The sequence below is a fragment of the Ursus arctos genome, unplaced genomic scaffold (genome assembly GCF_023065955.2).
Source record: "Ursus arctos isolate Adak ecotype North America unplaced genomic scaffold, UrsArc2.0 scaffold_32, whole genome shotgun sequence".
Taxonomy (NCBI): Eukaryota; Metazoa; Chordata; class Mammalia; order Carnivora; family Ursidae; genus Ursus; species Ursus arctos.
In genome coordinates this window covers 17234300-17375670 of record NW_026623008.1, presented here as the reverse complement: position 1 = coordinate 17375670, position 141371 = coordinate 17234300, and the positions used below count along the sequence as shown (strand labels likewise).

At 47.9% G+C, this 141371-nt stretch overlaps 4 protein-coding genes and 2 long non-coding RNA genes across 12 annotated transcripts in view; 3 read left to right on the top strand and 3 right to left on the bottom strand.

Annotated features, from left to right (window-relative positions):
- IL22RA1 (interleukin 22 receptor subunit alpha 1) overlaps positions 1-1908 on the top strand; it is a 21058-nt gene extending 19150 nt beyond the window's left edge. Inside the window, 3 exon segments of the mRNA XM_026517048.4 lie at positions 12-87; positions 90-313; positions 315-1908. Of these exon segments, the coding sequence (XP_026372833.3) occupies positions 12-87; positions 90-313; positions 315-959 (945 nt within the window). The 3' untranslated portion in view covers positions 960-1908.
- Positions 1909-2774: 866 nt separating this feature from the next.
- MYOM3 (myomesin 3) lies at positions 2775-52097 on the top strand. Its single transcript, XM_048221733.2, has 39 exons — positions 2775-2962; positions 5045-5119; positions 5581-6587; positions 9635-9813; positions 10230-10310; positions 10896-11055; positions 11788-11945; positions 16198-16293; positions 18118-18206; positions 20206-20250; positions 20718-20858; positions 22070-22231; positions 22876-23017; positions 23906-24105; positions 24852-24905; positions 25292-25419; positions 28044-28227; positions 29857-30031; positions 31495-31616; positions 32008-32195; positions 32452-32578; positions 33586-33764; positions 36445-36559; positions 37503-37659; positions 38317-38426; positions 39912-39956; positions 40484-40620; positions 42338-42482; positions 42627-42686; positions 43114-43181; positions 44266-44376; positions 46057-46144; positions 46679-46717; positions 46957-47065; positions 48213-48376; positions 48601-48637; positions 48827-48849; positions 49597-49652; positions 50637-52097. Exons 4-39 carry the CDS (start codon positions 9653-9655, stop codon positions 50928-50930), a joined length of 4350 nt encoding a protein of 1449 aa, XP_048077690.1. The 5' UTR covers positions 2775-2962; positions 5045-5119; positions 5581-6587; positions 9635-9652; the 3' UTR covers positions 50931-52097.
- Positions 52098-56914: 4817 nt separating this feature from the next.
- On the bottom strand, positions 56915-72679 carry LOC130542297 (uncharacterized). Its single transcript, XR_008956749.1, has 2 exons — positions 72352-72679; positions 56915-60276 (listed from the first exon to the last, which is right to left on the bottom strand). It is a non-coding gene; the product is annotated as an uncharacterized LOC130542297 (long non-coding RNA).
- A 10343-nt stretch (positions 72680-83022) lies between these two features.
- LOC113268508 (uncharacterized) lies at positions 83023-89923 on the bottom strand. Its single transcript, XR_006411453.3, has 4 exons — positions 89847-89923; positions 88609-89177; positions 88336-88503; positions 83023-83864 (listed from the first exon to the last, which is right to left on the bottom strand). It is a non-coding gene; the product is annotated as an uncharacterized LOC113268508 (long non-coding RNA).
- Positions 89924-107644: 17721 nt separating this feature from the next.
- On the top strand, positions 107645-119523 carry SRSF10 (serine and arginine rich splicing factor 10). 6 transcript variants are annotated; one of them, XM_057305123.1, is made up of 7 exons: positions 107646-107830; positions 109296-109402; positions 112914-113015; positions 114211-114373; positions 114608-114661; positions 114795-114896; positions 118226-119523. In XM_057305123.1, the coding sequence occupies exons 1-7, from the start codon at positions 107766-107768 to the stop codon at positions 118284-118286; spliced, it is 654 nt and encodes a 217-aa protein (XP_057161106.1). In that variant the 5' UTR covers positions 107646-107765; the 3' UTR covers positions 118287-119523. The 6 variants fall into 6 exon arrangements, with proteins under 6 accessions (XP_057161102.1, XP_057161106.1, XP_057161105.1 ...); XM_057305119.1 differs by lacking the exon at positions 118226-119523 and having other exon boundaries at positions 107645-107830; positions 114611-114661; positions 114795-116864; XM_057305122.1 differs by lacking the exon at positions 114795-114896 and having other exon boundaries at positions 114611-114661.
- Positions 119524-121859: 2336 nt separating this feature from the next.
- On the bottom strand, positions 121860-126046 carry PNRC2 (proline rich nuclear receptor coactivator 2). Of its 2 annotated transcripts, none has more exons than XM_026517057.4 (3): positions 125902-126046; positions 124209-124414; positions 121860-123931 (listed from the first exon to the last, which is right to left on the bottom strand). In XM_026517057.4, the coding sequence occupies exon 3, from the start codon at positions 123911-123913 to the stop codon at positions 123494-123496; it is 420 nt and encodes a 139-aa protein (XP_026372842.1). In that variant the 5' UTR covers positions 123914-123931; positions 124209-124414; positions 125902-126046; the 3' UTR covers positions 121860-123493. The 2 variants fall into 2 exon arrangements, with proteins under 2 accessions (XP_026372842.1, XP_026372841.1); XM_026517056.4 differs by lacking the exon at positions 125902-126046 and adding an exon at positions 125302-125526.
- Positions 126047-141371: the final 15325 nt, after the last annotated feature.

Genomic DNA, 141371 nt, shown 5'->3' with positions numbered 1-141371 from the left:
TGTCTGCACAGAACGTCCAGCGAGTACTGACCTTCCAGCCTCTGCGGTTCATCCAGGAGCACGTGCTGATCCCTGTCTTTGACCTGAGCAGCCCAGCAGTCTGGCCCAGCCCGTCCAGTACTCCCAAGTCAAGGTCTCCGGGCCCAGGGAGCCCCCAGGAGCCCCGCCACTGCACAGCCTGTCTGAAATCACCTATCTCGGGCAGACAGACATCTCCATCCTCCGGCCCTCTGGAGTGCCAGCTCACCAGACGCTCTCCCCACAGTCCTACGCACCCCAGGCCGCCCCCGAAGTCAGGCCCCCTTCCTATGCAACCGCAAGTAACCCCCGAAGCCAAAACTCCATTCTACACTGCACAGGTCGTGTCCGAGGTCCAGCCTCCCTCCTACACCCCTCAGACCACTCCAGCCTGCTGGCCTTCCTATGGGACCTGCGGGGAAGGCTCTGGCGAAGACTCCCCACCTGTAACACTCTCCAGTCCCAAACACCTCAGGACTAAAGGGCTCCAGAAAAAGGCACCAGCTGGAACTTATATCCCAGATGGCCTTTCTCTGCAAGGGGTGACCTCCTTGGATATGGAGGACCCCCAAGAAGAAAATTTCTTCCACCAGCCTCCGGGAGTTCACGCGGACAGAGTGCCTGAACCCAGTGTGCTACACAGAGGGGACCCAGGGACACCATTGTACCTAAAGGGCCAGCTTCCCCTCCTCTCCTCTGTCCAGATCGAGGGCCACCCGGTATCCCTCCCTTTGCACACTCCTTCCCTCCCATGTTCCCCCACAGACCAGGAACCAAGTCCCTGGGGCCTGCTGGAGTCCCTCATGTGTCCCAAGGACGAGGGTCCCGTGCCTGAGATGGGGGCCCAGAGCCCAGGCTCTCAGGCCTCAGACCTGGAGCAGCCCACAGAACTGGACTCTCTCTTCAGAGGCCTGGCCCTGACTGTGCAGTGGGAGGCCTGAGCAGAGAACAGGGCAGGCCTGGGGCTCCCTCCCTGTCCCCCCCCCTCAAGCTCACATCCTTGGCCATCGCTCCGCCTCAGGGGAATTCCCTTGAAAGAACCAAAGGAAAGAGGGCCCTGGGGCCCCTGCCCTGCTCCACGTTTTGGAGCAAAACGGCATGCTGAGGACTCCAGCCAGAGGGGTTCCGGGTACGCATCATGTGCCGATGAGCTCCGCGGGGCAGGAGGGGGCAGTCAGAGTGCCGGGCGTTAATGCAGGGAGACTTCACGGAGATCCAGCGCCCCAGCTCCTGAGATGCTGGACGCAAAGTTCTCCACCTCACTCCCGGCCAGTTTCATAACCTAGTTCGACAGAGAGTGAGGTCTCTGCCTCCTCTGTGTTCCCCTGTCCTGAGAAACAGAGCCTGGAAAGGACGCCTCCCAGCCGGCTGGGCAGCACCAGAACAACCGCACTGCTGTCAAGGCCAGAGGCAGCACGACGGCAAGACGCCAGGGACGGGTGCGGCCTGGGGTTCAGTCCCGACCCAGCCGCTGTCGGGAATCACAGCATCTCAACTGCGCTCCTCTGCTAGAGGCGGTACCCCAGGTGAAACGCAGGTCCGCCAGGGGAGAACACACAAGCCCTTTCTGCCGGCAGAAGCTGCAGACCCTCTCCTGAGAGCAGGGTTCGTAAGGAAAGGGGGGCCACGTGGCCCCTGAAGTAGACACAACGAGAAAGAGCACACACTGCACGACTTTGAAAACTCGGCCTTGGGTTCGGCTCACCTGGGTTCAGATTTCACTTACCAGCTGTATGACTTCAAGCCAATGAATCACTGCTCGAAACCTCGGTTTCTTCATCTGTAAAATGGGGATGGTAACACCTACTTCACGGGGTTGCGGTGAGGGTGACATTAATAATGTCTATAAAGTACTTAATAGTGCCTGGCACATGGGCAGTGCCCAATCCATGGTGGCTATGTCCGTTGTGATTTTTTGTAATTGGGCCGCACAGTGAGTGACCCACTCCCCCAATTCAGGGTGGCTTCACATGGGGGCTTTCTCGTGGCCTCGAATGATCCTCATTTTCTCAGAATTGCTCTAGGCCAGGCCACAGGGCCTGGACTGCCTGGGGGAGGTGGAGGGATGGCAGGGCCTTCTGGAAACAGGGTCCAAAGACAAATGGAGCCTTCTCCCTGAGGTTGCAGGGGGAAGTTGTTTGGGACAGGTGGTGGTGTTTCCAGAAGATCTCCTCTCCCACACCTCAGCAGAGGCAGTGCGGTGCTCGGCGCTCGGTGCTCGCTCTCTTGCCCTTCTGCCCCCGTGGCTACTCCTCCGTCAGGAAGTGGCTCCTTGCTCGCGCTCACAGCGTGCTGGCACGTCCTTTTGCCTCTCAGGTGACCCTAGGATCAGATAACCGAGGTCCAGAGAGAAGGGACCCAGCTAGGGGCGCCCCACGGAAGCCGGGAGCTCACACCGGCCTTTCTGTCCTCATCGCGGGAAGGAGCTTCCCACACCGGTGTGGGTTCTCAGAGATGAGCCGGAGGAGGCGTGAGGAAGGGGGCCCCGATGGAGTCCTTAGGGGCCAGGACCTGTCGTCACCCTGTTGTCCCAAAGCCTGTTCTGAACATTTCTGAGAAACAGGAACAAAGTCTGTGGCCTCCGCATGACCTTCCCGAGTATACGATGTCCTCCAGTCTCTGTCCAGATGCGCTTCCCTCCTCTTCCTCACCCCCCCCCCCCCCCGTACAGCACAGCTGGTGGTGTTCTTATCTGTTCGTCATCAATATTTAACATCTCTTCAGGGTCACTGGTCTAGACCCAGTACCTCCATAACAGGGGGGTGGACCACCCTCCTGACCACCTCGGCCCGCTCTCTCACAGCTGCCACGGTGGCCCCCATGATTATTCCCCGCCCCCCACACTGCAAACAAGGCTGCTTCCTGTCACTTGGGGTGAACTTGGCCAAAGGTTGACTATCTTCAGTAATGAAAAACCACGTAACAGCCGGCCTGTTCTCACCAGGTAAGTGGGACAGGGAGTCACAGAGATATTTTTTTTTAAGGGCTGTGAAGCCCACTAAGCCCCTCGGGTGACAGACGGATGTCCCAATTCCTCCACGACTCTGAGAGCGAAGGCTGAGTGCCGGAGGAGAGGGAGGAAGGGCTCTGAGCCCCGTGAGCCTCCGCAGGCTGCCTTGGCCCCACTGAGGGGCAGGCCCCAGGTCTGCATCTCCAGCCTCCCAAGCAGGCAGCCCAGGCCTGCAGAAGAGCTGGAAGCAGCTAGAAGGCAAAGGGTCTGAGGCCCCCTGGAGCTGGGCATTGGCATCCGTGAGCGTCCTAGGCCCTGCGCCCATCGTCAGGAATCTGCATGGCCTGGCCCCACCTAGACCGGCCGGGAGTCTACCCTGCAGAGCCCCGCCCCGCAGTAAACGCAGTAAACGAGCAGGTGTGGCCAGGTAGCAGCACTAGGAGCAACAGGGAGGAGCTCAGCCTTGGCGCTGGGCAGTTGACTTCCTTGAGCGCTCATCCTCCTGGTAAACTGCCTTGATGTTATTTTGTAAGGGAAGAAAATGTGGCTCAGAGAGGTTACTTGCCCAAGCTGGTTTCCTAAACTTGCCTCATCCTGAGAATCCCCTGGGAACGTATTAAAAACGCAGCTGCCCCAGCCCCACCCAGACCTGCTAAATCCACGGGTCCTGGGGAATCTGTCTTTCTAATAAGCACCTTTGGTGGTGCCACTCAGGCAAGTGGAGGGAACAAGGTCCTCACACCAACAGTTTCCCTGTGCATAGCTTCAGATCACCTCCCACGAGTCACCCTTATTCCAGCCCCTGGACGGGGGAGGGGGGGCGGGGCAAGGCCACTCGGGTGGTATTTCCACCTGCAAGGTCCACAGAGCTCTGGCCTCCCAGCCACTGGCCCCAGGCACATACAGGGGTTGCCTGTGTTCCCACCCAGAGGATAGGGCCCAGGGGACTGGAGCTCCTCCGGGGTCCCAGAGGCTGGATCCCCCTGTGCCCCTCCCAGGCCTGAGCATCAGCCTGAACGAGGAGGCTATGACCACGTGTCACCGACAAGCCTGGTCCCCTGTTGCTGTCCCCACCCTCCATTCCAGAAAGTGAGACAGAAATGATCAGCGAAGGTGGGAACGACCTCACCTGCTGTGGCTGGTGAGTCCTGGCCCTGAGACCCTATCCACCACGCTCAGCCCCTGGGCTGCTTGAGCCCATTTCCCTTTCCCACTCTCAGGAGGAAGTGGCATAAGGAAGACACATTTTGACCTGTACGTATGAGGCGAACAGTCGTCGGAATTAACTGAGTGGGGAGAGGGACAGAGGGAGGGAGCCGAGAGAAGCAGGGAGAAAGGAAGGCTGCTGTCTGAAACAGTGGCGGGGAAGTTCAGGGTGTTGGGTACATGAATTTAAACAACGGTCCTAATGTTCATACATCCAGGGAAGGCAATACAAGGGTGAAGAAGGGAAGGAAAGGGGAGAAAGAAGGAAATGTTGAGGGTACTGGCCTCAATGAGCAGGGTAACGTACCAGACCGTTTATGCATTTTAACCTCATTTGAATCTAGCAACCATTCTGCAAGATAGGTATTCATTCGTTCATTCATTCATTCTTCAACAAGTATATATCAAGGAGCTAGTTGTATGCCGGGCACGGTTCTCGGGGCTAGGCATACAGTGAACGAGATAGACAGGCGAGCTTCCTATTCTAGAACTTACCTCCAACTCACCAGTAAAGAAACTAAGTTGGCCCAGAGAGGAGGCCCTCCATTCGTGAGCGCAGAGGCCAGAGGCTGGGATTTTAAACCGAGGTTTGTATAGTCCCAAGTCTCCCCTCTGCTCAGCCTCATGAGCTGCGGGTCGGCTGTGTGCACTTTAAGGCATGTCCGGAGCTCCCCGAGGCAAAGCCCCAGGGAGGAGTGAAGGCATCACTGGGGTGAATGGGAATCCCACACACAGGAGGGTAGGCTCTCAGCATTTCTCGTGCTATGGAGTTGCCAGTGGAGTTCTCAGCTAGCGAGTGTCTGTAGGGGGCCAGGCAATCTGGGGCAGGCTTCACATTCCCTAATCGAATCGTCTCAATCTCACTGCAAGGCCAGCATCATTGAGCCCACTGTACAGATAACAGAGGCAGAATGGTGGAGTGACTTACCCAAGGTCCTACAGCAAGTAAGTGGTGGTCCCTCCACCAGGCTGCCTTGGGGGGAAGGGGGTTACAGGACCAGTTTAAATGTCTGTCTGCTGCTGGGTTGGAAGCCCACAGCACCCTGCTGTATAGACAGATCCACACTCACATCTCATGGAGAATGTACACATGTGTGTCTTGGAAAGCCCTTCCAAGGTTGGCTCAATGCAAGATGAAAGAGGGCCACCAAATGTTCTCCCCAAAAGATGCTTTTAACACTGCCCCCAGGGAGGAAGGGGGAGAAGCAGGAAAGCTTGGAAAGGGGGTTTCAAATAGGGCAGGAGATTAAGATTTTAGCTGAAGAGCTCACTTGCATTCTTTCTCTTTCCCTCTCCCTCCCTCTCTTTCTCCCTCCCTCTCTTTCTCTCTCCCTCTCTCTCTCTTTCTCTCTCCCCCTCCCCCCTCTCTCTCTCTTTCTCTCCCTCTTTCTTGAGAGTTGTCCCAGAGGCACTAGGAAGAGTGACAGGCACGGTGTTGCTGGCCCCCTGAGGCCCCAGGAGGAGGCCAGGGAGGGGAGCTGTGCTCTCTGGACCAGCGCTGGCACCCCCTTCCTCAAACCTGCTCAACCCTGAGACCTGGCTCAGGTGCACCGTCCTGATCGACCCCCCCCCCCCACCCCGCAACTGCCTGTCTCTCCACCTAAACTAAGCCTTCCTCCACACCGTGGGTGCTGTGCCCTTCTGCCTGCAAAGGGTGGGTGTGACTGACCGTGCGGGGAAGAACTGAGGTACGGAGGGGGTGTGGCAAAGGCTGCGGAGACCGGGCGGCCACTCTGGAAGCCCCAGAAGTGCCCCCAGTGAAGGAAGAGGTAGCCTCCCCGCTGTCCTGCCCGGGCCACGGCCCCTACACACGCAGGGCCTGGCATGGCAAGCAAGCTCTTTCCATCTTGGCCGGTGATGTTGTGCAAGCACCAGACACCCGCTTTAGGTCACATTCCTTCCGCTGTCTTCACCACAGTGTTCAGTCTCACAGGTCACTGGTCACGGGGGATCAGATCAGAGACGCTGGGTGTCTTCTCCAAGGCACCCGTCAGAAGCCCAGCAGCGCGGAGAGCCACCCCGTATCCGCTTCCGCTACAACCAGGCCTGAGCTGTTACCTTCTTTCTACTTCAGTGGGGGGTGGGGGTGGGGTCTAGAATTGGGCAGAAGGGATCACGCTGAGGGAAGGAACAGGGTGCGGAGGCTGGGGTAGGGGCGGGGACGGCTCCACCTGTTGCTGCCGCCTGAGTGAGGCTGGCCTGACAGGACAGCCCCTCCTCTCTGCCCCCCCTCCCCATAGTTCCCATCCATTGTCATCAACTGTCTCAGCGCTGCTATATTTAAGGCCCTGCAAGCTCCAGGATCACATTCTTCTCCCAGTCCCTGCCGAGCCCAGGGCAAGAAGAAACCAAGGTCCCGCTCATCCTCTGGAATCTTCTCCCCAGAGACATCTAAGTGGGCACAGCTGTTTCTGTGAGTCACCTCCAGGGATCGGGGTGGGGAGGGACACCTTCAGAAAGTGAGACCCTCGGTTTTCCATTAGGAAATGGTGTGTGTGTGTGTGTGTGTGTGTTGGGAAAGGAGCCTGGGGGATTTGGAAAAAGAAAGTACACACGTGCTTAGGTAGCACCCCTGAGTGACAATGGGAGGGGATTCTGGCGACCCTTGCCCCCTCACTGTTCTGTGGGGCCATCGGTCATCTGCGCTGAGCCCTCTGTGACGTGAAAGCCGCTTGAGAGACGATCGGGGATGCCCGCAAAGTGCAAGGGCCCGGGGTGAGCTGGCAGGCCCGGCGGAGCTGAAGCAATGCTGGCGGAGGCCTGCTTGGCCCACCGGGCAGGCAGGGAAAGGGAGGAAGCCGTCAAGGCCTGAATCTCAGGGCCAGGAGGGCACACGTCCAGCCCGGGCTCACTGGCAGGAAACCGAGGCCCGGAGAGGGAAGGGGTGGCCCCAGCCACTCCATGGCAGGGTCAGAATTCTGGACTCAGAAGCCGGTGGAGCACGGCCGGCCCCTGGGACCCAGCCTTCTGCCATCGGGCTCTGCCAGTCACTCAGCAGCTGTGCCCTCCTCTTTCCCTCCTGAGGAAGGGGAGAGGCCTCCTTGCCCCTGGTCTCTGGGGGTGCCCGTCAGAGGGCCTGGTGGGAAAGCAGACCGGGGCTTGGGAGGAAAGGGGAGGCCATGCCGCAGGACCTGTGGCCCAGGCCTTGTACCCCGGGGAAAGGGCAGGGGGGCAGGTCCCGCTGCGGTCCACACCCCACCGACCCCTCCCCGCCGGGCACACATGGCGCTGCCTTCTCATGGCTGCTTAATCCCAAGCCTCAGTCAGTGCTTTAAAAAGAATTGATGGCTCATCTACTAAAGCTGGGGGGGTCTGGTTGCGGGAGGCCCAGGAGGTCAGGGATGGGTGCCAGTCACCGCCCTCCACCCCCACCCCCCCACCACGGTGCTAATCAGGAACAGAGCATCCGGGGAAGGGAGCCAGCAGCTGACGCCAGGGAACGCTCCTCAGCTGCTGGGGCCAGGGCCACGGTGTCCCAGGAAAGCAGGGGGGAGGGGGCCTCCCCATCTAGGCTGGTACCCGGAGCTCTCCTCTGGGACTGTGAGGAAGGAGACACAGAATGAGCACGCGCCAGTCATTCTCTGGGTGCAACCAGATGCTGTTCCTCAGGAGGGGCCAGATGGGAAGCACAAGGGGTGACTGTCGTCTTACGTTCAGCTCAGGTCATCTGCGAGAGGCCAAGGAGGTTTGGGGGCAGCCTTTGGTGCTTACACTCGGTAGCAATCCCGACGCTGAAAGGGAGCACGCTTGCAGGAACTAGTGGGGGCAAACGCCCTCTATGATTGCCCCGCAGCCCCCTGAGCCCCCGACACCCCACAACGGGCCCACCAGGCCGAGGTGCTCTGATGAGGCCAGCGGGCCCCTCTCCCACGGTATGGACTTAGAACAGCGGTCCTTCAGGTGCCATGTGCACACCCAGGTCACACTACGACATGCACACAGTCGTTCCACACTGCTGCCAGGAGGACCTTCAGAGAGGTTGGGCCGGGGACAACATCGGGTCTAAGCCTCGCGAGGACCCTCCCAGGTCAGAGGCCTGCCCCCCAGAACGCCCACCTGAAGGAGCTGTGGAAGCCCCTCCAGGGATTCTGCCAAGCGTCCTGGAGCCTCAGCATCAGAGGGGCCCTCAGAGCCCAGCGGTGACAGCAAGGCCCAGATCGGGGAAGGAACTTTGTGTGACAACCCACACCAGCTCGCTCCTGGGCCTCCCGCTGTCGCTGCCTGGCTCTCCATACCTGTGGATTCGCTCCCCGGTCCCTGAGGCTCCCCCACACCAATTGAATCCAGCCCTGACTGGGCACCACCTGTGGCCCAGACCTGAGCCTCGGGAATACAAAGGGGGATTGCTCCGTTGTGATCCCCTTATGAGAAGAAAGGCCATGGGGGGGGGCCCACTGTGTGCCCAGCCATAGCCAAGGCCTGGCCTTGAGTAGACATGTGTCATAGATGTCAAGAGAGCTCAGAGTCGGGGGCCACTCATGGTCCCACCCCCAACCAGCTGGGTGACCTTGGGCAAGCACTTTTCCTCCTCATCAGTAAAATAGAATAATAATGGGGAGGGCACAAGGTAAATACTCACTGTTGTTGCTTTTAATTCACTTATCATCTTGTTGGAGAGTGAAGACGTACAAATATGAAATAATTACCTAGGAGGAAGCATTTTCTGAATCAGAGCTAGACTGTGGAGTGCCGACAGAAAAGCATAAAAAGGATTAAAGGAGGAAAAATTCTAGGTGGCCGACAGTTTTTCGACGGGGTTACTTAGAAAAAGCATGCTAATGTCTAACACTTCCAGGGCACTTCCTATGCTCCAAGCACTCTTCTAACCTTGACAACCACCCTGGAAAGCCAGTAGACCCATTTTACAGATGAGGAAACTAAGTCACAGTGTCTCGTCCAAGGGCACACACTTGTAAGCTGGACTAAGAAGGGGGACCACGCCCAGAGTCTTCGCGCCCAACCATTGAGCTAACTGGAGCGTTCTCGGCTTGGCCTGAGTGGGGCTAAGCAGGCCAGAAGGAGGGAAAGTTTCCCCCAGAGCAGCAACCAGAGCAGGCAAAGGCTCAGAGGTAGGGCTCCGTGGGCATGGGCAGGCGTAAGAACGTCCGCCCATCTTGAGTCAGAGCAGCCCTCGGACACCAGCGTTGGGTCGCTCATCGCCTGAGAAGCGGAGGCCCGGAGAAGGGAAGGCTTTGCCCAGGGCACAGGCAAGGTGAGGGCAGAGCTGCTCCGACGTGCGGCAGCGTTCACGCAGCTGTGGAGTGCGTTAGCCAGGCTCCGAGTGCGAAGCCTGCCTCTGTCCCGTTGGCCAGGTCCCTGCCCCGCCCCGGCCTCCATGCTCCTGTCTGCCCCCTGGAGAGAGAACCCCCACCCCACAAACCTCCCAGGGATGCCGGGAGGACCCCATGGGGAAGGGATGGGCAGATGCCTGGTAGAATGACCATGCACCTTGTTTGGCAGGTTGTTGCTCTCGCAGCCATGACTCTGCCCCACAGCCCTGGAAATGTGGGGGAGCCCCGGCCCCCCCAGGCCGTGGAGGTCCACCGGCTGGAACACCGCCAGGAGGAGGAGCACAAGGAGGAGCGGCAGCACAGTCTGCACATGGGTTCCTCAGTGCGGAGGCGGACCTTCCGCAGCAGGTGGGATCATTGGGGACCCCCGCCCCGGCCGCTGCCCTCTCCCCCTCCCCCAGTCTGAGCGGGGAGGCATAGCCTGCTTCCTGGGTAAGCCAGTCTGAGGTAAGAGGCACAACACTGTCCTCTGGAGACTCTTCTTTCTGGAGAACCTGTCTGAGGGGGGAGGCACAGCCCCGCTTTGTAGAGATCCCAGTCTGAGGGGGGAGGCACAGCCCCGCTTTGTAGAGATCCCAGTCTGAGGGGGGAGGCACAGCCCCGCTTTGTAGAGATCCCAGTCTGAGGGGGGAGGCACAGCCCCGCCAGCTAGTGTCCTGAGACGGGTAGGTCGGGTAGGTCGATGCTGCCTTAATCTCAGGGACCCCCGGGCCAGATCCCCAGGCAATCCGGCAGGAGCCATTAACTCCCTTTTCCCGGAGCAGTGAGGAAGAGTATCAGTTCAGCGCGGCAGACTACGCCCTGGCAGCAGCCCTGGCTCTGACCGCCTCCTCAGAGACATCTTGGTAAGTCAGGTGACCTTTTCAGACAGCGCTGGGCTGAGAAAGGGCCATCCTGTCCAGTCCCCTGTCTCTACTAGGCTCCCACACTGGACTGACAGAATCTGCCCCAGGTTACACATCTAGCACAAGGGCCCAGACCTCTCTCTGGATGGGTCCCCAGGCAGTAGTGAGGGACCATCCCCAAGGGAGAGGGTGGGGGTCCACACTCCACCACAGGGCTTCACCAGAGAGCAGCGGGAGGCCGTGTCCTGGGTTAGAAGGCCTGGGTCCTGGTCCTGGCCAGCTTGAGGCAAGTTCCTCCCTGTAAAATAGGGGGACTGTTCCTGTCCACTTGGTCGTCATGAAGACAAGAGGAACAAAGATTTGTGAAAGGGCCTTGGGAGCTCTATCCATAGTACTTATTATGCACCAACTGTAAACAGGGCCCATTCGGGTATTTTGGAGGCAAGAGAGGATTAAAAGCTGCTCTTGTCCTCAAGAACCTTGAAGTACAGCTAGCAGTGCTGGCTTGGGGGAGGCCGGGCGACCCTGGCTGGGGGGCCCCCATGAACCGTGGGCCCCCGGCCTCTGCCGGCCTCTGCCACGCAGGGAGTCCCAGCTGAGGCGCCAGACCTCTGTCGTGGAGCTGGAGGAGCGAGGGCAGAAGCGAGTGGGCTTCGGCAACGACTGGGAGAGGACGGAGATCGCCTTCCTGCGGACCCAGTGGCTGCTGCGCCAGAGACGCGACCGGAAGGCGCTGAGGCGGCGGGTGAGGGGGTCTGGGGACCTGCACCCCATCACAGTCCGCCCACCCCACCTGCCGTCTTCTCAAGAGGCAGCTGGACATCCGGGAAAGAGTCCAGGCCCTGGTCTTGGACAGGGTCTAAATGCAGGTGTCCCCTCCCTCCAGCTGTGTGACCTTGGGCAAGCAGCTTACCCTTCCTGAGCCTCGGTTCTCTCATCTGGAAAACAGATGTGTGTGGCACCAACTCTCGGGGCCGAGGTGGGGATTAAGCCAGATCGCGCTTGTAAAGTGACCTTCCCAGAAGAGCCTCAGGAAACACCATTCCTGACAAACGTCAGGGATCTGAAGCCCCCTCCGTGCCCCCTCCCTGGGGCAGGAGAGCATTGGTCACACTCACACGGGCTTTCTCAGTGCCCGTGATTTTTCACATGCTAACTCATTCAATCCTCACCACAACCCCACAGGAAGGTGGGGGAATATTATTATCATACCCATTTTACAGATCAGGAGACTGAGGACTTGCCTATGGTCTCACACGTAGGAAGCGGCAGAATCTGGCCTTGCCCCCAGGCCAGCTGTTCCAAAGCCCGTGCCTTGTCCTCCATGCCGCCTCACTGCTCAGCTGGGGAGAAGGAGGCCTCCAGCCCATGCGGGTCTGACTCCAGAGCCTGAGTGTCAGGGGGGAACAGTGACAGCAAAGATGGGGAGATGTGATCCCCTGGCTCATGGGAGTCACAGATCCCCTCCCGCCTCTAGATGGAGGAGAAGGTCCGGGAGGCCAAGGAGCTGAGGGAGCTGTGTTCCGGCCGGGGGCCCTGGTTCTGGATCCCACTGCGCTCCCACGCAGTCTGGGAGCACGCCACAGTCCTGCTGACCTGTACTGTCCTGGCCTCGCCTCCACCGCAGGTCACCTGGTAAGCCCCTGGGGCAGGAGAGGAGGGGTCCTCACCCCGTCTCCACGCTCTGAGCCTCCAGGGCTGAAGGAGTGTGAGTTCTTTACAGCCCAGCACCTCCCTTCTAGGAGCCCACGTCCCCCCCACAGAAGTTCTTGCCGCCTTAGAGAAGCTGCTCCCTGACAGACCCTGAGCTCTGCCCACCCCCCAGAGAGCAGCAGCTGCTGCGAGGCTCAGGCGGAGTTATTCTTAGTCCCCTCCCGGCCAGCCTGGGGCAGGAAGACGGGGCCACTGGGGAGCCAGCCCTTGTAAAAATATGATGCTGGTGGCAGAAGGCAGCTGCTCTGAGCTGGGCGTCTCTGGGGTTGGAAGATGAGGGTAGGAGGCAGGGGTAGGGGGCAGAGGAGCAAGACGGGAGGGGGGAAGGGCAGGGGCCCCCCAGGGAGGAACTCAGACCTGGAGTGGGAGCCCTGTGTCCAGACCTAGCTCTCTCCATTAACGCAGTGTGTGGCTCCAGCCACGCCTCAGCCTCTCTGGTCCTGCTTCAGTTTTCCTGTTCTGTAAAATGGGTTGAAGGCCTCCTGCCCAGCCTGCAAGTGGCGAGGATTTGATGCCACAACTACGTGGAAGCCTCAGAGCTTGAAAGGTGCAGAGAAAGTAGAAGACACCATTCCCGGGAGTGTAACCGTAGCAGAAGTCTAGGCCTTGGTGGCCGAGGGGACGGCAGGGGAGGGGAGGGGAGGCGGCAGGTGTCTCCTGTATGGGCATGCTGGAGATGGGGGTGGGCATGGCAGCCTCAGGGCTCTCAGTCCTACCAGAGGGAGGCCGGTCATTCATGCAGCTGAGCCACTGTGTACGGAGCTCCTCCTGGGTCTTAGGCCTGGGGTCAGGCATGCTCGGGGACAGAGGTGTAATCTGCCCCAGGCCCAGACTCATGCACTGAGGCATAGACATGAACCAGACACAATCTTCCCTCAAAGAACTCTCAGCCCAGAAGAGAAATGTCAGCGTAGAGAGAGGGACATTCATGGGTGCAATTTGGAACACAAGAGTAAAGATGAAGACAGTGAAGTGGCTGCCTCCCCCTGAAGGATCCAGGAAGGCTTCTCAGAGGAGGCGACACATAAGCCAGGTCTTGAGGGTGAATAGACCATGGTCTAGTGGGAGAGAGAGGATAAGCACACAAATGACCAAGGTCACAAAGGAAAAAGCAACATCTTGTACTTGAACCCACTTTTACTGACCCACCACTTTCTTCTCATTTGAGCCCTGGGGCCACCCATGGCTCAGAGAGGGAGTGTGACTTGTCTAAGGTCACACAGCCAGTTTGAGTCCGAATTCAAACGGGGGTCTCTTGCCTCCCAGCCATAGGTGTTTCTACTGGCCTAGAGAGTAGGAAAGTGATCACTGGGGTTCTTGTTCTTCCTTGAGGCACACGTAATGCTTCAGAAGTCAGAGACGTAGAAAGCACTTAGGCCAGGAGCAATCAAGAGAGGCATCGAGATTGCTGGCGTCGGGGCTGGTATTGCCAGATGACATTCATTCACGAAAGTGTGCCAGGAGCTGGAATTCGTGCTGGGCGCTGGATCTCTGTGGGGACCGAGGCAGTCCCTGCCTGCAAGTGGCTGGTCAGGTAGGAGGACCTGCTCCTGCCAACCGGCCTGGGCTGGGGGGGGGGGGGTCAGTACGTCAGCTGTCCCTCCTGGCAGCCAAGCCCTGCCGTGCCCTGGCACTGAGGCCCACATCTAAGGCGTTCCGGGGAGCCTCTCAGGAAAGGGACTCCTGTCCCCCCGGCCAGCAATGTTGCCACAACAGGGAGCTGAGCATGGTAAGGGGTGGAAGCAAGGCCAGGCCCACCTCCAGTGGTGGTGGCCCCCGGTGCTCCTGGTTTCGGGGATCTGGTTTTCCATCATCGATCACTTTGGGCAGGGCCACACACTGTCCCGGGATTGGCCTCCAGGGCTCTGTCCAGGTCCTGGCTGACACCCTCCCCCAGGTCAAGAGGAAGATCCCGGCGCACCCAGACTTGTCAGGCGAGTACATTCATTCAGCAATTATTGAGCACTTCCTGAATGCAGGGGCAACAACAGGACAAATTAGGCAAGGCCCGGTCTGGCCACGTTTACGTTGCAGAGGTGGGCCCTGATACTGGGATCAGTCTCCCAGGCCCAGCAGCCTTAAAAAGTAAAATCCAATACAGAAAGATGTGAAGAAAAAACATTTAGATAAATAATAAAAATCTCGCTCTTTTACGAGGGCCTCTCGGAGCCAGGCTCTGGGCTGGGCGCCTCGCCTCTGTTGTCTGACTTAATGCTATTTTATGACCGGAGGCCACGTAGGGTCACCTGCCCAGCCTTGTGTTGGAGAGGCTGTGCTGAAGCCCGAGACGGGGGGCCCAGAGAGCGGGCAAGATGAGCGCTGAGGCCTCTGGCTGTCCGGGCCTTGCCCAGAGCTGGCGCTGCCGCTTTTTTCTTTTGAAAGTTGGAAGCTGGCCAGGCTGAGGTGCCTGGAATGTTCCTGATAGGTGGGGGTGGGGGGACCTGACTTTGGCCCCCAGGCCTAGGAGAGGTGGAAAGATTGGGTGCCGAGATTAGGCACCGCCCTCCCTGAAGGAGACTTCGTTGGGTTTCTTTCAGGAGCGGGTGCAGCCTGGTGGGGGTGGGGGGCAATGGGTTGTGGGTGTGGCACTGTTTGGTTGCCATGGACACAAACAGGGTGTGGGGGGAGCCGAGTCCCAGGAAGACGAGGCACTGAGCCTGGGGCGCCCTCTCTCGGCTGCGGCCTCCTCTTTGACCTCAAGCACCACTGGGGCTGCCTGTCCAAGAACAGCCTCATGGACACAGAGACCCAGAGAAGGGAACTGACTTGCCCAAGGTCACCCATCAAGCTGTGTCAGGAACCCAGGCCTCCCAGGCTTCACAGACTTTCACTCACCAGCCCTGATTCCTTAGGCCTCCAAACCCCCATAAGGGGCCATGGACAGAGCCAAGGCCACCTCACTGTCCAGTGCCCGCAGCAGGGAGAACAAGACCCCAGAGTTCACAGAAAACAAATGGGGATGTCCAGGGTGCTGTGGGCTGGAGTAATCCGCCGGGCCACCCTTGGGAATCACCTGGGGGGGTTAAAAAAAGTCCTGCTCCCCGAGCCCCACCCCCAGAAATTCTGACTCCAGAATGATCTGGGACGCAGCCCAGGCATGGAGATTTTCTTAATGGCTTTAAGAAGACAGAAGTTTATTTGTCTTTAGTCTGCATGCTGACGTAGACAGGGTGGGGCAGCTCCAGGGACTCCACTCGCAGACTTCTCAGGGACTCAGGCCTGCCCCCCTCGCCGCTGAAGGGCGCAGCCCCGGGCTTCCCGGTGCAAGACGGCAGCCATCTGGGCCACGTTCTTGCCGTCCCATGGAGGGAACAATGACATAAACGGGGGCAAATGGTCATCAGTAGCAGCCACATGGCATTCGTACTTACTTTCTGTTGACGAGTCTTAGTCACATGGCCACACCTAGTAGAAAGAGAGGGCGGGAAATCGGTTACCCGTTGGGTGGCTCAAGGATGAATGCTGTTCCTTTAGAATAAGAGGGAGGGGCACAGGCTCCGGAGGTCAAGCACAGGACTCCTGATCTCAGTTCAGCTCTTGATGTCAGCGTCGTGAGTTCAAGCCCTGTGTTGGACTCTATGTTGGGCGTGGAGCCTACTTTAAAAAAAAATAAGAGGGAATGGCTGTTGGAGACCAATGAACAGCTTCCGATACAAATCCCCAAAGGCTTCTGTTCAGAATCCTGGCATGGAGACTTTGAAAGCTTTCTCCGGTGACTCTAATGAGAGCCGAGATAAAGAACTGCCCTCCTGAGAGGTTGACAAGGGAGGAAGAATGGGGTGCCTTCCACGGCAACCCCCTCAGAGAGGAGGGAAAAACTGGGCCCTGGGCCCTAGCTATCTCTCATGACAGGCTCTGTCTTCCCTGCCCCCACCACCCTCCCACCCCCAGAAGGAAAATGAACCCTTGAGCATCGACAGTGTTCAGGCCACCAGGGAAAAGCTTTACGTATCTTATCCCATTTGATTGTCACAGCAACCTTATGAGGTCAGTGCTCTTACTACTCCCATTTCACAGATGAGGACAACTGAGTTTCAGAGCAGTGAAAGTGCTGCCTCGCATCACATAGGCAAGTAAACCACACAAAGCTGAGGTTAGAATCCAGGTCTGAGAGCCTCTGGATCCTTCCCACTCAGAGCCACGCTGCCTGCCACAGACTGCTGTGTCCCCACAGGTACAAAAATGACATGCGAATCGATCCCCGCCTCTTTCCTGCCGGAAAGTACCGAATCACCAACAACTATGGGCTGCTGACGCTGGAGATTAGGAGGTAAGACTGTGACCCCTAGTGAGACCCATGACCCCCAGGCCCCACCGCCACCGAAGCCAGAGCAGGATTTCAAATCTTTATTCACTGAATTGGCTTCATCTTCAGAAGAATCTGGGGTTCTTGTTAAAACACTGATTCATGAGATGGGCCCTCCTCTTGACTCCAGCGTCCGACTAAGTGGGTCTTATTCTGGACTGGGGCCAGGAAATCGGTATTTAACAGACACTCCCATGTTATTCCTATGCCTTGGAATACACAAGAAGAAATTTGGAGTCAGAGGCCAGCTGGATGGGCTAGGAATGCTGGGAGTGCTCCTTGCACACATACACACACACACACACACACACACACACACACACAGAGGCAGGAGTGCAAGGGGAGGTGGTTGGAGGGGAGACAGTTGGACGGCTCCATCAGGAGATGGTGAGTCTTAAGCATGGTTTCAAAGGGAGAAGCAGTGGGGTGCCTGGGTGGCTCAGACAGTTGAGCATCTGACTCTGATATCTGCTCAGGTCTTGATCTCAGGGTTGGGAGTTCAAACCCCGAGTTGGGTGTGGAGCCTATTTAAAAAAAAAAAAAAATGAAGGGAGAAGCAGCATGCATGGAGGGCGGGCACCAGGGGGATGAGCACAATCCCCCCCAGAGCAGCATTACAGCTCAAATGAGCCGCCACGTGCTGAATTCCTGCCGCTGCCACGCCGCGTGTACGGTGCTATACGCACGTGACTGACGATGCCCAACACCATTCCTGCAGGGAAGCGTGGTCCGTGGTACCGGAGGGGAAACCCAAGCTCCGAAAGATGAAGGGTCTTGCATGGCTTGTGCAGGGCAGGGCCTGGGTTCGAGGCCATTCTCTCCCCCTGGGTTCTTTCCAGTACACCAATCTCTCCATCTCAACCAACTTGGGCTTCAGAGACATAAGTATGGACAGGACGTTGATCTGCCCCTCCAGAAGCAGAGTGGGGAGACGTGGACATAAGTATCTGACCACGCAATGCCACAAAGGGTGATGCCCGTGGGCTGGGCAGTCAGGGAAGGCGTGCAGGGTCAAGGATGCCTGGACCGGCAGGGGGGACTGGTCCTTGGAGCAAGAGGGGTTCCTACCCCCAGTAGCCAGGGCAAAAGCGGGGATACCAAGGAGCCTCTCTCCTTGCTGATGGGGCCAGATGTGTCACATCCCCCCACCGACTCTCTTTGTCGCCAGATATGTCACATCCCCCCACCGACTCTCTTTGTCCCCAGCGTGGCCCTGGAATGGAGCCAGCCCAAGCTCTGGGACTGAGACAGGGTTGGCCTGACTAGTGATGAGACCCAGGGCTGAGACCGAGAACACCTGGGCATCTGGCCGAGTTCTGGCACAGACTGGCAGTCGTGCCCAGCTCCTACTCCAAGTCCGTGCCCTGCTCCTGCTCCAGGATTCTGATCTGGAGGTGTTGACAGGACAGGAGGCTACGCCTGTGAGAGAGCTCGTCACCTTAAAGCTGGGTTGAATTCTGGGTGCTGTGTGACTCTGGACAAGTCGCTTAACCTGTCTGATCCTACCCAGTCAGGAATAATAATCTTTTTTTCACAGTATTTTCACCCGAGTTGGGTTAGGCTGGTGTTATGTCCCTAGTTCTTCAGAGAAGGACACTGAAGCACAGGAAAGGGCGGTGGCTAGCCCAAAGGCTCACAGCTTTGCAGAGGTGGGGCCGAACGAAAGCCTAAAGTCTCCCCGCTCCGAAGCCTTCATGTGAATGCCTGCCGTTCCCCGCCACATGTGGGGACTTGAGTTGCCCGTGGAGCCAGCAGTCTTGGGGGGCACTTCTTCTCTCTTCTTTTCAGATGCACCATTGAGGACGCAGCCACCTACACAGTGATGGTGAAGAACGCCTACGGCCAGGCCTCCTCCTTCGCCAAAGTCCTCGTCCGAAGTAAGGACCCCCATTCCCACCCGCCAGGCCAGCCCGCGGCACACCTGGGGGGAGCAGATGAGGACGTGCCTCTGCGCTCAGACTGGAGGAAGGCCTCTCGACACAGGGCCATTTGGCCTGGGATGGGGTGACCGAGACCTTCCCTGGGCCCTGTGGAGCAAGGGAGAGTGTCCTCCCTCAAACCGCACAGCCTATATGACTATCTCCAAGGAGCGTGCCCATCTCGTTGGGTTGGGCTTGGGGTCTGGATCCAGCTCAGGGCCCCCGTGAGGGTGGCCTGGCCCTGCCAGCCCTGCTAAGGGGTTCTCAGGGGGAAAGGCTGAGCCCTGCCAACTGCCCTCTGGACCTCACTGCCCCATTTGGGTTCTGGTGCGTATTTCCCAACGGTGCAATTCCCAACTGGTGTGATTCCCAATCCTGGAGCTTCCCCCAGGGGCATCTGAAATGACAGCAGAAAGCAGGGTTGACATCAGGAGTCAGCCAGAGCCGTGTCCACAGGCTGGCTCTGCCGCTGACTGGCCGTGTGAGCCTGGGTCACCTCACCTCACTTCTCTGAGCCTCCTTGTCTGCCAAGGGGGACTCCTCCACCTCACTCAGGAGCCCAGGTTGATTAAATGAGACGGTATAGGTAAAGCTTGGCATGCAGTAACTTCGGGAAGTCATAACTCTCTCTCTCCCCCGTTCCATGACCAGGGCAGAGCATAGCCAGGAGGCCACACCTCTGGGCCCGGGAGAATGCTGCCTTGTCCTCCGGGCCCCTGAGAGAGAGGTTGCGTGTGCACCCGCACACACACACACACACACACACACACACACACACAGAGGCACTCACACACACTCCTTGGTCAGCAGACAGGCTGGCGTCCAACCTCCTCCCTGCCTCTCACCAGACCTTGTTAAACTGTCCTTCACAGTCCTCTCCACCCCTCTGCCCTGTTCCCCAAATAGCTCTTGGGAGACAGCTGTTCCCTCGGCCAGTCCAGCTCTCTGTGGAATTCGAGCTGTCCTTACAGGCTCTGCCCAGATTCAAGCCCAAGGTCAAGCATCAGGGCCCTGCCTCCTTCTGTCCACGCATCCTTCCCATCCCTTCTTCCAGACCCCCATCCCTCTCTCCAGCAAGGCCAGCAACTCTGGGATCCATTTGGCGTCTTGGCCGCCAGACTCCAGCCAGACTCCTACTAAGGGCACCCACTCATGGTCATTACCATCCCTCCCCTGCCTTCATCTCCATAGCAACTGACAGAAGACCCTGGGTTGGGAGGGAAGAGGTCTGGGTTCTAAACTTGAGTCTTTCACTGACTCTGTGTGACTCTGGGCAGCCTCCTAGCCCTCTCCGGTCCTCATTCAGGAAGGGCCTTCACCAGGGACCAGTCACATCATGGCTCAGGCTGCTGGAATACTAGCTGGGTGCTTATGCCTCAGTTTCTTCATCCGTATGAGTGGGTGATAACGGCACCAACAGACAGGGTACTGTGAGGATTGTATGTGAGTTAATACGTGGCACGTGGTATGTCCCATGTGAACGAGAGCTGTTATTATGTGCCGGTGGTCTGTGTCAACCTCACCCTGGATTTCACCCTTAAGCCCCCAGATGACCCTAATCTTAGTGTTGCCCTTCCCCTGCTGGCTGTCCCTGACCCCACCAGAAATCCCATGCTGACCAGACTTGGCCCCTGTGAAGACTGTGTGATCCTGGCAGTGGGTCTGGGCAAAGGATGGAAACCACCATTTATTGAGCACCAACTGTGTGCCAGGCTCTGGCTGAGGGCTTCGCTCATGTGAACGCACTTATTCAGAACCCCACCATCAGGAGCGAAGAGCCACTGCCCCTATGTTACCGAGAAAGGACAAGAGGCCCAGAGGGGTGAAGGAACTCCCAGCCACCAGAGGAGGGCCCACCAATAGACAGGATTCAGACCCACAGCCAAGCCCACGCCTCTGATCTGGTAGGGATGTGAGGTCTGAACCTTCTCAAACTCCATTTGCTTTGGGCTTTCAGCTTATGTGGGGAAGGATGCTGGCTTCGATTCGGAGATCTTTAAAAGTAAGGAGGCTTGGGGAGGGACGGCCTTCGGGGAGGGACGGCCTTCGGGGAGGAGGGTGTCTAGGCTCCTCGTCATACCTTCCACAGCCCCCTTTAGAATATTAACCATCCATTGCCCACAAAGGCATGTCATTGCCTGTGGGCTGTTCATACTTGCAGGCTGACTTGTGGGGGGTCCCCAAGCACCCCAGAGCTGCCCCCAGCTGCCAAGCGATCCAGGGGCAAACTGAGTGAGAAAGCCAAGGCCAAACAGACAAAGGACATGGCCTTTGGTTAGCTGCTATTCTGGCTTACGTGATCCCACCTAGATAAATCTCGGCCCCACCTCCACCTCCCAGGATTGGGCCCCTCTTTCCTGGTTAAGACCACCCTGGGAACTATGATTCCTGACTGGGAGGACTGGGAATGTCCCAGGCAAGGCCGGTGACCTCCGAAGACTGCTGCCCTAACTTCTGTTCCCACCCCAGGACTGATGTTTGGCCCCAGCGTGGAATTCACATCAGTGCTGAAGCCAGTGTTTGCCCGAGAGAAGGAGCCCTTCTCCCTGTCCTGCTTGTTCTCGGAAGATGTGTTGGATGCTGAGCAGAACATCCAGTGGCGTCGAGATGGTGAGGCCCCCACTCCCCCGTCCTGGTCCCCAGACTTCAGCGGCAGAGATGGAAGCCAGAGAGGGACTAGAGCATCGGCTCCACCCCAGCCCTGGTTCCCTGGGTCAGTGGAGAGTGAAACTCAGCTATGCCTGTCCCCAAGCATAGGCTGAGTAATGAGCGCTGAAAGAAACAGGAGCACAGCCAGGTGCGTTCAGACCAGGTCACCCTATGAAGGTCACCAAGCACTTGGGGGTGCCAGGCCCTGCACTGGGGGCCAGGCAGAGATAAGCAAATGTGCAGGAATGCAAGGGGCTCCCATCTGGGAGGCGGGAGGAGACCAAGGAGCAGTCACAGCCACTGCCCGTTAACAGCCAGGGAGAAGCAGGATGGCCGAACCTCCTTCCGCACCTGTGGCCAGGCCTACAGCCAAAGGACAAGGGGCCCAGCGGCTGCAAGCACCCCTCAGGAGACCGCACCTGCTGGGGGCGGGAGGAGGGGCGGGGGCAGAAGAGCAGGGAAGCCACAAGAAGCCCTGAGAGACAGTTGCGATAAGACTGAGATGTCTTCCCAAAACTGTAGATCTTCCAGAATGGAGGTCCTGACAGGAGGGAGGGACACGGAGCAGGATGGCCCCACAGTGTGGCCTCAGGGCAGGACCCACTCCCGGAGCCCCAGAGCCCCTTCACTGAGTCCCCATCCATTTCACTAAGGTTACACTGCTGAGTCCCCACTCTCCTCACTGACCCCCACCCCCATCAACAAGCCCTCTGCCCTCCTCACAGACACCCCAACGCCCTCAGTGAGCTCCCAACGCCTTTCCTGAGCCTCCTTGCCTTCAGCAAGCCCCCACTCCCTTCCTTGAGCCTACAATCCCCACCCACTGAGCCCCCAACGCCCACCGTGAGCCCCCAGCCCCCACACAGAGACACTGACCCTCACAAAGGGCCCCATCTCTCTTGTTCCCACTTTCTCACAGCTCCTCCAACTCCTCACTGAGTCGCTGACCACTCCCTAAACTCTCATTCCCGTCGTGAGCCACCAGCCCCCTCCCTGGATCCTGCCCCACTCCCCAGGCCTTCTGCAGAAGAGAGTTCAGGGCCACCCCATCGCTAGCTCCCTGGCCGAGCCTCAGGCTATAGCCACACCACCCACACCACCTACACCAGCCATACCAGCTGCACCAGCCATGCCTCTGCCTAGAGCTCACACTGGGCCCCTCCCCTCCTCAGGGAGACTACTGAGACCCTCAGGACGCCGGCAGATCCTCTACGCAGACCGCCAGGCAACCCTGAAGGTGTCCTGCGCCTACAAGGAGGATGAGGGGCTCTACACTGTCCAGGTGCTTTCCCCCTTCGGGCTCCAGGAGCAGAGCGCCTACGTGTTTGTGAGAGGTGAGTGGGGGGTTGGAGGGCAGGAGGTGTAGCTGGAGCCCAGCAACCAGATTGGCTGTGGGACCTTCGGCAAGTTTCCCCGCCCTCTTGGGGCCTCAGTTTCCTGTTATGAACAGGGGTGTTGAGTGAGAGTCTGTAAGAATCCCTGTGGCATCCTATGACCCTCCAATAGGACACGGCTTGAGCCTCAGACTTAGTGGGAGCTGTGGAGGGAGGGCTGAGAGTGGGCCGGGATGATTCTAGCACCTGGTGAGTTCTGCCTCTTGGTCTTTGGACTGATCTGGGTTCAAATCCTGACTTGACCACTTCACTGGCTGGTGACCTTGGGCAAGTCACTTTTCCTCTGAGATTTAGTGTTCCCATCCACAAAATGGAGAGATGTTACAGGGCTCAGAGATTAATTACACCAATTGTTCAGGGGTGTAGAGTAGAATGGGCCCCTAATGACTGGTACTCCCACAGCCCCCCAGATGCTGTTGTTAAAAAGGAGGAGGATATTGTTCAGGGCTTGGTCCTCAAGATCACAGTGGAGCCCTGGAGGGTTCACTTGAAGTGGTTGGTGGGAGGGAGTGGGAGGGGTCAGTGGCCACATAGAAGCCAACTGGAAGAATCTTCCCCCCCCCGACCCCCACCTTGTGTCTCAGATGCAGCAGCCGAGAAGCCAGGGGCCCCAGGCTCCCCTCTGAATGTCCGATGCCTGAATGTGAACAGAGACTGCCTCATCCTGACCTGGACCCCACCCAGCGACACCCGGGGCAGCCCCATCACTGGCTACTCCATTGAGCAGTGAGTCAGCCTCTTGAGTGGCAGGGCCCCCAGGGGAGACCTCTGCCTGGCTGTGAGAACCAGAGTGGGGGGCCACAGGAAAGAGGGGGCCACAGGAAAGAGGGAGCCCCATGCCTAGCCTCAGAACCGGGCAGGAGGTAGACCAGGTTATATCATTTAGGGGCAAGAGAAATGTAGCCATACCTCCAAATCTGTCACCTCTGATACCTGGAATTCCGCCACTGGAGTCAGCCCCTGACCCTGGGAGGGGCAAACATTAAGTGCTTGGAAGTGAGCACGAGAGCATATGTTGGTTGCTTTCCTCCCTGACTGACAGACAGAGACGGGACAGCACTGACCCGGAGGGAGGGGGACAGTCGGAAGGGGAGGGCCCCGAACATCCCCCCTCCTGCACATGCTGCCAGCTCGGAGACCCCAGCATGAGGTGACACCGGATCCTGCCGCTGATGGGGCTCACAGCAGGAACGGAGCTGCATGTCTGACCTCACCGAGCTCTGCAACCCTATCCAGGGCGGCAGGGGACTCTTTAGTGCCTCATTCTACAGATGAGGAAACTGAGGTCCATGGGGCGATGACTTGCCCAAAGTCACGTTGCTCATCAGTGGTGGAGCCAGGAGTTAGACCCCACGTGCCCACTGCCCCATCCAGCCGGCAGCGTGTGTGGGCGTACGGCCTGAGGACAGTGGTACCCGGATGCCCCGGAGAGCCCAGACTCTGAGGGAGCAGACAGCCCTTGGGCTAATTCCCGACTCCACCATTCACGAGCTTGGGCGTGCAGCACAGGACTCTCGATGGCAGCCTGGGGTGGAGGAATGGCCTCGGTAGGGGCTCGGACCCGGGAGGCGGGAGCCAGGAGCAGGGGCTGAAGCTGGGGCCTCTCTCCCACAGGTGCCAGGGCGAGTCTGGGCAGTGGGTGCCCTGCCACGAGGCCCCCGGCGGGACCTGTCGGTGCCCTATCCAAGGCCTCCTCGAGGGCCAGAGCTATCGGTTCCGGGTGCGAGCCGTCAGCAGAGCGGGCAGCAGCCTCCCCTCCAAGGCGTCAGAACTGGTGGTCATGCGCGACCATGATGAAGCCCGGAGAAAGACAGGTGGGGACGGAGGCCCTGAGGGACATCCTAGGGCACCAATCAGGGCATACGCATAACCGCCTCATGCAGGACACAGGTGGCACAGCCCCATTCCAAGCCCTATTCCAAGCATGGGGGGAGACACGGCACAGCCCTCAGGAACCGTGATGGAGGAGACAGTCTCAGGATCCCCTCGGTTGTTGGAGGAAGCACAGCGCTGTCCTTAGGAAGCCCCAGCCTGAGGGGGAAGATACAACTACCTGACGAAAAAAACACAAATCTGTCCACAGGAGAGGCTAATCTGGGGGAGGACCACAGCCCCTTCTTCAGATGCCCTTAATCTGAAGGAGGGAAACAGCCCTGCTCAGGAGCTCCGAGCCTGGGGGGACATGGGGGGTGGGGGCACCACCCCCTCAGCCTTGAGGGGTCAGCCTGACTTGGCTTTGCCTCCCAGCTCCACCTTGCCCCAGGTAACCAACCCCAGGCATATCACTTCTCTGTCCCCATTTGACCCAAGAAGACAGAGCATTTCTCAGGGTCTAGAATAACAGTGTTCCACTTTGGACCCCTAAGAATACGGGGGCTCAGAGAGCACCCGCCTGAGGTCACACAGTGAGGGGCCCAAAGGCCAGGACTGGGAACAGGGTGAGGAATCAGCACCCATAGTGGGCAGGTCCTACCCTGACCCCTCCTGACCCAGCTGCCCCGCCCCCCACACACCCTGCACCCCCTACTCCTTGCCCAACATGTTCCGTTCTCCACCCTAGAGATCTCCTTTGATCTGGGAAACAAGATCACAGTCAGCACCGATGATTTTGAAGGTACGTGTGAACCTCCTGACACCTTGCCTCAAGATTCCAGCCTCCTTTATGTTTCTGGAAACTCGGGCACATGAAGTGGCAGAGAGGCAGAAGGTGTCCGTGTGCGGGGTGTGGGGAGGTGAGGGCAGGTGAGGTCCGTTTGGAGGAGGCTGGGGTTCTCGGGTGACCGCGGCCCATCTTGCCGTGTCGCTCGTGGAGGAGGTAGCGTGTTGGGGCAAGTCCTGGGGGGGACATCGGGAGATCTGGCTCCTGGCCCTAGCTCTGCCTGGCCTTGCTGGGTGACCCGGAGCAAGTTTCTTCCCCTCTCTGGGCCTACTTCCTCTTCTGTGACGTGAGGGGTCTCTCTGAGGGCCCATCCATCTCCTCCTCGATGACTTTGATTCCAGACTTTGTGACCATCCCCTCGCCCCCCACCAACGTCCACGCCAGCGAGATCACCGATGCCTACGTGGTTCTGAGCTGGGAGGAGCCAAGGCCTCGGGGCAAAGCCCCTCTGACATACACCCTGGAGAAGGTACAGAGACCCCAAGGGCCCCAACCCCAGGCTAGGCTGAAGAGCAGACACACAGGAGGTGTGGGGAGCACGGGGGCAGCGCTGAGAGACGGCAGGCAGTGTCCCCTGGGGAGGCCTTCAGAGACCAGAGGAGAGTCCGTGCCTGGAAGGGCTGAGAATAGTCCTTCACAGGGGGCAGACTTTCGAGGTGAGCTCAGCCCTGTGAGATCAGTGCCTGGCAGCAGCTCCTGGGGCTGTTCATGGAAATGCACAGAATTAAGACGCACAGACCACAGTGACAACACTAGTATCTACCATTTCCTGGGTACCTCCTTGCCCCCAGGTCTGGCTGGCATGGGGCCGCGCATCGGGTCCAGCACCTCTTCCTGGCCACAGCCACGTTGGGAGGGTACCCACCAGCCAGGGTCACGGGCGGGCAGCAGCCCTCACTTGGCGTGGGGCCGGGGCGGGGCGGGCAGCCCTGGAGGCAGCTCCCGCCCCGAAGGAAGGGGGGCAGGTGTCTGGGGACGCGGGCAGCTCGTGCGCGGGGTGGATTTCTGAGCGGACGGGAGGCAGCTGGCAGGGTGAAGAACAGCATGGTGCTAAGATCAACTCAAATCCCGCCTTCTGCCGTGTGAGCCAGTTTCCTGAGCTCCTGAGCCTCAGTTTCCTCCCGCATCAAATGCAGGATGAAATAAGACGCCGGGCCAGCAGCTCTGGGCCTGTATGCACATCCCATTGTTGACTCCAGCCTCCCAAAGGAAGAGGCCAGGTTTGCCTTCTCGTTACTCGCTGCGCCCAGCACAGGGCCTGGCACATAGTCGGCGGACACTGCAGGGTTAGCGAAAATTCCAGGGAGGAGTCTCTGCCTCCGGTTGTTCAAACAGGCCTCTCTTTGCACATTCGCAGATGATGCCATGTCTCCCACGTGGGAAAGTCATAGATCGCTGAGGGTTTGTTTTGTGAGGGTGCAGCATGTCCTGGTTCAAATGTTGGCGTCAGACCGCCTGGGTTCAAATCTTGTTTCTGTTACCTACTAGCTGTGCGACCTTGAGCAAGTTATCGAGTTTCTCTGTGCCTCAGTTTCTTCTTCCGTAAAATAGAGATAACCCTACGCAGCTCATAGAGTCAATATGAGAATGAATTCAAGCCCTGAAGGACTTAGACTAGTCCCTGGCACACAGCAGGTGCTCAGCAGTGTTCGCTGGTTTTTACTGCGATTTTTTGGCCTGGCTGGGTTCTGGACTCCTGACAGGCGGGTGGGCCTTGGGAAGGGAAAGCACAGGGAGGGCTGGGTCGGCGAGGTCCCCCAGTCTTCCCCGGCATACCCAGACTCAGCAGAGAGGCCTCTGGCTGCCTCGCTCACCCGCATCACCCTCAGCTCTTCACCCGTTATGTGCCCAAAGATGCAGGATGTATGGCCGCCTTTTGGGTCCCTTATGCCGTGGAGAGCAAGCAGGTCTGGGGGCGCCCACACCTGAGCTTAAATACCAGATACACCAGTTACTAGATGCGTGACTTTCAGCCACGTGACCCAAACTCCCTGAACACAAGTTTTCTCATCGGTCGGGAAATTAATACTCACCTTCGGGGGTTATTGTGGGAATTCATTCATTTTCTCATTTATTGGTCCCCCACACGTGGACCGAGCACCCCCCACGTGCCAGTGCTATTCCCGGCCCTGGGGACGTGGCGGTGGATAACACAGACAAACCCCTGCGTGATGGAGCTGAGCTTCGAGTCAGGGGCACGGGGACCGAAGTAAAGAAGATAAATCAGGAAAATACTTAGCCCATTAACTAGTGGTAGGCACTAAGGAGAAAGACTAAAAGCAGGGAAGGGGTTTGAAGTGTGGGGGAAGGGGTGGCTGACATTTTAGATGGGGGGCTGGGAGTCCTCCCGAGAAGGTGAGTTTTGTATAACAGCCTAAAGGAAATGGGGAGCCCACCAGAGATTTCTGCAGGGAAGAACATCCCAGGCAAAGGAACGAGCAAGTGCAAAGGTCCAGAGGCAGGAGTTGGGCCTGGTGCCATCAGGGAACAGCAGGGAGGCACAGGACGAAGGGGGAAGTGGATGTGGCCAGACAGGTAGCAGGGGTCAGGCCACCGAGAAGCTGTGGCTCTGAGGGAGATGTGGTTGTGGGCACATCTGTGATCTGACTTGTGCTGTGAAGGGATCCTTCCGACCATCATTTGGAGAAAAGAGTGATATTGCTCAGGTAAAAGACGATGGTGGCTTAGATCGAGGCTGTAGCAGGGGCACTGGGGGTAAGCCAGGGTTGGGTTCTGGATAAATTCTGGAGGTGGAGCCAACTGGATTCATTGACAGAGCCTGTGTGGGATGTGAAGGACAGAGGGAAGGGGTCCAGGATGGTTTCAAGGCTTTTGGCCTGAGCCACTGGAAGGATAGGTCCCATCAACCAAAGGTGGGTGGGTTTGGGGGAAGATGCAGAGTGGGGGTCCGGACACGGCGAATGTGAGATGCTCAGAAGGCATCCAGGCAGAGATGTGGAGGCCCAGGTGGGCCTAGAGCTCAGCGTTCCGGGGCAGCCCGGGCCGGGGGTTAGAAGTTAATGAGAGCATGTGTGGAAGTGCCCCGGCCCCAGCAACTGCCGCACCAACGCGTATTTCTCTCCTTTGTCACAGTCCGTCATAGGTAGTGGCACCTGGGAGGCCATCAGCTCAGAAACTCCTGTGAAATCCCCAAGATTCGCCCTTCTGGATTTGGAGAAAGGGAAGTCGTATGTCTTCAAAGTGCGAGCGATAAACCAGTATGGCATGAGTGATCCCTCGGAGCCCAGCGAGCCCATCGCCTTGAGGGGGAAGCCAGGTACCGGTGTGACGCAGGAGAGGGGGGCAGGCCAGGCCAGGCTGTCAGCATCCAGGGCCGGGGCCCCATCGCTGCGGGGACAGAGCCATGCTCATTTCCCCATCCCCAGCCCCTTCTTCCCCCCATGAAGCTGAAAAGCAACATGATCTCAGGCCTGTCAAGTTTCGGAACCACAGGAGTCGCATCTCTCCGGGTAGGGAGCTCGTGAGAGTGCGGGAATTTTTCTCCATATCAACAATTCACAGGTCGCAGAATCTAGCCAGTCCAATGCAGGCGCTGAGTGTGAGCCAGGGGTCCCTCAGTTCGAAAGCTGGCCCACCCCATCTCTGGCTCACCAGGCAGGACACCTGGGCGAGTCATTTCCTACCTGCAAACCTGGGTGTTCTCAGCTGCCAAACGTGTTGTTCTGAAGGCCTGGTTATGGCTCCCCCCTGAGCCTCCCAGGTCCAGCTCCGTCCTGGTCCCCATCTCCCGGGGCCCCTCCCTCTTCTGAGCCCTTCAGGTTCTGGGGTTCTTTGAGTTTTGATAAGATCAGATCAGATTCCCTGCAGGTGTCACCAATGACTGGCCCTTTAAGGAGCCCAGCTACAGGACTACGGATCTCAGAGGAGCCTGGTGTGCTGCAGGGCCCATCTGGGGGGCAGAGCGAAGTCCTAGATCTGCTCCATTCCAATAATTTAGGAAATATATATATATGAACACAGATATATGTGTGCATATATACACATTCAATATGTATTATCTATGTATGCATATGTTATATAATATGTATATATGCACACATATATCTGTATATATTTGTGTGCATACACACACACACATATACACACACAACACAGCGAATATGAATGGGTTGGTGGACAAGCGATGTTTTCCTTTAATTCTGGCCCAGTTAACATTTACATTCGGGGTCTGGCCAGTGAGAGGTTTATGATTGGATGTGGGCAGTCTCTGAACCACAAGGAAGTTTTAGGGCAAAGTTCTAGTACAATTCAGTAAAAAAAAAGAGAGAGAGAGAAAGAAAGAGGAGAGAGGAAGGGGGGAAGAAAATGCATTTACTTGTATGAGAAAAGTAAAATTCTTTTTGTTTTTTTTTAAGATTTTATTTATTTATTTGACAGAGAGAGACAGCGAGAGAGGGAACACAAGCAGGGGGAGTGGGAGTGGGAGAAGCAGGCTTCCTGCCGAGCAGGGAGCCCGATGCAGGGCTCCATCCCAGGACCCTGGGATCATGACCTGAGCTGAAGGCAGACGCCTAACAACTGAGCCACCCAGGCACCCCGAGAAAAGTAAAATTCTTATACAAAAATGGGAAAACACCAAAAAAAAAAAAAAAAAGCCAAAGAGAGTGGCGGGGGAGGGGGAGGGGAAAGGGACGGATTCTAAGGATGACTGGATGGAGGCTTTCATGAGGAAGCAGAGATGTTTGGAGGAGAGAGGGGAGAGGACTTGAGACTAATAGGGCCCGGGAAGGGGACACCCCGAAGCCCCAGGACACGTCTGCCACTCCCCTGCCACCCTGGATTGCCGCGGGGGCTCCTCCCAGCCTCTCCTCCCACCGCTCCCCTCCCCAGTCTGTTAGGCCAGGCTGTTCAGCACCCTCACACGGCCCACACTTCTGTTTTTCAGCTACTCTCCCTCCGCCAGCTCAAGTTCAAGCGTTCCGAGACACCCAGACCTCTGTGTGCCTGACCTGGGAGCCCGTGAAAGACGCTCCGGAACTCCTGGGTTATTACATCTACTCCCGGGAGGCAGGGTCATCCGAGTGGCAAACGGTTAACAACAAACCCATCCAGGGCCACAAGTGAGTTTGTCCCCCCCGCCCCCCGCCCCTGCAAGGACAGGCCCTAAGGATCCTGGAGCCTGCCGTTTGGCAATGTGCCCTGGGCACCATTCCGAGCTCTTCTCCTGTATTAGGTCAGTTAGTTCTAACTGCAATCCTCTCAGTTTAGAACTGTTATCTTTATTATCACCATACAGATGAAAAACAGAGGCATAGAGCACTGAGGTAACTTGCCCAAACTCCCTTAGCTAGTGGTGGAGATATTGGGACTTGACCCGGATGCCCTTGTCCTCAGTGCGCACTGGCTGAGGGCATGCTGTCTGCAGAGGTGCTTGGAGATGGAGAGAGGCAGGAGGTGGCCACGGAGGCCTGGGTTCAGGTGCCCCATGCACCCCTCACTCGCGTGGTGCTCCTGCACTGACACTCGCCCTCCCTGAGCCTGGGGGAGCCCCAGAGCCTCCGCTGTCAGCTCGGCGGGTAGGACCAGACTCTCCTGCCCGCTGAGGCTCCCTCCTCACTCACAAGGCCCTGGTCCTTGCAGGCACAGTGAACCGCGAGCCTCCTGGGCTCGTGACTTCTGTCAGTTTTGAGGCTCTGTGGGGCCAGGGCCTTGGGTGGTGACGTCCCTCCCCTCCTTTCCATCAGACGGCTGGCTGGGCCCTGAGCCCCTTGGCCCTGAGCCCCTTGATCCTCTGACCCAGAAAAAGGGACAGGACCTTTTACCCCACAAGTTGTTGGTGTCTCATGGTCAGCTGTGAGGGGTCACTCATAACTTGTTATTGCGAAAGTTCCCAAGTTGGAGAATCATCAGATTTTTTACAAATTCTGATAGATTTGATGAGGTTGTCCCTAGAATAACGTATCTCCCCCAGCTTGTATTCAATGTGCTTCCCTGGGGGAGGCGGGGTTTGTGGGAGAGTCATCGGAAGGGAGTGGCACGTCTGGGACACGCATCACACGGGGGGGGGGGGCACAATCCCTTGGAATGTCCAGAGAACTTGCCACATGCGTTCCGTCGGTGACATGTGTCATGGCTGGAAAGAAGCTAACCACCCCCGCTTGTACTCTCTCTCTCTCTTGCTCACTCTCAAATTAGTAAATAAAATCTTTAAAAAAAAAAGAAAAAGAAAGAGATGATTTCCCCTTGTGAGGAGGACTTTTAGGGTCTACTCTCTGAACAGCTTTCTTGTGTATCACGCAGTGGCGCTAACTATGGTCGCCGCGCTGTGTATTACCTCCCGAGCACTGATTTATCGTAGAACTGAAAGTTGTGCCTTTTGATCACCTTCCTCCAGCCTTTCAAATAACGTCACCCTTGCAGGCATCCCTTTGGGAGCAGGGGCAATATCTTTAAGTAAGAACTAGCCCCAAACCCTCAAATCCTACAGCAGGTGGCCACTTATCCCACAAGGTTGTTCTAGAAAGTTCAGGGATGTCTGCAAGCTGTTTGGCCCTCCCTGAAAGCTTGCACATTTCTCTTCCAGGTTCACAGTTCCCGGGCTAAGGACAGGGAAGGAGTACGAGTTTTGTGTCAGATCAGTCAGCGAGGCTGGGGTAGGCGAGAGCTCACCCGCCACCGAACCCATCAGGGTCAAGCAGGCTCTGGGTGAGTCCAAAGGGCAGGTGCAGCCTGCACATCTCTTGGGGGCAGCCCTGGGCTGGGCAGAGAGCAGGGACTTATAGACCACATCTTGGGGGGTCCAATCCCAGAAGCCAAGGGAGTGCAAGTCCTCTGAGCTGATCCTGACCTCCCCCCTTTCCTTTGGGGAGGAAATGACAATGGCCTGAGGCCACAGGGCAATGTCTGACCAGCTCTGAGGCCCAAGTGCCCTGAAGGTAGCAAAGTCAGGGTTACCAGCAAATGCTGCTGGCTAAGTGAGTACCTCCAGAGCAGGGTGGGCAGCCACTGGGGTTGGGGGGCTTATTGGTTCCCTTGGGCCCCCCTGCCCAATCTGGCCACCCCTAGGAAGCAGCAGTCCTCACCTTCCCCCCTACAGCCACGCCATCTGCCCCATACGACTTTGTGCTCCTGAACTGTGGAAAGAATGATATGGTCATCGGGTGGAAACCCCCCAAGCGTCGCGGAGGCGGCAAGATCCTGGGCTACTTCCTGGACCAACACGACTCAGAGGAGCTGGACTGGCACCCAGTCAACCAGCAGCCCATCCCCACCCGGGTCTGCAAGGTAAGACTGCAATGGGGCCACTGGCCTGGTGTCCTGGCCTAGGCAGGTGGAGACCAGAGGTCTCTACTGGAGGTCCTAAAGCTGAGAGAAGCCTCAGGTTCCCTGGACTCGATAATTTGCCTAAGTTTCAAGTGCAGAGTCGCTTGACGGATCTCGTTTAAGGCCCCCTGGACTTCCTGCGCTGACCTCTCCCCTCCGTACCTCTTTCCTCTTCGGCCCCAGCCTTGGCTTTCACCATCTGTCTCTGCTCTTCAAGGTCAGTAACCTCCGTGAAGGCCACTTCTATGAGTTCCGTGCCCGGGCAGCAAACTGGGCAGGTGTCGGCGAGCTGTCAGCGCCCAGCAGCCTGTTTGAGTGCAAGGAGTGGACAATGCCCCAACCAGGTGAGAGGTCTGAAGACGCTGAAGTCCAGCACCTGCCCCCGGCCCGCCTCCCTCCCCAAACCCAACCAGTGAGATGAGCACCACCGAACTTTCTGTGCATCCAAGCTTGCTCTGTTGGTCCCAGACCTCAGACCACTGGCCCTTTCCACCAAGAGACCCTGTGATCTCTGACACAGACAGTCTTAACCCTGCCTTAGAGGACCGTGACCTTGGCCATCAACCGGCTCTGTAACCTCAGCATAAATTATCCCCTAGCTCACACCCCATCTGAGCTCTGACTCTGGCCACAAACCAATGTCAAACCCCAAGGGCGCACTGCTAGGGTGACCAGCGCCCTGCACACCACTCCCACAGCTCTGTTAGCTTTCCCCCAAATGAGCCCTCACCTCCTCCCTGGGAAGGAAGGATCACAGCCTTCCATCATTCTGTTCAGCTCAGTGCTGGTGTTTTCAAGCCAATGGCAGATAATTAGTATGTGTGATGCTTGAGACAATAATTACAAACAACTGATACTTATTGGGTACTTACCATGTACAAACAGATTCTGCAAGTTATGCCGTTAATGCTCATAACAGCACTGGATTATAAGAACTGTTATTATCCCTACTTTGCAGATGAAGAGACAGGAACATAGGGGCCGAATAACTTGCCCAGAGTCCCCATAGCCCGAGAAGGTGACGCTGGTCACTCCTTAGCTCCTACACTAATCACTGAAACAGCAAAGACTTAGAAGGGTTGCTGCTGTCTGGGATAGGGAAGGGGAAGATCACGGATGGTTCCGGAAAAAGGGATGCTGAGCACATTTTGAAGCGTTAACCCTATTTCAGGCCCAGGCCAAGACCAAGCTTTGTGATGAAGCCAAGGCCTGCCAGGCCCCCACTGTGCCCAGAGCAGATGCTTCCAGGCCGGGTTGTAACTGACAGACTGACAAGGGTTGATGACTGACCACCCGGCTCGCTGCCCACTTCTCTGGCCGGCCAACTCCTCCTCTCCCCCACCTCCCACAGGCCCCCCGTACGATGTGCAGGCATTTGAGGTGCGGGCCACCTCCCTGATGCTGAAGTGGGAGCCCCCACTATACACTGGAGCTGGGCCGGTCACAGGCTACCGCATCAGTGTCCAAGAGGAAGGCTCTGAACAGTGGAAGCCAGTCACCCCAGACCTCATCTCTGGCACCCACCTGAGGGTGAGTCCCTGACCCTACAACCCTGACCTACCCTGAGCCTTCCCTGCCACTGGATGTGGCCGGACTACTGAACATCAGAGCCGGAATGACCCTCAGAGATCGCTGCCCTCACTTAATGTCAGCAGAGGACCAGAGAGGGGAAGGGGCATACACAGGGTCACACAGTAAGCTGACAGTCGGGCTGGCTGGCTGGTTGTCTTAACCCGCTCCAAGCTGGGCAGACTCCTCCCTAAACCCTCACTTATCATCAGTCAGGTGTGTCAGCATTGGACAGGCATCTCCCTTGAGCACGGAATTCTGCTTCTGGGATTGGATTGTGGGGAAATGGTTAAGCAAGCGTGCAAAGATGCTCACTGCATCATTGTTTATCAAGGCAAAAGTTGGAAACAATTTAAATGTACATCTGTAGGGGGTTTTCTTAAATAAATCAGTGTATCCTTCAAGTGGAATCTTGTGCCAGGTGGTATAAAGACTATGGTAGTTTAAGGACAATGGGCTGGACCTACATATATGTATTGACATGCAAATATATCCCTCATATGAGGCTAAGAAAAAAATCAGAATACAAAGTAGGCTATTTACAGGTTAGATAACATCCTACATATATATACCATACATTAATAAAACATCTATGCAGGTAGATATTTCTTAATTTAAATGAGAAACAAACTCTAAACTCTTAGGATAAATAAGAAATTTAGCAGAATCATTGGTTTTATTCACCTGCGGTGGTCGTTTTAACTTCCACCAACTCACAGAAATCGTCCGTGCTGGAAAACAAAATGTCCATTGCAGCACTCTTAGCAGACACAAATCACTACCTTAGACCATCAGGCAGAATCCCAGACCTCCGGGTCCCCGGGGGCCCCTTCCACACACCCAGCACCCAGCTCTGCGGCCAGTCGTGCTCACGGCCCTCCCGTGTTTGAGGACCAGGGGTGAGGACAGTTCTGTGATGTGGATTAGATTTTGTTTTCTGGAGCTCTAGGGAAAGGGGGAATGTCTTCTCCAGCTCACTTTGCTGAGGTGTCTTTCACCAGCGGGTGGAAGGGTGAGCAGTTTGCAAGACCACACGTGAGCAGCCCATCAGTTAGCACCCAGAGATAAGAAGGCAAGTTCAAGACGCCCAAAACAATGTGGAAGGAGCAAGATGCTGACAAACGTGGTGCACGTCACGTTTCTCGTGGTTTCTATGCATGTCAAAGTCCAAACAGATTGTTACAAAACTGTTATTTCTGGCCATCTCGGGCCCGGGGGGGGGGGGACTGCCAGGGGGGCTGTAACCCTTCCTTTTATATTCTTCTCTATTGCTTTAATATTTTCCCAACAAATGTGTATGTCTTTTATACTTGGGAAAAAAAAAGTTCATTTTGAAAAAATAACAGTAAGACCACCTAAAACAGAAGCAGGGAGGACAAGCCTTGGCCAGGGGAATGCTCTGAGACTCTGAAGTTTCTGCCCCACGGGGCCAGGCTCCCTGCAGCAGAGTCAGCCAGCGAAGGACAGCTTGCCTGAGAGAGCCCCTCGAGGTGGACGGTCCCTCTGCCTCCCCACGTAGGTCGGCCCAGGCCAGGGCTGAGCGGGCCTCGGTGACTTGGCACCATTTCTGCGTTGTGGATAGTTGGCTGGCATTTACTCATTTACTAAACGCCTCTTGACACCAGCTTAGTGCCAGGTCTGGCACCAGGTCCTAGACATAAAGAGCCAAATAAGTCTTGGTCTTTGGGCAGCAGGCAATTACCAGACTGTGTACTGTACCATTGAAGGGGGTCCAAAGGCATTCTGGGAGTTCCCAGGAGGAAGGTAAGAGACCCTTCTTGGAATCCTTGGATCTGCCCGAACTGAGTGGGCAGGAGCACCAAGGACGAGGTGGCGTTGGCTAGACCAAGAAAGAGGGAGGGCATTCCAGGCAGAGGGCTCAGCAAGGACAAAGGCATGGAGCCGTGAAAAGGGAAACAGATGAGGTGAACGTGGGCACGTGGAGGGAGTCATGCGGTGAAGGCGGCCCCCAGAGGGGTAAGAGCGCAGAAGGCTAAGACCAGATTGGGAAGACTTTAGGAACTAAACCTCAAAATCTGAACTTTACCCTGAAAGCCACGGAAAGATTTAAACACAATCAGACCGGATCTTGGAAAAATTGGCAGAAGGAAAGGTAGACTGGGAAGAAGAGCCTAGAGTCAGGGACACCATTTAGGAAACCGTTGGACTAATCCAGGTGAGGAGAAATGAAGCCTTGATCAGGGCCATGGCTGGGACACGGAGAGGAGAAGCCACATTCGAGAAATGTTAGGGAAATAAAATGTGAACTCAGTGATTAGATGTGCAGGGCTCCAGAAAAAGATGTCAGAGATGGTCCCAGGCTTCTCTCTGGGGTGATGGATGGAGAAGAGATGGGGCACAGGAAGGGACAGGGTTTTCTTGCTGAGAGGCAGGTGATGAGTTGAGCGGGCAGAATTCTAGGAGCCACGGGCGTGGGAGGTAATCCCCGTGTAGGGACCCCCCACAAACTGGGACTCGGGAGAGCAGTGCGCTCCTGGCCTGCCCCCCACCCCGGGGCAGCCTGCACCCTGCTGAGTTCCACACGGGAGTGGCTCCCTGCACCCCACGGCCGGGGCTGTAGGGAAGGCCGGGCTTCGCTGTCCTCAGTGCTCACTCCTGCCCACCCCTCCATCTCCCCCAGATCTCTGACTTGCAGCCAGGGAAGAGTTATGTGTTCCAGGTTCAGGCCGTGAATTCGGCAGGTCCGGGACAACCGTCCATGCCCACCGACCCCATACTCCTGGAAGACAAGCCAGGTAGGAGGGGCGGACAGAGCTATGCCACCGAGGACAGGTGGTGGTCAGAGGAGGGTCGGGAGAAGCACGTGGCTCTGTAGCAGGAAGGGACCCCCTTCCGCTGCCCCCCCACACGTCGTCCAGCTCTGCCTTTCCTTCTTGCCTGTTTCTCCACCACACCCCACTCTCCTTTCTTTCTGTGGGACCCCAAGTTATGAACATTTCTTTCAATTGGATGGGGTCTTCCCTTCTCTCATATGCCACATTCATATTCACACAACTCTTCGTGGACGTTTAAAATAACACCCAACGGCATTCCGGATACCCCATGAGGCTGTCTGTCTTGCAGTCCCAACTCTTGAGGTCCCCTCCCACCACACACGCCAGGTGCTGAGCTGGATCCTCCCCACAAGCCCCTGCGGGAGGGATCATTGCCCCCACTTTAGAACTGATTTTGTCATAGCTCCGAAGTTCAGTGATCTGGTCGCACAGCTAGTCCACGACAGAATCACTCGGCTCTGCAAACTGTAAAGCACGTTCTCTTTCCATTCTTTTATTCATTCATTCAACACATCTTTGGTGGCACTCACATTGCACTGGGGACACAGCAGTGACGAGAAAGCAAGGCCCCTGCTCGAGCATGGGGGAGGGGCGGGATGGACAGGAAACGAGGAAATGATGACGTGAAGGTGATGATTTAAGAAGGTAGTAAGTGCTATAAAGGAAATGATGGGGTGGGGCTTGCTTTAGCCAGAGCCGTCAGGGAGGGCCTCCCCGAGGAGGTGTGACATTTGAGTGAGAAGGCGCTGATCACAAGGCCTTGTAGGCCACGGAAAGGAGACAGGGGGTTATTATTTTATTCAAGTGCAATGGGAAGCCATGGGAAGGTTTAGCAGGGAGGTGTATGACCTGGTTTATTACTTCTAAATGTCCCATGTCCCCCGCCCTTGGATCCTGCCCTCAGATGCCCGAGAGATCAAGGTTGGTGTGGACGAAGAGGGCTTTATCTACTTGGCTTTCGAAGCCCCCGAGGCCCCTGACTCGGCAGAGTTTCAGTGGTCCAAGGACTACAAGGGCCCGCCAGACCCCCAGAGGGTCAAGATCGAGGAGACAGCTAACAAGTAAGTGAGGGGAGAGGGGGCAGCGTAATCGGTCCCCAGGTCCCAAATGTTGGCGGTTGAGTCAGCGGAAGCTCATGGGTGAGACCACCTGGCGGGACTCACAGATAACGGGCCTCACCAGGGATGCTGCCTGCCACCTTGGGAGCAATGAGGGAACAGTGCATTTAAGGGCAGAGAGGACAACTTTCATTAGCGTTTCTTCTGCAAGGAATGGCGGCGTGTGCCTTCGCACCTGTGCTTCCAAGGAGACGCGAAGCCCTTGGTCTCTAGCCCAGGCACTTACACACGGTGACTTGCTCTTGAAAGATTTCTGGGCTCAGCATCCTCATCTGTAAAAAGAGGAGTTAGGACTAGATGGCAAATGTCCCACGTCTCACTCCCCCACCCCTAGCAGCTCTGGCTTCAGCCCCATCCAGACAATGACTGGAGCCCTGCAGGGAGAGACTAGGCAGTGCGGCCAGTAGGAAGAGAGCCCGGCTAACGGGGCCACTGAAGGGGCGAGGCCAGAGCTGCCCTGGGTTGGGCTTCCCACGGCGGGGACAACCACCCCTGCTGCCTTGCGTGGCCAGGGCTGCAGCTGGGGTGCAGGGCCTCCAGCTCCCAGGCCTCCAGTGCACAAGGCGCCTCACTGAGTCTCTGCTCTCCTCTGTCTGCCAGGTCCAAGGTCATTCTGAAAGAGCCTGGCCTTGAGGACGTGGGCACCTACTCCGTGGTGGTCGCGGACGCTGATGAAGACATCTCGGCCAGCCACACGCTGACAGAGGAAGGTAATGCCCCCGCCCTACTGCCACCTCCCCAGACAGACAGGCCCAGATCGAGAGTCCCAAACACAAATGTCCCCAGAGGCTGGCAACAAGCAACAAAAATTAATAAAGCAGCAATTTCCAAAGAAGTAAGCCCTCACCCACCCATTCAATCAGCCAGGCAATTAATCAGGATTCATCGAGCACCTACCGTAAGCCAGATGGTGGCCTAGGCACCAGGGATTCCGTCAGTGGGCACAACAGTCAAAAATCCCTGCTTGGTGGAGTTCACATCCTTCTTGTCTCTCTTTCCTTTCTCTACCTTTGATTAAAGCAAAGGTGCCAGAATTCTTTCACCATCTTCTGTAGCCCCAGAAATTCAACAGTGCGTGTGAGGATAAATTGCAAAAGGCAGCTGGTCTGAGGAATAAGGGTGGCAATAGGGAGCAGTGGGGACTGTGGCAAACCAGAGAGTAGATGCTGCGACTCAAGGGGCATCCACATTCGACGATTTAAGCAGAACTGGAGCCAGTGCTGATGACTGGCAAGACTCTCGCTCTGCTGTCTCCAGAGTAATGGAGGGACAGCCCATTGCCTTCCCTGCTGATTGCACGGGAGACCCTCTGATTTTGTGAAGAAGCAGAAGCCAGACAGACTCAGGTCCCAAGTCCAGTTCCATAGTCTTCTGGCTGTTTGATGTTGAGCAAGTCATGTCACCTCTCTGGACGTCAGTTTGCTCATCTGTAAGGGGAGATTATCATCCCTGGCTGCCCCAACGGAACCAGTGTTACACACATACAATTCTAGACACACTAAAGCCATCCACAAACAGGATATGTTTGGGTTTTGTTTTATTTTGTTTTTACTTGCCATGAGTCCAGACTCATCATACTAAGGATGCTGGGGCTTACAAGGGAAAAATGAAGTACGGGCTCTACCCCTGCTAATTCTTCCATCCACACGTACTTATTGAGCACCTACTGTGTGCTAGACACTCATGCAGGTCCAGAGCTCCTCTTAGCAGAAGAGACAAATCTACAGACCTAACACACAGAAGCAGTAAGCAAACGGACAGCGCTCCACCGAGCCGCCCTAGCGACTTGTAGACGAAGTGCTCAGGAGGGGGGCCAGACCCTCCAAGATGGGACAGCATATTACAATGGGGGAAGGCTGGGGCTCAAGGAACCAGTGAGCCTGGAGTGGTTGGAGTGGACAGTAATGCTCGCCCCACAGCACTGTGTGAAGACGAGTGCGGTAACGCGGAGCCTGGCACTTGGTGGGCACTTGTCGGAGGAGGCGCCACTTGATCTCAGGGTGGCCCGCAGCAGCCCTCCCATCTCCCTCAGTGCCCCAGGGCCGAGGCGCACAGTGCTCATCATCACCCCCTGTGTAGCAAGTGACTCCGGGTTGAAGGGGGAATCTCTTGGGGTGGCTCCCGTGGACCCCACTGCCCGGGCGTTTCATTCTCTTTGGTTTTTTTTTTTTTTCCCTTGTTCCTCCCTGTCCCAGAGTTGGACAAGCTGAAGAAGTTGAGCCATGAGATCAGAAACCCAAGTAAGCTGGGCCCACTGGGGTGCGTGGAGCAGAGCTGAATGGGGCCGAGAGCCAGAACCTAGCCAAGGGCCAGAGGACGGGAGAGTCAGGGGGCTGGAGGGTCAGGGGCCCAGGGAGTCTCCCGCCGGGTGGGGGAGAGGGAAGGGGGCAGCTGGCGGGTGGGGGGGGGCGGGTGGCTACAAAGGCAGGCAGAGGGGACGGTTCCATCTCCTTAGAGTCATTACCATTGGCTTTTTCGTAGTTTGGATTTTGGATCATCTAAACCTCTACTTCCCTGTTCTTCTCGTACAAAATAGCTCTTGATCTTCTCGCTTTACTTAACTTCCCTTAAATTCAAACCAGCTCATCTTAAATCAGTGCAACATGAGTGAATGGCACGGCCTTCAGACGTTTCCAGCACTTTGCCCGTTAAACGCCCAGGCTGTGCTCAAGGTGGGGCTGGTCAGGAGTGAGAGTGAGGAGGGGAGAAGGGGAGAGGTAGTCCCGCCCACCCCTTCCCCACCCCCTCGGCGTCCTCTGCCTCCCAGCGATCAAGCTGATCTCGGGCTGGAACGTTGACATCCTGGAACAAGGAGAGGTGCGGCTGTGGCTGGAAGTAGAAAAGTTATCTCCGGCCGCTGAGCTGCATCTAATCTTCAACGAGAAGGAGATCTTCAGCTCACCGGTAAGGGGGAGCGGTGGGTGGCTAAGTGGTACCTCTGCCCTGGACAGCCTCTCAGGCCGGTGGTTCTCCACAGCTCAGCACCACCGCCTAGTGGACATTTCAGAAACAGCCACATGCTTTGGTTGTCCGGGGGATAGGGTGAGGGTGGAAACCCCTGACTTTCAGTGGTGACCCGGGGCTGGGGCTCGGGGCTAGCTGCACGCCAATGCAAGGGACACTCCCATAGATAAAGAATCCCCATGCCCCAAACAACTTTTGAATGTCCTACCAGACATTCTTAAGATTAAAAGCCTACATTCATGCTCATAATTATCCAAGCCTAGCCCCTAACTCTGTTATATAAGTACAGAGGATTTCTGCATAGTTTGGGGTTTTTTTTTTTTTAGGATTTTATTTTTATTCATTTGAGAGAGAGAGAGAGAGAGCGCACCATCAGTGGGAAGGGACAGAGGGAGAAGGAGAAGCAGACTCCCCACTGAGCAGGGAGCCCGATGCGGGGCTCGATCCCAGGACCCTGGGATCATGATCTGAGCCGAAGGTAGACGCTCAACTGGCTGAGCCACCCAGATGTCCCCGCACGGTTTTAATACACGCCAAATAGAGACTTAGTCTACGGCCACTTTACCTATGCTCTTTCGTTCATTTTCCTGTTCTTCTCGTATGAAATAGCTTTTGTTTTTCTTGCTTTCCTTAACTTCCCTTAAATTCAAACCAGTTCATTATAAATCAGTGGAACATGAGTGAGATTATCTCTGAGCATCTACTACGGAAATACATGCGGCTTTTATTTCTTCTTCATATTACTGTTGTGGTATTACATTGCTTTTCTGGGGAAAAAATCATGTGTGTAGGTTGTATTAGACTGAGCCACGAGTTCCCCATAACCAACGGTTTTTACGAACGTGGCAATTTCGATCTCAGGAGAGATTCAATCATGACATCATGTTATTTGCACATTCCATCTCCGGATGACAAAGTGGCTGGTTCTGATGGAGGAGAAAGAGCTCAGGGCTGGAGGTCAGAAGACTCATACCCACCTCCTGGGGGCTGTGTGCCCTTGGGCAGCTCTCTTCCCCTCTCTGTGCCTCCGTTTCTGTATCTGTACAATGATAGTTGGTTGTCCCAGAATCAGAAGAAGCAAATGAGAAAACTGATGCGAAAACTCTGCATAAAGATGAATCATGACCTTGGCACATGGTAGAGGTCACACATGAGCAAGTCTGCGCTCTGCAAGGCACCGCACTGGGACTATTGGTTGTCCCTACAGAAAAAGAAAATAAAACAAGATGGCTCCCTCAAATCATACATACAAATAAATCCAGAGGGAATACAATCCTAAATGTGGAAAATAAAACTTTTAAAAACTGTTAGAACAGGACAAAATGTAAATGAGTGTTCATTCTGGCTAGCAAGTACACAGGCACCTTGTATATTGTCCTTTATACTTTTATGGGGATTTGTAGAAAGAAGTAGAAAGTGTGTCACCATAGGGGTAGGGGGCTTATTATTAATTGCAATTAATTCAAGCACCCAAGACTCTTTCCTGTGCCTGCTGGGCCCCACGGGCGTTTCCAGGACCCCCGCCCCCTCTCGGAAGGCTTCTCACTGCGCACCTATCACCCCCCAAGTCCAAGTACGCCCTGATTTGTGCCCCACAGCACAAATCCCCTGGGATAGGAAAAGGGCAAAAAAGATTCTCCGGGTTTATTCTCCGCAGAACCGCAAAATCAATTTTGTCCGAGAGAAGGGCCTGGTGGAAGTGATCATCCAGAACTTGACGGAGGATGACAAAGGGTCGTACACTGCCCAGCTCCAGGATGGAAAAGCCAAAAACCAGATCACGCTGGCCCTGGTGGATGATGGTCAGCCTCGCCCAACCCCCACCCCGCCCCCAGCCAGACCTCGGCTCCCAGCTCTCCGCTCCGGGGGCTTTCTGTCCATCCCGCTGCCCCTCTCCGGACCGCGCTCCTCCCGGCTCATGCCAGTTCCTCCCTCTGTGTTCACAGATTTTGACAAACTTCTGAGGAAAGCAGAAGCTAAGAGAAGAGACTGGAAGAGAAAACAGGGTAAGAACCGCTGGGGTGAAGTGCAAAAGAGACCAATGGTCAGTGCTGGGGACCTGCTGGGGACCTGGTGGACGGGTGGGCTACTCGATCCCTCAACCCTGCTGCGTCCCAGAGGGAGAGCCACTGTAGTGCTATCCAGTTCTGTCCCTGCCCAAGAACAAAACAGAGCGACACCCCTAAGAGTCAATCCAACCCTGAGAGTGATACCTCCTTAAATTTCGTGCCCTATGCACCCTTGCCTGGCCCCAGCCCCTACCTTGGTGGGGGCCGACTCTGAGGGGCCTGTGATCACTAGCTGCGCCCCCCCCATGGCTGCCCCCCCCATGACCGCCCCCCCCCCCGCGTTGGATGCCCCCTCTCGCCACCAGGTGGCGCCCTGGCGGAGCCTGGCGCTCTGACGGTGGGCGTGTTTGTTTCGCGCTCGCAGGTCCCTATTTCGAGGAGCCCTTGCAGTGGAAGGTCACGGAGGACTGCCAAGTGCGGCTGACGTGCAAGGCAAATCCCCGCCCCTGCCTCCAGCCCTGCCCCCCGGCCCAGTGCGGGGAGCGTGTGGCGCGTCCCCAAGCCGGTGCCTGTCCTTGCCCACGTTCCTGAATCCCTGTGCTTGGCTGACCCCGAGGAGAAGTAGCCCCAGGGAGACCACGTGTAACTGGAAAACAAAATCCCACCCCCCCCCACCCCGAAAGAGCCCATGGAGCCTAATTAGTGTGGTTCGCATCAGCTTTCAGCCAGATCTCCAGGCTGTTCCGGGAAGGGGTTCTGTGGGGCCCGGGCATCTGGGAGCAGCAAGTAAGGGGTCTATATATTGAGGGGGATTCCCTGATGTGAATTAGTAGCCTTGCCAGACCCTGTGCTCAGTGCTTATCGGCCTCACAATCGTCTGTGAGATAGGCATGGACCAGAAAACAAGCAGAGAAATAGCTCAAGACCACACGTAAGAGGTAGAGTCGAGAGCTCGGTTTTAACCCAGTCTGTCTGACTCCAAAGCTGGGGCGCCCGCTCAGCACCCTGCAGCCTCTTTAGATGACTGGGGAAGGGCAGGAAGGGCAGGGGAGAGGGCTCTCCCAGAATCAGATCCATTCGGTGAACTCCAAGTACCTACTATGACCAGATACTCTGCGTGGCGCTGGGCATAGAAAGATGAAGAAGTGGGGTCTCCTCTGGCATCTCGGGGCCCAGGGGTCTGAGGCAGGATCCTTGGAAAACAGCGCACCTCCTGCTATGATCCAGACACGTGCAAGAAGTTGGTTAATCATGATTGGGGTACTCTGGGGTGCTTCAAGGAAGGCCTCATGGAGGAGGGGATACCTAACTTGCATCCGTAAGACGCAGAGGCACTGACGAGGAAGAATGGAGTAGGAAGAGATCAAAAGGCGGAAGGGACACCGTTAGTGAAAATCCAGAATGCGGAACCAGCGGAGGGTGTGAGGAAGGAATAGCGGGGACCTAGGAAGGAATTAGCTAAGGGTGGGTATGGGGGTGGGGGAGAGTCAGGTGTGTGGGGAAAAATAAAAAAGATTTGATGAGTTTTCACTTAAAAAGAAAAAGTGTGAGGGAGTCTCTTCCTTCTGCACCTCAGGCAACCAACACCAAGAAGGAAACCTGCTTCCAGTGGTTCTTCCAGAAGAGAGAGACCCCGGACGGTCAGTACGACCCAGAGACTGGAGTGGGAACTCTGTGCATCGAAGAGGTAAGTGCATCTCCAGCTTCGGGTCTCGCACCCCCCAGGCAGCACCAGGAGCACTGGGCATGGAGTCAGGAGCAGCGACAGGACCAGGGTGAGGCAAGTGAGGCACTCACTTTGAGCACAAGATGTAAGGGGGCACTAAAAGCTCAGTAATCAAGAGAATATTTTATGCAGTGTCTTTTAATCAAAATTAATGCCAAAAAAAAAAAGCCCATGGAGGGGGAAATAGCAAAAATTTATATAAAGACGGAAACAGTAATACTGGTTTTTCCTTTTGTTTTGGACTCCACTTCTGGCCCTGCCACTGTGGGGCCTGGGGCTAGTCACTGTCCTTCTGGGACCTCGGTTTTCATCTGTAACATGAATGAGTCAGAAGGGATGCTGTCTCTCAAAGATTCGTTCCCGCCTCAGCCAGCAGTCTGGGATTCGGGACAGGAAGGCGCTGACTGTGCGGCGCAGGGCCGGGCAGAGCAAAGCAGGGCTGGAGCTCCGCTCTCCGGCCCACGACCTGCTCCTGGCCTCCAGAAGAGGGTGGCCTGGTGACGATAGAAACACAAGGCTTGTTCTCAAACATTCAGTGCTTTTCTGCTGGCCTCACAGGGTGCCCGGGAGGACTGGAGCAAATGCAGGTTTGCTGACTGGGAAGGAAATAATGATTCCAGGGTCTTTCCCCAAATCCTGGCCAGGACTTGGCCTTTGTCACCGCAGTGCAAGCTCCTCACACAGAGCTTAGCATCCAGTAGGTGCTTAATTGCTACCGAGGCTTGTTATAACGATCCATCTAACTGGCACAGAACTTTCTGGCTCTAAAGGGTTACTTCCCTTGATCCTCACAGCAGCCATGGCACAAAGCCGGGGCAAGGATTATGCCACCATTTTACAGATGAGTAAACGGAGGCTCAGAGGGTTTCCACACCAAGACACACAAGGCTAGAGAGTGGGGTCAGAAGTCACTCCAACCATTCTCCCCCCAGGTTTGGCTGGGACTTTGGAGCCTTCACTGGGGAAAGAAGGGGGTACAGAAGGGAGGATTATTGGAGTTCAGCCCTTCAATCCCCAGTTAAGAGCTGTCTCTGCCTTGAATTCTGCCTCAAAACACACTATGTAGAGATGGTCAGGGTGGGAGGGACCCTTTGAGGGGACAGGGAAGCAGAGAGTACGCCCCAGGACCTGAGGGGGATGCTTCAGAAGCACAACCCAAGCTCTTGCTTCGCTGAGTGTTGTTCAGACTTCATCTGGGGGTGACGAGCATGTGCCAGAAAGGAGCCCCTTGTCCTGAGCCAAAGATAACACACTTCCTTCTGGAGAAGTGCAGAGGGGTCCCCAGGTCCCTCCATCGGGGGACCTCCAGGGAGGAGGGCAGGTCAGGTGAGTCTGCAAGGAGGGCTCATCACACTCGGCTTGGTGCAGCTGCCTGTGAATCCAAATGTGGGGTGTCTGCTTCTGCCCTCAGTCTCCCCTCACCCCTAGGCCCAGACAAGCCCTGAACTTGGAATCGAAGAGCTCTGGAGCTAGAAAGAGCCTTAGCAATCACCCATTCCAGATGGGTAAACTGAGGCCCAGAGAGGAGATGAGTTTTGCCTGAGATCACACAGAGAGTTAGGGGCAGGCCTGGAGCCCAGGCTGACTTGCACTCCTTCCAGAACCCATGCACACACCGTCACCTCTCATTTTTCTTTCCAGCTGTCCAAAGAGGACAAGGGAATTTATAGAGCAACGGTTTCAGACAATAGAGGGGAGGATGACACCATACTGGACCTCACAGGCGAAGGTAGGAGCTGGCGATATTAGAGATGGGCCAGGAGGACCCAGGGGACCACACAGAATCAAGAGATGTGATATGACCTGTGGGGTAAAATTTATGGGATCCCCATATCACTTGGGGGCAACAGAGAGGCTAAGTGACCTGCCCAAGGCTGCACAGCTGGTCAGTGACAGGGGCCTGGTCTGTGACACCAACACCCATGTTCTCTGCAATATAGCACAGTGAGCCTGGGTTTCAAGATCCGAAGCCAGAGTTCACTCCTCCACCTCCCAGTGGGCCCCAGACTCCTCATCAGGCTGGTTGGCCCAGCCTCAAGAAAATTGTCAGGCCGGCCCATTCACCCTCCATCCATGGTGCCCCCCTGCCCCATCAATCAGTGAGTGCCCCAGACCCCCTCCAAACCATTGGAGTCATCCTGCAGAGCCCCCTGTGCCTTGAGCTGTTCGTGAGTTCCACCAGCCTTTTCCAGGGACATGCCCACCCCAGCGTATCCCTGGGAGGGCCCTACATCAGCTGACCATTCTCTCTGTCTTCCTCCAGTCCTGGATGCCATCCTCACTGAGCTGGGAAGGATTGGTGGTAAGCAAGCCCCTCTCCCCACTTTGCTGAGCCCTGTCCCGATGCAAACAGCCTCCAGGGCATCTCCAACCAGCCTTGGCAACCAGGCATGGGTTTTGTTTCCAACCTCAAAGATTGAAGAAGTTCCTGCCTCCTTGCAATGCCTCATTGCCCCCACCACACCCCCAGAGCAGGGGTGAGCTTGCTGGCCCCAAAATGTGCCACCCAAAGGACCTTGGCCTTCTCCTTTGCCTCCCCAGCCCTCTCTGCAACCCCACTGAAAATCCAGGGGACCGAGGAGGGGATCCGGATCTTCAGCAAGGTCAAGTACTTTGACATCCAGTACATGAAAACCACCTGGTTCCACAAGTAAGTTCGCCTTCCCCTGGAGCCCTAGCCAGGCTGGGGGTGGGGGTAGAGGGTGGGGGAGGACTGGTGGCATCTGCCCCAGAGCCCAGCCCCAAGGGGTTGGCAGAGACAGGGTCTCCCACCAGTCACACTGTCCACAGAAGTCAGGGATAGGGAACAGCACTTAAAGGTAGAGAAAGGAGGTTCCCCAGGGAAGGTTGGAACCCTGGTTATAAAACCATTTTTCCAGAACATCTGTGTCCACAGAAGGATCATTAGATCTTAGAACAGCATCTGGGAACTGGGGAAGGGAAGAATGCAGAACAGGGGAAACCAGATGGTCAGGTGAGTCACAGTGCCCTTACGGCTCTTTGCAGCCCTAGCAAACTCAGGCAGCCAGGCTGAGGGGAGAAGTGCAGGCAGAGGGACCTGTGGGGCTGACAACTGACTGAGTGCCAGGGCTTGAAGGCAGGATGGATAAGTTATCCACAGAGACTCAGCCAGAAGCTAAGTGGCCGCAGACAGTTTGAGAGATTTCTTTTCCCAGGGCTGCTTATCATTGGCACGCCTCAGCCTCGCAGAGCAGACATTACTGCACCTGCCGTATGGAGAAGGCTAGACTGACTTGATCAAGTTTGTCAAATGAGTGAGAGCCAAAGCCAAGGGCCCCTTTCCCGACTAGAGTTACTGAGCCCACTGACCGAGTCCAGAGGGGTCACCTCTGTGACCCAACACTGAAGACATGGACCAGGTGTCTCCAGAAATAACATTTAAGTAAAGAAAGGAAGGAGTTTCTATGGTTTTTAAGGGCTAGGGAAGGGTGATTGTTCGAAGAAACGCTGGAAGGGTTTGAGCTGAGGAGAATGAAGAGGTGAGGAAGTGACCCCGAGGGTGGAGGAGGTGGTGGACACTGACCTGGGAGCCCCGTTTCCTTGGATCCTGCAGAACATGTCACAAGAACAGACTCAACATTGGAACATAGCTGATGTGCCACAGATTTGCTGAATGAACAAGCGAATGAATGAATGATGGATGGATGGATGGCCAGCCCACAGATCTGGAAAGAAAACCCCAGGAGAGGAGTTTGGGGCAGGGGGTGCCTGTACCCCACAGCCAGCCAGCACGATGAGCTGAGCCAAGTCAAACACTTCTTTGTCCTTCTATCCAGAGAAAAGCGCCTGGAGAGTGGTGACCGGGTGAGGGTTGGCACCACGCTGGATGAGATCTGGCTCCACATCCTAGACCCCAAAGACTCAGACAAGGGCAAATACATCCTGGAGATAGCCGCAGGGAAGGAAACCCGGCAGCTCTCAACTGATCTCTCAGGACAAGGTGAGCTGGCCACCTGTCCGTCCACAGAGAAACCTGTTTAGAGAATCCCATGTCTTTGTGGGGGAGGGGGACTCCTATCTCCCCACCCAATCCCGGCACTGCCCCGAGAGAACACAGGATGGGGAGGACGGTGAGGGAAGAGTGGGCAGGAAGCCCTGTACCTGCAGGTCACAGGGGCTGAGGGGCTGACGCCCCCCTCTCCTCCCCCTCTTTCCTTCTCGCAGCTTTTGACGATGCCTTGGCTGAGCACCAGAGACTGAAGTAAGTGCCCTTTGCATTTCTTGTGTGAATCATAGGCCCCTTGGGGTATGGCAGGAGCTGGGGACAGGACCCCTTCCTGGGAGCCTCAGCCAGCTCCACCTGTCCCTTGTCACCCCCTCACCCCTACCTGAGGCGGGCCCGATCTTTAACAAATGGAACTCAAGCCTTTTTCCCATTTCTGTTTTTCAGAGCCTTGGCCATCATTGAGAAGAGTAAGTCCCCTCGTATTTCTGTTGTTTTCGTGTCTGGGTTTGGGGCAGCTTCCCGTGAGTTATGCCTCCTGGCAGGTGGCTGAAGTCCTGGTTTCCCGTGGTGTCTGTGCGGCTGCGGGCAGCAGCAGCACAAAAGCAGATGGATGGATAAGGGGTCCAAGGATAGCGGAGACGGTGGGTGTGGACTGAGCGGAGTCAAAGACAAGGTCAAGGGCAGCAGCCGGAACCAGAAAGGCAGGGACAGACAAGAATGAGGCTGGGTAGGCTCTCTGGGGGAGGCCTGGGGAAGGGACGACCTCCGACCTCGGAGCTGAAGCTGGTTCTGGTTGGCGGGGCACTGAGGCCTCACCTGGCCCAGGACACAGTCCCAAGCCCAGAGGGACATGGCTTGGCCACTGAGCAGCAGGGATGCCACTGCCAGGCCCACATACTTGAGTTTCATCACGTGTCCCCAGCCAGTTCCTCCTTCCCCGCTCTTAAGGGCAGGGCCACCTCACTGTCCCCTTCAGGTACTACCCATTATAAGGATCACTTCAAGTCAATAACAGAAGCTCAGTATGTCCCCCATCTTCTTTTTGGGAAGGCAAGGAAACATGTGATGCAAAGTTAAAGAATTCCACCCAAAATGATGAAAAGGGAGAAGAGAAAACATGGCTTAACAATAAGCCCCAACTCTGTGGAACCTGATTCTGGGAAGCAGCTGGCAGGAAATCATTCGTCACTGGAATCTTCTCTTTTCCCTTCCAGATCGCGCCAAAGTGGTGAGGGGCCTGCCAGATGTAGCCACCATCATGGAAGATAAGGTAGCGAGCCACCCCAGCCCGGGGCGGGCAGTCCCGCTCTGTGCTCCCTCCGTGGCCATCAGAGATCATGACACACAAAGTAGCACCGTGGCTTCAGGAGCCCAAGGAGCCGGCTCCACCCTGCTGGTCACGTGTGGAATAAAGGAAAGACACCGAGGCTGGTGTGAGGCCCATGGAGGTGCTCACCCCACCTCTCGAGGTGGCCCTGGACATCACAGACTTCTGTCTGTGACCCTCCACTTGCACAGGAGTTCTACTAGTGATCCCTAAAAGCCCCTCTAGACCTGAAAGTGTGCAAGCCTAGTATTCTAGAAAATGATCGCTCGTGTGTGTCTGGTCTTACTTTGGTCAGGCACTGTTCCATATACGTATACATACTTTAGTTTGTTAAACTATTGAGGCAGCCACAGGGAAGAGTATTATTACTGCTCTTTGTCATTCTTTATAGCTGAGGAAACTGAGATCCAGAGAGGTTGAGAGATTTTCCTAAGGTCACAGAGCTTGAAGGGACAGAGCTGAGATTCCACGTCTGCGTGTGCTCGGACCCAGACTGAGTGTTTGACCGTTACACTATAGTGCTCTGTGTTAAAGCTGGTTCAAGAATTTTTAAACCCAATTCATAAATCTTCGTATTAAAGCAATATAGTCTTATTTGCATGGTAAAATCATAATGGCAAATAAGCGACAAAAAACAATAAAGCAAAATTCAGGCCAATGTGGGGCAGATAATTGCTAGGGTAATGATGGTCTGAAACTCTTAACTAGTAAGTATTCCTGCAGAAAACTTGAGGATGGAGGATGTGGGATTAAAATAAAATGTCTCTCCCTTTAATGTTCTCCTTTTATGGGTTATAATAGAACACACGTAATAATGTATCCCCAGGAACGACTTGTAGTGGGAGCGGTCTGGGGGAGTGAAGGTGAATGCCAAGTGTGATTATAAGGAGGCGAGACTGAGCATTCCCTTCCTGTCCTTTCCAACAGACCCTGTGCCTGACCTGTGTCATCTCGGGAGACCCCACCCCTGAAATCTCTTGGCTGAAGAATGACCAGCCTGTCACCTTCCTTGACCGCTACCGCATGGAAGTGAGGGGTTCGGAGGTCACCATCACCATCGAAAGGGTCAACAGTGAGGACAGCGGGCGCTACGGTGTCTTTGTCAAGAACAAGTATGGCTCTGAGACGGGCCAGGTCACCATCAGCGTGTTTAAGCATGGGGAGGAGGCCAAGGTCCTGGAGAAGACGAGGGGGCTTGCTGAGGTGCCACCTGTGGTCTAGTCTGCGGACCAGCAGGGTCAACCAGTGGGTCACAGCCTGGCACAGGCCCCGGGGCAGGCAGGGGGAAAGGGGACAGGGCAGAATGCAGGATGGGGGTGGGGGGGTGAGAGTGGAGCAGGCATACCAAAGTGCAGAAGCAAAGACCTCACTGGGGTCCTGAAGGGTCTCGGGGTCGTGGGATCGGCAAGGCTCCGCTCCCAGTCCAAACTCTGCGTGAGCCTTGCCTTTCTCATCTGCTAAATGGGAATTCCTACTCCAAGGGATTGTTTCTGAAAAACCCTTTATCCACCATATTTATCAAAATTCTCAACAGGAGGCACTTTGCCTCCCGGGGGGACATTTGGCAATGTCCAAACTTTTAGTTGTCGCCACCGGGGGTGTCTGCCAGCATCTGGTAGGTAGAGGCCAAGGACACTACTAAACCATAGCTCCCCACCACATCGAATCATCGGACCCCAAGGAGCAGTGGTGCCGAGGTTGAGGCGGCCTGCCGTAAACCGTTGGATGGCCATATCCCTCGTTCAGGAGTCTGTATGTTCGATTCCCCTCAGTCCAACAACATTTGTCCGAGCTCTAGCTGTGCCAGGCTGAGAACATCACCGGAAACACAAAGATAAATGACATGCAGGCCCCACTCTCAAGGCTTCAGCCCACCAGGAGAGACAGACCTGGGTGCAAAAGATTCCAGGACAAGGCAGAAAAGGATGACAAAACGGATCCAAAGAAAGTGCCACTCGTGGTCAGAGGAGGGAGACAGATGTTCGTCCCAATGGGGGAAAGGTGGGCTTTAAAACACCTTCATGGACCTAGCGGGGTTGGTGTTGGACCCTGATAAACGAGTCCAATTTGGCGACGGTATCGGGAGAGGACATTTCAGGAGGTGGGAGATGCCGCCCCGCTGGGCTTGAGTGCCAGGCTGGAGAGGTGACCGACCTCAGGACCTCTGCCAGCTCGGGGCCTCTGCCTAGCGTGACAGATACTGGTTGGCCTTGCCCAAGGGACCTCAATCCAGAGCTGGGCGTGTCACGGCCCTCCAGTTTCCTTCTTTTTTAAAATAAGATTTGGAGGGAGAGGGGTTTATAAAATCATAAATGTTTGTTGTAATATTTTGGAAAACCCTGAAAATTATAAAGGCTAAAATAAAAATCATCAATACTCCCAACACCAGAAGATAACCCCTACCTCGGATTTCTGAAATGGCTTCTGAACTTGAGGATGAAATGAATCACTCCTCCATCCGCCACTCCACGGGCGCGCAGGCGTGGTGGGTTAACTTACACACCCCCCCGCCACGGCTCATGTTCCAGGCTCCCTGGCGCAGTCAGACCCGGTGTTCAGCGAGGGGGGGCAGGGGAACAGGACAGTCCCTAGCTGGGAACAAGTATGGGAACTGTGCTCATCTTGGAGATACACACACCCAGGGTTGAAGCCACATGCTCGCTGTGTGCTCTTGGACAATTCTTGTCCTTCCTCTGGGCCTCGCTCCGTTTCCCATCTGTGAAACAAGAAGACTGAAAGATCATATTTGAGGGCCCTTCCAGCCGACCCTAAGAGTTTTATTACCTCCCCGAACTTCACTCTCTTTTGCTTTGCTCTTCCCATAACTGGCGACAAAGAAGGCTCTGTGCTAGCCCCTGCTCCCACTCCTGTACTTGGGATCTCAGAGGAGACTCGGCTTCTCTCATGAGTCACTGCAAAATGTCACACATTTCAAAGAGATCGGAAAGCACAGTATCCATGCCCTTCCTGCTTAGAACCATACCAGCCTCGCATTTGCTTATGTATATACTTCGTCTTAACACAAAGCACTTTCGCACCTCCTCCACGAGATCATCCCCACACAGGGAGGAGGCAGGCAGAGATCATGACGGTCACGTGCATACACTTCCAGGGTCGTGCAGCATTCTCATATCTCATTGCTCATCAGATCAAATGGGACAGCACCATTGGCTCCATTTTCCCAGACAGGGCAGTTGAGAGCCCAAATGGTAAGTGGCGGAGTCAGGACGAGAACAAGAATCCCTGAGTCCTGGTTCAGAGCACGTTTTCTCTACCACGCCACCCCTGAGCAATGTCCAAACCACTGGCCTTCACTTTCTTCTCCCCTCTCCAGCCTGTTCCCAATGGCCTGCACTCCTGCCCCCAGCCTAGGCTGCTCTCAGCACCTGCTTGCTGGTCCCCTATGGTTCCTCCTTAGTCACAATTCCCACTCACTCCTTGTATTATTCTTGTAATGGTTCATCCTAGGAAACATCTCAGTGGGCCTAGCCTGATCCCTCAGACCCTGCATGGCACTATGAGAGTCGGAACTTTGTGTCTCTTATCTGGTGGAGCCCATCAGTGAACACGTGATCCCAGCATTCCCCAGGAGCCCTCTGTGGGTCTCCCAACATGCTGGACTTCCAGGGAGCCAGGCAGGGTTAGAAGAAGGATGGCCAGTGGGTTCTCTCCCAATACCCCAGCCCCAGCCACCCGTCCCCTACAGGTACCTGTTCTGCCACCTTCCACATACCAGCCTTGGGTGCAATCCTTGACCTAAAGCATTAAGACCTAAGAGTAAACAGGAAGAACACAGGGAGCAAGAACCCTAATAGGAAATGACTGGCCAGTGTAATAATGAACCTCTACCCACTCGGCCTCAGCCACCACGCTAGTCAGATGCTTTCAGTACCTTAAAATTTCCAGATCACTTTCAGCAACTTGGGTGACGTTTTCATGCCAAAAATACTTTCGGAAGTAACACTCCCCAGATGTCTCTAGCTAGAGGAAGCCAGCTATTTTATTTTCAGCATTTGGTGAAAAAAAAAAAGTATAAATCTTAAGGCCAGAGGAGTTTCAGCAAAGGAGGGCCCTGGGCTGGGAGCAAAACACATTGCACAGCCTGGAAGGAATGTGCCCCTCGGCTCCTGGGCCTCTTACGTGTCATAGAGCAGGCTGACTGGCATGTCACTGCTTCCTGTGTGAGCAGATGCAAAGACAGAAACACGAGGCCACTCAAAAGCCTTTTTATTCCAATTATAGAAAGGTTCATGATGAAATGAGTCTTTGGATTTGCTTTAAAATACTCCAGTTGTTGTTGGTTTTTGTTTGTTTTTTTTGTTTGTTTGTTTGTTTGGTTTTTTTTTGTTTTTAAGTAGAAGGAGGGAGATAAATGAAAAAGTTAGCAAAATCTTGATGATTCATGAAGCTGGGTGGGTACAAGTAGTTCTACTACCATTCTCTCTACTTTTGTATATGTTTGAAATTTTTCATAATAAAAGGTTTTAAAGACTCCATGAGAGGGACGCCTGGGTGGCTCAGTCGGTTAAGTGCCTGCCTTCGGCTCAGGTCATGATCCCAGGGTCCTGGGATCAAGTCCTGCATCGGGCTCCTTGCTCAGCGAAGAGCCTGTTTCTCCCTCTGCCTGCCGCTCCCCCTGCTTGTGTTCACGCGCTCTCTCTCTCTCTGATAAATAAATAAAATCTTTAAAAAAAAAACCCACAAGACTCCATGAGAAACAAGTCCTCAGCTGTCTTTTCATCTGGTGTCATATTATGTTTTTTATCCAGATATTAGTCAAGGATATTAGACACAAGCAAGAGAGCAGAGTTCTTCTCTTGCAGGCCATCTAGAACAGTCTGTTATTTTTCGATCACACTAACTAAAATTAGTGGCAACATAGATACACTATAAGAAATAATTATCAACTAATAGCTGTAGTTTAAAAAAATTGCATATCCATCTGTATGATGTTTTGCAAATATATTTTCCAGTCTGTAGCTTGGGTATTCATTTACTCGGCAGTAGCCTTTGAGGAGCATAATTTTTAGAAATTTTTATGAAATCCATTACGTAAAAAAAAATTTGCACATCCGAATGATTCATCTACTCCGCATTCATTCAACACCATCTTTACTGAGCTTGCTGTGTGGCAGGAATATACAAAGTTAAAGCTTGGTGCCATCATCTGAGACTTGGCTTTGCTTCATTCTGTGTGTGACTTAATTATGTAACCATCCTGCATCTCTTCTGGAAAATGTGGCTGTTGTGAGAATTAGGTGAAGGGATGTTGGCCGAGTAACCAGCACAGTGTCTAACCGGGGGGAGGGGGGATGATGGATGGGTCAATCCAGCTCCCACAGAATTCAGCAGTTGCTTCTGCACATTGTGGCTGATGACAATACAGATGCTTCCAGAGACGGAAGCCCACAACCAAGGAATTTCAAAAGTAGCACCTGTTGTATTTTTTTTCAATTATAGAAATTATAGAGGTGGGTTGTAGAAAAATTGGACAAAGCAGAAAAGAACCAAGACGAGCGGTAAAAATGTCCATAAGCCCACCAACCAGAAATAAGCAGAACAGAAGACACTGTTTATTAATGAACAAACAGATATTCCTACCCCTTCCCCACTGCAGCCTCCACTCTGGAGACTGGGAAGCTAAATATTCACTTCTCCAGGCTCCCTTGTAGATGGAGACTGCCACAGGACCCAATTCTGGTCAAAGAGACCTAAGCAAAAATCTGCTGGGGCACCTTGGTAGGCTCTAAATGTACCTGATAAAAGGGATAGATGCTTCAGGCACCGTGCTAGTCACCTTCCTCCTTCCTGTCTCAAATGTGGACATGATGCCTGGAGCTGGGGCAGCCATCTTGGGACCACAAAGAAACAGAATTGGGAGATGCCATACCTAACATCAGCAAGCTGCCGATGGCACTCCCTCAAACCTCTAGACTACTTGTAAGAGAAAAATAAGCCCCTCTGTATTTAAGCCACCGTAAGTCAGATTTTCAGTTCCTTAGAGCTGAAAGCATTCCCAATTCACACATCACTTGTTAATATTTTTTGGCATATTTCCTGCTAATCTTAACAGAGTTGGGAAATCTTACAATTTTACATTCTGGACTTTTCATATGCCGTTAAATCATAAGAATTTTTCACATTACCAAAAAGCATTCTAAAACCCCAGATCTGTATTTGTCTATCATGTAATTATGTATCATTTCTATATTCCTAGAAATAGTTTCCAATTTTTCCCTATTATAAATAAAACTCAAATGGACATCCTTGTATATAAAGCTTTGCCTACATCTCTTTTTTTTTTAAGATTTTATTTATTTATTTGACAGAGATAGACAGCCAGCAAGAGAGGGAACATAAGCAGGGGGAGTGGGAGAGGAAGAAGCAGGCTCCCAGTGGAGCAGGGAGCCTGATTCGGGACTCGATCCCAGGACCCTGGGATCAGGCCCTGAGCCGAAGGCAGATGCTTAACGACTGAGCCACCCAGGCACCCTTACATCTCTGAAAAAGTTCAGATAGATTCAAGAAGAGGAATTGCTTGGTCAAAGAGCGTGAATTATTAGATCAAAAGCAGACTAAAGACATGGCAAGAATGGAAGCCAGCAAACAGTGATGGTACCTTGGGCCTTCCCCTCAGGGGCACGAGTTACAAGTTAGTTGATCAGCCAACACATACTTTTATTGAGTAGCTATTTCACTCCAGGCAATATGCTAGGTGCTGGCAATACAGAGATGAACAAACCAGACATGGACCCTGCCCACATGGGAAATGCCGTTTAACACATGGCTACCCAGAGAGACGGTAGCTGATTTTTTAAAAGATTTATTTATTTATTATTTGAGAGAGGGAGAGAAAGCACGAGTCAGAGGGACAGAGGGAGAAGGAGAGAGAATCTCAAGCAGACTCTGCATTGAGTGCAGAGCCCAATGTGAGGCTCGATCTCACAACCCAGAAAACACCACTTGAGCTGAAACCAAGAATCAGACGCTTAACCAACTGTGCCACCCGGTAGCTGATTTTTATTGGACTATTGCCAACTGAGGAAAGCATAGGCACACCATAATTTGTATAAAAAGCAAAAACCTACTGAGAAAATTATTTGTAATTGATATGGAAAATATAACACTAATATACTTAATATATAATTACAATCCAGTCATATCATCAAACTTGATGTTGCAAGAAAACATTTTGAGGCATGGAAAGATGTCCAGGATAGGCTTTAACATCAAAAGGCAGATTTCAAATAGTATATACAGTGTGAACTTATTTGATTAAAATAAAGATGATATATATTTTAGAAGACTAGAAGAATAAACATCAAAATGTTAACAGTGAATTATCTGGGCAGTGCAATTACAATAGATGTTTGTTTTCTTTTCTTATCTGTATTTTCAAAATCTCTACAATAAACTTGAGTTATATTTTAAACAGAAAAAAGAAATAAGACTTTTGAATGTTTTAAAGGCTACCACAGATATCTGCCCCATCTCTGCCAAACTAGTCTCTCCTTAGTCTCTGTGTTCATTTCAGGGTCTATCTTGGTTGATTATCCTTTCTCTTGAAAATGGATCTCATTTTCTTCTTCTTTTTTTTTTTTAAGATTTTATTTATTTACTTGACAGAGAAAGACAGCCAGCGAGAGAGGGAACACAAGCAGGGGGAGTGGGAGAGGAAGAAGCAGGCTCTTAGCAGAGGAACCTGATGTGGGGCTCGATCCCAGAATGCTGGGATCACGCCCTGAGCCGAAGGCAGACGCTTAATGACTGCGCCACCCAGGCACCCCTCATCTTCTTCTTTTCATGTCAAATAGTTTTGGATTGCACTGTGAATGTTATGTAATGGACACTTTGGATTCTGTTATATTCCTCTAAAGAGTGCTGATTTTTGTGATTGTTGTTTTGCCAGGTAATTAACTTGGTTGGGTTCAAAGCATATTGTCTTTGGAAAAGCAGATCAAATATCAGTTTACTTCTTGTATCCTTAGCTGATCTGCTTGTAGTCTTTCCTATATACGTGTGATTTACAGCCAGAGATTTAAAAAGAGTTTATAAAGAACTTGGGCTCCTCTTCTCTCTCTTACCTTTCCAGGATTTCTCCCTCACTTTCCTTTCCAGTGGCTATGGATGTCCTCAACTCTGCCCTCTGGGTTTCAGGCCAAAAATACTGCAGGTTTTCTATTGTGATGTTAGACACCTTCAAATGGTACTGACTGCAGTGTGCTGAAAGCCATAAAATATTAGAAACTCATCCTGTGCCATTCTTTTCTTCCAAGTGTTAACTTCTTTCCAGGATCTGCCTGCTTTTGTTTATTCTCCAGTACTTCGGGTAAAATTTTGGGGGTGGGGGGTGCAGTGCAGAGTCTGCAGAAGGATCAGTCTGGCTAGAGCTTACTTGGACATACCATACATGCAACTCCTCATTGTGACTTAGTGTCCTTGCTTCAATCTTCAATAGCCCCTTCCAGGTGAGGAGCCCACATGGCCAAGGAGACATGCCTCTCAGAGTAGCCCTTCCTTCTGGGAAATGCCCCAGGGATTTCTGGCATCTGTCTTTATGTCTATAACACAGATTTTGGATAGGGTTCAGCACCCTTTGCCTTGGCACTGCAGAGACTACCTAGCAGGTCTGACCCATAAGTGGCCACCCACAACTGTACAGTCAGAACTCAAGGTACAGTCTTTTGAATCATTTCGATGGAGTGGTAGCAAATCACTGAGCTTTGAGGATGGGTTTATTTTCAAAAGCTGTTAAAAACCTCTTGGAGAAAAGAGTATTGGCCTTAGACTCAGGCAAGAGGGTCTTCTTCCCTGGGTCCCATGCTTTTAGTGGGTACTCTGACCCTCTGCTGGCCACACCCCTCTCTATGGGTCAAGGAGTCCATGTAGCCAAGTAGCCAAGGCAACACAGAGTTTACAACATCCCCCCTTTACAAACTATGCACCCAGTACCCAGAAACCAGAATTCCCTGACCCATAGACTCCAAACTCACTTACAGGATCTGCATGGACCTCTCCCACAGGTGTAGAAAGCAGAATAATGGACTCCCAGAGATGTCCATTTAAAATAAATTGTAATAGTTGGATGAGAAAGGCATGGTCTAAATGCAAAGAAACCAATCTAAATTAGAACAAGGAAGCGATACACAGAATGGGCAGGGATGAGAATGGATTGGGGATATGCTGACAACGGCACACATCCCTTGGGAAGAGCACAGTGGTTAGGCAAGTAAAGCCAGACTGTCTGCATTAAATCCCAGCTCCACCACTTAAACTCTTTGTGGTTCAATTTCCTCATCTGTAAAATGCAGTTACTTTTGCACCTTCTTCTTTGGGTACCTCCGAGGATTAAATTATTATGTGTAGAGCACTTAGTAATGTACGCAGCATGTGGTGGCAATTGCTCAGAAAAGAGCAACTTTTATTAGCCACTCCCAACAAGAAAACAGAGGCTGAGAAATGTGAGGGGAGAGGAATCATATGTGATAGACATAATCCAAAAATTAAACATGTCATGATTTTAACTTGTGTATGAAACAAGAATCCATTCGAAATTGACTCTGAGGGCATTCTCCTCTAGGGGCATTAAATGAGTAGAGAAGAAAATGCATGTCAGCCCATTACTTGGCTCTATTTACATGATACTCATAGGTAAATTCGGTTTATTGGAAGCCAAAGGTAACTGCAGAAAGCTGAGGGAAAGGGAAAGAGGTTTATGCAGCTTGAATGCACATAACATCAAAAAAAGAAGAGAGGAAAGGAGGTTGTATAAGCCACAACAAGAAGTCAACAGCAATGTCTAAAATTAATACATTGAGAAATTGCCACACAAACCTATCTTTAGAGCCATAGGGGACGCCCCTGGAAGAACTAAAAACAGAACCATTTAAAGTGCTGCCTCCAGATTGCCTTCTGAGGAAGGGAGCAACTAACTGCACTCAGTTTATTGAATATGTCTCTAATACTCTGCCTCTGGGTACTCAAGACTCAATTCTTTAATCTCTGATCCCTAAAGCAGCCTGAGGGTCAGGCTACCTGGGTTCAACTCTCAGCCCGTTTATTTTTGCTTAATCTCTGAGTCTTTCCAGTAGTCAATATTTTCATCGGCCAAGGGGTGATGAAAACATGCCTAGGTACCTGGGTAACTGTGGTGCTCTCCATTATCCGAGGATGGCTTGCAGCTGGGCTTTGAGGCACTTCAGCATCCAGTAGAGCTCTCTCCATCAAAATCTGAATCCTCAATTTAAGTGAATGTGTTCACATAGCAGATTATAAAAGCATGCAGCTTGCTGGCCCAAGGGCTCAGATCTCCCTGACCGTCTAACCCCACAGGCTGTCAGCTGGGGTTGGGCCCCATAGGCACACGGACTGGGGGGCTCAGAGAGATTTGCATCTCCCAACTTTGACCAGAGGAGCTGGCTTTCCCAGCTCAGCATCCTAGGACATCTTTCGTTGCTTCCCATTTGCTTTTGTACTGATTTCATGGGATATTAAAGATGCTTGATAAAGTTGTTTCATAATCCATCTGGGGCTCACCGCAGGACATCATTCCAAAATCACTTGTATTCTAAGGAAATGAAAATAACACCCTGAGCACCAGATGCTATAGAAGCAAATCATGTTCCTACAGACACGTGGATTTACACATACGTGCATACACACATGTGTGTTTCATATAAGCTGCGCAGCAGATCTTTACAATTGCCCTTTGACACATATAAAACAATTAGGGATCGGGAGATCAAGGAAGGTCAGTGATTTGCCCGTCTACACAGCTACTAAACGGTTGAATCAAGATCCAAACCCAGGCTGCCAGCCTTAAGACTCTTTGCCTATGTACCATGATGTCTACATAACACCTTTCACATTCTTCAGTATTTCCCCGGAAAATCTGACACATTAATCATTGAATTCAAATAGCTAGCTGGGGCTGGCCAATGCAACGGCCACTAACATGCGGCTATCGTTCACGGGGCATGTGGCCCGTCCAAATCAAGATGTGCTGAAGTATAAAGCATACACCAACCTCTCAGACTTAGTACAATGAAAAAATTATAAAATAGCTCATTTAATAATTTTATATTGATTACATGCGTAAGTAATAAGATTTCAAATACATTGGGTTAAATAAAATGTTATTAAAATCAATTTCACCTGTTTCTTTGTATTTTTTTTAAGTGGCTACTAGAAATGTTTAACTTCTTCCTACGACTCATGTTACAGAATGTGGACAAAGCCACGCTAGACTGTTCAATCAACAGAGATACCTGTGGTTTAACAGAAAAAAAACTGTGGTAGAGAAGTTGGGGAACCGAGTTTTGAGCCTTATCTTTGACAGCATCTAGCTGTGTGGCCTCAAGCAAACCACTTACCCTTTCTGAGCCTCAGATTCCCCCCCCTCTGAAATGAGAGACTAGCTCATATTTCAATGAGCCCTTCCGTCTTGACAGTCTACGTTTGCACCAGCAACCCCCTTATCTCTCAGCACTTACATCTCTGTCTTGTGGGGGTTTCTCAGCCAGGGGTTCTGTCTGCCCCTTCCTGGTCACAAACTCTGTGAGGATAAAATGACAGTACACTAACTCCCCTCTCCCGCCACCCCTATTCTCACTGTACCATAAGAAGCACACAGCTGGCACTTAATAAGAACTCACTGGTGGTTGGATACTGGTTTGAAATCTATTACTAACAGCTCCTGCTTCTTCTTCCTCTATCTCTCCATCTTTCCCCAGGATTTCCCCCCAAGGATTCACATATTACAGTTCCAAGAAGTGTGAAGTGAGAAGATAGGTTGGCAACAGTTTAAGCAGCTTCTGGCCACCTGGTATGCAGCAGGTGGAGGGAAAAGCTGAAGGGCAGGTGCCACCTTCTAGCCCAGCACTGGGCGTCCTCCTCGGATCATCGGAAGTGGCAGAAGCATACGAACAAGGGGGAGACTTTTCATGCTCGGTTTCTCTTCACCCACTTTGACTAGGACTCCCGAGTTACATTGTCCATTATGAAACAAATTTGACTCCAATTAAAACACAAGCTAACTCACTTCATGAACTGTCCTCTAGTGTCTGCTTTTAGAACTGTGTTCTGAATTTAATTTGATTATGAGCTACTTGAGGACAGGTGCGGGGTCTTGACCATTTTGATGTCTGGTGCCTTCATGGCAAACCGGAGAACGTCAAAAAAAAAATCTATGCTGGCAACAGAAAGGTAACTGGAAGCCAAGAGAGCAGTTATGAAGGTCAGGAACGTGGGCTGTGAAGTGTTCATTGACAGCCACCATAAACGGAACTGTGATGAGAGGCTGGGGCCCTGTGCTAGGATGCCAGTGGTTGCATTTCATTCTTTTAACAGCCCTATGAGGCAGGTGATGATTATGGTGCCCTGTTCAGTTTCCTTGAGAAATGTGCACCTTTCGAAAATATGCATTGAGTGGGTCAGGCACTGTTGCAGGCACTGGAGTCTGTATTCTAGCGGAAGGGAGATGATAACCAAGCAAAGAAATAAACAATTATATTCCTAAGTATGTACCCAAGACAAGAGAAACCAAGGACTCAAACAGATCCTTTTTTTAAAAGATTTTATTTATTTATTTGAGAGAGAGTGAGCAAGAGAGAGAGAGAGAGTACAAGCACAGGGGGAGAGGGAGAAGGAGAAGCAGACTCGCTGCTAAGCAAAGACCCCTGACACATGGCTCCATCCCTGGACCCTGAGATCATGACCTGAGCCTAAGGCAGACGCTTAACCAACTTAGCCACCCAGGTGCCCTTCAAACAGATCCCTGTACACCCCACAGCAGCATTACTCACAATAGCCGAAAGGTAGAAACAACCTGAGTGCCCATCAACAGGTGAATGGAAAACCAAAACGTAGTCTATCTGTTCAATGGAATATTATCGAGCCTTTGAAAGGAATGACAGTCTGACACCTGCAATAAGACATGAATCTTGCCAGCCAGACACAGAAGGACAAGTGTTGTATGATTCCATCCCAGAATAGGCAAATTCACAAAACCAAAAAGTAGCATAGAGGTTACCAGAGAATGGGAGGAGGAGGGAATGGGAAGCTATTGTTTATGGGCATAGAGTTTCTGTTTGGGTTGATGAAAAAGTTCCAGAAATAGCGATGGTGGTTGTATGTAACATTGTGAACGTACAATGCTTCTGAACTGTACACTTAAAAGTGGTGGAAGTGGTAAACTTCACGCTATGTAGATTTTACCACAATAAAAGAAAATCAGTTAAAAACCAAACCATTTCAGATAGCGTGTGAACAGGGCGAGGCCATAAGAGCCCAGGGCTGAGAAGGGAGCTATTTTAGGTTGCATAGCAAGGCAAGTCTCGAGAGGGTGATATTTGAACTGAGACTTGAAACATGAGAGGTGCCAGCCATGTAGAGAGTGTCTCAGGGGAAGGATTCTGCAGACAGAGGCAAAGCAGAGAGAGGTACTCTGGCAGTTGAAGGAGCCAAGAGTAGCAGGGACATTGGCAAACAAGGGGTGAGTACCAGGAGCTGTGGGGAGGTCAAGAGCCCTGAGTCCAGGACACCAGGTAGGAGGCTACGCCCCTGTCCAAGATCTTCTCTTTCCTATCCATGCCTTCAGCCCAGATTATTCTCCCAAGTTCCATGGCCTTGAGGCGCATTTAGCTGCTGATGTCCTCCTACTTATATCTCTCCATTTGTAAATCAGATTCACATGCATCATAGACCATACTCAGGACCAAACACTACTATTTCTAAGTACACAGCATGTGCAACATTTCCCAATAAACAATGCCCCCTAAATCCATAAATTCTGGGTTTATTTATAATAAACAATCTAAGCAGATCAAATATATACTGATAAATGCAATTTACAGATAAAGCCTATTATCTTTCTACTAGCAAATACCATTTATTTGCTTACCAGAAGCTCTGGTTACTAGAATATTTGCAAGGGGATCTGAGTAGAGATCCTTTTTTGTTCCCCCAAGAGTCCTTGGTAAAAAGGAATAGGTTACAGGCCTGCTGCTATAACTGTAAATGGAAAGTAACTATGTTCTCACTGTAAAAAAAAATGCAAACAGAACAAAAATACCTAAAATGAAAAGCAGAAGTCTCTCCCTTCATCCTCCTCTCTGGCGTCATGCACTCAAGACCTCCCTTCCCAGGGGTAACTACTGTTAGCGGCTTGGAGTACATCCTTCCAGCCCTTTTTCATACATTTATATACATATATGCATATATAAAAATATGCCCACCTGTATATTTCTTTTTATATAAATAGAAGCATATTATGCATATTCTTCTACTTCCTTTTTGAACATAAGTGTTGAAGATTTTTAATGGCCATTCCTCATCCTTTTCAACTGATGTATAGTATTTTATTTTATACCCTGAACTAAACAGTGCTTAGCCATTCTTCTATCAATAGACATTTAGCCAATTTCCTGTTTTTTCATCGTTACAATGACAATAGATATTATATGTGGCCTTTATTCACACACCATTGGGCTCATGTGCCATATTTCTAAGGAATAGAGTATTTCTGTAACATAAAGTATTTCTGTGGGATAAGTAACTAGAAGTGGAACTGCTTTGTTGAATGTTAGGCATATTTAAATTTTTGATAGATATTGCCACATTGCCTCCAAGTAAGACTATGCTAATTTATGCCCCCATTGCAGGGCAAGACGTACCTATATTCCAACACCAATAACCAATCCTTGCTATTACCAAACTCTATAATAGTTTAGTAGTCTAATGGGTTTAAAATGACATCTCAATCATTAATGGATTTGTCCTACAAATATTTCTCATACCTACTGTGTGCTAGTCTCTGGGGAGCTGTGTCCAGCAGCACAGAGAAGAGAGCGACTGACAAGTGATTAAAAGGCATCCCTCAGAGGATAAGAGAAAGCTCTGGCACAGAGATGGGCATATGCACAGCATGGGTAGGGATCAGTGGCTGAACTAGAGAATGGGGTGGGGGAGTGTTGGGAGCAACATTAGGTGGCCAATTACAAATGGCATCCAACACCAGGAAACAGTTTGGACTCCACTCAGTGGATGGCAAGGAGCCAATGCAGCTTCTTGAGTGGCAGAATGAAAAAACCAAAGCAGTGCTCATCTTAGTTTGAGTTCCCCCAAAGGCAGTCCCCAAGACAAGGATTTGAGTATGAGTAGTTTGATAGGTGATCACAGGAAGCACCAGTAGGGGAGAGGACAAGTGAGACAGGGAAGGGAGGAAGACAAGAAAGGGTGTGTTAGTGAGCAGCCTACTGCTTGGCTAGGTGGGGCCCAATCCTCCTGGGGATCTTCGGAGAGACTGTGTAGAACAGAGAGTTGTCCACCCAAAGGGCGAGGAGGCTGGGGTATTTATCCCCAATTTCATCCCTTATTAACCGGTGCATCCATCATCTCGGGCACTACCTCTCCAACATTTCCAGTATTCCTGTGCACAAGCCAAGCAAATTCCTGTGGCCTAAGGGCACCTTCAGCAGGGAGAAACAGGAAGCCATTCATCATACAGTGATGGTCTACAAGTCATCTCCAAGGTGGGCCTAGGGAATATGAGCTGGGCACTCATGGTATCTACAACCGAGTTCTAGGACAACTGACTGGCCCTAGTACTGTGAGCACAGAAGAGCCTTGAGTGAGAGCATGTCTTGTGCTAAAGGAAATATGCTGAGAATGTGTAGTAATTTAACCTACCAGCACCTTTACATCCAAAGTCTAACCTAATAGTCATAAACTGCAGTCATTAAGACACAAATGGAAAAGTACCCAGATGATCTTTCCATAAAACACACTGAACTATGAGTAATTAGCCATTTCCAAAAATTCACTTACCAACTGTCCCTTAATGAATAACTTTCCATGTGCCTCATGAAATCCCACACTCTGTAAATAGAGAGTCTGAAATTCTCTATGAAGACATACAGTTTCTTCCTGACTTCACCAACTGCCATCTACCAACTACCTTCTAGTTCCACAGTGGATTTCAAGGAAACACAGCAACCATATAGGCAAGAAAACCTTGTGATCATCCATAGGTTCACGGTAAGCTTAGTATCATTGTTCCTGAGGCTAGAACGGTTTGGGGTTTTTGAAGATTTTATTTATTTATTCGACAGAGATAGAGACAGCCAGCGAGAGAGGGAACACAAGCAGGGGGAGTGGGAGAGGAAGAAGCAGTCTCCCAGCGGAAGAGCCTGATGTGGGACTCGATCCCATAACGCCGGGATCACGCCCTGAGCCGAAGGCAGACGCTCAACGACTGCGCCACCCAGGCGCCCCCAGACTGGTTTTTGAGTAGAGTATTAAGACCATGTTAGAAAGTCACCTGGCTGGGGAGCCTGGGTGGCTCAGTCAGTTAAGCGTCTTCCTTGTGCTCAGGTCATGATCTCAGCAGCGAGTCTGCTTCTGCATCTCCCTCTGCCCCTAGCCTCCCCCCCCCCCCCCACCCGGGCTCGTTCTCTCTCTCTCTCTCCCCCTCTCTCTCCCTCTCAAATAAATAAATAAAATCCAAGAAAGAAAGAAAGGAGGGAGGGAGGGAGGGAGAGAGGGAGGGAAGGAGGGAGGAGGAAAGAAAGAAAGAAAGAAAGAAAGAAAGAAAGAAAGAAAGAAAGAAAGAAAGCAAAAGAAGGAAAGGAAAGGAAAGGAAAGGAAAGGAAAGGAAAGGAAAGGAAAGGAAAGGAAAGGAAAGGAAAGGAAAGGAAAGGAAAAGGTCACCTGGCCTTTGCAGTTTCCTAGAAAATTTTCCCCACCTAGGAGGCTGATATGAGGGGCCTCAGGACAAATCATGGTGACAGGGGTAAGGGTTGTAAAAAATGATACTGGGACTAAAAGTCCAAAGTCCTAGATCTTAAGGCTCCATTACTTGCTTGTTGCAAGTTCCCCAATTTATTCAGCTAGTATTTAATTTCTTCATTCAAAAGTCATTTTTCTGGGCATCCGTTCTGTATCTAAAAATACAAAAAGTAACAAGTTTGCCGGGGGGGGGGGGGAATCATATGATCATTGCAATAGATGCAGGAAATGCATTTGGTAAAAGTCAATATCCTTTCACAGTAAAAATTCTTAGCACACCATGATAGAAGTCAAATTATTTAATCTGATCGTAGATAATCCCACAGATACATCATACGCAATGGTGAGATGTTGGAGATCAGGAATAAGACCAAGATGCCCAGTATCACCATTTCCTCTCAACATTCAAGGTCTTAGTTGACGTAATAGGCCAATTAGGCAAAACAGAGGAATAAGAGTGATAAGGACTGGAAGTTGTCCACTCTGTCACATATCGAGGATCCATAGAAATGTAGGTCTGTTTCTGGGATCTCTAATCTGTTCCGTTGGTCTAGTTGTCTACATATTGTATACATAGAAAATTCAAAATGACTTCCAATAAACTATTAATCAGAAAGTTTAGCAAGGCTTCTGGATATAAAATACTTACAAAAATATTCATGTTGGGGCGCCTGCCTTCGGCTCAGGATGTGATCCCGGCATTACGGGATCGAGCCCCACATCAGGCTCCTCCACTATGAGCCTGCTTCTTCCTCTCCCACTCCCCCTGATGTGTTCCCTCTCTCGCTGGCTGTCTCTCTGTCAAATAAATAAATAAAATCTTAAAAAATATATATTCATGTTATTCCTTTGTGCAGTTACAAATAGAAAATGAAAATTTGGGGTGCCTGACAGGTTCACTCAGTAGAGCACGTGACACTCAATCTCGGGGTTGTAGTTCAAGCCCCATGTAGGGGGTAGAGCATACTTAAAAAGAAAAAAAAAGGTAAGAAAATGAAAATTTACAAAAAGGTGCCACATGAATAGACAAACACCACCAGAACAGATTATAGAGCCTGGAAACATACCGAACTTCTATATACCCTTAATAGATGTCGGAGTGACATTACCCATCAGTCAGAGGACCGTCTTTCAATATGGTGCTACACAATTGGCTATCCGTCCAGCAATCATCAAAAACCTAAACACGTGAAATAGAAAGTATAAAGATTTTAGAAAGAGGGAGCCTAGCGGGCTTAGTCAGGACAGCATGTGACTCTTGATCTCAGGGTTGTGAGTTCAAGCCCCACATTAGATATAGAGATTACTTTAAAAAAAAATGATTTTAGAAAGAATATCTTCGTGACCTCAGGACAGGGAAGGATTTCTTTAAACAACACATAAAGAACAATAATCATAAAGAAAAAGATTGATAAATCTGATAACACTAAAATTTAAAGCTCCTGTTTGTCAAATGGTATAATATAGAGAGTGAGAAGACAAGCCACAGAGTGAAAAAGGTGTTTAAAATACAAAAAACCCACCAAAGCCAAATAGGACATAGCATAAGTGAAGACCTCCTACAAGTCAATATGAAAATGACAGACAACCCCAGGAGAAGAGTAGGTAAGAAACTTTAATACAACATCACAAAAAAAGGCAATACCAATGGCCAATAAACATATCAATATGTTTATTTTGAATGCCAGTTGAAATCATGAGATACCATTACAAATCCTCCAAATCAGCCAAAAATATAATAATAATAATAATAAATTTTAATCTGGTAATAACCAGTATTGGTATGACAGTAGAGCAAGAGGAATGCCATCCCTTTTTGGGTGGAAATGTCACGTGGTGCAACCACTGTGGGAAACAGTGAGGAATTCTCTTCTGAAGTTGAAGATCTCTAAATCCTTTGACCTAGCAATTCCACCTCTAAGTATGTACTTTAGAAAAGCTTTCCCAGTCATACCTGGAGACCTGTTCAAAACTAGTCATAGTTGCATGGTTCTTATAACCAAAAACTGTGAGGTGGAGACACTCTGCGTTATATATTCCCACAACGAAATACTATACGACAATCTAACCAATCAGATAGGTTGCACACAATGACGTATGAATCTCACAAACATAGTTATAAAAGAAAACATGCAGTAAGACTGCATTCATATGGAATTAAAAACAGACATAATTACATTGTTTGACAATGCAAGTGTGTGTACTAAAATTATTAAAAAAAAAAAAAAAGCAAGGATAGCGTCATTATAAAAGCCAGGCTAGTAGTCATCTGGAGTGGGAAGAAGGGGGCTGAAGATCGAATTGTGAATGGGGAAGGGGCATGCTGAGGAATTTCAGGGTGCTTACAATGTTGTACTTCTTGACTTAGATATGTAAGGGTTGTTTTTATCATTAAAAATTAGGGACATCTAGGTGGCTCAGTCAGTTAAGCATCAGCCTTCAAATCAGGTCATGATCCCAGAGTCCTGGGATCAAGTCCCGCATGGGGCTCCCTGCTCAGCAAGAAGTCTGCTTCTCCCTCTCCCTCTCCCTCTCCCTCTGCCCCTCCCCCTGCTTGTGTGCTCGCTCTGTCTGCCAAATAAATAAGTAAAATATTTTTTAAAAAATTACACATGTACTTTTTATATAAGTGAGAGTCTGGGGAAAGATATGTGACAAATACATAACATAGTATTAAGATTCAAAATATACAAAAAATTACTAAAAAGCAATAGGAAAAAGACAAATAGATTAGTCAGGGTCTAGTCAGGAGACAGAAACCACACAGTAATTTGAACAGGGAAAGCTCACGAGCTAGGAATGGGGGTTAGCTACTAAGCAGTAAAGAGAGCGAGAAACGACGGAGCAATAGCTGACCTTGGCCCCCGCGTTTCCCAGAGAACGGAGGCACAGCACCCACGGAAAGAACCAGTCTGAAAGAGCTTCAGACCTCATTGCAGAAGGTGTGTGTTGGCCCACTAGATGGCAGAGAAGTTCGCGGAGATGACAGCGGCCAGGGCTGGCAAGCAGAAAACTGCCCCCTTGGGCACGAACCAAACTCACAAGGATACTGCTCATGGGAGAGGAGCAGCTGGGAAGCCGCCCCCTAGGTGCCAGGAGAACTCACCTAAGAAGATGTGCCCAGGCTGCCCCTAAAACTCACCGGGCAGCCTCGGGGGTGACTCTGAAACTCACTAGGCATTGCAGCCCTGGTTGCCCCACAGGCTAGTGGTCACTACGCATCACAGGAGCAAGAAAAGAACACAGGAATCAGGAAGAGAAGCGCCCCTTTCCTCCAGTGGGGTCCCTCCAGTGCACTCTACACACAAGGCTTAACATCATGGCGGCTGCCCAGGAGAAATACTTGCAAGGTTCCAGCTTCGATAACTCAAAGCAGGGCATTCCAGGATGGGTTTAGTGCTGAGAAGCATGAATTGTTAACTGGCATCACAAACAGTAACACAGACTGTCCTTAGAAGGGTAGAAGAGAAGGTGGTGAAGTATTTATCTCCAGGGAGAGAAATTGAACCCACAGCAGGGTCAAGGGGCGTGCTTTGCACGGGCAGACCCCAAGGGAACTGCCAGGTATGAGATGCCCAAAAGGAAGTCTGACCTAGTATGTTTCCTGCCAGAAGCCAGGTGCCATCAGCAGAAAGAGGCTGGCTATTGGACCATCAAACACGGAAGCCAAGCTGGGGTGGCTAGCCAGAAAAGGCATTCTCCTCTCTATGGAACTGTAGGCGGAGGTCCTCAAAAAAATGTGAGAGGACCTCAAAAAAAAATCCATAAAATCACCTCACAAGACAGTCATCCTTGGACTTCTACCCAGAGGCACCAACACCAGATTAGTGTTGAAATCACCAAGAAAACCTTTCCCCTCCCCCTACTCCCACCTTCAAGGGACGCAAACCTGCAGCTGGTGAGGGGGGAGGAAGTGGAAGAAGAAAAGAGAAGATGCCTACCAGACATCCTGCCCACCTGCAACACTCCAAGCCTGGGAAAAGAGAAACTTTTTTTTGCCCCAGAGAGAAAGAGAGAGCAAGGGCGCGTGCACGTGCACATGAGCGAGCAGGTTCCCGAGCAGGCTGGGGGATGGCAGGCAGAGGGAGAAGGAAAGAGAGAATCTCAAGCAGGTTCCACACCCAGCACGGAGCCTGACTCGGGGCTCAATCTTACAACCTTGAGACCATGACCTGAGCCAAAATTAAGAGTTGGACACTTAACCAACGGAACCACCCAGGCGCCCTGGAACGAGAAACTTTAAATTGAACAAGAGTCTGCAGTTTTTATATCAGATTGGACTGGACTTTTTATTGCCCCATCTGCCAAACCCACAATGAGGGTAAGCCCATAGAGATGGTGCCTCTTGGTCCCTTTCTGCACCTCTCATTTATTCAATTTCCTAAGGTTGATTCATATCAATCTCTTTCATAATTAAATGAGGTGGGTTTTTTTTTCTCCCTCCAATGCACAAATATTGTCTCTGTCTTTGTTGCTAAGAAACTTTTTTATGATCTTAATCCCTACTGGAGACCAACCCTCTCCATTTCAAGCAATGGAGGTGCTCATTTCACTTGAAAGATTGTTTTCAAAAATCTCAAAATTCTTCCTGATTCCACATAGTTTATATTGTCCCTGTCTGCCTCAGAGTTCAGAGGAAATCAAAAATTTTTTCCTAAAACACAAGTTTAGCTAAAATACGTGCCACAACAAATATTAAGTGGCCTAAGTCATTCCCCTTTGGCTAATAAACATTGCAGAAACTTCAACATGTAAATTAATCTGAGTTCATGCCATCTTGTCAGAAGACACGTACAAAATAATCCTGGTTTACCCCTACTATTAGATAAAGAAAGAAAGAAAGAAAGAAAGAAAGAAAGAAAGAAAGAAAGAAAGAAAGGGAAAGAAAGAAAGAAAGAAAGAAAGAAAGAAAGAAAGAAAGAAAGAAAGAAAGAAGGAAGGAAGGAAGGAAGGAAGGAAGGAAGGGAGGAAGGAATGAGACAAAGGACTTCAAAAGCACTCGTAATTGTGAGCTCCTGCCAAGTTCTTATGGGTTTTGTGAAATATTATTCACATCACCACAAAACAATTCACATATCCTTCCCTACTTCTGCCATCAGTTTATACCCTGGTTGATAGATCCATTTTCAAGACTACCAAAGGAAAACTTCTTAGGTTCATGCTGGAAGAGACCTTACCTTGTTTTCTTGAGCCCATAAACTGCCATCAGGCACCAGGGCTTTATGGCACAGCTATATATATCACTCTATAAAAAGATACCTACCCCATGCAAAGACTCAGCGGACTAGACTCTTTTCTTAAAGCATTTAATGGACATAATCACACTAATGATAACAGACAGTGCACCACACATGTATCTGTGTGATCTCCCTATAAGTTAAAACTTCACCCCCCCAAAAAAAACCTGACCCAAATTTACTCAATAATCCCATTTTTCCCTGGGAAGCCAAAACTTAAGGAAGTGACTCTGTGATCTGTGCTGCTGGTAAGGAATTCATTTTCCGACTGAACCTTTCCTGAGGCCCGTGATGGTGTTTACGATGTAAAAGTAGGGGCGCCTGGGTGGCGCAGTCGTTAAGCATCTGCCTTCGCTGGGAGCCTGCTTCTTCCTCTCCCACTCCCCCTGCTTGTGTTCCCTCTCTCGCTGGCTGTCTCTCTGTGTCAAATAAATAAATAAAATCTTTAAAAAAAAAAAAACAATGTAAAAGTAGACAGTAAAATCTTAAAAAGAATTTTTGGAGGTCCAAACCAAAACTCAGATTCTATCTGAGACTAGCAAAAAGACTAGGGAAAAAATTATTTCAATAGTGACTTTCTAAGTGTCCTTGCAAGACACCTTCAGATCCCAAGCACTCACTTGTCCTCTGATCCCGCGGAAGACCACTGCAATCATTCTGCTGATTGGACTCAGTGCCACCATGACCTCATGCGGTCTGGGGGTTTCTTGCTGGAGAGATTGTTCTTTATTCCTGTCTCCATCCCTGAGGCTTCCAACAGTGGTCTTGCCCTGACTGTAAAACACTAGTTTATCCAAAGTGTGCCTCAAAAATATTTTGTTAAGTGTATTGATGTCCTGGGGCGCCTGGGTGGCACAGCAGTTAGGCGGCTGCCTTCGGCTCAGGGTGTGATCCCGGCATTATGGGATCGAGTCCCACATCAGGCTCCTCCGCTATGAGCCTGCTTCTTCCTCTCCCACTCCCCCTGCTTGTGTTCCCTCTCTCGCTAGCTGTCTCTATCTCTGTCAAATAAATAAAATCTTTTAAAAAAAATGTATTGATGTCCTGAGTGGACCACTGATCAGAGTAATATTCCGCCGTCCCTGTTGTTCGCAGCCTTACCCTGCTTTTCTATCTCCCAATCCAGGGAGCTCTCCAAAACTTCACTAGACGAAAGCTAGGTCGAAATACCCAGGTTCTGGGGACTGCTTCTATCTCCAAAAAGAACATGCCACTCTTATTTAAACCTCATTTTACAGTTAATCCTGGCTCAGAGCTAACAAAGACCGAAATAGAAAACCCTGTCCAACAAATAATTCAAATAAAATCGTAAACCAACACCCATCCACCCACCCGTTTTCATGCAGCCCATTAACATTCATTGAGCACTTACAAAGTGTCAGGCAGTTTATTAGGGACTCGGAATAGCTCAGAGAACAAAAAGACAAAATCCCTGCCCTTTATGAAGCTGCCGTTATAGTGGGGAAAGGGGGTGTGGACAATAAGCAATATACCGGATTGTTTCAAGAAACAGAAACCACACCACAGATTTGAAGAGAGAACTTAATATAAAGAATTGTTAACTAGGTATAAAGCTGTTCGCCAGGTAAGCAAAGGGTTAAAATGCTAAGAGAATTTCAAGGCGGGGGGGGGGGGGGGGGGGGGGGGGCGGCTGGGGACCATCACACTAGATGGTCCCAGCAGAACTAAAACTCAGACCTCTGAGGAGAGGTGCCTCCTGGCTGGTGCTGGGGTCTCGGAGGGGGTGCAGCGAAGCTACTTCTGGAAGGGTTACAAACCCTGCAAAGCCTGCCCCAGGAAGGACCTGCCACGCTGGGTGATGATGTGTTGCAGGGGAGAAGCTCAGGGGAGCACAAAGCAAACCGGAAGTAGCAAGTCCCTTCCCCCTCCTCCTTCGCTGCCCCCTCCCTCCAGCTTCCTTAGAGCCTAACCGGGACCAGCTGGCAAAGCGGAAAGGTCCTAATTCAGAGTGCCAGCACCAGCCCTGGAAAGAATAAGGGAAGCTGGGTTAGGCACAATAATATAGGGATAAATTCTGTTACCAGATGGGAAGCGTTATGGGGGAAAATGGAGTAAGGTAAAAAGGATCAGGAATGTGGGGAGGGGGACGTGTCGCATTTTAAAAAGGGTAATCAGGGTGGGCCTCATTGAGAAGGTGATGTTTGAAGTGTAATTTAGAGTACTGAGATTTACCACTAATCGAACAGCGATGTCCTCAAGGTGGCTGCCGCACGGCCAGTAACTGTCGGGACCCAGTGAAATTCATCCTTCAGGTTTTTCTTAACTAGATTTATATTTCAATCAGAGCTGCTCCAATTTCTCACTTGTCCTTTCTCCATCCTATATAACAGGCTCTGGACTGAGTGTGGGATGTGAGCTTACAAAGTCCTTTCCTGAAACGGAAAAGATATCTGATCGAGTTTATTATAGGTGAAATCACCTGACATGACTCCATATGCCAAGAACATTCTAAAGAAAGCTTGTTCTCAGAAACAGAGACCTACAAGGTATACACACACACACACACACACACACACACACACTCTTCAGGCTATGAGAACACCGATGTCAAGGCAGGGAATAATCAAATTGGTAAAAGCAATCTAATCATCTCAGAAACCATCTTAAACAATTGGCATATTCCACTATACAAAATGCAAGGGCTTGCCAGATAAAAAGTAAAACCTTGAGTACGGTGACCCACAGAATCAAATATCCTTGAACTACAAATGAAAACCACAAGGATATACCACAACATACCCATCAGAATGGCTAAATTAAAAAGATTGACAATGGCAAGTGTTAGCAAGGACCTAGAGCAACCAGAATGCTCACATCTTGCTGGTAGGAATATAAAATGCTACAATCTCTTTGGGAACCTGTTTAGCAGATTCTTCTAGAGCTAAATACATGCCTACCTTCACATTTTGCAATTCTCACCCTAAGTATACACCCAAGGGAAATGACTCCACAGAAAGACATGCAAAGAATGTTCCTAGCAGCCTGAATGTACTAGCCAATGACTGGAAACAATTCAAAGGCATGGAGACTTGAATGGGTAACAAACTGGTGTAGTCACGTGGTGGACACTACAACAAACAGCCATGTGCACACGCAATAACTTGGATGAATCTCAAAAACATAGAATATTAAGCACAAGGAGCCACACACAAGAGCACATGCTATATACACAAGAACAGGGAACACAGAGGACAGAAGTCAGAACTGTAGCTGCCTCCAGCAGGGGGCTGGGAAAGAACACAGGAAGCTGAGTGGGTTGCTGGAAACCTTCTCCATCTTCATCTGGGTCCTGGTCACATGGATGTGTCCACATGTAAAAATCCACTAAGCACTTAGGGTTGGGACAGGCTATGAACTTTGTCATCTGTATGCTATTCCTCAGCAGCAAACAGAAAACAGAGAGGAAGGGAGGAAGGACGGCATCCTTCTTAGGAGGCATGGTAAGAAATCAAAGAGTCTATAATCATCTGCTGACTGCTCAAAGAGGGGTACGTGCTTAAATCTATCAACTGTGATGTGGCTTCATAAATCCAGATGGACGCATGATAACCACATGAAAACCAATGATAAAGAGAAATTTCAAACTGCTGTAAAACCTCTAAAGGTTATTCGAGGGAGCCACACAAACTGGACAGTTGCCACTGAGGGACACTAAGAAAAATCCTTAGAGTACTAAAAAGGTTCCTCTTAGTTTTATGTCTGTGTTTCCTCTTTAATGACAAATAGAGGTGCCCTAAATCTTCCTATAGACAAATAAAACTGCTCCTAATCAAAAAAAGCAGTTAACAAAATATACACATAAATCTAGAAAGGGGGGGTGGAAATGGTTCTGATACAATGCTTATCCAACTATAATTTGACAATTATTCTTTGGAATAATGGAGAAGAATGTGGAGGTCTGGCCGCCACTCAGTGTTTGGGCAAACATTTCAAAACTATGCTTCTCTGTCTCCCCAGTAAAATATAAATATCCAAAGCCACCTAAGCACGTTGATGACCAAAGCTGGTTCATTAACTGCAAGACATTTTTCAGACGGCTGGTCAACCGTGCAAATCTCCCCATGTTCAGATAGTCCAGATAGTTCGGCATTTGATTTTAAAAGAAACAATGCAATGTGCCACATTAGGGGTTACCCAGGTAAGATGCAATATAGCCATACCTTGTAATATCATAGAGCACTTAAAAATCATGAGGTCTTCAGAAAAAAAAAAATCACAAAGTACAAGCCTACCTATTCACATGGCCAATAAACATTTAAAAAGATGCTCAGTTTCATTGAAAATCAAAGAAACATATGTTTAAACCTAAAGATATGTGTTTTACAGAATTATCTGTAGTAAAAAAAAAAATCTAGGAAAAACCTAAATGTCCATCAACAGGGAAATGACTGTAAGTTCTGGTGTACGAATAACTACAGAATACTACGCAGTTGCAAAAAGAGTGACGTACATCTACGGCCCTGACAAGGAAAGGTGTCCGTTATACATATTTTTAAAGCCACAGGATAATATGTATAGAGAAGCTTTTCCACTTAAATTTCAGTGTGTACAGTTTCACAGAAGTACAAACTCCAGAAAAAAAGCATGTTGGTTCTTCCCTCCACCGACAGATGCCATTGGCTATAGGGAAAGGTTAATTTAGACTTGCCACTGTGAACAACACAGTCCTGGTCGCTGTCCTTGTGACCGAGGAATCACTCGCACGTCATTGACCCCATGATAACCAATAAGCATAAAGCCATTGCATCTTCAAAGTGCTAATAAGAGACAAGCCATTACAAAAGAAACATATGTAGAAATAGCATTTACTTCGAAAGTGGTGAGAAAGTGAGGAGCGTAATGGTACATGTGCTTCTGGAAGGAACTGTCAAAGTGAGAACAGTTTTTATTTTCTTTTCCTTTTCTTAAAGTAGGCTCCACACCCAATGTGGGGCTTGAGCTCATGCCCCCGAGATCAAGAGTCGCGTGCTCTACCGACTGAGCCAGCCAGGCGCCCTGGGGAACGGTTTTACATGCCGTATAGGGAAAGACCTGTGTCCATTCCATCAAAGATGAGCAGAGGCAAAAATGGAAAGTGAAACTGGTGGACAGAAAAATGTTTTCATCTGTGGCTAAATCATCAGAATCAAATCTGATAGCTCTCTGCTAATTTGTCTGGAAGTAAGCAATGGGAAGGGTGAAAGACCCCAATTTAAGTCAGCCTTGAAGAATTAAAGGAGAGGGAAGGGGAAGAGCCCCAGGACCAGGAGCCTCAGGTAACTGGATCCTCTGGGTACCCACCAGCCCACCAAGCTGTTCCACTGCTCGAGGTTCCATGTGCTTCCACTCCTTAGAGATAAACAGTGGGAGGGGGGATTGACTCCCAGCCCTGGAGGTTGGAGGAAGAGGGAAGAGTAAAGGATGCTCCCACTTGCGTGCTAACCCTGGCAGGGTTTTTGTATTGCCAACATCACCTCCCAGGTACCTGTGCGGGAGGAATGTGAAGATTTGTCCCAAGACACTCAAGGGACAGGTGAGGCGAACCCGTAAACCAAACCAAACAAGTCCTGGTCACAAAGGCAGTCATCCAAGTAAGTCCCAAAAAAGGTAGCAAAATCGTTTTCCTCCAGGACCCCCCCACACACACACATGCCTCCACCCTCCCACACACAGGTTCAAGGCAGCCTTGGTCCAGGGATGGCCAAGGGGAAGGGTGGCCTTGTTGTTTTCCATAGGTTCTAGAATCTATTTCCCTTTGGCTTGCATAGTTTCTCTAGGGTTGATTTTAAGGAAGGGAGCTAATGAAACTGGTCACCAAGGAGTGACCAGGGCAGAGAAGCGAAACCAGCTTTTTCCCATTTCTGCCTCTTCTTGGAATGCCATCTGCCACCACGCCCCTATAATATTCTTGCCTGATGCCATGATAACCAAATGTTAATTTAATTGTTTTGCAGGAAATCAAGGTTTCATCCAGAAGCCGCACCAGGGGCCACCTGGATGGCTCAGTAGGTAGAGCGTGTGACTCTTAATTTCAGGGTGGTGAGTTCCAAGCCCCATCCCATGGGTAGAGCTTACTTAGAAAGAAAGAAAGAAAGAAAGAAAGAGAGAGAGAGAGAGAGAGAGAGAGAGAGAGAGAGAAAGAAAGAAAGAAAGAAAGAAAGAAAGAAAGAAAGAAAGAAAGAAAGAAAGAAAGAAAGAAAGAAGAAGCCAGACTGGCCAGACTGAACTGAACCAGTCAGGACCAGTGACCTCCTCTTTGAGCTCAACAAAAGGAGATGAATCCTCCTTTACTTAGTGACTTCTTTTATCTGGTTTTCAATCGAGTAGATCCTCTCTCCTTCACCCAGACCCTTTTCCACTTGCCCTTACAAAATCTCTGACTCTCCCCTTCAAAGAGAAGGATTTGGGGCTTGTGTCTCCCTCCCCCATCTCCCCTCCTTTTTCAGCCTTTCAAATAAACTTTTTCCTTGCTGCACCCCCAACATCTCTGCCATGAGCTTTGCTGCATGGCTGGCACACGCAGATGTGGACTAGTAATCCAAACTAGCTTATCGTTTAAAACTTGGGAGCTCAAAGTGTCTTAAGGTTTTTAAAAAAATATTGTTGAAGTATAATTTGCACGCAGAAAAATGCACAGTTCTTAAGCATACAGTTTGATGAGTTTTGACAAATATAGAAAACACTAATACCGATACCTAAAACAAGGTAAAAGAGTTAAGGTCTCCAGAAAAAGAAAGATGAAACATAGCTTTCTTGACCTAAGTCATATTAGGCTCCTGGACATCTTGCACGATCTATGCCTAACCTGCACTACTTGCCCAAAGCACATTTCTTGCAGAAGTTCCTGGGGTATGTTGAGATTGCGAAAGAATCGACCCCAGTAGTCAGTGATTTTAAGGGAACAAAAGAATATAAGAACAGTCACTATCAGGCCAGGAGATAACCTAATCATATCAAGGACAATAAATCAGTGGTAAAACTCCCAGTACTGATTCAAGAGTAAAGATTGACCTGATACACATTCTTGAGTTATCTTTGCCAGACTTAAACCCCTTTAAGGACTCAGATACCCAACCAACAAAAGCCAGGGAATTGATGGTGCCGATCTTGTCTTCCATCTACTAAGACCTGGACTATGTCACGTGAAGATGACTTTTGCCCCAACGCCAGGCTGCCTTCTCCATCGTGCAAGCCCCTTCGTGAATCTGTGTGCACCCTTGGCTTCCAACGTCCCCAGCTTTGTTGTTGGAGAAGACACTGCTTTGGGAAATATCGCTGTTGTTCTCCTTTACTCATTGCAAGTAAAACCCTTCCTTTTCCTATTCTTTGGCTCAGTTATGTCTTTGGCTCAACAACCACCAAGAGGTGAACCCAGGTTTGGGTAACAGTAGGACCTTTTTATCAACCATGTACCTTCAAGAAACTTTGCCGGTCAAGCCCCTTCAGAGGTGACCCTGTTCTGATTTTTACGGCCAAATATTAGTTTCTACCTGCTCATGAACTTCATGTCAAGGGCAATATTACATGTATCTTGCTTCTTTCAGGCAACCCTAAATATATTTTTAAATCTAAAAAAAAAAAAGTTTACTTTGAATATAGGTTGGGAGGGCGGCTAAATTCATCTGGCAGAAGCCCTTGTGTCAGCTAAGTACCATTTACTTTGGGGTACCCCACTTTCCATAGCATCTGCCTGGCTCCACTTATCTGGGAAAAAAAATCTGAAACAACAGTTCATCTTAACACAAAAATATAGAAGGAAACATAGTTGACTGCATATAATGTCACAAACATTAAGTCCACATAGAAATATTGAACATTACTTGAAACCCAGGTTTGAAATTATCACTCTTGGGGCAATTGGGTGGCTCAGTTGGTTAAGCTTCTGACTCTTGATTTTGACTCAGGTCATGATATCAGGATCATGAGATTAAGCCGCCAATTGGGCTTCCCACTCAGCAGAGAGTCTGCTCGGGATTCTCTCTCTCCCTCTCCCGCTGCCCCTCCCCCTCACCTCTCTAAAATAAATAAATCTTAAAAAAAAAAAAAAGAAAAGAAAAGAAAAAGAAATCATCACTCTTGGTCCCCACAAGGCAGGGGCCCACAGCGACCACAGAGCCAAATGCAAACACACTTATTAAGTCACCCCCTTCAAAATAGTCATAGGCCCTAAGTGACCAATTACAACCAAGCACAGGTCCTAAGATTATCAAAAAAGGGAAAATTCCATACATCCCCATACTCCCTCCCTGAGCCCTATTAACTACGGCCCCTCACCACCGCCTCGGGGTGGACGGTCTCTCCTTTGCCTTCCTACCCGCCACTCCCTGGTGGTGTTTTCAATAAACTTCTATATCTTTTGTTCTGCCCGGAGTGAATTCTTCACTGCTCATGGTGCCCGCCTCCACCTGATTCAAGCACCCCACATTTCGTGGCCCCCCAACCCAGATGAGCCCCCGCATTGTCCTGGGTTCTCGGCTTCATACCCAGCTTCCCTCTCTCTTCACCCCCCCTCCTATGGAGCTTGCTTAATTTCCCAAAAGTCTGACCTCACCCTGAGAGCCCCCTTATATTTGCCAAGTGCAGGCAAAGCCTTCCAAATCATTTTCCATTTACTAGAATTTTCTGTCACCATTTTTTTTCTCCTCGAAAGGAACTTTTCTCTCCTGCTGAAAAAAAGGGGAAAAAAATCTTTCTGTCAAAAGGTCAGTGACCATGACCCTCAGAATGATACCCAACAAAGAGATTCACAGGTGAACAGGAATGTCCCAGAATTGCCACAGTGATATGCGGGGCGGGGGGGGGGAGGGGGGTGCTTCTGTGTTTTTTGTGCACAGATGAAGTCCCATCAACAGATATCACCAGCTAACACGGGTGGAAGGGCAGGATGCCAACTGCCTCCTCTCTGGGGCTCCTGGCCCCCTACTGGATCTCTCCAGGGGCTGCCAGGGGGTGTCTCCCATGTCCTCTGCCCACACTGACCTACTCCGACTACACATCTTGTGGCCCCTCTTGGACCAAAGCCCCTGTGTGCCATTGGAGTGGCCTCTAATGTATCTGCCAACACTGCCCAAACCACTCCTGCCCTAAGGCACCAATCCCAGTGGGCACCTCTCTGGTGCCACCAGCATCACACTGACTTGGACACCCAGCTCAGCTCTGATTGCCCCACTCTGGTCTGCAGCTTTGAGTTCCCAGAAGCCGTTGCCACCTCCTTAGCAACTGTCAAACAAAGCTGGACATGAGTTAAAGTGCAAAAACAGATTATGTTCAGTAACTACTGACAGTTGGGAAAAGTGCTGAGCTCTGTTCCAATTTCTGCAGAGGTAACTGGGTGTTTTAAAGGAAAGATGAGGGAGGAGGGAGGGAAGAGACTGGGGGATTATCCTTCCTGACAATTATTCTTCAAAGGAATGGCTCTTAGGATCTTAGGCAAGCCACTCCTGACTTCTAGGAGATAGTTCTACTTCTCAAAAGGACAGAAGAAGGAATTCTAAGCCCTTTTTAGTAAATGGTCTAAGAAAGAGAGGTCAGAGCCTATGCCAGGTTCTGGCTAGAACACAGTAAGTTCTTTTGACAGCCCTGAGTTTTTCCAGGCAGGACCTCAAAAGGGGGCTGAGTCAACCCAGAGACTCCTCCTTAGGCTTCTAGAAGCCCTGCTAGGGTTGGTCAGTTCTCTTAGTGTGGGGGTTTGGACAGAGTTGTCATGTGTCAAACTTCTTGAAATTCTCACCACCCATCACTCTGATCCTCCCCCTTAAGCTACTGACCTTGCGTTTGCTACTTGCCTACCTGCCTCCAACCTCTTCCTGCCCTCAAGCTGCCAACACCACCGCCAACTGCCACTTATGTATCTGTCTCTGCTATTGCCTGTCCGCTGCTGGCAGGGGAGGAACTCCACTTTCTCTGTTGCTTGGGCTCCTGTTGCTACGACTCTCTCAACTTTTCCACCCAGAGCACTCTCCTTGCCCAGTGTAACCAGGAGCCACCACCAATGGGTTCCAGCTACAGCCTCACCCTGGGCAGAGGGCCACTGCTCACATCGCACCCAAGGTGCCATGTCTGAGCTCAGAGGGGGCCGGATTCCTTCTTCCCCATTGACACCTCTCTCCCTGAAACATAATCCACCTAGAGTGGGGATTATGAGGATCCATCCACCCACCACCACTCCACCCCAGGCCACCCCCACCAAAAATGCTCAAATAAATTCTATCCCAAGTGAGAGCAAAGTTCAAATTATTTCCCCAGTGCTCCCAGGTTTATGTAGATAAACAGCTCTAACCACACAGCGGGTACTATTTTTTTTTCCATTTTACAATGTAATCTGTCGTGGATTTTATTTTTGAATCCTTCCCCTCATCAAGACAAAGCTAGGGCATTTGAACCTCTCCCTCTGGGAAGTGATAGAGGATATAGCAGAACAAAGAGTCCATTCTTAGCTTTTGAGTTTCAAAACAGACCTTGAAATTCATGGCCAAGGCCATATTTGAGGGGAGGAAAAACAGGGGGAGGAAGGCAAGGGAAGGAGGATGTTGACTTTTTAAATCTAAGTCATGAAAGATTCAGCACATAAAATTTATGTCTCAATAAATTCAGAAGAATGTGCAATAAAGTAAGAGCAGTTTTTCCAGCCCCAGGACTGCGAGGAGAACAGGTAAGCTTAGTGTTGGTGTGGCGCTGAGAAGGGGCCCTTCTCCCTGCCACCCTCAGTCCCTGGTCCCTTCCCAAGAATGGGAATAACAATAGAATCCCATAAAGGCTCACTGAGGGTGCAAGAGCAGAGAAGACCAGAAGTGGCTGCCCTAGGGGGCTCAGGAAGCTCAAGCTCTGGGCCCCTGACTTCCAAGGCCCTACACCTGATTTTATAATAGTAATATTTTATTTTCTTGAGAGGTCCCCCAGTACTGCATAAGCTCCAGGATCTGCCCCTGAAGGACCCTGTGCCTCACTTCTGGGCAGGGCCAAGGAAAGCAGCAGGCCTAGGAGGACCTGAGCCTGCCATGCGAAGAAACTCAGGCAGCCTATTTGAAGATGAAACTACAAGGAACAGTGACTCATCCTCACTGAGGCCCCAAGCAACCCACCAGCTGACTGCTGTTGTAGAGCGATCCCAGCCAAGACCAGCAGAAGAACCGCCCCACCCAGCCCACATAGCCAACCCATAGAAGCCTGAGCAAATAAAATGATGGTTGTTATAAACCACAAAGCTTGAGAATGGTTTATTGCATAGCAATAGGTAGCTGATAAATTGAATTTGGACAAAACACGTATTGACAAAAAGAAATAAATAACAATCATTTCTATAGCATGAGCTTTCCATTTTAAAGATGTGTATACCTATGTATTCTGAGTATATGCAGAGAAAACGTCTGGAAGATCACACAAGAGACTGACCAGTGATTGGAAAAGAGGGCTGTGGGAGAAGAGAGGACACTTTCCATAGGTTTGGGTGTTTACAAACGTGCATTACATTTAAATAAAAGGAAATTCACTGAGTACTTGGCTATGTACCAGACACTGTGTTAGGCATTAGGGTCCAAAAAGGAGCTAGACATTGTCCCTGCCCTCAGGAAGTTCCCAACCTGAGTGTGGAAACATGCAAACAGACCAGTGGAGCCATGCAGACACTATGACAGTGATTGGGGGGGGGGGAGTGGGAGGGCAGGCAAAAGAAGCAAATGACCAATGCCATGTGGCAGGGCAGGAAATGAGCACATCTGAACAGATTGAAAAAGTTCACAGGGAAGGCTAAAAAATGGCTAAATGCTGGTTGAGCAAATTCAGAGAGGCGCTGAGAGTCAGGGCAGGGGGCGGGGGTGGCACTTTCCTCTCTGGACTTTAGATCTTCAGTCCAAATGAGGGAATCAGGCTAAAGCTCTAGACCTTCATCTTCTCTCTCTCTGCTCAGGTGGCATGCTCCTTATACAGTGCAAATTCCAAAACTAATACCATATTTAGCAGGGGCTCAACATGTGGATAGAACTAGAAAGCAGGCCTCAGGGATGTGAGCTTCTTCAACAGACTTCTGCAGGCAAATACTATTTTGTGATTCAGATGCTACCTGTGTGGATTTCAGATGTCAGGTATAGTTCAGGAAACGTTTTCCCTCTGCCATCTCAAGTTCTCAGCTAGGGCTCTGTAACAAAAAACAGATTAACAAGAGAAAAACAAACAGAACTTACAGAACTTTATTAACATGCATATCTCAGGTGTACATGGGAGAAACTCAGGGCTGAGTAACTCAAAGAAGTCGCTTAGAACTCAGGCTTTTGTAGCATCTTCAACAAAGAACAATACATTTCTAGAGAAATGGCAGGACACAGAAAAGTGGTTTCAGGCTTCCAAAGGTAGCAAACTGTGTGAAGATAAATAAATGAGGGAAATTAATGGAGTAAAGTTTGTTTTAAGATTCCTCAGGTGCCATCTCTGGGCTGATGAAACCAAAGTAAAGGAAGACTTATATCCTGTCTTCAGGCAGAAAGGGGGAATGTATAGAGACCTTTTCCTGTGCTCTCATTTTCTTAATTGCCTTCAGCTCAAAATAATTCTTAAGTTAAAGAGGCATATTTTAGGATGACATATTCTGGTGTCCCTCACAAGTTGTGTGGACCAGGTATCCATCTGCAGATGAAATCATTGAAAAAGTTGGAAATTATGAAACAAAAGATGATGTCTTAACCTGGCAGCCAAGGCAGGTTCCTAGAACTTCAGTAGGACGGAGCAACGAAATGGGAAAAAACTCTGAATTCGGAAAACTGAGTTCAAATCTGTATCCAGGGGCACCTGGCTGGCTCAGTCAGTTGAACATGTGACTCTTGATCTCAGGGTCATAAGTTTGAACCCCACATTGGGCATAAAATTTACTTACAAAATTTTTTTTAAATAAAATCTTTTTAAAAAATATCCTCAGGGCACCTGGGTGGCTCAGTCAGTTAAGTGTCCAACTTTAGATTTCGGTTCAGGTCATGGTCTCAGGGTCATGAGATTGAGCCCTGTGTTGCGCTCAATGCTCAGCAGAGAATCTGCTTGAGTTTCTCTCCCTCTTCCTCTGCCACCCTCCCCTCTGCTCTCACTCACTCTTTCTCTAAAAAAAATAAAATAAATTAAAAATAAAAAATAAATTAAAAAATTTTTTAAATCTGGATCAGATGTGTGATCTTGGGCAAATTATTCTCTCTCAAATCAATTATTCTCTGTTTCTCCATTTATATGTAACTCAAATGTAACTAAGCCTCCTTGGACCCACCCAAGACTTAAAGTCAATCTCACACATAATCACATTAAAATATGTGCGCACGCGCACACACACACACACACACAGACACACACACATACAACTGCAAAGGCAAAGATGAGTAATGTGTGTTTTTCCTTAAAGTTTGGAGGAGGGAATCACAGCGCGTATCACATAGAAAACTTCCCAAAAATCTTGGCTCTGTAGGGGAAGAAAAATAATTTTCCCTTTACACTTCTGAGTTCTTGGCTGAGATCCCTGAATGAAAGATTAACAAGAGAAAAAAGCCACCAAAGAGTTAGCTTTAGACTTCAGGATTAAATACCATCTTAATAGGGAAAGGGGAGAGGGGATGTAGGCCTCTAAGGGGAGAATGAGTGATTTTCAAGAAAGCTGAATGGGCCCTTAGAGGAATACAGGGAGATGTGATTTCCAGGTGTGGTGTCACTTCAGTCACCTCTCCTGTGATAAGAGTCCAGTTCAGCTTCTCTGGCTGATGAAGCTCCCAGGGAAGGGATTCATGACAATTGAGTTCCTTTTGGAAGACTAATTTTTAGGCAGATAAGGGGAGTTCAGAGAGAGCCTCTCCCTGCATTTGCTGTTTTTCAAGTGCCTATTGTTCAAAATAGTCAATATGCCAAAGCAGCATATTTGGGGTGGCAGGTCCTGAACTCTCACAGTCATTTATTGGGGTAGCATGTTGTGCTGGCCTTCAGCCCTTTCCTCAAATTTCTCCTCCTTGACAGTGGCCACAGTTTTTCTTCTCTCCATCTCTGTCTTTCTCTGTCTCTGTCTCTGTCTCTGTCTCTCTCTCTCTCTCTCTCTCTCTATCTCTCTGTCTCATCTCCCAGCCTCTCTCCATCCTCTCAGCCACTGATACCCCTCAAGCCTTACCCCCCCAGGTCCAGCTATCCCTTTGCTCTGCATAGAAGTGACTCCCCCTGGCACCCTCCTTGGAGGATTCTCTATAACTAACTGTTGAAATACTTCTGGTCTCAAAAACTAGAGGAAGGACACAGACCCCACCAAGTCATTGAGAGGATTAAATGAAATAAGTATGTCAAGCACCCAGTACAGCGTGGCAAATGCATGCTGCACTTTTTGCCTTCCTTTCTCCTGGACAGTAACTGATAGATCGAAGTGGAAAATGGGACAGTAAAGCAAGCTGCCCTAAAGAGAACTGTTGCTCACTGAAAACCAGACTTTGTGCTGAGATTTTGGTGTACGTGACCTTGAGCCCCCCTCCTTCTACCACATCTTTCTAAAGTCCTCACAATCCCCCTTCACCCAGTCATCCTGTTGTCTTCAGACATTACTTCTTGGGGCCACTTCCCTACCTGGCTCTTACCCTGTTCTCAGCTACCTACCAGTAGGTGTTCATGGACTTCCCTAAGTAAGCAGGTAAGTTACTGATAAGGGACCCACTCTCCCTCCTTGCTGCCTTGGAATCCCCTCTACATTCTACTCAGGAGCCATTGATTGTTCCAGTCCCTGGGAGCAAAAACCCACTGCCCCCAGGTCTTCCTCCAAACATGCTGTTTGGCAACTTTTTATAAAGTGAAGCATGCATCTGCCTCCATGTGACCCAGCCATTCCACTCAGAGTATTACCCAAGAGAAATGAGAGGATATGTTCACACAAAGACTTATACACAAATGTACCAAGCAACTTGACTTGTAGTAACCAAAATCTGAGAACCACCTGAATGCCTGTCAACAAGAGAAGGGACAGACTACAGTCACTCCATGCAATGGAACCAGCAATGGAAAGGAATGAAGGGCCAGTCCAAGAAGCCACTCAGGTGAATATCAAAACATCATGCAGAGAAAAGAAGGCCACCAGCAAAGGGTACACGCTCCATGAGTCCATTTATATGAACTTCTAGAAAAGGTAAAACTAATCTGTAGTGACAGATGATGGAGCAGTAGTGACCAGGGACCAGAGGTGGGGGTGGGGGTGGGGGAGTAAGCGCAAAGCAGCAGGAAGAAACTTTGGGGGTTGATGGAAAAGTTTCATATCTTGATCGTAGTGGTCATTCCCCGAGTGTATACATTGTCAAAACTCATTAAACTCTCTGCTTGAAATGTATGCATTTTGTCACGTGCATACCGTACTCAGTGAGGTTGAGCTCTTAAAAAAAGGTTCTGTTTCAGCAGGGCTCTCAGTGGCAGGCTCTGAATATAACAACTGGAACATAACAACTGGAAGAAGGGGCTGTTCCTAACCTAAGGAAAGCCATCCCCGATTCTAAATCTGGGGGGCCCTGCAGCACGCTTCCCAGAAGGCTTTGTCACCCAGGGTCTAGTTTCCTAACTGGGTTCACCATGCCAAAGTTCTTCCTGCTGTGGGCTGAGAGCAAGCCTGAACTATTTCAGGCCCAAGAGCAACATCCCTGAGAGGTTCTATCTGGAAAGAGTGGGAGATCGCCATGGCAACCTGTCCCAGGCCCAGCCCTGGCAGGGCTCCAAGACACACAAATAAAGCCATAGGAATGTGGTGCAGGGCTGGGGCAGGGCAACTAGGAAGTTGCCAAGTTTCCATGAAAATCAACTGTGGGAGGCCACAGCTTCTAGAAGGTGTCAGTAGGGAATCGGGTCCCAATAGGATCAGCCCGAGGGAATGTAACACATTCGTACATACACACACACATCAACACATACCCTGCTTGGAGGACAGCAGTATTGTTTTTGAAAAAGAGAGCTGATAAATAAAACCACTGGCTTCTGAACCTGCCAACAGTGATCCTGGTGGCCTAGGTCACTTCCTGGTAATCTCAGCAAGGCTCTGAACTAGTTACCCACATGGCCCACTCCCTCCCCCACTCCTCCTCGTCTCACCTACTCCATGAGACCTTCCCTGATCACCTTAAATCAAATTGCAGCCTCCCCTCCACCCCCAACTCCTGCTCTGCTTTCTTTTTCTCCATGTCACTAAGCAACACCTGACATACCATGGTTTACTTAGTTATCCGGTTTGTTGCCTTGTTAATGTCAGCTCCGTGATGGTGGGGATTTTTGTCTGCTTTGCCTGTGGCATCTCCAATGCCTAGAACAGAGCCTGGCCCATGGTAGGTGCACACAGAGTGTTATAGAGTGAATGTGCGGCCTTCTCTGGAGATGAGTTTTCTCATCGGCAAAACGGGGATAATTCTACTCCCATGGGGTTCATGTGGAGGTTAAAGGGTTTAAGGCCGTAGGTCAAGTACCCAGCCCTTAGTGGGGGCATCAGTGTGATTCACAGTTACAGCTTTCCTTCGGTGAGATGTAATCATGAACAGGTGTCTCATTATCACCCCTTAGCACTTCGGTCCTTGTTTAAGAAGACCTTCATGGATCTTACCCTGCCTCCCCAAACCCTGAGCCCAAGAGCTTACCTGGGTCCTAGTTCTGCAAAACCACTTGTTGGTAAAGACAATGGAACCAGAGACTGGGTTCTGTCTCCAAATATTTGTTAGGAGACTGAGTAAATGAACTAATCCATTCCTAGGAAAGCAAGCTCTTAGAAACGTAAAGACGATTTGAACAGGCAGACAATGTGTCACCTGTAAAAGAAGAGAACAGGTATTTCTTGTATTCGTAACACGTGCCAGATAGCGAGTTAGGCACCTAACATGTCTTATGTTGTTTTACCCTTGTGTCAGCCTTACCAGGAAGGTATCCAAGAATGAAGAAATGAAGGCTGAGAGGCTGTGACACCAGCCTGAGACCTCACAGCACTAAGCGGTGGGGCAGGAGTTGAAGTCGGAGTTGCTCCAGCCCCAAAGCCTGAGTCTTCCTACAACCTACCCCACCTTCTTTGAAACTTCACTTGGTAAAAGGTCACTCTGCCAAGCTGGGGAGTTTGGATATATTTTGTAGACAATTCTAAAAATAAAAAAGCTACTGAGTAGAGATGTACAGGAACTCCTAGGAAGGGAAGAATTATTTTTGCCTGCGATACATCAGAAAAGCTACAGAGAGGAGCTGCAGGGGACTTGTATTTCTGGTTCATTAACTCCTCTTTGTGGGGGCTATCACTGGCTTTGGGTTCCAACATATGACAATGAATAGCACTCTGTCTTCATACAAGGTTTCCATCTTGTCGTATTTTCAGCAGGTCATTCCTTTGAGGTCCTTTATTTTTATTTATAGCCTTGTGCATCATTTCATTGCCAGCATTTAGCATGTTCTGGCAACAGCTGCTTTCTGAGGGGTTAGAGCCTCCCGCACTACAAACCTGTAAGAAAAAGCAGAAAGTGTAGAATCTGAAGCCTGCTGGCACCAACTCTCCATGTTCAACAATTTCACGTAGGTAGCTTGAAGTTAGCCTAGGTGAAAGTCTTTACAACGCAGAAACTGACAAATGCTGCCAATCAAGGTTTCTCCCCCGTCTAGAGAGCCAGTCGTGAAACACAGCACCAACACACGACTGGTTCAGCTGTTGTAAAAGGAGTCAGAAAACTTGAGTTTTAGCTTCATGTTATTACTCACTGTAAACCTTACGAAGTCATTTCACTTCTCTTGACCTCCATTTCTCTATCAATTAAATGTGGGGAGATTGAGTAGATGAAAAAAACCAGGACTGCTAGGTGCTGAGTTCTTCCCCACAAAGAAAACAGCTTGGCAATTTGTCAAGCAATTTTCCATATTAAAAAAAAAAAAAGAAAGAAAGAAAACATTCATTAATCCCCTGAGGAGCCCAAACAAGTTAACGTAATAAATAAATTGTGTCTAAGTGGTGAAAATCTCTCAAAATCTGAAAGCTGGGGGAAGGCCAATTAAAGCAGTCACCCTTTGTTGCCTTTAGCCCCATGTGCCGAGCACTGAAATGGGGCAGTCACTGCTAGACAGAGACGCTATCACGCTGGAGAAGACCCAGTCTGCCCTCCCCTCCCTGAGAGCTTACCGGGGAGGGAGGCAGACAGACAAGCAGGCATGCATCATAATAAACGGGATCTGGGCTCTGATGAGGTAGGAACCAGGCATACAGCCGGGGCACTATCCAAGTTGGGGAGCTGAGCATGGCTTGGGAGAAGGAACATCTAATGGGAATTAGGTCCAGAGGTCAAACACCATAGTAACATTGGGGAGTTGCAAGTCATCAAGATATCTGGAACCCATGGTGTAAATTAATCCCGGAACATTATGTAGGCCCTTTGGTATCAGGTAGAAGAGTTCAGAACTTATCTTTAAGGGCAGTAACTTGAGCCTTAGAAAGCTCATTCAAGCTGTTATATGGAGACTGAATGGAAAGGAAGCCACATTGGAAGCTGGGAGACCAGTTCAGTGGCTCTTGCAGCAAATGAGAGTCTGATGACCCGAGGCAGAGAGTGAATGGATTAGGGCCTCGAGAGACTGTGATTTATAATAAGAAATTCGTATTTGGTCTTTGTCCCCAATCTCTGACACAGGGTTTCCGAAACCCTTATAAATTCCTAAGTGAGAAGAGCACAAGGAGCATCTTTTGTCTTATTGAAGGGACTCTAAGTGGGCTCCCGATGGTTCTGGGTAGGGGCTGCTCACTAAAAAGAGCAAGCCCGGGCACCTGGGTGGCTCAGTCATAAGCATCTGCCTTCGGCTCAGGGCGTGATCCCAGAATTCTGGGATCGAGCCCCGCATCAGGCTCCTCCACTGGGAGTCTGCTTCTTCCTCTCCCACTCCCCCTGGTTGTGTTCCCTCTCTCGCTGGCTGTCTTTCTCTCTCTGTGTCAAATAAATAAATAAAATCTTTTAAAAAATAAAAATTAAAATTAAATAAATAAATGAATAAATAAATAAATAAAAAGAGCAAGCCATCATTCAAAGCTTAGAATTTCCAGGCACCCACCCCCACCCCCACTTCTCCAGATAGGGGAGAGGGGCTGGACATGGAGTTAATAATTGACCATGCCCATGTGAGCAAGCCTCCATAAGACCCCAATAGCACAGGGTTTGGAGAGCTTCCAGGTGGGTGAACACATCCACATACGGGGGAGGGGGGTGACACTCCCCACCTCTGCAGGGACAGAAGCTCCTGGGCTCAGGACCCGCCCAGACCCCGCCCAGTGTATCTTGTCATCTGGCTGTTCATCTCTATCCTTTATCATATCCCTTAATAAACTGGTAAGTGTTTCCTTAAATTCTGTGAGCTGTTCTAGCACATAATCAAATCCAAGGGGGAAGAAGTCATGGAAACTTTCAATTCATAGCCAAGTCGGACAAAAAATGTGGGTAACTTGGGGACCTATGTTTGTGAGTGGCATTTGAAGTGGGGGGGGGTAGTCTCTTGGGACTGAACTCTTAACCTGTGGGATCTGACACTATCTCTAGGTAGATAATATCAAGAGTGAGTTAAATTGTAGGATACCCAGCACGCGTCACAGAATTGCTTGGTGTTGAAAAAAACCCCACGCATTCTTGACCAGAGGTCAAAAGTGTTGTCTATGAAAACAAAGGAGAAGACCCTCAGGTTTTTCCAATACAGGCCTTTCTGGTTTGGGGGTCTTCACTGTCTCCTGGGGACTCCGTGTCCACGTAAACACCGTGTGCTTTTCTTGTTCATCTGTCTTGGTCCATTTAATTCTCAGAAACCCAAATAGAATGGAGTAAAGCTTTGTCTCCCCTACAGAGCCTTTAGGGCTCCAGACCTGATTTTTATTTTATTTATTTATTTTTTAAGTAGGTTCCACAGCCAATGTGGGGCTCAAACACGACCCTGAGATCAAGAGTGAGATGCTACATCCCCAGAGTCAGCCAGAGGCACCACTGATTTTTATCTCTGTATTCTGCCAATCCTCTTCTCAATTTAAAGGTCTCTGTCTTGAAATAATGCAAAATAATAGGTGGGGGAGGGCTGCAGTAGGGAAGGAAACGTCCTTAATGCCCTCCTTGCTGATAGACTTACTCCCTTGAACCAGCAGGTAATTCTTACGGAAAGTTCTCTTGAAAGGCCTGACCCTCTTTTGAAGGACTTTGCTGAAAGGAGCAAGAAATCACCAGTACACAGAAACTTTCTAATTTTTTTTTACCATTTCCTCTACTTTGGATTGGTACGAGTACGTCCCAAGGTATAGCAGAAAATCGTTTGACTAAATGCCACTAATGAGGGTCTCCAACTTTCCTGTCAGCAGTGATTAGGACCTCATTAACCACCACCCTGCCTCCTCCAAGTCAGTCAGTTCCAGAACTCAAGAGTCTGGAATTTCCAGAAACCACCTTAAAATACTAAAAACTAGGGATTCCCTACTGTATGCAACAGAAACTGACTCTGGCTGATTATGCAGAAAATAAGAGCATTAAAATGACATCAAGAGCCCACAGAATCTGTGCGAAACTAAAAAAAAAAAGAAGAAGAAAAAAAAGGTTGGTTCAAGATTAAGCTTCCAAGAAAAATACCTAAAACCGAAACCCTGGCCTCAGGAAGAAACGGCTGCTTCTGCAGCCGCCATGATGCCCTTGCGCCATTGTTGGTGCTATGGCCGGCATCTCCACTTGACTACAACCACTACTGTGCCAGTAATGCTGTCCCTTCTGCATCAAGAACTCAAGTCAACTTGCAACTACCGCATCCCTGAAATCCATTCACCTCTGCCACCACCCTTGCCAGGAAAATGGCGTCCACTCCAAGCCTCCTTCCTCAGATTGCTCCCTCCTGAATCAAAGTCTCGTGTGGCTGGGTCTCATTGGCACAGAATAGTTTACAGGCCTGAAGACTGACCATGAAAGACACTGGGAAATACCTTTCTGGGTTCCACTCCTTGGGGAAATGGGACTCATGGGGCTGGAAATTCCCCCAAACAGTGAAAAGTGCTGAGAAGCCAGAAAACAAAGTGTCTAATACAAGGTTTATGTGGGGCACTCAAGGGGAGCAATCCCATAGATGATAAACACGCACACCTATAGTTCAGGAGAGCGAGGGAGCGTAGGGATGGTGTACGGGTACAGTTGCGTCCCCTGCCCCCATATTCATATGTTGATGTCCTAACCTCTAGTACCTCCTTCCAAATGTGCCCTTATTTGAAGATAGGGTCTTTCCAGCAGTAACCAAGTTAAAATGAGATCATTAGATTAGGGTGGCCCTAATCTAATATGACTGGTGTCCTTATAAAAAGGGGAAACTTCAACCCCGGAAGAAAGCCATATAAAATGGAGGCAGACATCTACAAGCCAAGGAGCAGCAAAGATTGCCAGCAAATCACCAGAAGCTAGGAGAGAAGGATAGAACAGATTTTTTCCTCACAGCCCTCAGAAGGAACCAACCCCTTGATCTTAGACTTCGAGCGTCTAGAATATGAGACGACAAGTTTCTGTTGTTTGAGCCACCCTGTCTGGTGTTTTGTTACAGCAGCCCTCGGAAACTAATACAGGTTTAACGATGCAAAAGCGCAGACCAGGGAAGGCAAGGGAGGACCGATACCTGGGGGACATAGTGACAAGAAGCCATTTCTTCCTTTGTGATAAGAGGAGGAAAAGCAGAGCGTGCATTGTCTGAGACTGGATTCCTCAGAAGCCGCCCCTGGGATGAGGATGCCTGCGCAGGGACTTAGGAGGGAGCATTCCCAGGAATAACCTGTAGGGAAGTGGGAAGAAGAAGCAGGAAGGAAAGGCGGGGAGCAAGAATGCAATGACAGCCAAGGGTCCTGAACAGCAACCTGATGTGGGCTCACCCCACAGGAGAGCTCTTCAGCGTAGCGTTGTCCCAGTCTGAGGGTAAGGTTGCTGGGGTAGCTGTACTCCCCAGCCACCACTCAGAGGATAAGAGATGCCCTTTGGAACTGGGCGTGGAGTTAAATACCCGGCCACTTCTGGTTCTCTGCAGCAAAGGGCGGCGGGCAGCCCGAAGGCAGTCCTCAGGCAGAGACGGAGGTGCTGGCTGGGCAGTGAAAGTACAGGGGGGAGTTGGTGTGCCCCCAGACGGTGAAAGAATCCAAGGCTACACAGATACGGATTGGGAGACCATTAAGAGATTCACACACGAAAGTTTCTAGATCCCCTTCTGTTCTATATAATGAAGGAGGTTTAAAGTATAAAAGAGAAAGCTGATCAGCAAACCACAGAAAGATCACCAGGCAACACTGAACACCCAGCTGAGAGACTATGACCTTGTTACAACACCAAACACCAACAGCAAGCAGGTGTGACGGGATGATGGGGAAAAGAGGAACTTGGAACAGAAAAAGCAAATAGAGACAACAGAGGGGCCAGGTGGCTGGCAGTTTTAACAAATTTGAAGAACAGGGCTAATGGGAACAACTGGGTGGGAAAATGGGGAAGGGTGAGAGGGCGTGGCCAGGGGGAGATGTGTGAATTTAAGAGTTAAGAAAGGAGAGAGTCCTGGGTGATGAGAGGCCCAGGGTGTGGCCAGGGCAGTACATAGATGGAGCAGAGGTGAAGGTCACTGGAGTTGAGGAGGTCAAAGAACTAACGGGTGCTGGCCGCCCTAGCCGCCCACTCCTCCTCACCTCTCCTCCCCCCGCAGCCCAGGAGACCACAGTGAGAAGCCAGGAGCATGTCAGCTTCAACTGCAGCAAAGATGACATGTAATTTAGAAACTTTATGATTTAGCTCAAAGACTTGATTATTTCGCTTTATTATTTAGCTCCTAGGAAATCAGACTCTACAAGACTGAAGACAGAAGTAATTTAAGAAACATCCACAGCAATGATGTGCCCAGTTTCTTTGAAAAGTATCCCAGAGGTGTTAACTGTCCCTCCAAGATTCAAGATCACCAAGAAGCAGCAGACTGTCTTCTTGGTTTCACTGTTAGACTTGAATATGGAGATAACGCTGAACACTGCAAGGACTTGGTACCGGATCATGCAAGAAATATTGACAGTGCAACTGAAAATGCGGAGCCATCCATCAGTCTGGATGAAATAACCCTGGTTTTAAGGCTGATGGGATGGTTTTGGCTAACCTTCTTCGGAAGTCACGGTGAGGACCCGGTAATGCTTGAGGCCATTTGTGTTTTTGTCCCAGAGCTCCCGGGGGCAGATGCAGTTGCCAAAGCAAATCCAACAAAAGAGGGCTTTGCCTGGTGCCTTAGTCAGGAATAGCTCAGAGCAGAGATGCAGTTCTTAGTGAAGCGGCTCCGATTCTGCTATTGCCGCGCACAGGGGAGCAGAGAACTACGCACGGGATGCATGAAGCCCTAGCAGCTGCTCAGGTGTTTCTTGCTGATCCAAAGACACACCAAGGGTGGGGGCCAGGCGGGAAGGACAGACCCAGACTGGGGAGACTGGGGAAAGTTGGAGGATGAACATTGTAGGATTTCAGCTTCTCACCAACTTCGTACAACTGGGAACCACAAACGCTCTGGCATGTGTCTGGAAATCAAATGCCACATTTTTGAGGGAGGGATCCAGAAGACTGAGATGTTCTAGTGATTCACCATCATTGCTTTTTCTTTAATAAAGTTCAGGAAAGCAGGGAAAAGAAAAAGGAACGGGGGCACCTGGGTGGCTCAGTTGGTTAAGCACCTGACTCTTTGACTTTGGCTCCGGTCATGATCTCAGGGTCCTGCGTCAAGCCCCAAAGTCTCCCTCTCCCTCTGCCCCTCCCCCAGCTCTCATTCTCACATGCTCTCTCTAAAATAAATAAATCTTAAAAAGAAAGAAAGAGGAACTAACAGGGTGGATGTGGAATGGGTCATTTGCATGGACACTGAAGACCCGGAGGAAGGCTGAGAGCCAGGTGTGGAATACAGCAACACTAACCGTACTAATAATCACTAACATTTACTGAGTGCTCACCATGGGCCAGTGCTGTGCTGAGTGCCCCCACATAACCGTAGCCCATATAATCTTTCTTCTCTTCCTTCGGGTCTCCGCTTAAGTGCCACCTCCCTCCTGGGCCCTCCCCCCAACGTAGCCCCTCTTTATTCTCTACCTCAAGCCCTTCACAGAATATACATCAATCTATAATTATTTTAGGCTGTTTACTTTCCAGCTGAATGAGTGTTGGGTGCCAATACCACTCTACCAGGTGGTTACTATTCCTATCCCACTGTGCACCTAAGAAAATTGAAGCTCAGATATTAAGTAAGTGGCCCAAGATCACATAGCTACATGGTGGCACAGCTGAGCCCGGGGCCCAGGAGTCCGTGACTCCTAAAGCCTACAATCTTGATAATACCAGCTCCAAAAAAAATCTCCAGTGAGTGAGAGGAGATAACCAGGAAGTGGGGAGAGGATGGGGCAGAGATGGGGGTACTGGGTGATACAATAGTTGTAAGAACAAGGCCTTCGTGCTAGAAACGGTTCAGAAGTGGCACTGGGGGGGCGCCTGGGTGGCTCAGTCGTTAAGCGTCTGCCTTCGGCTCAGGGCGTGATCCCAGCGTTCTGGGATCAAGCCCCACATTAGGCTTCTCCGCTGGGAGCCTGTCTCTTCTTCTCCCACTCCCCTTGCTTGTGTTCCCTCTCTCGCTGGCTGTCTCTATCTCTGTCAAATAAATAAATAAAATCTTTAAAAAAAAAAAAAGAAGAAGTAGCACTGGGAAGGAAGGAGGTCTCTTACCCCACTTCCTGCCCACCGGTGTTGGAGAAGTGGGCAATGAGGACCATCCTTTCAAGAGAGGTGCAGAGAAACCTTCCAGAGAAGCAGTCAAAACCCCACAGTTTAGAGTTTAAGGACCTGCCAAGCTAGACCAAACTTCCTTTCATGATTTCACAATACTCCATTTGGATCAATCCATATTTTATTTCCCAAACGCATCTTGTATATTTCTCCCTCCGAGACTTTGAAGCTTGTGATTCCTCCCACCCCAAATACATTCCCCATCTCTTCTTCACTCCCTCCTCTGCTGCGAGCCTACCTAATTTTCAAGTCATGGCTCAGGTTCAATTCCTCCACTAGCCCTCTCCTAAAGGCACCAGCCTCAACCAGCCTTGTGATTCTTTCTATTCTCAGAACTCCACTAGCCTATGCCACTGACAGAGACCAACTAGCCTTCCTGGCATCCCCACAGCACCGAGTGCCATAGTGCTTCCCACATATCCATTTCCTGGCTGATACCTGCCTGCAGAGGAAAGGGGAAATGAATTGGCAATGCATAGCTGGCCATTAACTGGAAGCCCAAGGCACTTACTGCCCAGTATCAGCTTCCAGCTGCCTCCCATAGGCCCCACTAAGTTTCTGCCTATTGGATTCTGAACTATAATTTGAAACGGTTTATCAATTCTGCACAGCAACCTTCAAAGGAGATCAGTTGGCCTTCAGAGCCACCGTTCTCAGATTAATATCAAGCTAACAACCTAGTTGGGTGTACTGGTAAACTACTTAGCTTGTCAGCTAATATCAAGTCAAAAACAGAAGCAAGCAAGATGCTTTCAGGGGCCGTTGCTCAGCAGGGATTGTTTCCTGAGAAAACTTCCAAGACACTAAAGTGCAAAGACCCAGAACTAAATAAATCCCTGCTTAGCCATCCTGAGTCTGTTCCTGACAAAGTTTAGAAGAAGCAAAGCAGCTCTAAACCCTCTTTCTCTATGGGAGTTTTAAGATATGGTGCAGCGTGCTAACTCCTATCAACAAAGAAAATTATTGATAAACACAAAGGGCAATTAGTAAAGAACCTGGAGACATGATTCTTGTCCCAATTCTGCCCTGGATGATGCCCGTCCCTTTCCCTCTCTGGATCTCAGTTTCCCCACCTGAAAAATGAGGAAGTTGAACCATATCATCTCCAAGGGACCTTCCGACCATAAAATCCTTTAACTGCTTTCTGCTCTCCTTATTACAAAACGTCCAATTATTCATTGAAAGCCATTAATCATATGTTATCCTCAGGACCACCACATATGACTGTTCAGGTTGTACACTGAACAAGTCCAGAGGTCACCATTCACATTATAGTCCATGTAAACTATACCCTTGTGTTGGGTGGTGCACAACATAAAAATCCATACATCACAACCTTGATTATGCTCTTCAATCTTGTAAATATTTAATGCTTCACTTTTTATTTTCTTAATACCCATTGTTTCCCAGCCATGTGTTCCTACCAGCAGAGATAAAACTACATTAATATCTGGTACTGAGCAAAGTATTCCCTTATGGATTAACTCTTACTTATGGACAGGAACTGAGGATAATAACGCGAATACACTCTGTTTATTGATCACCTACCATGTGCAAAACACGTTACATGTATTACTACGTACACATGTTTAACCCTTATGAAATCCTATGAAGTGTAAATTACCATCTTTATCCTGGGATTAAGTAAGGGAGATTCAGTAAACTGCCCAAGGTTCATAACCATAGTTACAAAGGGGTGGGGACAAGGAGTCAAACCCACCTCTGACTCCAAAGTTCATCCTCTTTCAACTCCACTATCCATTTCACCTGCCATATGCTCCAGAATCCTCCTACAAACCCGACGCTGGGTGTAGAGCCTACTTAAAAAAAAAAAAAAGATTTTTTTTAAAGACTTTTTTAAAATTTATTTAAGAGAGAGAGTGAAAAAGAGAAAACACGAGCAGGAGGGAGGGGCAGAGGGAGAGGGAGAAACAGACTCCCTGCTGAGCAGGGAGCCTGACTTGACTTGGGGCTCAATCCCAGGACCCAGGGATCATGACCTAAGCCGAAGGCAGATGCCCCACCGACTGCCATCCAGGCGCCCACCCCCCAAAAATTTTTTTAGATAAATACAAGTGGGAATGGTCCAAAAGTCATTCCTTTCCAACAGTTATCAGTGAGCAAAGAGGATTCTAGAAAGAGTCAGACTTAAAGAAAGGAAAAAGAGAAAGAGAAAGAAGCTTTAAAGTGGGACACACTGTGCATAGGAGCCAGGACAGAGGGGAAAGCCCAAAGGTGGGGCAGAGGTCATCTTGCCCTAAATCAGAACCGGGTAACACCTTCAACTTCTCCCCAAGGGCTCCTGATCACCTGATCGCCCCACATGCCAGCAGGCTGTGCGCTCACCAAGTCACGGCGCTGTGAGTACAGTGAGAGTAAATAATTAAATCTCGTGTCTTTGCTTTTCATGCCTAAACTCTCTCCATGTCGGAAAAAAAAAAAAGAACACCTAATGCGATTTTCCCCCATAACTGTGGGCCTCCTTTCGTGTTCAGGCACGAACATAAATAACAATTAATTATGAACTACGGTTCCAAAAAGAATGTTAACAAACTGGTTTACTGGTATTTTTTTTAATCTCTACCATAGTTTGAGCCTAAAAATAACAAGAAAACTATGATTACATCCAATGAGTGTATATATGTGTGTGTGTACTTAAAAAAAAAAACTCTGGGGGCGCCTGGGTGGCGCAGTCGTTAAGCGTCTGCCTTCGGCTCAGGGCGTGATCCCGGCGTTATGGGATCGAGCCCCACATCAGGCTCCTCCGCTATGAGCCTGCTTCTTCCTCTCCCACTCCCCCAGCTTGTGTTCCCTCTCCCGCTGGCTGTCTCTCTCTGTCAATAAATAAATAAAATCTTGGGGCGCCTGGGTGGCATAGCGGTTAAGCGTCTGCCTTCGGCTCAGGGCATGATCCTGGCATTCTGGGATCGAGCCCCGCATCGGGCTCCTCCACGGGAAGCCTGCTTCTTCCTCTCCCACTCCCCCTGCTTGTGTTCCCTCTCTTGCTGGCTGTCTCTCTCTCTGTCAAATAAATAAATAAAATCTTTAAAAAAAAAAAAACTCTGCACAATTCTCTGCTGCCGTGTATTTATACACCATAGTGAGAATATATGTAAATATATACAAACTCTATATCACATATGCATACATGTACACATACATAAATACATGTGCACACATATACACATGCATGCATATGTACATACGAACTATACATTTTATTTTAAATCACTGAATTGTATATTTATCATGGGCATTATTTTATAGTATGCAAATTAAACCTCAATAAAGCTGTTTTTAAAAACCACCCTGCACAAGATTTGAAAGCAAACTACAAACTAGCTGAATGTATTTGCCACAAAAATAACTGGAATAGAGGCATCCTTACAATAATAAACCCCTCAGGGGTGCCCAGGTGGCTCAGTTGGTTAAGTGCCTGCCTTCAGCTCGGGTCTTGAGCCTGTGGTCCTGGGATCGAGCCCCGCATCAGGCTCTCCGCTCAGCAAGGAGCTCCCCCTACTTGTATGCTCTCATGCTCTCGCGCTCTCTCTCTCTCTGTCAAATAAATAAATAAAATCCTTAAAAAAAAAAAAAAGAACCCCTCAAAATACTAAGAAAAAACCCTTTACATCCCAGTGGGGAAATGGGCCAAAAAAGAAATACAAATGATCAATAAATATGTGAAAAACCATATTCTCTAGCAATCAAATAAACATTTTTTTAAAAAGATTTATTTATTTTAGACAGAGAGAGAGAGCACGAGAATGCAAGTGTGAGTGGGGGGAGGGGCAGAAGGAGAGAATTTCAAGCCAACTCCTCGCTGAGTGCCAGCCAGATGCGAGGCCCCATATGGGGCCTGATTCCAGGACTCATGAGATCATGACCTGAGCCGAAATCACCAGTTGGATGCTTAACCGGCTGAGCCACCCAAGCACCCCTCAAATAAACATGGTTTTAAGAAATAAAAATTGGGGGACAATAGGCTGGCTCAGTGGGAAGAGCATGTTATTCTTGATCTCAGGACTGTGAGTTCAAGCCCCACGTTGGGTGAAGAGATTACTTAAATAAGTAAATAAACTTTTAAAAAATATTTTATTTATTTATTGGAGAGAGAGAAAGCATGAGTAGTGGGGAGGGGCAGAGGGAGAGGGAGAAGCAGGCTCCCTGCTGAGCAGGGAGTGGGCACGGGACTCAATCCCAAGACCCCGGAATCATGACCTGAGCTGAAGGCAGACGCTTAACTGACTGAGCCACCCAGGTGCCCCATTAAACCTTTTTTTAATATTAAAAAAAGAAGTAAAAGTTTTAATTTATAAAAATGGCAACTTCCTTTTTAAGGTTCTATCCAGAACTGGGGAGGGTGACTGGCCTAGGCTGAGAAAACTCCTGGGTCTCCCAGATACCACCTCTCTTCCCAACCAAGACTGAATTAAGTTCTCCTGCTCACACTTCCATGTCACCCTAAATTTACATCTGTTACGCCTTCTTATTACCGACTGTTTACATGACTGCATCACCCAGTTAGAGTTCAAACCCCTGAGAACTGTGGCTTATTCTTCAGTTTCTTTCGGTGGCACAGAGTATAAACCCCACACATATTCATTGTATGTTTATTGAATGAATAAGGAGGGGAACTGGTACAAGCTTTCCGAAGGGTATTTTGATCAAATATATTAAGTCCTTAAAATTCATATTCTTTGACTCACCAATTCAACACTTAGGTATGTGTCCTAACCAAAATGTACGGAAAGTTGTATATACAATGATGTTCCTCTCAGGGTGAGTTTTAAAAATGAAAATTTGGGGGGCGCCTGGGTGGCACAGTGGTTAAGCGTCTGCCTTCGGCTCAGGGCGTGATCCTGGGATCGAGCCCCACATCAGGCTCCTCCGCTATGAGCCTGCTTCTTCCTCTCCCACTCCCCCTGCTTGTGTTCCCTCTCTCGCTGGCTGTCTCTATCTCTGTCAAATAAATGAATAAAATCTTTTAAAAAAATGAAAATTTGGGAAAATGCAAATGTCCAGCATTCAGGAATGGATTAAATTTTTTTCTATCTTTATAGTCTGTTTATTTTTAACTGTGGTAAAATATACATAATATAACAACTTATCATTTTAACCATTTTAAAGTGTACAATTCAGTGACATTTAGCACATTCACAATGTGTAACCATCACCACTATTTAGTTTCAGAATATTTTTATCACCCCCAAAAATCTTGGACCTGTTGAGTAGTCACTCCCCATTTCCCCCTCCCCACCCCCCGGCAACCACTATCTCCTTTCTGTATAGATTCAACTATTCTGGATATTTCATGGAAATGGGATCATACAACATGTAGTCTTTTGTTTCTCGCTTCTTTCACTGAGCATTACGTTTTCAAGGTTCACCAATGTTAAAGCATGGATTGGTACTACACTTCTTTTTATGGCTGAATAATATCCCATTGTATGAATATACCATATTTTATATATCCATTCACCAGTTGATGGACATTTGGGGTATTTCCACTTTGGGGTACTGCAAATAGTGCCGCTATGAACATTCACGTCCAACTTTTTGGTTGAACACCTGTTTTCGGTGCTTTGAGGCTAAAATACCCAGGACTGGAATTACTGGGTCATATGGTAATTCTATGTTTAATGGATTGAGAAATTTCCATACTGTTTTCCACGGTGGCTGCACCGTTTTCATAGATTCCATAGGATTCCATAGATTAAAGGATTCCATAGATTAAAATTTTAGTATGCAGTTTTGCAGTGCAAGACCATCCTGGCATGAATAAAACAAAGTCCCTTCTTTTAAGAAACTGACATTTGGCCTAAGGAGTCAGGGAATAGACAAGTAAATAAATATTAATCTTCTTTTGATTTTTATTTAAAAATTTGATTTAAATTTGATTTAAAAATGTCAAACCCATTCTTAGTATGCAGGTCACACAAAAACAGGCTGCAAGCCCAATTTGGCCCAAGGTGCTATGGTTTTCTGACCCCTGGCACAGATTCCCACATACCAAGGCTGATTGGGCTGCTGCCAACCTGCCAGGTACAAAGATCAAAGCTGCCCTGATATGATTCCTCCCAGTTGGCTACAATCAACCCTATCAGTAGGAAGAGGTAGGGTTACTGTTCCACCATGGGGGTTGGGAGGAATATGTATGGAACCCAGATGATCCAATTAGATCCCTCTGGATATCCCTTGACAGTTGTACTGTGAAGGGGCAAGTGCTGTAACCCTAGCCTGAGAAGGGCATGGTGACCAGGGGCTCAGACCACCACTGGGTAAGCCATCAGGATTTGAAGACACGCTAGTGAGGATAGGGATAGAGGAGGAGGGAGAGAATGAGTACCAGCTGTGGCTACAGGGGCTGTGGTTCATCCCAATAGCCTCCCTCTTCTAAGTTTTCCCCTTAGTAAGAGACACCCCTGGGACCTATGAAGGAGCTGCTACTCAGTAATGTATGGAGAAGGGGATCTGCCTAAGGCTTGAACTCTGGCCACCACGGAAGTGTGCCGCTCAGATCTCCCATCAGGGGTGACCCTACCCAAAGGGTGTAGTTAGTTGGCAGTCTCAGCCATAGTGCCTTCAGGATCCACTGCACCATTTGATCCGAGGCTGCGCTCTTCCCAGGCAGACCCAACCAAAGACTGAGCACAGTGGGGAACCTAGGGCCTGGCCATTTCTGTCCAAGAAAAGATTCCTCAATGGGTGATGAGTTGGTAAAGCTTTCTCTGAGCTGTACTTCAGTATGAGGTTCTTCCTAGCCATCTCTCTTCCTTCCCCCTTTCTTTTCACAGGGTCAAAACTGGTCTGAAGACCTTCCCTGCCCTCTCCGGCTCCCTTTCCCCTTTTTATTTCACAGGCATCAGCCCCAAGAAATCTCTTGCATTTCTTACCCCATCTTGGTATCTGCTTCCTGGAGGACATAACATATAACCTAGCAATTGCCTTTCTAGATATTTACTCATGAGAACTGAAAACATATATACGAAAAAAGACTTGTGCACAAATGTTCATGGAAGTTCCATTCATAATGGCCCCAAACCAGAAACAACCCAAATGTCCAGCAACAGGTGAATGGATAAACAAATTAGAGTACAGCTGTGTGTGTTAGGGTACTCCAGAGAAATAGAACCAATAGGACATGTGTATGTGTATTTATCCATTCATTCATTTATTCATTCATATAAAGAGATGTATCATAAAGAATTGACTCACCTAGTTGTGGAAGCTGAGAAGTTGCAAAATCTGCAGTTAGTGAACTGGAGACCTATGAAAGCCAATGGTGTAAGTTCCAATCTAAGAACAGGAGAAGACCAATGTCCTAGCTCAATTAGACAGGCAGGCAAAATTCCCTCTTATCCAACTTTTTGTTCTATTTCAGTCTTCCACTGAGTGGATGAAAGCTCACCCACATTACGGAGGATAATCTGCTTTACGAAGTCCACCAATTCAAATGTTGGATGAGATCGTCCAAAAACACTTTCACTGATGCACCCAGAGTAATGTTTGACCAAATGTCTGGCATCCCATGGCCCAGTCAAGTTGACTGTGTTTGCTTGCTTTGCGTTTTTCAAACAGTGCCTGACTACAGCTCAGTGATACTCAGTGATCTCAGTACGGAGTCTCCTTGAGAGTCTCTCCCTCTCCCTCCCCCTTCCTTCTGCCCCTCCCCCTTGCTTGCTCACGCGCTCTCTCTCTCTCTCTCAAATAAATCTTTTAAAAAATTATATTTATCAAACTATTTAATGGCCAGGGAAGATATACTTTATAAAATATTTGGTGGGAAAAAAAGGCATTACAAAACTGTATATATAGTATGACTCCCAATTTTCACAATTACATAAATGCATAGAAATGCATAAAGGTTTAATAGTAATTAATTCTGAGTGGTAGGATCACAGGTGATATTTGTTTTCTTTATAGTTTTATTTCCGAAATTTTAAAAATAAACACTGGACATTTATAACTAAGGAAAATGTTATTCTAAGACATTAAAATGAGGCTAAGATAGAACAAGTGATTTTACCTTAAGCAAATTCAAGGCAGCAGTCTATGTGCGAATAGACCCTCTAAGGAATATAATGAACAAATGTGTGCATTCACCATGAATTCACCCACAGAGCAGAACTAGTGAGGGCCAGAGGTTAAAAGAAGAAGCTGAACACAAGTAAATTGATAATGTGTATATTATGTTTGTGCGGCAAAGTTCCCAACCCACAAGTAAGGAATGTCTAAGCTAAGTCCTCCCTAGTCCAGGGAACTTGGCCTGCTGCCTACTCATTAGTGAAAAGCCTTATAGGAAACATCAGGCATGAGTTATTAAATAGATTTTAAAAGCATGGTCCTAATTGATTGTTTGCCCATGGAGACAGAGACCCAGGGCTGAGCACTGTCTGTGACAATTGCCTGAATTAAACGGTTGTACCAGTAAAATTAATCTTGATATATGGCTCCAAGGTTTTGGTTCTGCTTATAGAGACAGGCTCAGAATTCCAAGGTTTTAACACACAGAATTTGCACCAGTGAATCTCCCTTTAGCAAGTAGCACAGCTCACTCAGTCACGATATCTGTGCTACGGCACATAAATTAAAAAAAAAAAAAGCTGTTTCAGGATCAAGGAAATTCATAGTTGTATATTTTACATTTTGGTCTAATTTGTATGGTTCTGAGAATACTATCCAAGGAAAGTGGTTTTCTGACATAAATGCCAATGAAGGGGCGCCTGGGTGGCACAGCGGTTAAGCGTCTGCCTTCGGCTCAGGGCGTGATCCCGGAGTTCTGGGATCGAGCCCCACGTCAGGCTCTTCTTCTATGAGCCTGCTTCTTCCTCTCCCACTCCCCCTGCTTGTGTTCCCTCTCTCGCTGGCTGTCTCTCTCTCTGTCGAATAAATAAATAAAATCTTAAAAAAAAAATAAATGCCAATGAAACATAATTTCTTCAAGAAGAGGTGCAGTACCAACAGACCATTTTCAGAGATTAACATTTGGCCTTGGGGAAAATTACCAGCCCTGGTATTGTGCTCAGAGTGAAATGGGGCGCTCTTAACCACACCGGGCAGCCCTTTGATGAGGGAGTGCTGTACTTCCACAGTTGCTTGGTGGATCTTTCTTCTCCCCCACCTGCAGCGCATCTATAGTTTGGTAAATTGCCCATCTCGAGCTCCAGCTGGCTAAAAGATGCTCGTGGTTTCTGTTTTTCCCACTATCATCTTTTTCAAGGCTCTGGGATCCTAGAGCACAAAAGATCAAAGGGGCATTTGGTATGTGAAGCAGAAAGCAATTCCAGTTAGTAAATATTTGTGCCTCACTTGTTCCTTTCATTTCTCCATCATGATGAGTAATAACAGTAATTGCTAACATTCAGAACAGACTTCATGAGCATGCCACCTGTGCAGGTTACACCGGGTACCACACTCCAAACAACCTTGCACTTGGCTTAGTGCTCTGCTACTGTCATCTTCGTAATTTTTGAAAATTTTCATTTTGCACTGGGCGCCAGAGATTATGTAGCCAATCCTATTACCATTTAGAGGGCAGACTGTTTATAAACCTTTACACATATTAAACTGAGCGGCTGGAGTACCACCTGTGTAAATTTCCTCCATCTCTTAAGGTAATCTACAGAAGGCTGTTTTCCTGCCATTAAAAAATGTCTAACTCAAGAGTGGGGAGTGCTCAGCAAGACCTTCCTACACAACCTACACAACCTTCTGTTTAAAAAAAAAAAAAATTTTTTTTTAACTTTTACACTACTGCCTCATATCACAAATCTGCAATTACTTCAGTTGTTATTTGCTTAGTTTCTATGAAAACCTAAGTTCCATGTTTTTCATCACTGAATTTCCAGCATCTAGCACAATGTCTGACACATAATGGGTAATTAATAAATGTTTTAATAAATTGTGTCCAAGGCTTCTGGGAAAACATAAACGCAGAAAAACAATAGCACAACAGACATCGCCACCCATGTCACGTCATGTAATTGCTTTGGATGCTGATTGATGCAAAAGTAATGCTTTTATGACCTTTTGCAAAATAAAAGCCCACTTCATTAAACAGTAGTTGAGTCCCTGCTATCTGCTTGGCATTGTGCTACATGCCAGAGGCATTTTAATAGGTGATCCCTCATCTCCAAAAGTTGAATCTGATAGAGCAGGGGATTATTCTCAATTTGTGGTCTGGTAAGGGTCCCTAGGACCCTTTCAGGGGGTAAAAAGTAGAGTAAATTATTTTCCTTTTTCGTGCGCAGTCTCTCACAAATATAGAGTGGAGCTTCCCAGAAGCTACATGATGTGTGATGAAGGATAGTGGAATGTGTGCTTGTGTGTTATTATGACCTAAACCTTTTTCCACGTTAAATCCAGTTCAGTAAATATTAACAGCTATAACCCACATAGGCAGAACTTTTTGGCGTCTTTCATAATTTTTAAGAGCGTTAAGAGGTTCTGAGACCCAAATGCTGGAAGGACCATTGCAACATAGGCCGTTGGCAACAAAGAATAGCTATGGATGACTATGGAGACTAAGATGTGAGGTCTGGGTGGGTTCCAATCAAAAGGTTGAGAGCGGCCTTTAATCAGGAGGAAATAGGATGGACAGGTGGAGAAAATGACCGCGAGAAGGGTGTGAGCGCGGGCAGCCCCGACACAGGTTCTCAGAGAGTGCTCCCTGGCGAGGCAGGCCCACCTCTCCGCAAGGACACAGGCCTCCTTCCCTTTCACATTCAATACTAGAGGCTGTAAATTCTTCCCTTGCTGGTCAGCGATCTAATAAAAGCCAGGGCATAACTTGACCAAGACAGGAAGTCGTATGGCGGTCTCTCTGATTTCTAATGTTTAAAACTCTGGTTAGCAATAACTGTAAAGTTTGGCGTAGAGGTTAAAACGTCTGCTTCCTGTCTTAGAAGGGGAGGAAGGGGAAAACCAGTACAAGGCAGAAAAAGGCGGGAAAATAAAGCACTAAAGAAAGAAAGAGCGGGCTTGGGGGAGGGGGAAGAGGCCGCTCAAGAAGCCAATGAATGAGACAGAGGCTGCGGCACGTAGCGCCGTCGCCCGCCTGCGCAGGCGCACGCCCGGTGATCTCGCGGGAAAGAACCGTTGCCGGTCCCGGCGTTGAGCCCAGGTAGGAGGGGGTGGAGGCGGGAGTGAAGTCTCGCGAGAAGAGGCGGTTTCGTAGCGGAGCCCTCTGGCTGAGAGTGTCTGAGGATCCGCCGCCGGATCCGCGGACGGTTTACTGAGCCCGTTAGTGCCCCCGCCAGACTCACGTCGCCGTCATGTCCCGCTACCTGCGCCCCCCCAACACGTCTCTCTTCGTAAGGAACGTGGCCGACGACACCAGGTGTGTACAGAGGAGGGACTCCGGGCCTAACCGGGAAGGCCGCAGGCGCTTGGGGAGGACCCGTGCGGCGGCGGCGGCGCGCTGGGCCGGGGGAGGGGAAGGCGAAGATGGCGGGTCCCGCGCGGGCTTTCGGGCCCCAGCTAGGCCGCGCCGCCGGCTCAACCGCCGCGTGGGAGCGAGGGCGGCTCCCCTGGTCCTCCCAGGCCGCCGCGGGGAACGCGGGCCGCGTGGCGGGGTTTCGGCTCCCCTCCCCCTCCGCACTTCGGAGCCCCTTCCTCCCGGCTTCCTCTCGGCACGTCCAGCCCCGCTGCGGCGGACATCAGCTCCCCATTGATTTGAAGTTCACGTTCTTTGGGGTACACGCCCCCCCGGCCCAGAGATATTTTTTCGGTTTTGGTAGTTAAAAAAATTGCAGCAGGGAAATAACGGGATCGGGGGAGGGGCGTGTATGGCGAAGCATTCGCAACCCTTTTTTTGTTGTGTTATAGTTCTGATTTTTAAAATGTTGGAGATGTTTGGAAAGAGGGAATGTCGAAAATTGAAAGATAAAATTATTCCAGTTAGACAGTGCGAACTAGTTCTTCCCATTTCCCGGAAATAACTGGTCACCCTTTGAGAAGTGAGGTTTAGGAAGTCTACCATTTGGATGTTGATAAGCTAAATTGGATTAATCCAGACCGTGCCTTTGTTCTCACCAATTGCCTTAATTGCTTGAAGTTGCCGTCAGAATTTTTTGGAAAAGATCACATCACTAGAAGAGACATTACGTTTCCCAATCACTCTAACCCCCCAAAAGTCAAATTTATTTTGGTAGCTTGTGTGATTTACGTTTTTCCGTCCTAACTTTAAGTAGGAAAGTAGACAGTGTTATAGCATCTAGAAAAATTTTTCCTTCGTTTTGACCTTTCATTATTTAAGGAGTTATATAGATTTGTGACTTCTATTTTTCAAACCTTTATCTACCTCCTACTAAGTGTCTAACCCTGTCGCTAAAATTTTAGGATGAAAGTACTTGGTATTTTTCATAGTACTAATGTATGTTTGATACTACCAAAAAAAAAACATTAGTAATACTTATATGCAACTTAGTTCTATTGTGCCTTTTATGAAAAATTAAAGGTGTGGTTAGAAACAATAAATAAATTTGTGACCAAGTTTATTAGAGGTCTTTTCCTGTTAATGTAAAATAGTAGAAGATTTTATTACAAACTGCACTATCTTCCAAAAATCTTGGATCTTAGCATTCCTTTTTCAGAAAGATAGATTGCCTGCGTATTTTTCGTTATGTTCTTAAAGTTGGCTCTTGATGTTGAGATTTAGAAAGCTTGTCTGTTTCAGGTCACCCAGGGATACAGCACAGTCCCTTTCATTAATTGACCGATTACAGAAAGATACCTATTTCTTACAAAGAAATTCTTTTAAAGAAGTGAACATAAAAATCGGGGGTCTTTTTATGATGTTTTAGGTCTGAAGATTTACGACGAGAATTTGGTCGTTATGGTCCTATAGTTGATGTGTATGTTCCACTTGATTTCTACACGCGCCGTCCAAGAGGATTTGCTTATGTTCAATATCCTTTCTTCAGATGGCTGATTAGTGAGGGGTGTTGAAGTTTGAAATTCAAGTTTATGTAAGAGGTAACATCTAAAAAGTAGTTTACTTTTGTCCTCTAATGTTTAATGTCTTCAAATTTGTGAAAATTAATTCTGACTCACACATTGCTCTTAACTATTTCTTAAAGTTAATCCAAAAATAGTAAAAATATTTAAATTCCCATTCGTGCTGCTGAAACTCAAATCAGTGATTATAAAATGTGATTTAAATTTGAATACATTTTGGTTGCTACCACCTTTAATGTAAGTCAAATTAAAAGTTAATATGTTCTTGTGCTTAGCAATTAAAGTTTGGTATTGTCTGTTAATTTGAATCACTTGATCAAAAACAAATTGTATAACAATGAGGTAAACTTCTTTAATATTGTCCCCTAATTTGCTGTCCTCTGTTGTTACCTCAGAGAATGTAAAGCTGTACAGTTATGGCGACCCCAAAGAGAAAGCATGAAAGAACCTTTAGAGTAGAGTTCAACACTTAAGGCAAGTAGACAAGCCAAAGACCTCTTAAGGATCAGGCTTGAAGAGAAGGGAGAGTTTGGGAAAAGAAAAAATAAAGAAAAGCTGGAAGAAGGACAAGCCTAATGGGAGACAAAGCCTCGCTTTATCTACAAAAGGGGGAAAAGGTTGTTTTTCAAACTTAAAGATAAAGCCATCTGTCATATTTGGCCAAGCATCTCATGACAAGTCCTTCTGACAAGCACTTAAAGAGTTAAAGGTCAAGATGAAGTTGAATGATGGCCAAGATTAAAGGAGTCATACCTGATGTATCCTACAGAATAACTATTTTCCTTTTTTTTTTTTTAATGTTTTGTAAGCAGTTAATTTTCAAAACTATTCTGGTTTGGTCTAGTGACAAAACCTGTAACTTGATTTATGTGGGCCTTTGATGTTGTGATTGTGGTCTTGTATAAATGCACTCTCTCTTAGCTTGTCAAGTTAAAGTGTACCAGGATATAATGTTGTTAAGCTTAAACTCAGCCTATTTCTGTTTTGGACCAGATGGTAGATCCCATAGGGTAGTAGGCAGTGCTCTTTGGAGTAGCATGAGGTTCTGGGGTCAAGCCGACTCCATAGAGCTGTGCTTAAAGGGGAGACAGGTGCTAGCACTGGGAACTACTTAGAAACAACTCTGGTCTTGTAAGGTCAAATCCACTGGAGATACGACCAGTTTATAGATCTTAAAGAGGCGGGGGCACACGCATACTCCAGACTTCTAAACTTAGTTCTGTGAAGGCTGCTGGTCCCGCGCTGCTTTAGCACATACCGTCAGTTAGCCCTGAGTGGATTGCAGAAGGCCTTATCCCTTGTATGGGTACCTAATCAGGACCTACGGGAAGTCATTCCCTGACCCAGAGTTTTAGCTGACATTACTTCCTTCAGTGAGACAGCAAAGGTTTGGGCTGTGGGCATCGGGCTAGGAAAACTTGTTACACGTGCTTAAATTCAGTGGGTCTCTTGAAACTTAGCAGGGGAAATGTTGAAAGCTGCTATTTCAGCAAAGCTAGTGATCAAGGACAGTTGGGGGAATTGGTTGCAAAGCTCTGTTACAGAGAGGATAAGAGCTATATTTGGCTTGGTTTAAAAAAAAAAAAAAGCGATGCTTTCTGGCTTTCGGTGTTGACCTGATTTTACCTAGTTTGGGATGGCCTGGGAATCAAGATCAACAGTAGTTTGACTCAAGAGAGTATGTGATAGTTGGGCCAGAAGACAGTCATTGTCTAAAGGAGAATCATATACTTCTTATACACAGTCTTTCTGTGGTCTTAAAATAGTTAAAAAGAAGTAGGTCTCAGGATTTTGCAAAGATCCCGAGTACAAATTTCTCCGTAACTAGCATCTGAGTGATATCTGATCCTGTTCTCAATAAGCCTTCTCTTAACATGTATAGTAGAACTTTGCCGTGGTTCATCCAGCCCAGGATTCTGTTTTTGAGGATAGATCCGGAGAATGAGTTAATCTCAATAATTTTTACACATTTTAATCCTCCAAAAAGTAAATTATATTCTGCTTCCTGGCATAGTAAGTAGTATACCCATTAAGTGAACTTTTTTAATACTTTAGAGCTCAACTGCATTACCCTTGAGGGGTATTCAGTTTATAGCACTCAAGGTTCTAAACTCCCTATCAGCCTTTGCCTTTTCATGGTGAAAGCCCCATGATTTTAGGACTTGGGGAAACCTGTCTTTCATTAACATGCACATGATAGCTTGAGGAAGAGGGAGCTGGGAACTTGCTGTGGTCCTTAATTCCTCTCAAAACAAAAAATAGGAAATCTGGTGAGGCAGACCTTTTTAATATCTGGAATAAACAGTAGTATCAGTCTTGAAGGGAGTGTGTCTCTTCAAGGGTGTGTTTTAATCAGCTCAAGATCTGCACTTTTGTCTCTCAAATTTGAGAACTATAAATGGCCAAGTTAGAAGAGTGATTTTTAGGATAGAATGAAAATCTACACCCAAACTTAACCCAGTTCCCTTTCCAAAGCTTTTATATCAAACACTGCTCTGAATATTTGCTTGGATTCCATCCAAATGGTGGTTTTAGGAAAGTAGCTAAATTTGGGCAGAATAACTTTGTAATGCCAAGAGTTCTCATAGTATTGCTGACAGTGAGGGAAGAGGTCAGGCAAGGCAGCAGCCTCCCCCATCAAAAACCGGTACCAGCCGTTCCTGTATCAGGTTCATAAATGTTATCTTGACATTCTCAAGGTGAAAACCAGTCCCAGACCCCCTTCTTTGCGGGGAGCTATATGTTTAGTATTATAGTTAGGGCTTTCCAGTCCAGGAGTCTTTAGAAGTGGTCTGTTACTTCTTGACCGCATGCTTTTACAGTCTGTGCATGGATATAGTACACTTTTGGTATAGTGATATCTTCAGTATTTATTGCTTGATTCTGTCTTGATATCCATAAGTGGATAGCATACCAGTCTTCCCTGTATGGTATAAGAAAGACAATTACATGAAATAATAATGTTAGATATATCAGAGAAAAACAGCAAAATAAATTTGAAGTTAATGCTTTATCTCTTGTAAGGTATATTCTGCTTGCTTACACAAGAACTATTGGCATTTTCTTTTTTTCCTTTGAAGCAAAAATATGAAAAGCAGTTTTGGTTTTATTTTAAGAAATTTTTGTTTTAGTATGCAACATAGAACTGACATTTTTTTTTGTTTTGTAAAACTTAAAACTCAGGAAAAATTTTTGATAGGATTACTTGGTAGTTCAGCTATAACATCTTATTTAATAACTTTATAATATGTAATCCTGTGTGTTTTCAAATGTATGCTGTAGGAAGTCACAAGTGCTTTTATGCTGTGAAGTGTCTATAGCTGAATCAACCAACCCTAAGTGAGGTCTGGATGATTTTCTAAAATAATATTGAGAGATTGTGGATTGTTCCAGACTTACCAACTGAACGTTCATTCATTATCAAAATATGTAAAACTTCCCAAGCCCCTTAACATTTAGCACATTTGAGGATGTCCGCGATGCCGAAGACGCTTTACATAATTTGGACAGAAAATGGATTTGTGGACGCCAAATTGAAATACAGTTTGCACAGGGGGATCGGAAAAGTAAGTATCCTTATGCTTGATATATGTATATATATAATACTTCATTTTTAAACAGTGCTTTGATATCTCTTTTTGGAAGTATTTGCAATTTGTCTATGTTCAAAATCTAAAAAGAGTTTTTGAAAAGATAGAGTATCTCACATACTTTGCAAAAAGGTAGAATGTGAAGATTAAAATGCCTGAAATGTGTTTGGACTTGGGGATGGAATTAAAAGGGAAATAATTTGGAAAGTATTGGGTCTTTTCAGCCGTTCGTCTTCATAAAGATCTTCAAGGTATAATTGGGTATTTGGGTGCTTGGCTGTGGAAATGGACAGATAAAATTGAGAAGGATTACAGGTGAAACCTAGAATCGGTTTTATATTAGTCTGTGGTTTTTATCATGCAGGCAAGCACCAGGTGTTTGCCGCATGCTAATGAGGCAGGAGGACAGGCTCTGGAGTCAGGTAGACCTAGGTTTGAATTTGGGCTGAACCATTTTGTTACTGTGGGCAAGATACTGAAAGAGATGAAAATAGCTGCTGAAGAGAGGAGCGCAGAGGTAGGCACGCAGCCGGTAATTCTGTGGTTCTTGGGTATTTGCTGTGGTATTTATATAAACACACACTTCCAGTATCTGCTTCATAGAATTGAATGAGATAACAGAAATTGAAGACTGTCCAGGGATGCGGGTATGTCTGAGGCATGCAATAAGTGCTCTTCTCCACTTTTGTTGGGATCTCTCAGAACCGTATAACCATGTATCACTGCATTTTGTTACTAAAACATTGTTCGTAGGCTACCAATAAGTATTTTGTCGTTGCTAATTGTGCTCCTAATAAATGAAAACCATGTAGAATAATTCCAGATTGGCAGATGGTTCAGTCATTCATATTTTAATTTGGAAATTTTTAAAATGTGGTGGATTTTCTTAATGTTGAAGTAGTTGCAATATTTTTGGACAACAAGCTAGATGGTGAAAAGGTCTCTGAAAAAAGTAGTTGGGAAGATTGAGAGTGTCATTTTTAATATAAAACAGTATTCTGATAGACGTCCTCAAAAACAAATACCTTTTCCAAGATTAGTAGTCATTATTAACCTTGACACGACCTGGGGGCATAAGGGAAGAGAAAACGGAAATTTTTCCTATAATTTGAAGACTAGAAATACTAGGTTTTAATGTTCTTAAATATTTCTGTTCTGTGTATTTCATTAGCTCCAAATCAGATGAAAGCCAAGGAAGGGAGAAATGTGTACAGTTCTTCACGCTATGATGATTATGACAGATACAGACGTTCTAGAAGCCGGAGTTATGAAAGAAGAAGATCAAGAAGCCGGTCCTTTGATTACAACTATAGGAGATCTTATAGTCCTAGAAAGTAAGTGTGATGTGTAGTACAGTAATCTGTCAGAAAAGATTTATATTTGTTAGCTTTTAATTTTTTTTTATCTTTTTGTACACTTTAATTATATACATTGTATGCTTCATTGAAACTAAAAATATTTTAGTACTTCATTTAAAAAGTTTTATGGCTCACTTTTTTTAATTAGAAACTTTAAAAGACTGTAAATAGACGTTTGTCACTGTTTGCTCTTTCTGATGTACTTTTTAGCAGTAGACCGGCTGGAAGACCACGGCGTAGCAGAAGCCATTCCGACAACGATAGGTAAATAACTTTGCTTTGAAAAAGACTCATATGTTTTTCAATTTCAGAGTGAACTTTTGCTCTAAAAATAACAAATTTGATTAATATAGAATCTAATTTTTACTCTAATTGTATCTCTCCTCTGTTTTGAAAGATTCAAACACCGAAATCGATCTTTTTCAAGATCTAAATCCAATTCAAGATCACGGTCCAAGTCCCAGCCCAAGAAAGAAATGAAGGCTAAATCACGTTCTAGGTCTGCATCTCACACCAAAACTAGAGGCACCTCTAAAACAGATTCCAAAACACATTATAAGTCTGGCTCAAGATATGAAAAGGAATCAAGGAAAAAAGAACCACCTAGATCCAAATCTCAGTCAAGATCACAATCTAGGTCTAGGTCAAAATCTAGATCAAGGTCTTGGACTAGTCCTAAGTCCAGTGGCCACTGATAGTATAAACCTTGATATTTTTAGGCATGTATCATTCATTTACTCATAGTTTGGTTTACTTAAATTATCAGGAATACAATGTTGCAATGATGCTTAAAAAACACTTGTCAGTTTTCCCTGTACCAGGCAAATGGTTATAATTAAAATGATATGCTGTTGAGAAGCCACTCTTAAGAGTCCAGTTTGTTTAATGTTATGGGCAGCTACCAATTTGTGGTGTCTCTGTATATTTTTGTAAAGATTCTCATTTTTTATGCTTGAAGTATTGGTGAAAAGATGTTGGTTGACCATAATTTGCAACATTGTCTTATTAAAAATAAACTTTCATATCCATATTTGGTAGAACTGTTAACCTAGAAATGTAGCTTGCTAATAAGATAGAATGATACAAAAGTGAAGTTGTAGCCACAGTACAACACTGACTGATCAGACACATTTAGGTTCAGGGTGGACCTTTTTGTCTTGTTAAGATGTCTAGGCCCGTGATAATAGTTAATTTATGACCGAGCGTGGAATAGTTCTTTTGTTAACCCCACTGTCTTGGGGAATGATGCCAACTGGTTTAAGTAGGATCTGGGGGAAGATTGAGTTTTTGACTGAAACATGGAGCCTTCACTGTTTTTTTTCTGGTTTCTGTGAGGATTTGGAACATATAAACATCAGAAGAACTCACCTTAAAATTTGAGCAGGTCAATGATGGCAGAAATAATTTTAAGGGAAAAAAATGCTCTCATGTAGTTACTCTAAACTTGAAGGAGCATTGTTGGACATATTGCTTAGTTTTCTTACTGCTGTTAAAAAGCAGCAAGTAAATTGTTTCAAAGTAGATTTTGTTTATGCATATGCATAGTGCAAAAGAACTGAGTTTTGATGCTTATAGCACTCAGTCTGTGCATTTGTATCAAAATTTGCCTACCGCTTTATGAAGGAGGCTTGTTCTTCACACCTCAGCTTATTTCATGTGAGGCAAGTTGAGAGAGAACACTCTCATTCTAGGTGATTCTATGGTGCCATGAAATTTAAAATATTTTGGAAGAAGAATTAAGAGTCACAGCTCTGAGTTTGATTGATTAATCAATGTAGTTCCTGGCAGTACCTGACTAAAAAAGAAAAGACCCTAACCATTTATAATATCTAGCATTTCTCTGAGAGATCGTTTGGGGGGCAATAAAAGGGACATGTCCTATCTCATTTCAGAATAAAAGCTAGCATCTTTAAAAATTTTAGATTGCTTGCTTGCAGGTATAAGAAAGAAATATTGTGGGGAAACGATTCCTTTTAGAGGATTACTTTTTTTCAATTTTGGTTTTAGTAATATAGGCCTTGCCTGTAAAGAACAAAAGATGGTTTTTAAATACTGTTTGTGGAATGTGTTTAAAGGATTGATTCTAGAACCTTTGTATATTTGATAGTATTTCTAACTTTCATTTCTTTACTGTTTGCAGTTAATGTTCATGTTCTGCTATGCAATCATTTATATGCACGTTTCTTTAATTTTTTAGATTTTCCTGGATGTATAGTTTAAACAACAAAAAGTCTATTTAAAACTGTAGCAGTAGTTTGCAGTTCTAGCAAAGAGGAAAGTTGTGGGGTTAAACTTTGTATTTTCTTTCTTATAGAAGCTTCTAAAAAGGTATTTTTATATGTTCTTTTTAACAAATATTGTGTACAACCTTTAAAACATCAATGTTTGGATCAAAACAAGACCCAGCTTATTTTCTGCTTGCTGTAAATTAAGCAAACATGCTATAATAAAAACAAAATGAAGGAAATAATGATTAACTGGAATTATTATAGTTTTGGATGAGATTCTAAAATAACAATGGAAACAATTCTTTGTAGATTTAGGAGTATTTTTAATCAGTGTTGCACTAGGCACAGCTAACTTTTCTTTGGAAATGATAGAACTTGCCAGAAAGGTACATCTTTTATATACTACTTAAAAATTCCTTATGTAATGTCAAAGTTGTTTCATGATTGCTTATTAAGCCCCTTGGGTTAAATAACATAGAAATTATTGGTAGTATTAAGATAAGTATTAAAATGAAATTTGAGTCAGCTAATTATAAATTTATATTTTGATTATTGGATGGACCAATAATTCTGCTCTTCCCGTCCTAAACAAGATGCATTGGGCCTTGTATTTATGGCTTGATTTTTAAAATACTTTTGCATTGAATGTCAGTGAGCAGTTAATATTAAGTAATAACCACTTTGGGGAACCGGTTTAGGTATTTTATGGTTTGAATTCTAGCTACTTTATAATGACAACAGTTATAGCTGATACTTAGTATTTATGATGTGCCAGACACAGTCCTAAAATTTGATGTGTTAACTCACTTTTCACAAAACCCTAGGAGAAAGATACTTTGGTTTACCCCATATCACAGATAAGGAAATTGAGACACAAAAGGCTGTAAAAGGCAGATCTAAGATTTGAGTCCAGGCCTGGTCCTTATTGATTTTTGTTTGTAATGGTCTATAATTTGAGGAAAGTAGATTGAGGCGATAGCCCATTGAAACTGTTCTCAGTCTTTGTGTAGAAACAGAAGGCCTGATGATTCCATTTTCATTTTTTATTTATGTCACTTAATTTGACTCACCCTATTTCCTTGAGAACTTTATGTTACTTCTAAAGTGACATACCTAACAGTTTCAAAAGGACTAAATGATAGTTGAACCCGTGTTAGTTAGGATCCTGCTCATACTTGATGAGGATCCTTACACAGTGCTCTAATTTTGGGCTTCATAGTTCACAATTACGGAGTATCTACTGTGTGTCTGGCACTGTTGTCAATTATTAGAGTAGATCATATGAAGACTCAAGGGAGGACTGACACTTCACATCTCTTTTTACTTAAGATCTCTGCGTTTTGTTTTGTTTTGTTTTGTTTTGAAGCCAAGTAAGCAAGAAGAAAAATGACAGATAATGCTTCAGTGAGAAAGGAAAGGTGCTACATAGAGTATGAGCTGTTAAGTTTACAACCCAGGGAAAAGACCTGGGAATTATTGTACTATTCTCTTGAAAATTTGGCCCAGTAAGCTGCTACATCCAGTTCAACTAACAAAATCCTGTATACCACAGAGAAGAATACAGAAAACCAAACTGACAAACATCCTTCTTTTATTTAAGACCAAACTGCAGCTGGAATACCCAGTACAGTTCTGCTTACTACACTTCAAGAAAGATCTGAGAAAGCGGAAAAAGAACCAAAGAAGGGCAGTTCAAGCGACCAAAGGGTGGGTGGAAGGTGCTGCAGTATGAATACTGTACGAATATTTTGACTCTGGTCTGAAAAGATAAAAGAATGTTATCGAAACTACATGGAATAATTGAAGTCCCTTCAAGTTTGAAAGTAAGCATTTTAGGACAAATAAAAGGAAATTCAACTTTGTACTTGTGGAAACTAATCCCTAAATCTGAATAGGTTTATATTGATTCGTGGATAACAGGTCCATAATAAATGATTGGAAACTAGGATGTCTGAATATCAAGGAAGACAGCCATAGTCTCTTACAGTGCCTCTATTGGTCTGTCTCAAACTGAATTGGGTGAGAAAAGGTATGGTCCAATATAAACTTTTTCTTGGTTATCTCTTAAAGTCAGTTCCATATTTGCTGTTGGCAAATCTTGCCTTTGTTTATTCCAGTGCCAGTGTTTTTCTGCTTAATGATTTATTTGTTGGCATCTAAGTTTATTTACTTGTGTGCCATGTACAGTTTACATCTTCCTTACACTCTTCCCCAGGTAAATTCCAATTATAATACTTGACATCTAGCTAAGAGGGTCCATCTCTTCTCACCTCTGTCCTAAGTCAGTATATTCAGCAAACATTTATTTACTGCCCTTCCTGTGGGCAAAAATTGTACTGGGTGATTGGGGAGAAAATTCACTTATTTAATAAATGTCTACTGAGCACAATCTAGTGAATCATTACAGTATGGCCTCATTGTTTTGAGGTGTATTCGTAACTATTTTACACCATTCATATCTTAATGTAATTATAAAACCCAGAATACTATCAAAGATAATTTTGTGGTTATCTGCCATTTAAAAGTATCCAGTATTTGTTTGCATCCCATTAATACAAATAATGAAGAAATGTTTTAATCTGTAATAAACTGATTTATTGTGCAGTGACTGTAATATACTAGAGTTATATTAAATTGTTAACTCTGCCTCCTCAAACACATATTAGGAAATAATCCCCAAAATAAGTATTTAACTTTGCATTAGATATAAAGGAGACTCTGGGTGCTATAATTAGATTATTTTGAGGCAGACAGAGAGCTGTTATCCCAACTGATTTAGTATGTTCTGTAATTGAGAAAATGTTCACCAGATTATACTTTTTAGTGATTTACATGTACATTTTATAGGGGACATGTTCTGTGTATAGTGAATAAATAACTTTTATAGTATCACAAAAATGTTTTGGATTCCTTAGTTCCTTATTAGGATATGAAGTTTGTTTATCTATACATTGACTCTCCATCACTCATATTTGATTTTTGTCATATTTCTGCCACATACTTTAAGCTTTTCATGTACAGTTATTCATCTAGAAATATGAAAGTGTTTAAGCCTTTAATTTATAAAAATTTTTGAAAATATTGCAGAATACACGTAACTGTGGGAGATACGAAATGGAGGTATTTTTACCCCCATTTGATTAAAAAATTTTTTTCAAACTTGCCTAAGATCACACAGCAAATAAGTGGCAGATCCCAGGTTAGAGTTCATGGTTTTTTTCATTTGGTTCCTCTTCACTGTTTTGTGCCCTTTTTTTTTTAATCAAATGGGAAATTTTTTATAACAATAAAAGTAATATAATGGAATATAAAGTTCACATAGAAGGAAGATTAATAGATTTATGAAAAAATTTTAATATCAAAAAGTATTTTGTTTGTACTCTTTCTGGATGAAAGAGAGGTTAAATATAACACAAGATCTCACAGCTATTGTGATTCAGGCTCTCCATCCTGGCTTTCCAAATTTCAACCTCCTTGTGTTGCTTTTTGACCATATTCTTGTTTACAAAATCCTGAGATACTTTGGAAAAGGGAGCCTGTGACTTAAAACAGCACAGCCTGATAGCCGAGGAATAAACTTAATGGCATTTCTACCAGGAGGTCGGAGCTTTTTAGGAGTAAATTGTTCTCATTGATAAATGATGTAAGCAGCCTATTTTCATTTAACTATTGGCATCTATAAGACGTCGATAGTTGCTATAGAAAAGTTTCCTTCTCTTGGGTTTTTTTCCTCTGTCCCCCTCCTCCAACAGTGTTGGTTACGTTGATTGCATTGTGTTTCTATGTATTCCTAACAGTTGTTTCACCCTACTGAAATCCGGACTCTTTATTTGGAATAAAAAGCAAGGCATGTAAATTCCTTTCGTTGATAACTGACAGAGTAGTTTGTAAAGAAGAAAAGGCCTTTGTGTTTAGTTTTTTGTAGATCCCATCTCTTTGAATGCTAGAGTGAAATAAACTGGTCTAGGAGCCAAAAAATTTGGGGGTTTTTTTGTTTTGTTTTCCTTAGGTTTAGCTCTGCCTTCCACGTTTGTGACTGGGTAGGCTTTCGTCATTTGCGTAAGAAGCTTCAGAGATGTACTCTCCCTCCTGTTTTACAGAGTAATTGCCAATGAGAATGCAATTAAAGAAACTAGAAAACACCCAAAACCCTTCAGGTTTTTTTTCCCACCTTGTGCTTGCTTCTGGGAAGAATAGAACTTAACCAGAAATTAAATGTAAGGATAGGTCATGGACCCACATTCGTGTATACACTGCCATCAAAAAGATAATGGCAAATTTTTTTAAAAAATTAAAATTCTAACACTGACTGAAGGTTCACACTATGGCTTACTTCAGCCTTAGAGGATAGGTTGGTTCTCTTTAGTAACTTTGGTTCTCACAAGTACAATAGTTTGGGAAATTCCTGTAGGCTAGCCAAAACTGTTAGTAACCTCTCTGAGGAATGAGATGTTGATCTGGTCGTTAATCTTTTAAGTTATCCCTACCTATTGAAAACTTTATGGTTAAAAACCTTTTGTACTCCCATCCTCAAGTCTGAACACTTTGACCACTTGAGGCAATCCCAAACCAGAAACCTAATACATACTGTGTAAGTCCAAAACTAACACACCTGGGCTGCGAATTGTAAATCCAGTGAAATTCCAGTGCAGTTACAGAAAAGACAGTCCTTGGCATTGTTTATAGACCTTACACTGGGAATAGAACAGGAGAAAATGAAGACTCGGGTTTTGATTTTCTCCAGTTATTTCCTGTGGTTTGCATGGTCAAGTAACAGCCTGGCCGAGAGGTTCACCACCTGTTGAACTAGTTGAAGCTAACCCTCTCACTTGGAACCTCTTAGCAAGTGCTCCCCCAAGCCCCCTGGTGGAAATTATGCTTTTATATATAACATACAAACACAAGGGTTCTTGTCAATTTGAGGAATTCTTTTTTCTATAAACCTCGATCACCTTAGAATGTAGAGAAAGGAGAGAGAGGCAGGTAATTAAACCTGCTTTATTTGACTTGATAGTGAATCAGAAGTTTAGTTTTTTCCAAAGTATTCTGTGGCCTTTTCCTGATAAACCTGCTGCGTGTGGGGGGATCGTAATATGTGTTCATCAGTCAGCACATTGGTTGCCTCTTAAAAACCAACAGTCCTTCCATTTATCAGTTGGGTTAATTATGTGCATTCTAAGAATAAATATTAAAGATAATCATAACAATTTTTTATAAAAATACAAATAAGCCACTGGGGGGGAAGAAGCAATTTTATTTTTTAATTTCATGCTTGAAATTCACATATGTACATTAAGTACTATGCAAACTTGAATTTGGAATAGCATTATTTGACTTGAGCAATATTACCTCATCTACATTTACTTGGAGAAATACAACTTGGCCATTCTGCTTTAAAATGCCAAAAAGCTGCCAAATTAGAATAGGGCACTTAAAATCAAATTTTAAATTGACTCTCCCACACACATTTGTAATTTACTGTTGGGTTAGCTGTTGTATTTAGGTAAAACATGTTATCAAGGTACTATGCAAGAAATTACATTTTTTGCATAAATGGTCCCTGGGTTGCACAGGACTAGTAACAAAAAATATATATACTGACATACACTAAACTATATTCGTTATAGATTACAAAAGTTATTGAAAGCCAAAATGAATCTTAAGGTTGGAGGGACCCTTTAATAGTTAATCTTTGGGCTTAAGGAAGAAAAATTAAAACAGTCCCATACTGCATTTCACATCTCTTAAAAATAGGAAGTGTTTTAGCAGCTTAAAACCTTTACAGTTATATAAAACTTATTACACTAGGATTTACTTTGAAATATAGTTTACAACCAGATCAATTATACATACACTGGCACTTTAGCACAAGGGCAAACTTTAAAAACAAATTATTTTGGACCTTTAAAATCAGGCCATAGTATAAAAACAGAGTCCATGGTCTTACATTCAGCAAATTCATACTAAAATATTCTATTTTGTAGGATAAATGCCAACAAAGCTTTACATATGCTACAAATTGATTACATATATTTACATGGCTCTTCCTTAGGTACTTAAAACTTTCACATTATACAGCTCCCCCCATTTTTTAAGCTTTATGGGGAATGATTTGAGACCAGATCACTGTCAGAATAGCTTATGCAGTGCTATAATACAAAAATGTATTTTGAAAGCTACTCAGTGACCACCAAATACTGTTTCTGTAAAAAAATGGTTTTGGTGCATTAGTTGGCAGACACCCACTGCATGAAAGGAACGGCCGTTGCGGCATAGGGTCTCATTCTAAATTAGATAGCCTCTAGTGCCCTTTCCACGTTCATCAGCATACAGTTTACTAAAATGCAACTATTCTCTAAGAAAAATTCACATTTTCTTTTTGGCAGTGCATCAGGTTGTTGGCATATTACTGGTTTGGGTGTTTCTAGGACTTGCAACTGTCAAATATTTACTTTTCAATCCTTCTATGTCTTTTAACTGGATGCTTATAATCAGATGGACTAGCTTTCAAAAAGTAAATCTGATCCATGAATGATAGTCTTAAATTAGTATTTTTGCCCAACAAACAATAGGTAAAGCTGATTACCATTCCCCAAATCTAAATCTGACAGGTTTCATTTAAGAGTTACTCAATCGAGAACACACTATCAAGTACAATTATCAATAATTTAGTTCATTTTAAGTTGCACTGATACTACCATTACATCACAGTGCACACAACATGTAAAACAGGTAAGATGAAGTCTAATTATATTTTCTACATTAATTAGCAGTTTTACAAATAGATTAATTCCCTAGTGAATTTGGTCTGAAACAACTGACAGCTACCCTTAAATATAACTAAATTTAAACAGTATTTTATCTTACTTTATACCTGTACTTTAAGTAAGGTTTTAAGCTGAAATGTCATTATTTCCTTATCAGAAGGATTAAAGGAAACTGGAACCCAGTGGCTTGGTGGTTTAGGAAGAACACTTGGTGATGGTGGCTCACTAAACTTGGCTCCAGCGTAGTTCTGATTAGTCTGAGACTTAAAAAGTAAGCTAGGACTTGATAAGCTAGAGTTCCAGTTTTGATTATTTGGAAAATTTTTGTTCTTCCCCCCATTTTGCATGGCCTGCCGTGCAGCTGCTGATGACGTGTAAGTATGTCCTCTTTCTTTTTTCTTATGAACAATCTTCATTTGGGAATTCTGATCCTTGGTCTTCTGTCTATTAAGCTGTTGCTGGTTCTTACTAACGTTTCTTGATTGAGGGGCTGGAATGTTATACCTCTCTCCGCCACCCATCTTCAGCTTCTTTGTCACCTACAAGTAAATGGAAATAAAATACTGAGCAAAATCCCAGTAAGAAAAGCTCAAAACTTTAAGGTTCTGTAGCCCCAACTTGCAACTCCAGAAATCATTTTGAAAAGACTCAAAACTACTTATTCAACTGCTTTAAAACTTCACTGTATGTTCACACTTCATTATATGCACAGCCTTTATGACCTTCTTAAAAAAGCTTATCTGCAAATTGGAATAATCACTTTCAAAATAAAGACAACTGGTTTAGGATGTTTGCCCCGTAACATGAACTTCATACCTTTCAGTCTGCTTTTCGGATTGCAGGATTTCCACTACCTGTCCCCTTCCTTGCTGCCAAGCCCAGGATAATAGATGTTGCTTTCTGCCGGATCCTTTACTTTGTCTCAATACAGAAGTTTTCATGGGCCGATCTGCTGAGTTCAGCCTAGGAGCTGAGGCCAACATCTGAGTCTCCTCAGCACACAAGTTTGAGAGAAGTCCTAGCTAGAAAAGTAAAGATTACTTCATTACTTCAATTCAAAAAACACGGGGAAAAGGGAGTTTATATTTACTACAGAAATACAGTTAAGAATGACTGCTTCCTGAACTAAGAAAATAATCTTGTAACTGTCATCATTTAAGAACTTCTCAGCCTTGCGATCCGGGAACTGGGGAATTTGGGGACGGGGGTTTGCAAGTGCCACAACGAGTTATGTTATTTTCCCGAGGGAACCACAACGAGTTATGTTATTTTCCCGAGGGACGTTTTCAGACTCTCACACGGATTTTGTCACCAAAATGTTCAAACAGGGAACCATTAGCTTTTACAGCCATGCCAAGAAGCTGGCTTAAAATTAGTTTCCTGAAGAAACCACATTTTTTTAAATCTTCCAATCTTGCGACACATCACGTATCGTTTTTCAAAAAGCCTCCTCTCCCAACACGTCTACGTCATGAAAAGTGTCTCCTTTAGTTATGAACTCTCGACTCCTCCCCATTTTGAAGTTTTCACAGGCCATAACCTAAGCCGATTTTCCGTCTAAAATATACCAGAAAATGCCTCCTTAGAGGGAGCATTAAACATTCCAGGCTTCATTTACTATCCCAAGAAACCCGTTTACCAAACAAACAAGCCCTCTGCTTTTCGGAAGGGTAAGGGCCTTGCAGACTTATTTTAACAGCCCTTGAGTCATCCACCGCGCGAGCCCAGAAAGCTCGAGTCTTCCGACGGGGCCTGCTTCCGAGCGGCTCACCGTTCTCGAGCCCGGCCCGGGGCCCGATGTTCCCTGGCCGCCCGCACCCGACCCGGTTTCCGGATCTCGCCTCCTTCCCCCAACAATGGGGAGTGCGGCCGCCAATATGGCCGCGCCCGCGGCGCCGCCGCCACTCACCGACTTCAAGCTCGGACGGCGGCGGCGGCGGGTCCTGTTCGGCGTCGAAGCCCCCCTCCCCTTCCAGGGAGAGACGAGGCACGGAAAGAACAAAGCCCACGGGCACCGATGAACTAGCTGCTGACCACCTCAGCGTCCCGACTCGACCTCCTCCTTCCGCCTCTACCAACAAAATGGAGGTGGCGACGAGCGCCGAAGCGGGGCCGGGAGGCACGGCGGCCAATCAACACACGCCGACGCGCCGCCCGGCCAATGATACGCGCGCCACCGCCTGTTGCTGGGGCCGGCCGGGGTGAGGGAGGCGAGCTTGTGGCCCAGGGTTTGAAATCCTCCCCGAGAGGAGCATGTCGGGAACAACTGCTGCGGCCCCAGCGGCCGCCCGCCGGTCCGGGGACCCGCCGGTCCGGGGACGCGCCCGCCCCGCTGTCCCCAACCCCGCGGGATACGGCGGCGCCCGCGACCCCCGGGGCTCGTCCTGCCGGCGCGCGCTCGCCGCTCGGGAAGGGGCGACAGCCGCCTTCCGGTGACCAGCTTCAGCCTGGGCGCCCGGCGCGCGGGCCCTGAGACCCCGACTGGTCCCCAGCCCCCTGGGGGCATTACCGGAGCGGCCTGGGTTCCCGAGGTGGGTTCGCTGGGCCGCGTGACCAGTTTTTACAGCGGGAAGATCCTCAACAAAGTTGCCTCTCGAGGCCTGATTCCTGCGCACTTTGCGCCTGACGCTCCTCCCATTCTCCTTGGTCACAAGAACTTTGCAGCCCCCAAAGCTTGTGGTTCCCCTGCGGTTTCCGCTTGTGTCCCGCACCCCAGCCTCGAAACTTTCCGAAGTGGGCTCCCCTGTGAAGGCGTTTCCCACACATGCGCGGATCAAGTCGGTCAGTTCTCCCTTTGTGTTCCCACTGGTACTTAACTTCAGTTAGAGCCCTTCATCGTCCCGCCTGGTAACTGCTGGTGTCCGTACCTGTCACACACACACCCCTTCCCCACCACCACCACACCCTCGAGGGGCGAGGCCGGGTTTTATTTTTCTGAACACAGTATCTCGTACATTGTAAGTGCGCAAGAAAAGTTTGTTGAGAGAACTGGGCTCCCTTACTCCCTCCCCTTTCTGCCCAGTTTTAAGTGGAAAGGGGAAGTAAAGCTGTAGTTCGTTGGTTATGCCAGCGAGGTGCAGGGAAGAGGGAAAGGGCAACTCCTTCGGGGTGAATGGGTAAGCGGCCTGAAATGAGTGTTTTAAAAGAGAACGCCAAATTCTATGAACATTTGAACACGTTCATGGCAGGATTCATATATACTTTGTAGAGGTCCCACATAATTCGTTTTTTAATCTTCAGTTTTTTGCTACCGTCACCCACCCCCATGTCTTTCTAGCCCTGGACCTTATGTTTTCTTTAAAAAACTTCCTTAAGCTACTGCATTTTAAAAGAGAAGTTTGTTAATCAAATTAATTTGGTAAAATATATAGAAGAGATATTTTTGAGCATGGGGCTTTCTGGTGCTAATCATATTATAGTCAAATAAGATGTGTATAATAAGCACCTGCTAGCTTACTGAAAGTCTATTTCCTAAAAACTCAAGAAGCTGGCTTAGACATCTGGCCAGGTAATAACCAGGCTGTATATAATGAGTTCAAGACTTTAACTTCAGAAAAGACCCTTACTATGAATTTTTTTAATATAATGGTTTGTAAAGTGAACAGTCTGGTTTCAGTCTCAGCACTTTCTTTTTCTAATTCTTTTTTTTTTAAGATTTTATTTATTTATTCAACAGAGATAGAGACAGCCAGTGAGAGAGGGAACACAAGCAGGGGGAGTGGGAGAGGAAGAAGCAGGCTCATAGTGGAAGAGCCTGATGTGGGGCTCGATCCCGTAACGCCGGGATCACGCCCTGAGCCTAAGGCAGACGCCCAACCGCTGTGCCACCCAGGCGCCCCTCTAATTCTTTTTTTAATAGCAAAGATTTATGAAATGCTAAGTGCTTATCACTGCATGTTACATATTCTGTCTCACTGAATACTTACATGAAAGTGTATTTTATATCTCTAAGTGTGTTCTTTTTAATTTTGATTCAATTAGCCAACATATAGTACGTCATTAGTTTCAGATGTAGAGTTCAGTTATTCATCAGCTGTATATAACATCCAGTGCTCATCACATCACGTGCCCTCCTTCATGCCCATCACCCAGTTACCCCATCCCCCACCCACTGCCCCTCCAGCAACTCTCAGCTTGTTTCCCATAGTTAAGAGTGTCTCATGGTTTGTCTCCCTCTCTGATTGCTTCCCATTCAGTTCTCCCTCCCTTTGCCAGTGATCCTCTGTGCTGTTTCTTATATTCCACATATGAGTGAAGCCATATGAAATTGTCTCTGATTGACTTATTTCGCTCAGCATAATAGCCTCCAGTTCCATCCACATCGATGTAAATGGTAAGATTTCATCCTTTTTGATGGCTGAGTAATATTTCAGTGTGTGTGTGTGTTTGTGTGTGTCTATACACATATACCACATCTTCTTATCCATTCATCTGTCAATGGCTATCTGGGCTTTTTCCATAGTTTGGCTATTGTGGACATTGCTGCTATAAACATTGGGGTGCAGGTGCCCCTTCGGATCACTACATTTGTATCTTTGGGGTAAATACCTAGCAGTGCAATTGCTGGGTCATGGGGTACCTCTATTTTTAACTTCTTTGGGAACCTCCATACTGTTTTCCAGAGTGGCTGTACTGCTTGCATTCCCACCAGCAGTGTAAAAGGGTTCCCCTTTCTCCACATCCTTGTCAACATTTTTTGTTTCCTGGCTTGTTCGTTTTAGCCATTCTGACCGGTGTGAGGTGGTATCTCATTGTGGTTTTGATTTGTATTTCCCTGGTGCTGAGTGATGTTGAGCATTCTTTCATGTGTCTGTTGGCCATTTGTATGTCTTCTTTGAAGAAATGTCTGTTCGTGTCTTCTGCCTATTTCTTGACTGGATTATTTGTTTTTTTGGGTGTTGAGTTTGATAAGTTCTTTATAGATCTTGGACACTAGCCCTTTATCTGGTATGTCATTTGCAAATATCTCCTCCCATTCAGTAGGTCTAATTCTTTTTTATTCATATCATTCAAATGTCTTTCAAATTCATCCCCAGAACACTCCCACCCCATCCTCCTTTCTCTCTACTCTCCACCAATTTGATTGTGTTACTATTTATTTATTTATTTATTTATTTATTTATTTATTTATTTATTTATATTTGGGGGGAGGTGGAGGGGCAGAGGGAGAAGGAGAAAGAGAGAATCTTAAGCAGCCTCCACACCCAGTGTGAGCCCCATGCAGGACTCAATCTCACGACCCTGAGATCATGATCTGAGCCAAAATCAGGAGACTGACACTGAACCGACTGAGCCACCCAGGCACCCCTGACTGTGCTACTTTAAAAACAAAACAAAACAAAAAAACACTTCATTGGCTCCAAATTGTATTACAGAATTCAGTTGGCCTCTCTGACCCTTACCTGTGTAAACACAGAGGTAGTATATTGAACACTTACAAACACACACAATGTATTGGATACTTTCTCTGCCTTCCCCTTCCTGTGCTACATTGTTTTTTGCTTATCTGCACAAATTATGGGGTAGGTGCTATTTTGATCTCTACTGTACAGACGAAAAATACGAGGCCCATAAAATTTAAAGCTGAGAGCCACGTGCTAAGACTCCAGAGCCCAGGCTCTGTGTCCCCTGCAGCATTCATATCTGAGTCACCTCTGTCTTCCCCAGTGCTTGAAATGCACTGTGCCCAGAGCAGACACTGAGTGGCTGTTGACGGGACTGCCGGGGCTGCTAAGGCAGGAAGCCTCCATTTCTGGCGGGTCCGAGGCAGGCTGCTCTCAGGAGAGCACAGTTAAAGCCTTTACCATGGCCCAGACTCCCAGCAGCCTCTCGGTATAGCTCCAGCCTCATCTTTCATTAATATTTACCGAGTGCTGGTAACAGCTCTGAACTGGAGAGCGGGAGCCAAAAACATCCCCTGTTCAGGACGTCTGATGAAGCCTCTGCCTATCCCTTGCCAGTCTTTAAAGTTGGTGCCACCAACACAATCCAATTAGTGGCTGTCAGTTCAAATGGGAAAACGGTGCTAGAAAGAAACAGCTCTCAGAGTGTCAATCAGCCACCAGTGCTGGGAGCCAAATGCATAATAAATACGTGGGTGTTTAATACAAAACATTTATTTAACCAAGATTTATCTGGTGCCTTCTTCGAGGCAGGCACTCTGCCAAGCCCTGGGGATACAACAGTGAACGAGGCTCCATCCCAGCCGTAAAAGACTCAAAGGCTCTTCCCTTGACAGTTTATCAGAGAAGAGAGCTGGGTGTCTGGGGAGATTCATTTCCTCAGTTCTTCCCCCTGAGAGTCAAGGACAGACAATGCCAATTGTAAACACAAAAACGAACCTGCTAGCGTTGCTACAGGGTGCGGGTTACGTTGAACCCGGGCTCCCTGGCATGGAGGGGAAAGGAAGGGGATCTGCACACTCGCTGAAATCCTTTCCCAGGAGGATGCATTTTGGATTACATACCAGTGGGAGCCTAAATCAACAGAATCTCTTACGTAAAGTTTACCTACCTAATCTGTAAGTACAAGTGGGCCAAAAAGGTGAATCAGAAAGTCTGGCTTTGCAGGGTTGGCAAGTTGCAGGCTGATACTGGTTGTATTTGAAACCCCAGGAGTGGCAAGGCGGTGAGGCAATCACGCAGGTTTGCCACACCTTTCAAACACGTCTCTAGTCGGACCCGCTGGCTTTCAGGCTGCATCATGTACCTCCCAGTTTGTCTAACTCAAAACAAGCTGGTTTGGTTATTTGTGTTCCTCGGGCTCATATGTGAATTCCGAGTACAACTTTGCTTGCAGGCCCATCAGTTGGTGGCTAATTTCAGTTAGGAGAAGCAAGTTCTTGGAACTCGCCAAGGAAGCAAAGTGGAACACCTGTCTGATGTTTTGATGTGCCCTCGGGCTGGAATCTTGTTGCCAGACTGGTATCAAAACACACACCCCTCCACACCCCGTGAATGTGTTTCCTGGGGAAGCATCTGCTGGCCTTCCCCAGTTGCTCACACGTTCCCGAGCCGTTGCAAACCAGTTCTCAGCCATTACAGCCAATCCAGGATGATCACTAAATGGGGTACAGGAAGTCGATGCTAAATTCCCACACTTCCTGTGACTCTGACCTAGGGCTTCTCAACCTCCGGGACCTTGAAAGCATTCTGATGCATGGACTCCCACCCTGGAATCAGAATCTTTGAGGATGGCTGCTTGGGTGCCCCAATGCCGGCTTAAGGGTGGATTCTGCCACCGGGGTGTAAGGATTATTTTTAACTAAAGGCACTTGAAAAACAGCAGGTGCAGAAGGTCACTCTGACCTCTCCTCCCTTTTTCTTCCTGAAAACAAAAAAGAACATTCCCACGTGAAAGATGTCCTCCTACACCAGGAGAAGAGAAACTTTCTTATCACCAGAGAAGGGGGCGGAGGCCAAGAGAATTCTGTACAAACAGACCTGGTCAAAATAACTCTTACCTTCCTTTAGACTCCCCATATATTTCAGTTACTTTCCCACAATTGTATCTCTTGTTCAACCTCTTATAACAGCAGTTAGGCTTTGCCACATCTTTGGGTCTTCATGTCCTTATCACTTAAAATGTATATGAAATAAATCATGTGCTTTTCTCCTGTTAATGTCTTCTGTCAGTTTAATTCTCAGGCCAGAGACCCTAAGAAGGTAGAAATAAGGTTTTGCTTCACTCACGCAGCTGGCTCCAAAGTCTTACTCTGGTTTCAAACTATTGCTCTGAGTTCTTCTAAGAGGAGTCCCCTGATGTGGGAGTGTGTGTATGACGGGGACCCCCTTGTCCTCTGTAATCCTCAAGGTGGTGATTATACCAAACAACCACCAAAAAGAAAAAAGGAAAAAAAAAAAAAAGAGCACCCAGGGTTACTTTAGATCAGCTTTTTAAAGTGTTCATCAGGGGGCACCTGGGTGGCACAGCGGTTAAGCGTCTGCCTTCGGCTCAGGGCGTGATCCCGGCGTTCTGGGATCAAGCCCCACATCAGGCTCCTCCGCTGGGAGCCTGCTTCTTCCTCTCCCACTCCCCCTGCTTGTGTTCCCTCTCTCGCTGGCTGTCTCTATCTCTGTTGAATAAATAAATAAAATCTTTAAAAAAAAAATAAAGTGTTCATCAGGCAGGTGGACTGCTGGGGTCTCCCTTCAGTTTCCTTACTAGTCTGTTGATCCAAGCTCTCCATTTCTTGGCCCGCTCCAAGGTCTGAGCTCTCAGTACTTCAGGCCAGAAGCTGTGTGAACAGAAAGATGGGCAGCCACCTTGAGAAGAACAACCCAGACAGCCTCTGGCTGGCAGCCCGACTGAGAAGGAAAGGAAATCTGGAACACCCAATACTCACTGAAAAGAAGAGTGGACCATGGGAGCCATCTACTCCTATGTAAGACCATGACTAGCGCTGTCTCCCGACTATTCACACCCATGGCACGAAGAAGAGACACACTATCTTTAGGTATCGTGGAAGGCTCTAAAGAGAATCCAGTGAGGCACGCCTGGGTGGCTCAGTCGTTAAGCGTCTGCCTTCGGCTCAGGGTGTGATCCCGGCGTTCTGGGATCGAGCCCCACATCAGGCTTCCCCACTGGGAGCCTGCTTCTCCCTCTCCCACTCCCCCTGCTTGTGTTCCCTCTCTCGCTGGCTGTGTCTCTCTGTCAAATAAATAAATAAAATCTTCAAAAAAGAAAAGAGAATCCAATGAGATACAAAGCCACTCAAGCTCCCACCATGTTTTCTCAGCTTGACAATCACTGAATTCCTGTAGATATTTTTCTCTTCAGCTGCCTTCTATTGTAGCACCTCACATTTTTAACATATTCCCCATCTACAATAGCAGAGTTTTTTCCCATCCGTTATCTCACTCAATCTTGGCATTAGCGCTACAGGACAGGCATTATTACCCTTCTATAGGGGAAGAAACTGAGGCTCAGAGAGACTTGTTTGGGGTCTGCAACAAAGATCTTTTTTTTTTTTAAGATTTTATTTATTTATTAACAGAGATAGAGACAGCCAGCAAGAGAGGGAACACAAGCAGGGGGAGTGGGAGAGGAAGAAGCGGGCTCCCAGCAGAGGAGCCTGATGTGGGGCTCGATCCCAGAACGCTGGGATCACGCCCTGAGCCGAAGGCAGACGCTTAACGACTGAGCCACCCAAGCGCCCCATGCAACAAAGATCTATCTGAAACATTTTTATTGGCGTTTGTCTTGTTACGTACGTGACATGTATTAACTGTAGAAAAGGCAGGTCAACAACAACCCCAACAACAAAAAATCACTCCGCGTCTTACCTCCCAGAGATAACCACTGTTAAGGTGTTGAGGGAATGTCCTTCCAGTCTTTTTTCCATACTGAGAGGCAGTGTGCAGTGGGAAGAGCACAGACCTCAGAGCCTGCCCAGTCTCAGCTCCACAGCTCGCTAGCATATGATATCAGCAGGCTTTCCAACCTCTCTGCGCGTTAGTTTCTTCATCTGTAAAATGGGGATAATAACGGCACCTAACAGCGTAAGGATTAAACAAATCAGCGTCTCTGAAGTACTTAGAACAAGGACTTAGAAAGCCCTCTATTACTGAGCTTTTGGGTTATTGCTTTTTTATATATATATAAAAATGGTTATGGTAATAAATGGTACATATTCTTTTATTACCTGGCTCTTATTTTCCATGTTTTAAACTCAATATGTTGTGAGCATGTTTCTTAAATAAATTTCCCTTATATAAATTCCTAGAGGTAAAACTACTATGGTAAATATATAGGTAAGACTTTTGACTTACACCCCCACCATCAGGGCATAAAAGTCATGTCTCGGGCTTCTGGCTGTAAAGATACTAGTCTCCCTCCTGGTTCTTTACAACTGCTTCTCGGACATTGGATCTGTCCGAGGAATGGGTGGATTAACGTAGAAAAGAATTAGGCAAAAAGTCAATTTGAAAAGTTTTGTTTTATGGGCCACAAGTTAGGTATTGCCCCCAGTGTTAAGAAATACGCCTGTGGGGCAGCTCTTTCTTCAGGGAAGCTTGAGGCCAGTACAAACTGCTTATTCCTCATGGCTGACAACCTCCATAGCTGTCCACTTGACAAACGGCTGGACTTTTCCACTGACTCCCGCAGGCCAATGTTTGTCCTCTGGCTGACTGCTCGGGTTTAGGAAGAGACTGTGAGTTAAGCTTCGGTGGCACAAGAGACTGGGTTTTGCCACGACAGGAAAAAATGTACAGATTGACGTAGTTTTAATAGATGATTAAAAGTGCTTGGCCTAGTTGACTCCACGGAGTGACTCCCACTCGTGAGAACAGCAGACACCAAGGGTGTCTCCGTTAAACCCATGGCTTCTAAGGGACGGGGAGAAGCAGCCTGCCCAAGGACAGTCTGATCTCTTGACTCCAGTTCAGCACGGCTGAATTTTTATGTCATCTCTTTGCCTTTAGCTGATATATCTTTATTTTATGTTGTTATAACTGTTCCCTTGTAGGATTCAAAGATGTGATCTTTGGCATATGCTAAATGCACCCTCCTGAGATAATAGTATGAAGTATTGAGCACTTTGCTATGAGCAAGACACTGTGCTAAGCAATTTACATGCATTATCTTATTAAATTCTCACCATAACCCTACTGAGGTCAGTAGTAGCTCTCTCCCCATTTAACAGATGAGAAAACCAAGGCTCAGAGAAATAGGTTAAGTGATTTGCCCAAAGCCACACACAGAGAACTCAAACCGGGGTGAGTGTGATACCGAAACCTCTGCTCGTGGCCCCTGTACTGCACTGCCATAGTCTCCAGGACCCATATTCCCAGGAAGGGCTCAAGATACAGCTTGCTGTGGGATGGGAGCCTTTCTGAGTCCAGGCTATCAGCAGCCCAATAAACTTGCATATATATTCTTAATGCCTTTTAGGGAAGAAAAAAAAAAGCAAAGAAAAACCAGAGCATTTATATTCCTCCATATATGGGGTTATTTTCAAAGGCATCCTGCCCGTGAAGGTGCATCCTGCCCACGAGGGTACATCCCGCCACGAAAGATACTGCAAAGAGGCAGAAGCTGAAGGAGCTTCGGCAGCAGTGAGCCTAAGGGGGAACAGTGCCCATCGCCAAGAAAGTGCAACCAGGTGAACGCGTGAGGAGGAGCCGCTAAAGAACCCCCAGAAGTGCCCATGGTAGACAGAGGCAGCTTTAGGTATCCATCAAGCTAGGAAAACACGAAGCCATCTGACAAGATTTTTGGTCCAGGTAGAACTTTCTTGCCTGACTGGCAATCCCAGAGATGTCAGAAACTCTAGTATAGTCAAAAACTATAGTCTGCGGAAGGCAGAATAAGGGAGAGCAGAGCATTCAACTGTCAGTCAAGTTTAGAGTTCTGATTCTTACCTGGGCTGACCAATTTTAATCACTGAATCAAAATTGAGTTTAAAATTTAAAGTGACGTGGGGCGCCTGGGTGGCTTAGTGAAGCGTTTGCCTTCGGCTCAGCTCGCGATCCCAGGGTTCTGGGATCGAGTCCCGCATGGGCTCCCTGCTCAGTGGGGAGTCTGCTTCTCCGTCTCCCTCTGCCCCTCCCCCTTCATGCATGCTTTGTCTCTCGCTTTCTCTCTCTCAAATAAATAAATAAAATCTTTTAAAAAATAATAAAATAAAAAATAAAATTTAAAGTGACATATCCAAAATCTATAAAGAACTTACCAACGTCAACACCCAAAAAACAACTAATCCGGTCAAGAAATAAGCAGAAGACGTGAACAGACATTTCCTCAAAGAAGACATACAAATGGCCAACAGACACATGAAAGATTCAGGTATACATACGTCCAACTGAGTCTTCACACGGCAGTCACCCACTAAAAATGGCTCGCCCATTCACAGAGGAAAAGTGCAATATATACATTGTTTACAAGGTCTTATGCCACTATATACCATTACTGTGTTTTGGCAATTTTATGCAAAACACATAATTAATATAGCTTATATACTATGGCAAGTTTAAATTCAGCGTTAACCCCATGTAGGCCCCCTGCAAAAGGCCTGGAGATGGTTTGCACGCACCTTCTGGTTCAGGGTCTTCACCCTCTCACTACAACACTAACTGTACACATGGCCATGACAGATACACAGCACACTCTTAAACAACCAATGAGTCAAAGAATATATCACAAGAGAAATTTAAAAATACTGAAAGTCGAATGAATATGAAAGTACAACCTACCAAAACTTTGGGGACTCAGTGAAAGCAGGGCTAAGGGGGAAATGTTTAGATACAAACATGTTAAAAAAACAAGACAGATCTCAAACCAACCATCTAACTTTGCAACTTAAGGAAATAAAGAAGAACAAACTAAACCCACACCTAGCAGAAGAAAGGAAATAATAGAGATTAGAGCAGAGATAGCTGAAATCGAGAATTTTAAAAAAAGAGAGAGAAAATCAATGAAACCAAAAGTTGTTTCTTTGGGGAAAAATCAATAAAATCGACAAAACTCTAACTAGATTGACTTAAAAAATACTCAAATTACTAAAATCAGTAATGAAAGTGGGGACCTCATTACCAATTTTACAAAAATAAAAAAATTATGAGAGAACTATGAACACTTGTACTCCAAGAAATTGTATTACTTTGGGGGCGCCTGGGTGGCACAGTGGTTAAGCGTCTGCCTTCGGCTCAGGGCGTGATCCCGGCATTATGGGATCGAGCTCCACATCAGGCTCTTACAGTATGAGCCTGCTTCTTCCTCTCCCACTCCCCCTGCTTGTGTTCCCTCTCTCGCTGGCTGTCTCTCCTCTGCCAAATAAATACATAAAATCTTTAAAAAAAAAAAAAAAGAAATTGTATTACTTTGATGAAATGGAAACATTCGTAGAAACAGAAAACCTACCAGGACTAAATCATGAAGAAATAGAAAATCTGATTAGACCTATAACAAGAAAGGAGATTTAATCAGGAGATTGACTCTCCTGAGAAAGAAAAGCCCTCCACCTAATGGCTTCACTGGTAAATTCTACCAATATTCAAGAACTAACACCAATCATTCTCAAACTTTTCCAAAAAAAAAAAAAATTGAAGAGGAGGGAAAAAATCGTAACTCATTCTTTAATATCCTGTTATCAAATCCAGACAAAGACACTGCAGGAAAGGAAAACTGCAGACCCATTTCCCTTATGAACATTTCTATAAAAGCCCTCGACAAAATACTATCAAACTGAATTCAATAGCATAGTGAAGCAATTATACACCATGACCACGTGGAATTTATTCCTGGAACGCAAGGATGGTTCAGCATACAAAAATCAATCAGTGTAGTACACCACAGGAACAGAATGAAGGAAAAACACATGATCATCTTCATTGATGCAGAAAAAGCATTTGACAAAATTCAACACTTTTTCATGATAAAAACACTCAACCCACTAGGAATAGAAGTAAACTGTTTTTAACATAATAAAAGTCATATATGAAAAACCCACAGCAAACATCATACTCAAATGTGAAAGACTGAAAACTTTTCCTCTAAGAGCAGGACAAGGCAAGGATGTTCACTTTCACCATTTCTATTAAACATAATCCTGGGAGTCCTAGACAGAGCAATTAGGCAAAAATAAAATAAAATAAATAAAAGGCATCTAAATTGAAGAGGAGTAAAATTACCTCTGCTCATAGATGATATGATCCCATATGTAGAAAACCCTAAGTTTTCCACTGAAAGACTATTTGAACTAATAAATAAATTCAGTAGCAGAATACAAAGTGAACACTCAAAAATCAATTGCATTTTTATACATTAACAATGAAAATATGAAAAGGAAATTAAGAAAACAACTCCATTTACAATAGCATTAAAAAGAAGGAAATACTTAGTAATTAAGTTAACCAAGGAAGTGAAAGACTTGTATAATGAAAACTACAAACCATTGCTAGAGGAAACTAAAGAAGACATAAATAAATGGAAAGATATCAATGTTCGTAGATTGAAAGATTTAATATTGTTAAGATGTTAATACTGTTCAATGTGACCTATGGATTCAATGCAATTGTTATCAAACTCCCAATGGCTTTTTTTTTTTCAGAAATAGAAAAATCCATCCTAAAACTTATATGGGATTTCAAAATACTCTGAATAGCTAAAACAATCTTTCAAGAAAAGCAGAACAAAGTTGGAGGTCTCACATTTTCTGATTTCAAAACTTACTATAAATCTACAGGATTCAAAAGAATATGACACCAGCATAAAGACAGATCTGCAGGTCAATGAACTAGAATAGAGAGCCCGGAAATCAACCGTAACGTATATGGTCAAATGATTTTCAACAAGGGCACCAAGACCACTCAGCAGGGAAAGGACGATCTTTTCCACACATGGTGCTGGGAAAACTGGCAGTCCACATGCAGGAGAATGAAGTTGGACTCTCATCTAATATGATAGACAAGAAATAACCCCATAGATAGGTAGAGTTCAACAAAAGAGCTAAAAATCTTGGGAAAACGTGGAATAAAAGCTTCACCACGTTAGATTTGACAATGATTTGTTGGACTCTGACGTCAAAGGCTCAGTTGGTTGAGCTTCTGACTCTTGATCTCGGCTGAGGTCATGATCTCTGAATCATGGGATTGAGCCCCAGGTGGGGCTCCAAGCTCAGCGCAGAATCTGCTTGAGATTCTCTCTCTCCCTCTGCCCCTCCCCCACTCACTCTCTCTAAATAAATAAAATCTTGAGAAAAAAGGCACAGATAACAAAAGAAAAAATAGGCAAATTGGACTTCATGAAAACTAAAAACTTCTGTGCATCAAAGGACACTCTCAATAGAGTAAAAAGGCAACCTATGGAACAGGAGAAAATATTTGCAAATCATATATCTGATAAGGGCTTCAGATCCAGAATATATAAAGAACTCCTGAAAGTCAACAACAGAACAACCCAGTTCAAAAATGGACAAAGGGCTTGAATGGATATTTCTCCAAAGAATACAGATGGTCGATAAAGACTTGGAAAGATGCTCCTTATAACTGATCATTAGGGAAATACACATCAAAGCACAATGAGATACCACTTGACAACCATTAGGATGACTATTATAAAAACAAAAAGCAGAAAATAACAAGTTTTGGCAAGGATATGGTGACATTGGAATCTTTGTGCATTGTTGGTGGGAAAGTAAATTGCTATGGTCACTGCGGAAAACAATACAGTGGTTCCAGAAAAAATTAAAAATAGAATTACCACATGAACCGTCAATGCCGCTGTTGGGTATAGACCCAAACGAATTGAAAGTGAGGTCTTGAACAGATATATGTTCGCAACAGCATTATTCACAACAGCTTATTCGTGGAAGCAACCAAGTATACGTTGACAAATGAATGGATAAGCAGAATGTGGTATATACATACAATGTAATATTATTCAGCCTTAAAAAGGCAGGACGTTTTGATATATGCTACAACATGGAGAAAACTTGAGGACTTGATGCCAAGTGGAATAAACCAACCACCGAAAGATAAACACTGTTTGATTCCACTTACGGGAAGTTCCATGAGTAGTCGACATCAGAGAGAGAAAATAGAAGGGTGGTTACCAGAGCCTCAGGGGCTGCAGGGGGGCGTGGGGGAGGGGCAGGAATGGGAAGTTATTGTTTAATGGGTATAGAGTTTCAGTTTTACCAGATGAAAAAGTTCTGGAGGTGGGCGGTGCTGATAGTTGTACAACAATAAAAATGTACTTAATCAGGTGGCTTGGGTGGCTCAGTCGGTTAAGCATCTGACTCTTGATCTCGACTCCAGTCTTGATCTCAGGGTTGTGGGGTCGAAGCCCACATTGGGCTCCAGGCTGTGTGTGGAGCCTACTTTGAAATAAAATAAAGTTCTTAATCACTGAACTGCACACCTAAAAATGGTTACGCTGGTAAACTTCATGCTATATGTATTTTACCACAATGAAAAAAATTGCAAAAAAAAGTAAAATAAAGATACCTCTTTATTTTTTTTAAGTTTTATTAATTTAAGTAATCTCAGCCCCCAAGGTGGGACTCAAACTCACGACCCAGAGATCAAGAGTCACGTGTTCCACCGACTGCGCCAGCCAGGCGCCCCAATACTCCTTTATACCGCGGATCTTCTTTCTAAACACACCATGACACGTGCTTGACATAGATGGGGTCTGAGGTAAAGGTACAAATGGAAACCCACATATCATCTGTCTAAATATTTAAATGGGACAAGCGAAATTAAAGTTGTTCTCTATTCCTATTTTGTCAAATGAACATTCATAACAACAAAATCAACCTCAAACCTTCCTATCATCGGGGTGACGTTGCCTTTGGTTCCAAGGTTGTGGGGATGTGGAGAAGCATTTCCCTGGGTCCTGCGCAGTGCTGAGCAGAAGAGTGGGTGCTGAGGGCTGTGTCGTGCCGGCCCGAGGACCAGATCTGCCCACGTGCTGGTGTCTTGCGGAGCAACCCACGTGGCCACAGAGCCATTCAACCCCTGGCGGACAGAATGAGGTTTGCTCGGACTCTCTAGTTTGCATTCCTCTGTTCATTTCTAGAAAGGGTGATAATGACCTGCTTGTGTACTTCATTGTTAACAATTATTTTTTGTAATTTGACTTTGAGGGGAGCCTGGGTGGCTCAGTCAGTTAAGCGACTCCTTTTGGCTCAGGTCATGATCCCAGGATCCTGGGATCGAGCCCCGCCCTGGGCTCCCTGCTCAGCGGGGAGCCTGCTTCTCTCGCTCCCTGCCCTCAGCTCATGCTCTCTCCTGCTCTCTCTCTCAAATAAATAAATAAAATCTTTTTTAAAAATCTGATTTTAGGGGCGCCTGGGTGGCACAGCGGTTAAGCATCTGCCTTCGGCTTAGGGCGTGGTCCCGGCGTTATGGGATCGAGCCCCACATCGGGCTCCTCTGCTATGAGCCTGCTTCTTCCTCTCCCGCTCCCCCTGCTTGTGTTCCCTCTCTCGCTGGCTGTCTCTATCTCTGTCAAATAATAAATAAAATCTTTAAAAAAATCTGATTTTGGTATTTCAGTTTTACCTCTTAATTTTCCATAAATTCATCTTATGTGTGGTTGTGATAAGGGGCCTTCTAAATTGTGGGGCCCAGAGCAAGGGCCTCTCTTGAGTGAAACAGGAGGTGGTATATCTGCTTACCTACCCCTAAAATCTAGTAGAAATGCAGTCGAGATCTACTGGGATATCCCATAGTCCTTTGGCCGCTACGTCCATCAGAAGGGCCCTGGAGCTGGCAGCAGGCACCCAAAGGCCTTGGGTTGCCTTTTCACTCTGTCGATTGTGTCATTTGATGCACAGACGTTTTTCGTTTTCATGAATTCCAATTCGCCTATTTTTTCTTTTGTTGTCTGGGCCTTCGGTGTCACAATCCAACAACCCATTGCCAAATCTAATGTGGTGAAGCTCTGATTCCAAGTCTTCCGAAGAGTTTCCGCTCTTATGTTTAGGTCTTTATCCATTTGGGGTTATTTTTTGTCTATCATATAAGACGAGAGTCCAACTTCATTCTCCTGCATGGGGATCTCCAGTTTTCCCAGCACGGTGTGTGGAAAAGATCGCCTGTCGCCTGCTGAATGATCTCGGCAGCACCCGTGCTGAAAATCACTTGACCTTACACATGAGGATTGATTTCTGGGCTCTGGATTCTAGTCCGTTGATCTGCAGACCTGCCTTTATGCTGGTGTCATACTGTTTTGAATCCTGTAGATTTGCAGTAAGTGTTGAAATCAGGAAGTGTGAGACCTCAGACTCTGTTCTTCCGTTTGCAGGTTTGTCTTGGCTCTTCCCAGTCCCTAACACCTCATCACTTTCGCTATATTCTGTTAGAAGCTAGTCACCGAGTCTGGCCCTCAGTCAAGAGGAGGACATTACACAGAGGTTGGGAATCAGGAGGCAAGGATTACTGGGAGCCATTTTAGAGGCTGCCTACCACAATAGCTAACATGTATCGAGGACTTAATATTCAAGCAATATGTATATACACTCATTTCATCCTC

Excerpts from the sequence above, each read along its gene's own strand:
- MYOM3 (XM_048221733.2), top strand. The coding sequence starts at position 9,653 with ATGACTCTGCCCCACAGCCCTGGAAATGTGGGGGAGCCCCGGCCCCCC. Across the intron at positions 10,311-10,895 it reads GCCTCCTCAGAGACATCTTG|GGAGTCCCAGCTGAGGCGCC; the intron begins GTAAGTCAGGTG and ends TCTGCCACGCAG. Across the intron at positions 16,294-18,117 it reads CTGACGCTGGAGATTAGGAG|ATGCACCATTGAGGACGCAG; the intron begins GTAAGACTGTGA and ends TCTTCTTTTCAG.
- SRSF10 (XM_057305118.1), top strand. The coding sequence starts at position 107,766 with ATGTCCCGCTACCTGCGCCCCCCCAACACGTCTCTCTTCGTAAGGAAC. Across the intron at positions 114,374-114,607 it reads AGATCTTATAGTCCTAGAAA|CAGTAGACCGGCTGGAAGAC; the intron begins GTAAGTGTGATG and ends TGTACTTTTTAG. Across the intron at positions 114,662-114,794 it reads AGCCATTCCGACAACGATAG|ATTCAAACACCGAAATCGAT; the intron begins GTAAATAACTTT and ends CTGTTTTGAAAG.
- PNRC2 (XM_026517057.4), bottom strand. The coding sequence starts at position 123,913 with ATGGGTGGCGGAGAGAGGTATAACATTCCAGCCCCTCAATCAAGAAAC.